The following is a 127,360-nucleotide window of genomic DNA, read 5'->3' on the forward strand; positions in this document are numbered from 1 at the left end:
CCTCGATCAGAGCTTGACCTGAGTCTAATATCGCCGCCAGACGTGCCGACGAGCCAGCAAAGCAAAACCATGACCCAATCAGGCTAAACACATGCGTTCGCACGTCTGATCGGTTAGCTACGTTAAAGCCCTGCCACTATTTCCTCCTCCAAACGCGTGAGGGCGTACGGCAGCCAAAAGGAAAAGCAGAAGCGGATATCCGCGGCGCGCGCACGCTCCACAAGCTAGGCGAAGAAGAACGGAGCTGCCGACTGGCCACGACGTCTGTGCTCCTCGGTTCTCTTCAGCAGTATCTTCCTTCTGAAAGGTAGGGACGAGAAGCACGCTCTCTCTCTTCTTCGTGACACCTGAAGTAAACCCGCTGGTCGTAGTCAGGCGCGTATTTGTTGGATGTCTAGATGAAAAAGCTGATCCGCTGTACGGCGCATGCAGTACGTTAGGCCTACCGATTCCGGGTAATGTGCTCGCTTACTTTGCATGCCGCTGGCTACGCCTAGGTGTGCCAACGATATATTGTCCTTTGAAATACTGTCCGTTCTCACGGACTGGCTTCTGAATAGTGTTTAGTGTGGCCCGGTCAGCATCGCAAGATCTCCAAATTAATCTGTGTTCACCCATTGGGAGCTGCAAGGATGTTTGCAGGAAGAGCCTGACCACTTGAGCATGGTCCAGTACGAAACGTGTTGGCCTGGACATTAGCAAGCAAGGCAGTACTCATACCCTCAGGATTGAAGCGCTTTATTTTGATACTCTTTCTTTCCTCTGTAGCCGTTGGTTTCGTTACTTGCGCATAATTTAGCTGCAATGTAAGAACTGTGCAATTTGCCATACCAGCCAGTTTCTCTAAAACGTGTCCTGGCAGGATTTGCTTGTGATGCCAAACGCTTATGCCCAGGTCACCATGCTCAAAGAAAGCGGCAGGGACGGTCATGGCGAAATGCAGCATCCACACCAGCACAATGGATTTAACGCGGAAGCCCTCTCACGCTGTTCCCACCGGGCCCCGGATCCTCAGAGCCCAGCGTGGCCACCGGTGTCCGGCACGAAATCTACGCGAAGGCGGCCACCAACGAAGCTCAGGATGAACCCGAGGTTGTGGAAAGCGCAACTGGTGGAGAGCTGCAGCCGCAGAGAATCGGCGAACTGGTCACACTTGGTGCGTCGGCACCTACAGCGGCCGATCAGGCAGATTCAACAACAGCTGTATCCGTACGTGCTGCCCTTAATCGCACTTTGTTGCAGTGATAGTGCACTATAGGGGATATTCTCCGCGTAAAGTGGCGTGGGCTTCGCTGTGTCCTGTTACCAACCTCGGGTCCGCCTGCTAACGAACGAAAAGGTAACCAACCCTTCTAGCTTGCACCTTACGGCCGTGCAATATGCGCTCTTGAGAAAGTCTTCTGTGATCATATGCGGTCCGGGTGCGCCTTGGTGAGGGAGAACTAGCTGGCGCGCACTCTTCGATTGTGCTGGGAGCCGAGAAGCCTAATTCTGTGGCCACATGAAGAACAATAAAACTAAACCCATGACTACGGCAGGTCAACCTACTGGGGAGTTAGTAATATCTATGAAGGGAGTGTTTAGAAGATTACAATGCAGATGATTCACTACGTACGATGGGCCCGGCGGCCGAGGTTGCATTCGACATACAACTTGGGGAAGAAGGGCGCAGTGGATGTGAAGTTTGTAGTGAGCCTGTATGGGAGGTGGGTGTGTGGGACCTATGGTGGGTACAGGGAGTGTGTATTGGCGGGACCTCATCCCTTGGGAGGTGCATGTAAGAACTGTGACTAGGCAGTAAACTTAATTTCCATTATTAGAGGAATGTGTGAGTTATACCGAAATGGAGGAGACTGGCAGCAGAGTATCCCTAGTGGAACTGGATGCATACGGGCTTTGCAGTAAGTGCCAGGTTTCACGCGGCTTGATGCTCGGCGTAGCTTGGCAGGAAAACTTGAAAAAAAGAACGGGCCTTTCACAAGACTTCCTTTCGAATTCATTAGCGAAGCTCTCTTTCCGCTATAAATATATCGAGTCATCTTCTCGGTTAGCTTTTAACCCTTGTCCTTCTCAAATATCCCCTTTTTCTTTTAAGTTTGCTCTTTACTAACTCCACAACAGGTGACCGCGTCCAAAAGAAGCGGCAACCGGCGCAAAGGACAGAAGCATCGTGAAAAGATGCGACGCGCCACCAAGGCGGATGGCACCGCGAGGATGGAGCTGCCTGCCACGCTATCCACCGCTGGCACCGAAGCCCACGGCGGCCTTCTGGCCGTCAGCACCTCCCCGTCTAGCGCCCCGAAAGTGAGCAGCGGAGAGGCCTCCACCGACAAGCAGCTGGACGAAGTGCCAGAAGCCGCCATTCCGGAGGCCACCGCCGCAGGTGCCACAGACGGAGGGCAAGAGCAGGTGCAGCAGGCGCCCAGAGAGCCAGTTCCTCCGGTGGAGGCACCTGCAGACCCCCCAGCTTCGCATGTGGAGTTTCCGGTGACCGCCACCGCTGCCGGAGAGCTTGATACGGAAGCGGTAAATCCTTCTGCTGGAACGCGCGTCATCGACTTTCTCTGTGGATTCGCGCCGAAAGTCGGTCAGGAACATTATCGGAACGAAAAGTAAATGGTCCATGAGAGCTAGTGCCCTGAAGTTTTGCAGCGGTGCAGTTTAACACTGCAGGCAGAGAACAAGGAGCGCCGCAAGCGCATTCTACCATGCCTAGCATCTATCGATGGAGAGAACCGTCGCGTATATCCAACAATTCTGGACAAAACCGTTCTTGAACGGGAACCGATTCATGAACGCAATTTTTCTCATATACAGTAACATTTCGCTATAACAACCAATACATACGCAGATCCCGCTTCTACAGGCTTGCATTTGTTTTCTATTAACGTTCTTGCTGTTGTTCGAAGTGTTTCTCATTGGTTTTCTATGGGAGTCTTAACTTCACGGTGCAAGTTACGGAAGCAACAAATTTTACTACACATCGGCAGAATGGACCATTACCTTCAAAATTTCCACACCATTACAATATTCCAATATTCAAAACTTTTGTACAAGAACCTTGGGCATTACTCGGTCCGGTTCAAAGCCTTTCGTGGTCCGTTTACTTGCCCTGCCAGTCGAATATTACCTGCGCTAAGTACAGTGAGGCCGTGGAAAACAACTCAGCCAGTGAGTAGTGAGCTTGAGGGCATTATCTCCAGTACCAACACGCTGTTTACCCATGTCACAAGCAGCGGCTTACCATATTCCTTGAAACGAAAGTACACAACCGATATTTGTGGCATGAAATCATAAACTAATAGGTGGTGAGATGTGAATACCAAGAATTATGGCTAGAAATAAGACAGAGGACAGTGCCCAGGAATCAGCGGAAAGTCAGAAAGCAGATACGAGTTGATATTTCAGCAAAAATTGTAGCTTTTCTGCTTTTCATGCTGGCAAACGCTTCATTACTATTTCTGCACAAAAAGAATGATGTTCTTACGGAGATATTGTGACGAAGACGACGAAGCTGGCAATGGCGCGGGACGGAGCGCTCGCGCTAGGCCAGCGGCCATTAAATCATCTCTTCTCCATTCTTCACCACGCCTCATTCTTCGGCTGGCCGCCACGTTACATTTCGTGTGAGGTGCTGGGGTCCCTTCATCGCCATCCTGGTCCCGGAGCTTCGGTGTCCTGCGCCTGCCATGGACGTCGGCTATGAGTGCCTGGTCCGCGCCGGCCGGCCATGCCCCAGCCCGCCCGACCTGAACCGACCTCGCCGCTCACCCCAGCCCCGTCCCCCGCCCGGACCACAAGACACGGCGACCCAAGACCCGACCGACCCGACCGACCCAAGACCCACACGTGAAGACACCGCCCCTCTGCCCCTGCCGGCCGGTGCGCCCACGGACCTCGGCCGTCAGCTCCTGGCACCCTCCGGCCCGGATTCTTCGTGGACCGGGACTCATCCTTCGATCATCTCATCCACTGCGGCGGCCAGCACCTCACCACTTTCTCCTTTCCGTCCCACCATCCTCTGAAGTTCATCACCATTTTGCGCGTCTCTGTCACCGATCGGGACGATCGCTCGGTGGCCCCGGGAAGTGTGACGAAGACGACGAAGCTGGGAGTGGCTCGGGACGGAGCGTTCGCGCTAGGCCAGCGGCCATTAAATCATCTCTTCTCCATCGTTCCCCACGTCTCATTCTTCGGCTGGCCACCACGTTACAATATATTAGTCAGTTACAGAAAATGAGCATTTTTCGTTCTCCGTTGCCCCGAAGTCGCGGCTTCTGTCCGTGCCCTAGTTACTGACGGTGCTGTTAACCAGGGTTTAATTATTAAAGTGACAGATGCACTGCTAAAAAAAATTTGGCGAGGTTCAGCTCTTCTAAACCTTGTTATACAGAGCGAAAGCTATTTTGCGTTGCTTCACAAGTCTAGCTTCTCGTTGCTCCTCGGTTTCAGCGGCTCTTTTAGCTCGTGTGCCCTGCAGTACACCTTCTCGGCGAGCTATATCGCCTGGATGATCGTACGCGGCTTGGCGGCGACGCCAAAGAGGACACACACGGTCCGGCGCGCGCCTCATCCGTGGCGAAACCGAAGCAGTAACCGCACGCGTAGCAACTGTTGCGCTCTCTCCTAGTCACGTGGCATCACAATGGCGAAGCCGGCTAGCACGCGCAGCTGCGCCTCTGCCAGCCTTCCTTCTCCTAGTCATGTGGCATCACAGCGAGGGAGCCGGCGAGTGCGCGCAGGTGCGCCACTGCTTCGCGGGTCACGTGGTGTGTCTATGCTCCGCGGCCTCAAGGTCAGACGCACATCAAGGTTGACCTTGGAGTGTGTTTGAAGAGTGCTAAAATATATATGAAATCACATCCTCAGGAGCGTTCTCGGTAAAAACAGGTCAGTGGCAGTGGCCATTAGCCTTTAGTGCACTCTGCTCCGGCGATGGCCAAGCTGTGGTGTTGGTGATGATTATGATAATGATGTAGGGCAATGTCCTGGGTGGTGGTGAAAACTTTTTAATAAACAACAGGAGAGTTTGCAGGCCAAAAATGGCCCTTTACATAGGTGGAGTCCTTAGTCCGGGACCCCGCTGGACGAGGCCGCTACTCGCGCCCGTTGGACTAGAGCCCTTTGAGACTCCAGCCCCGAGCAGTTGAGCAGGGCTGCCTCCCATGCCTCTCGGGAAGGGGAAGGATTGGGGGGAAGGGAAGGATTCTTTTGACAGGCCCAAACCATGTGGAAGGTATCGGAAACTTCCCCACAGTGAGGGCAGCGCCCATCAATTTTGGGGTCGAAATGTTTCACTATTGCAGGACACAACAGAGTGTTGGTCTGCAAGCGCCTCAGAGTTCGCTCATCAGCTTTACTCAGGCCCTTAGCAGGGACCGGGAAAAGACGATGGCGTTCGCAATAGTCGTCCAGAATTTCTCTGAACCGCAGAAGCGGTTGCACAATCTCCGAGCCGGAAGAGCCTGGGTGAGGTGCCCGGTAGGTAAGCGCTCGGGCAGCCGCGTCCGCAGCCTCATTACCTCTAACGCCCTGATGGCCTGGAGTCCAAACTATGCGTTTGGGCGAAGGGTCCGATTCCCTCACTGCGCGCTTTAATATACTCCAGGCTAAAGGTGAAATCTCGCCAGCCAGGTAGTGTTGACAGGCTCGACGCGAATCTGTCACGATTACCTTCGAATTCAAGTCCGAGGCGGCAAGCGCAATGGCTACTTCCTCAGCCTGTGCTGAATTTCGAGCTCGAAAGGAGAGCCCGTTAACGCATTGATCCTGGTGAACTACTGCGGCCGTGTAGAATCCATTGGGCGACGGCCCTGCCACGTCAACGTAGTATACACCCTGTTTGGATCCGTGTTGGTGTTCGAGGGCCCGAGCGCGCGCCTCTCGTCTGCCTTCGTGTGTATGTGTGTCCATGTTGCGCGGGAGTGGAGGGACCCAGAGCTTGTGACGCCATAGCTCCGGAATCCGACACGTCTCCTCTGGAGTGCACTCGTGTTGGATGTGCAAGCGGTCTAGCAGGCGGCGCCCGGATGCCGTCTGCGAGAGTCGCGTATATTGGTTCACGAGGTGGGCCTCTCGTAACTCCTGGTAGGAGTTGATCACCCCCAACGCCGACAACTTAGCATTGGAGGTGGCCACTGGGAGGCCCAGTGCTCGCTTTGTAGCCTTTCTAACGATGGTGTCGATTCTTATTTCTTGTTGTTTCGTAGTGCGAAGGTAGGGAGCGGAGTAGAGGATCCTGCTGGTCACGAAGGCATGGGCGAGCCGAAGCGCGTCCCTGCCTCGCAACCCGCCGCGCTTGTTAGAAACGCGATGGATCATGCGCCCGACCTGTTCGCCTACGCGCTTGAGTTTGGCAATAGTGGATTCCGGGCTGAGCCTGTTATGGATGAACAGACCTAGTATGCGGAGCTCCCCGACCTCTTTGATGGGGCCTCCCGTCAGAGAGATTTGCAAACTCGTGTTGTCCTTAGGATCGGATCTGATGTGCAGAAGTTCCGATTTTGCGGGAGCACATTGGAGACCACAGCCGATAGCGTAGCTATCGGTTATGGTGGCGGCCCGCTGAAGGCGGTCCTCCATTTCCCCAAGGCTCCCTTCGGTAGTCCAAATTGTTATGTCGTCCGCGTATAGTGCGTGATGAATGCCTTCCACCCGGGCCAATTGGTGGGGAAGCTGCATCATGGCAATGTTGAAAAGAAGTGGCGACAAGACCGCCCCTTGGGGTGTACCCCGTGTACCCATCGTGTATGGTCCGTATTCGTCATCCTCAATCTTGAGGAAGGCCTGACGCTTGGAGAGAAAGTCTCTTACATATGTGAATGCCTTGCGCCCACAATCAGTGGTACTCAAGTTAGCCAAGATGCTGCTATGACGAACGTTGTCAAAGGCCCCCTTAAGATCAAGGGCAAGGATGGCCTTGTCGTTGTGGCGCATGGCAGTGGGTCGTATTATGTAGCGGTGTAACTGGAGGAGGACGTCCTGCGCAGACATATGCGGTCGGAACCCGAACATAGTGTCTGCAAAGAGGCCCTTGGTCTCTATGTGTGGAGAGAGGCGATCCCTAACCATCGTCTCCATAAGCTTGCCCACACAAGAGGTTAGTGAGATGGGCCTCAGGTTGTCGGTATTCACTGGCTTGCCTGGCTTAGGGATGAAAGTGACCAAGGAGGTCTTCCATTCGGGAGGGAGTGGACGCCCGTCCCAAATCTGGTTAATGTACCCTAGCAGGTGGAGGTAGGCCGAATCTGGGAGGTTGGCCAACAGATTGACTGTTACGCGATCCCGACCCGGAGCCGTACCTCGCCGCATTTTAGCTAAAGCCGCCTTAAGGTCGTGTAACTCAAAAGGGGCATCAATGTCGGGATTCGGCTTTCCCGCGTACTCGTACTCGGGCCCAACTGGGTCCTCTATGCGGCAGAGATATCTGTCGCACAGGGTGTCCGCGAGTTGAGCCGTCGTACCTTGGTACCCGTGCAAAGCCCGCCGGAGCTGTCTTTGCGTCTCCCCTCTCGTTTGAGTGGGGTCGATGAGACTGCGAAAGAAGCGCCATGTTCCTCTCGAGCTCATCTGACGCGCTGCCGAATTACACTTCTCTATCCAGTTTGAATCGGTGAGCTGGGCAGCATACGCCGCAGCCTGCTCCGTGAGGTCGACAATGCGAGCTTTAAGTTTGCGATTCAGCTTTTGCTTCTTCCACCGTTTGGTAAGACTCCGGCGAGCCTCCCACAAGTGCAGGAGGTGATTGTCCACTGCAGGGATCTCTTCAGTGGTCTGAAGTGTCGTGACGTGTTGTCTTTGTATTGTGTCTAATTGCTTTGCCCACTCCGCATATCCGCCGGATAAGAGCACGGGAGGTATCTCTTTTGTTCGAAACTTATGCCAATCGGTCAATTTAGTGTGGCCCCACTTTTTGCGAGCCGCCTTCGCCAGAAGAGTGACCCGGAGAAGGCAGTGATCGCTACCAAGAGTCTCTCCCAGGTTCTCCCAGGTAGCGTCTCTGGTGTTCGTAACGAGAGTCAGGTCAGTAGTAGTAGTAGTAAAAACATTTATTTTTTTTTTTTTCAAAAGGAAGAGTTAGGGAGTAGGGGGATGGGGATAGATAGATGTGGAGATACAGTGGTCGGTCTTCCCTAGTCCAGGATACCGTTGGCCTCCGCCGCTGCCTTGGCCCTCGTCACCAGCATAAGCTGAGTGCTCGGGTCGGAGTCAGCCAGGAGGGCCTCCCACTGCTCTAGACTAGGGCTATTTACCTTTGGTAGTAAAGGGCTTTTTTCGCAGCCCCAGGTGGCGTGGTACGTTGTGGCGTAGCCCCCACACCACACGCACTCTTTCGCGTATCTGTTCGGCCACATTTTGTGATACATGGCTCTGCTTGGGTAGGTGTCTGTTTGTAGTCGTCTGAGCGTGGTGGCCTGCTCTCTGTCGAGGATATCCGCCGGAGCCGAGTACTTCTTGCGCGCTCCCAACAACGCCTTCATTGCCTCCCCGTAAGATTCTGGCGTGCTGAAGGGTTCCACCGGCAAACCCGCCCTCCGGTTCGTGAACCCTCGGACAACGGTGTCTGCCATGAGATTTCCCTCAACCCCAGTGTCAGGGACCCAAATGATGGTGTGTTGAATGTTTGTGTTGTTTGATCCATGTCTGTGTTGTTTTTGTTCGAAGAGGATACTCGCGGCTTTTCGGCCGATCCTTCCATCTCTGTACGCCCTTGCTGCAGCCTGAGAATCCGTGGCTATCCAGTAACTCAGTCCCTGCCGATTGGCTTCAGTCAGGGCTAGAGCTATGGCGATCTCTTCCGCTGCTTGTGTTGTCCTTGTGCGCACTGATGCACCAGTAACTATATTCCCATTGGCGTTCACTACTGCTACCGCCCTAGCGTTTTCCTTCGTTCTGTACTTGGACGCGTCAACATACAGAACCATCTGTTTCTTCTTTAGGAACCTGTCCAACTCCAATGATCTCGCCGCCCGTCTTCCTTCGTGGTTCTTCGGGTCCATGTTTCTGGGCACTGGTTTAACCAAGAAAGTGCTCCTAATTTGGCTGTCAATGTCTGTCTTGTCTTCGCCCTCGTCTTCTGCCGGGTATCCTAGCTTGATCAGTAGTGCGCGGCCAGCGGCTGTTCTTTTAAGTCTTTCCATTTGAAATCTGAGCATGGTTTCGCTGTGCTCCTCATAGGTGCCGTACACCCCCATGTTCATCAGCTTCTCTGTCGAGGCGCAGGTCATGACGCCTAAGGCTTGCTTATACGCCCTTCTGATGCATGTTTCCATTTTGTTCTTTTCCCCTTTGTTAGGTTGTAGGTACGGAAGCGCGTACGTCATCCTCGGTATGATGAGCGCAGAAGTGATCCGTAACGCATCTCGCTCCTTCACCCCTTTTCTCTTGTTCGTAATCCGGCTTAACATCCTGCATATCTGTTTCGTGGAGTGTTCCAAGAGCTGGATGGTATGGTCCCGTTTGCCTTTCTCCTGCAGCCACATCCCCAAGATGCGAAGCTTATTTGTCCTTCTTACGGGTTGTCCATCTATCTCTAATTCTATCGTTCCCCTGTCCTCTTTATTTTTGTGAAGTCTAATAAATTCTGATTTTTCTGGGGAGCACTGCATCCCGCTAAATAAAGCAAATTGACCGATCTCATCCGCCGCTCTTTGCAGTATTTCTTGCTTGTTTCCCGTCGATCCTTTTGTCGTCCACACTGTGATGTCGTCCGCATAAACTGAATGTTCTACATCTTTGATGTTTTTCAGTCTCCTAGTTAATCCAATCATTGCTATGTTAAAGAGCAAAGGTGAGATGATGGATCCTTGTGGCGTCCCTCTGTTTGGCGTCGTCTTCTTTTCTGACCTAATGTTGTTGATGCCGATCGTTGCTGTTCTGTTAGACAGGAAGGCCTTTACGTATGCGAAGATCCTTTCCCCACAGTTTGTTGCCGAGAGTTCTGTGAGAATGGCATTGTGGCCGATGTTGTCGAAGGCCCCCTTGAGGTCTACGGCCAAGATTACGCCTTCTCGAGTGCCCGATATTTGTTTTAGTACCGTGTCTCTTAACTGGAGCATCACGTCTTGCGTGGAGAGCCCCGTTCTGAACCCGAACATGGTATCCGGAAACAGACCGTTGTCCTCCATGTAAATGCTCAGTCTAGTCTTGACCACTTTCTCGTATAGTTTACCGAGGCATGAAGTTAGTGAAATGGGCCTAAGGTTCTCCAAACTGGGTGTTTTCCCTGGTTTAGGTATCACGATAATCTCAGCGTGTTTCCACTCCGCCGGGACCGTGCCCCTTTCCCAGTGCTCGTTGATTAGTCCAGTCAGGCTTTCGATTTGGTCATCACTGAGGTTTCTGATCATTGCATTTGTTACTTGATCTTTTCCCGGTGTTGTGTTCCTTGTGAATGACCTGGCAGCCGCGTATACCTCGTAGTCTTTTATCGGTTCATCCAGCTTCGAGTTCCTTGTCCCTGAATATACCATGGTGCAGGGTGGCACTTGCGTGCTTCCGACGTACCTGGACCAAAGAAAATCTGTAATCTGGGCGTCCGTTCCCTGAAAATTGTGCGTGATACGTTCTATCGTTTTGCTGTTTTCTCTTTTCGATTTTGTCGGGTCTATGAGGTGCCTGAGCAGCGCCCATGTTTTAGCGCTACCCAAGTTGCCGTTTAGTTCATTGCAAATTTGGTGCCAATTATCTCTAAGTAAGTTTGCAGTGTGGTCTTCTATCTCCTTATTGATCTGAGCTATTCTGAGTCTCAATTTCCTGTTATGTTTTTGTTTCTTCCATCTTTTCGTCAGTCCCCTACGAGCCCCCCAAAGATGTAGCAATCGTTTATCCGCACGTGGAAATTCATCGGTGACCTCTAGCTCTGTAGTATTGTCTCTGTGGACCTCCCGTAGTCGTTTGGTCCACTTTTCGATGTCCGTTATCGCAGTTCGTCCGGCTTCATTCTCCAACTGTTCACGGAATTTTTTCCAATCTGTGATTTTTGTCTTTCTCTGGATTGTGCTGAACCTTGTAAGTTTAATTTGCGTTTGAATTACGTAGTGGTCACTTCCGAACTGCTCCCCGGTGTTAGACCATTCGTAGTCTAGGATATTTCCTATGATGGTCAAATCAGGGCTAGTGTCTCTTGAAACGCTGTTTCCGACCCTAGTAGGGTATCTGCTATCGGTAACGATTTCCAGCCCGTGCGTGTCCACTCCATCTAGGATGGTTTTTCCTTTCTTTGTATTCATCTTGTAGCCCCACTCTTTGTGCGGAGCATTGAAATCTCCTACAATCACAAGGTGGTTTTGTTTTACCAGGCCGATCACCGCTCTAATGATTTCTCTGAAGTCATGTCTCTTCTTGCGAGGTGGTGAATATATGTTAAGTACGAATAGGCTCTTCTCCCCGCGCTTCTTAGGTATTACCTCTATTAAAAGGTGTTCTATATCTTCTTCTGGTGTCGTGTGCTTGTGCGTAGTGACCCCCTTCTGACATAAAATGGCCACTTTTTTAAATCTTTCATCTACTATGGTGTCGTAGCCGACTATCTTCGGCGAAGTGTTAGTTTCTTGCAGCGCTATTACAGTGGGAGGGTGTTTATGCTGCATTACATGTATGTTGAAATCGGTTTTTTTTCGAAATCCTCTACAGTTCCATTGCCATATTGTAAATTTTTCTTCTGCGTTAGCCATGATGGGACACTACTGCTGCGCCGCGAAGATCTTCGCGCTTTCGTTTAGGTCGACCTGTTCCGGTGCTCTTTTGTTTTGTCTCCTGAACAGTTCTGCCAATCTCTGATCGGTTGCGTTCAGTCTGCTCATGATTTGTTCCAGCGTCGCCAAGACTGTTTTCTGTTGCTCCTGTATTTGGTGCAGTGGTATAGTAGCATCTATTTCTTTCCTTACTTGCGGTTGTACGGCTGCTGGCCCTTGCGTGCTTGTTTTCGTCGTGGGCGATTGTACTCCGTGTACTTTTCCTCGGTTTGTATCATTTTCTTCTCTTTGTTGTCGCTGTTCTATAAATGAGAGCCTCCTTTTTAGTCGTTCATTTTCCTCTCTAAGTTCCCTGTTTGTTTTTTCTAGAGCTTCGAATCTAGCCTGTATCGAATAGTCTAGAGCAGTGGGATAGACTGGAGACTCGCTCCTAGACTGACTCACCTTCTTGGACTGCTTGGTCTTCTGTTTAGATGCAGAAGCGCCGTGAGCGTTCCCTCGAACCCAGGCGTTGTCGCCATCGTGGTCGGTGGTTCTCGCGTCTGCTAGCCCCGGAAAGTCTCCCTCTTTGAAGAACGGCGTTCGGCTTCTGCTGCCGCCGCGCCTGTTCCGAGACGCAGATCTCGAGGATCCGTTCTTTCCTTTCGTTTCGGCTTCCTCGCTGTCGAACCACCGCGGCCTGTGACCACCGTGGCAACTGCTTTCTTTTTTCTTGCCTTGCTGGTTCTGCTGGCCTTTCCGCTTGAGACGTTTCTTACATCGTATATCGCCCGTGGCGTGAGCTTCGCCGCACCACTCACACCTGGGCTCCCCACATTCGTGTCCGTCGACGTTGGCACGTTTGCATCTAGGACACTGCGGAATGGGTTCTGGTTCCGGGCAGACGTCTGATCGGTGCCCCTGCAGGTGGCATCTCAAGCACACCTGCTTCGTAGGTTGGTAAGGGTAAACTCTGTAAAGTCCTCCCATCACTGCGACTGTCTTGGGCAACCTCGGTCCGTCGAACGCGATGAGCGCTGACTCTGACTTCCCGAGCATTCTTGCGTAGACTGCACGAATTCCCGGCGTTGCTACTTGGATGTGGTTCATTAGGATCTCTTGCGTGGTGCCGGCCATCACTCCATGCACCACACCCCGGATAGTTCCCTCCGCCGTGGAGCAGTAGGCATTGAACTCGAATTGTTTGTCTCCGAGGCACAACTTCCTCGTCTTTTGCAGAGCTTCTGCCTTCGCACCATCTGGCGTCCGGACTATTATTATGTTTGAGATGGCTTTCACCGCGACAAGCATGTCGCCGATGTATACCAGGTTGCATTCCTTCACCAGGGCTTGTATGTAATCGCTGGGCTTGAAATCTCCCACTCTTAGGTTGTGGCTCTTCGGTCGGAATACGATTTTGTATCCTCCTTTCGGGAGCTGTACGAAATCTCGCCTGTTACCAGGGAGTGTCTTCAGTTGGTTGTTTGCAGCGGACGCCGGTGGCGCGTTCGGGACCATGGCGTTCGGTCCCGGCGTCCCAGGTTTCTGCTGCTGTGGCTCGCTCGTTCTCACTGGAGTCTTGTTTGCCTCCGAAGGTGTGCTTGCCTGACCGGTAGCTTTCCTATCCTTCTGGGCTCTGCGCTCCACTAATTCCTTCATCACTCGCCACGGGGTCTCGTTGACTGGGTAGACTCTTGGTTGTTCTTGCGGTCCCCTCGTAGCTCCAGCGTTGTTGGTGCTTGCAAGCTCCATGGCTTCGGGCTGGTCCGTACCCGGGTTATTTTCAATAACCGGGGCCGTAATGTGTGCCGCAGTCGATGCTGATGCCATACCGCCGTCGAGGCTGCTCAGCCCCGGTAGGGCCAGCGAAGCCCATGCGTCTCCTGCTTCGGCCACGGCCGACGCTACGTCGGCGTTAGGTGTAGCGTGGCTCTCGCCGCCTCAAGATTTCAATGTCCCGTAAGTGGAAAAATATTCTACTCACAGAGATAAAATTGGTGTCCAGATGGTCCTCGTAACTTCACGGAACACATCCAATAAACACTTTGCATTAAACTGGGGTTTTCCGGTCAAGAACACTGACGATTCACGGAGCCCATGCAGAGCACGTCCGCGTTCCCGCGCAGTTGGGTGTCCGTCAGGTCAGGGCATGTGTCTCGCGTAACCGAGTTGCCCACACGTGTGGGACAACACGGATCCGTGAGGAGTGTAAGACGAAGTGTGGAGATGAGCTCCGCCAGCTTGCGTCCTCTGGCCTTCTCAAAGTGGTAGCCCCAATGTAGGCTTGGAGCATTGAAGTCCCCAACGATCACTAGAGGTTCCTTGTCAGCCGATTTGAGCGCGCGGTAGAAGATTTCGTTGAAGGTCACGCGCGGCTTATGCGGGGGGCAGTAAATGTTAAGGACATGTATTGATGGGTCGCGGCGCTTGAGCGGCAGGACCTTGACCATACTGTATTCCTGTTCAGTCTCCAGTTCGAGGTCTACTGGGACTGCGGTGTACGCTTTGTTCACCAGGATGCACGTTGTAGGACCGCCTTGAAACGAGCTATACCCTGTGAATTTAGCATCTGCGCCGGGTTCCTGAAGAGCTAGGAGCGCCGGTGCGGTACCGAGAGACTGCAGGTAGAGCTGGAGGTGTGACCGTTTTTTCCAGCTCCGTAGACCCCTGCAGTTCCACTGTATGATCTCGAATTGCTCCGAATTGTTGTTGGCTTTCCGCTGGGGTCGGCTAGCCATCGTGAACGTGATTATTTAATTTTGGGGGCCAGGTCCCACCCCCGAAGGTGATGGGGCCTCAGGCAGAGGCACCAGCACGTCCGGAGAGAGAGCGGCCGGAATGTTTTCTAGTGAGCCTGTGGCCTGGCGAAGGACCACCTTCCGCCTGCGGAGGTCTGGTCGCGGAGACCGCGAGCGGGAGCGGCTTTGACTGAGTTGAGCTTCAATTTGGTCCTGAACGACAGAGAGAGCTGTCTCAGTAACCTGTGCCACTATAGCAGGCATGATTTTTGCCAATTCGGCCTGAAGAAGTTGCTGAATGGAGCCCCGGACCGCTTCCATGATTTTACCTGGCAGAGCATCAATTTCGCTCTCCAGGTTGTACAGGCGGCTCTCCACCATTGGCAGCCTACCAACCACTGTGGTGGCCGACTGCTGCGACACGCTTGTCAGCCCAGATGCGACCGAGGCATTCTCATCTCGGTCCTCCGGCTCGGCTAGTTCTATAGGCTCGGAAGGACCAGCTTGAGGTTCTTTACGTCCCTCTAACTTAGCCTCCAGCTCCTGAATTTTCCGCACTAGGAATTCTGTTTGGCGCCTAAGTTCAACATTTTGCCTCTGTAGGGCGGCTTCCGTAGGGGAGAGGGAGGGAGAAAGAGGCCCGGAGGCAGCCCTAGCCCAATCGCTCACCTTGTTTTGGGCGGTCGCTAGAGGCGGGAAATCCCCAGCGCTGAAGTTCGGCGACCTCGCCTGGGTCCCGGACTTCACAGCCGTCTTGACATGACCGGACTTGCCCGGCGCAGAAGTGGACTTGCTGTCCTTGGCATTGGTGGGCGGCGCTTGCTTCTGAGCCGACTTCCGCTTGCTTTGACTCCGTGATGGTCCCGGCTTGATCGGTTTCCGGTACTTGCCGACGCAGCCGGCAGCACCGGTGAAGTGGGCACCCGCGCACAGCAGACATCGGGGGGTGCACTCATGTTGTGGTATGCCCTCGGGTGTGGTGGCCACCTGAGAGCCGCAGAGGCCGCAGCGTCCCGACTGCGGCCGCGGGCAGATGTCAGCCCGGTGCCCCACCGTGCCGCATCGATGACAGGCGGGGATCGTCTTCTTGTACAGTCTCACAGGAATGCCCTGGTCGCTGCAGAAGATTTGGCGGGGTACCTTCTTCCCTTGAAAGGTGACCACTGCGATGGCGGTGCCGCCCAGCTTGCGCACAGAAAGTATTTCTCCGTGTCTCCACTCCAGCTTCTGCTTGAGGGAGGCCGACGTTTCGCCGGGGTGAACGTTGATCACTCCCTTGCAGACCTCGCCAGAAGCCTTGGCGTGCCCGCGAAACAGAAGCTGGCGGTCGCCGACCGTCAGCGTGACATCGCCGAGGAGCTTCTCAGCGGCTGGCACAGAGTTCACGCCACACACCAGCACATTTTGGTCCCACACGGGCCATACAGAGAGTTGCACCTCTCCACAGTCCCGTATGATGTTGCGCACGGCAACTCCGGCTTCACCTGGAGCGAAGGTGGCCTTCAGATCCAGCGTCTCGCGTGGCTTGAGCACCACGGTGAGGTCGTCGCGTCCAATGCGCGGCGTCTGCTGCGGCCGCCACTGGGGTTTGCAAGTTGCACCCTTCAAGGCCGCGCCACCGACACTTCCTTGCGAAGCGTGCGGGGACCGAACTGCCGCCTGGTGCTGGGCGGCGGCTCCAGTTGGCTTGGGAGCGTTCGTCTTCTGCCGGCGTCTCCAGATTTTGACCATATCTGCCAAATAGTCATCTTCCGATGTTGGAAGGTCCTCGGGTTGAACGGTTTCCATGCGTACGACTTGCATGGACAGCGGATCATAGCCGGTAACCGTATTTGGAGCCGCCATCGCCGGGGAATCCCCAGCCGGGGCTGGCGAACGCCGGCGAACGCCCCGCCGCCGTTAGGCTTAGCGCCGCGGCGGTGGGCGAAAGCTTCAAAATCTCAGAATTTCGTCAAAAATGGGCCCACCTTGATGGAAGTGGGGCCCACTTGTGCCGCTGATCTTCGCGGAGACGATGGTGCCAAGATTCGTGGGGTCCGAGTTGACAGACCGCAATAAGGAGCGATCAGAATAGGAGCCGATGTGCGCCCGTCTTCTCCCTTCGCGCGCCCTCAGCGTCCGCCACTCGGGAGACTCATGTCCTGTCATACCTACTGTGCCGGCTTTGCTCTTGCAGAGCATGATATTTTTTTTTTTTTCATTGCATCGGACTCATCCAGAGTCGGCTCTACTGTTTGTCTCACCTCACGCGCCTAATGCTCATGAAATACGGAGGAATGGAAGAAGGGTCCGTGTGCAGTGCACTCACTATGCTCTCGAGGTTGGTCATCGTCTTCACCAGATCCGCTGTCGATGGTTTCCGGGGCATGGTCGCTACCGATTTCCGCCTTGCGATGCGATCCAAGCGATTTCTCTTGCCCTGCAAGAGCGGATATATTTGCCAAAGTTAGGCAATCCTATTGTAACTATATGCTCGACAATGTGTTCAAGGGACATTAGAGATTGATGCATTTTTATTCTTCAGAATTAGCCTTGTTTCTGAGATTGGGAAGCCGTCTGGAGTTCGCCAGTAGCTACCAGCGGGCACCGAGTTAAGCCTACACTCTAGGGTTATTAAAAGCGACCCGAGATATCATAACGCAGACGGGACGCTGGATATGCCTGCTTTCGAACGTGCGGCACCTTCTGACAAAATACAAAACTGTGAGAGCCGGCACAGTAGGTATGTCCTGTCATACCTACTGTGCCGGCTCTCACAGTTTTGTATTTTGTCAGAAGGTGCCGCACGTTCGAAAGCAGGCATATCCAGCGTCCCGTCTGCGTTATGATATCTCGGGTCGCTTTTAATAACCCTAGAGTGTAGGCTTAACTCGGTGCCCGCTGGTAGCTACTGGCGAACTCCAGACGGCTTCCCAATCTCAGAAACAAGGCTAATTCTGAAGAATAAAAATGCATCAATCTCTAATGTCCCTTGAACACATTGTCGAGCATATAGTTACAATAGGATTGCCTAACTTTGGCAAATATATCCGCTCTTGCAGGGCAAGAGAAATCGCTTGGATCGCATCGCAAGGCGGAAATCGGTAGCGACCATGCCCCGGAAACCATCGACAGCGGATCTGGTGAAGACGATGACCAACCTCGAGAGCATAGTGAGTGCACTGCACACGGACCCTTCTTCCATTCCTCCGTATTTCATGAGCATTAGGCGCGTGAGGTGAGACAAACAGTAGAGCCGACTCTGGATGAGTCCGATGCAATGAAAAAAAAATATCATGCTCTGCAAGAGCAAAGCTGGAATGTGCAAACAAGCACTTGACCACACTAACGACTGCTTGGCTACTTTTCAAATAACTGCAAACATCTTTCATTACTTTTTTAAATTTTGATGTTTTTAGCTTTTGTTTTATTTTGCCTGGTGCATATTTGACGCGAGGCTGATGCGGCTGCGCGAGGCGCCGTGGTATAAAGGCGAAAGCCTATAATGCCTCATCGTTGTCGACAGAAGGTTGTCAGCAGATGTGTCCCGCTTTTTGTAGTCAGACCAGAAAAAAGTATTTGTGCACGATGGGATTCGAACCACCATCCTTCCGTTCCGCAGCCGAGCGTGCTAATCGCTACGCTACTTCCTGCCAACGCGTATTCCAGTCTCCTTGCCTCTAACTCTGGAAAGTGTTCGCAGAAAGGCGTCGAATCAAACGGATGCCTCCCAAACGCCCTCCAGTGTCTCCAGCATTTAATATTCACAAACAATTGTGTATTTAATTAACATCTTAACCACACCTCAGTCACACAAGCAGCAACAACCACACCTCAGTGACACAAGCAGCAACACCGCACTAAAGGCTTTCGCCTGACCGCACTTCAGGTCAACAAGGTGCCCCCACCTGAATGTTTTTATACGTGAGAGCGCGGTAGCTTTCCAAGACGTCAACGGAGGCGGAGTTTGTACACGTCATCCACCCTCTAGAAGTTCGCTCACGCCACCTTGGATGACGCTGTGGAAATTTCTACCACCAGTGCTGCTGCCTTGCCGTACAGACTATGTTAACCTCATGTGAAGGCACTCGTCGTGGCTATGAGGTACCGTCCTCACACATGTGAAACAGCGCGAAAGAATCCCGAAGGCGAAGCGAAAAAATGGCTGTGGCTCAACTTGGTTAAGCCTGGAAATTGCGAAAGCAATTGCGCCTTACTGCAATTGCGCACGCAATTAGATGTAATGTAGATGAGTATGCATCTAACCACCCCCAGAAATTGGTGTATGTAGCCTTGAACGTGAAGAGCTTGCACGTTCTCGCCGAGCTGCATACTGGGCACGTCGCTTAGAGAGTCTTCTTTCACGCTCTTCCTCCGTCTCTGTAGCTCGCTGTCGTTTCCTCCGTTCGTTACGACGAGCTGCCTTAGCGCTAGGCGGCATTGTCGCGAAGCAGATGTTAAGCCGCCGGTGGTTGGCACCGCCATTGCTCGCTGACGGCGCGAGTTGGGCCCTCAGCTCTTCGGCGTGACGTCACAACACCTGTTGCGCTCCTAGCGGAGAGCGCGGGAGTTAGGCGCCGGTGATGGCCACCGCCGCTTCTTTCGACGGCGCGAGATGGTCGCTCAGCTCTTCGGCGTGTCGTCACGCATGACGTCACACAGGGTTCAGCTAAACGTAAATGGTGGTCACCGCCGCGGCACGGCAGAGGCGTGAAAATGCAAGCAGTATTGCTTTCGCAATAAAAGGGACAGGAAAGAGACGTTGACTGCAACTGATTATCTTTGACTCTGGCTTCCCATATATTCCGCTAGTTTCGCTCAGTAAAATTCAGTTTTCACAGCGCTCTTTCCTGTCCCTTCTTCGTTTCGCCTTCGGGCTTCTTCTTTCTCGCTGTTTCATGTATGTCAAAATGGACCAACTAGCCCAGCGAAAAGTTCTCCATGAGGTACCGTATTCGCTTCGCCCATGAAATTCCTGGGTTTGAATCCGATCCATGCAATTGGATATTTTCTGTTTGTGTGACGCGCAAGGACCGCACACACATGGCTGAAATATCTCACCGCGGCCAGTAACGCTGGCGCATTGAAACAGTACCGCTGCAGGATGTGGGGAGAGGATGGCCACAACAGGAGCGCCGCTTCTTTCCGCAATCTGGCTGGCTTCTTGCGGCTTTGCGTAGGCGCAGAGACAGAGAATCTGTCTATTGTCAGGAATCAGTTTTCTTGGACTTCAGTTATAAATGTGAGGCAACTCAATATTGAAAGATGCCGTTATGACTATATGTTTGGGATTGGCCTAATCTTGAGATGAGTAGCAAAACCTCGTTTTTAAAGTTGGTCCTGAGCTTGCAAGAGTAGTTCGACTGCCATAGAAAACCGATGCGGTGCATTTTTGAAATTGAATAACAGAAAAACCTGGGAGTGTACCGAGGGAGATATTCTGCGGATATAGTGATTTATGATAAGCGATAAATTGCCTTCTCAAACAAGTTTCCACTGAAAAAAAAAGCAATGACGGACGATTTAGCGTAGTTAGGTTAAATGCGAACTAGGTGCTCTAATATTTTGGTTTTCACATCAGTTTCGGGTCGCGGCTCGCTTTTCACGGTCAAGCAGGCGTCAGACTAAGACCGGCTAAATCGTAGAGTGGGAGTCTTACTAAAGCTAAAGGGGACATTTCAGCTGCGAATTAAGGGTATGACGCGATAGCATGATTCTCGGCTTTACGTTCATGGGTCCCTGGCAGTCCTCTCACCAATCCTTGCGCAGTGGTGCAGCGGTTAAGCCATGCGCCACTGCCTTGCAATGGCAGGTGCTGCAACCGGTTTGGCTTCTGTGACCCAGGTTGCTCTTCTCGAGAGACCTCTCACGACAAATCATTAATTTAATCGCCGCCTGCCACGGTGTTTAGTCAGCTCACAATCCGCTCAGCAGATTGTGACGACGCCACCAGGCCGCGTGACCAAGGTGGTGTTGACGCTGCCACCAGTTGTTGGCGAAGATGGGTCGGTTCGGCGTCGTTGCTAGCTCGCTGCTGCTGCTGCTCGCTTGACGGAACCGTGGTCAAGCTACCGACACCGTTCCCACCACCACCACGACAGGAGTGCCGCCGAGTGAAAGAGTTAAGTGATGGGAGGAAGATTACAAGAGGGTTTATTTACATCTTTTTACAACATGGTTACAGACTGAAGTGAGGCTCCAAAAGAGGCTCTATGGGAGGTTAAGAGAGGCTCTAGTGAGTTCTGAAGTGAGCTGCTCTGCCGCATTCGTTCTCGACATTTATACTGCTCGCCTTCCCTAAATTCCCTAGGTTGAGGACGCCCACGCCGGGGTGGGAGGGGCCCAGATCACAAACAACACCAACTTGTGCGCACAAACACACCACTGCACTTAGGGCCACGCCCCCGTCACATGTGGAGTCTGAGGGAAAGAAGGTTGTCGTCGAGGTAGCGTTGACTGCGGTAGGTGATGGCCTCCGGCCAGTCGAAGGTTTCTGCGGGTCACCGACATCTGCTCATAATCAAAGACACCCGCCGCTCGAGGCCGGAACAAAGAGGTCACGAAAAGGCCAGAAAGTGGTTCCTCGTGCTTGGGTCGGAGATGATGCCCGCCAGCTTGTCGCGGTGCTTGGCACAACAAAGAGCAGCCGGAGACGAGGCCCCTTGTTCCCTGGCACGGTCACGGCAAATGGGGAAGATAACGTTCGTCTCCCCGAGGCGGCGGCGGCGTTCCACACGTGCAGGCACTTTGTGAAGGGGGTCTGGTTTTGGTCCTGTACTCCAACCGGGCAAACTCCGTAATTGAAGTCAGCTGTCACCTGGGTACTCTCAGTGCGTGCGGTCCAAGGTGGCAGGCCCGAAAGTAATCACGCTGAAGTTGCTCGCAGCTATGCACAGTAGAAACAGGTGTGCTGGCGGCCACCCGGCGAGACTTGTTGACGTCGATCTTAATAGCTCCTCCGCGGCCCGGAAAATCTCGAATGGCCAGCGTTCCCCACCGCTGGGCAGGAAGAGATGGGCTCGCGTCCACGTTGATATCTTGGCTTGCAACATCAACTCCCAAGGCAAACCCAAAGCCCCAAACCACCAAGAAAGGAAAGCATAGATGGGATGTTCCAAACAACAAAGCTACGCTCCACGCGCAAGCGTTCGGAATTCACTCAAGACCCACCAGGCTTCCTTTTAGTACCAAACAAAATCCTGTTTCAGAATAATGACCCCTCAATTTTGCCCGAATTTAGGGTCAAAGCGAGCGTCCGCGTCACATCTGAGGTCGCCAAAGACAGACTGCCGCGTTGTACGACAAGCGGGGGTGTGTCAAAGCCTACAAATTTTGAATAGAGACTCCATTCCTTATCAATCAAGCTCTGATCCCCTATACCACCCGGATATCGAAAGTCTGCTTAAAATTTGGCGCACGCTCAGTTTAATGCTCTGGCTCTTCTCAAAGAACCTTGATCGCTCGAGACTGAGAATCAACTGCTCCAGTTAAACTCACAAAAATGCGACTGCTCATCAAAATCGGTACTCATTCCAGTAAAGACGCAGAACTTCTCTTAAACTCATTGTGTCAGGCACCATAACCTATACCCAAGCTGCTACAGCTGTTCTCTACAAAATTCTGCAGCCACTTCAGTTGGTCAATCTCCGAATACCACAATCGGCTGACTAACCACACGCCAGTAAACAAGAGTACGCAGATATGCACAACTATGCGCATTTTCTTTGCCTTCGCAAGGCATTAGCTAGACTTCCGTTAATGTAGCAACAACTCCCTGGTATGTCAACCAAGCTTGACAGGTCTGAATCTACTATAGATACAACAGAAACCTGTGCCAACCTTCAAACACAGCAAAACTTCAATGCTCTGAACGGTTTCAACTATGCAGACAGCACATAGTCTTCTCAGGAATCTTCGCTACACTCCTTTAAGTGCCCTTATTTCTCTGTAGCATGGCAAATTGAACTCTTATTTCTAATTCAGACTTTAATCTTTCTCAGTTTTAAGAGAAAACGCAGTAACGTCCGATCACTCTAAATCTTTAGCTCAAAACAAAGTAGCCTTTCCATTTTTGATTTTGCACACAAAAAAAAAGGAACAAATAACCAGCTACTTTGAATGGCTACGCGGGGGTGAAAGCTGACTCACCTCCGCCGTGTCGAAGTGATTAGCCCTTCAGACGCGCCCTCTGGGGTCGCGCTTTGACTGATGACACTGCTGTCATTTCGCTACAAAAGGCCACTGAAAAAAGCCATCTACGACTCCCTCTGTCGTCTCCGCGCCCCCTCGACACGCTCAAAAAGCCTTGGTAGCGCATGCAAAGTCGAGAACCGGCTCTTGGCGACGCACAGCGACCAGCGCGAGAAGCTGTTCTTCGTTCTCGCCCCCAGCTGCCCCAGCACGAAGCTCGGCTACCCTTTCGCCCTGCGCGCTTCCCGGAATCCAGTGCCGAAAGTGAAGGACGCATCCTTCTTTTCAATTGCGCGCGGTGAACACGCCTGCGTGCGGGGTCTCTGTTTCTCAATCCCTGTGATCGCATGCGCTGACGGTCGCGCAACCTAGCGCATTCCGGTCTCTTGGGCCGCTTTGCCTTTTCCCTTGCCGCTTTCTTGCCAGGTACGGGTTGTCTGGGTTTTCCCGCAGGCCGATGCACTTTGAAAAACCCCCCTTTTTCTCTGCTTGGAAGATGCGGTCTTCCCTTTCTGTTACAGCGGTCCGGTTTACAACAATCCCCGCGTGTCGCCTGACCAGTAACTTTAGCCCCAAACTTGCGAGCTCTAATGCGGGAAGGCTTTTCTTTCCCTTCTGCCGCATTTCCACCTGTGATAACGTTATCACCTGTCCGCGCGCCTGAATTTAGGGCCTGACATTTCAACCTTTTCTTTTTTGTCCTTGCCCTTTTCCTTTTTCTCTTTGGACTTTCCGCGTGCACCACCTGAGCCAAGACTGTTTCCTCCAGCCCTTGACATGCATCGCGTGATCCTTCATTAGTCACAAAATTGACCTCTTTGCCTTCGCAACAGATGGTCATCTCTACAGAGCTGACAGACGGACCTTCAGCTGCCCCGGAAATGAGCAGTTCGCTCCCCTGAAGGTAGTCCTCTGCAGCTGGCTTATCGCTCTCAGTGCTTTCCTCTGAAACGCACTGCTCTTCTCGAATCGGGCTCTCTTCCTCTGTCTCAGCCTGGCTTTCAATACTGCGTTTTAACTCAACAGCAGCTTCACACTCTTTATACGCCAGCTTCGCCGAGGTAGCCATAACACTGGCTTGTTCACTGGCACCGCAGTGACGCCTCAAATCGGAGTTGCCACGATTCACAATTCCTAAAGGGCTCCCCTTTGTTTCCCCTTTGAAACCTCTGCCTTTGGGGAAATTATCCCTTTCACACCCGTGCCGGTTAGTCGCCTGTACAGGCCCCTTTCTAGCGTCCGCGCGCTTAACCAAATCGGCCACGGTTCCTACTCTCACTGCACAGCCTCTCTTCGGAGCTCTCTCTTTTCTAAACCGCGGGTGCCGGTTAGACTCCGTTTCTCGGCCCTTAATCGCAGGTTTGCGACTATCGAACTGGGCGATGGTTTGTTTAGCTAGCTTGGGAAGTCTCTCTTGGCTCGGCTTTGTCCGACGCCATCCGTGCCCTCTCCATTCGTTTTCTGAACGAGCTTTAGCGGAGTTACACCTAGCTAACTCTGAGACTGTCTCTGTAGCCTCTCTACTTTGGCTGCGCTCTGTCGTGTACCATCCATGCCTGTTGTGCGCCAATTCTCAATCCTTCCTTACGGCGTCACGTCTCTCTAACTCGGCGATGGACTGGAACATTGAAGGCCCTGTCTGCACGGAGATAGCGTCACTCAATGCTACTTCGTCCCCATTAAGACCACTGAGCCTTGCGAGCCGCCTTTTCTTAGCTTCGAGTTTAAGCTCCTTTAGCTCCGCTGCTAGTTTCTCCATAGCCTCGTCCCGAGCTCTTTTACTTTCCTGTAGCTGCGCCTCTAGTTTCACTCTTTCCGCTTCCTCAGCTCTTTTACGCTCCTGAATTTCCATTTCTTCAGCTCTTTCACGCTCCTGTTCGTTTGCCCACTTGTGCGTATTATCCCAAGCAATTTCAAAATCATCTTCTTCTTCCGTTTCAAAACTTTTGATTGCCTGGACAATATCCGAATCTTTCGCTCTTTCCTCCACATCCACACTTAACTCATCGCACAAGAACAACAGTTCTGTCCTCGACAACCTCGTCAGGTCCACGGTCGCTGCTTTTAAATATTGGCTTTGCTCGCTCATGGTGATTCTGAGCAACTACCCCTGTGCTACAGACATACAAACACCGATCAACCAGCAGTTCAAATTATTAACCCAGAATTTGAAGCCTGGAGGACCCAAAGCAAAAACCAAACACTCACCCGCAGAAGCAGCACCATGTCACCAGGTTCATCCCACCGCTGCCACCAGTTGTTGGCGCTGCCACCAGTTGTTGGCGAAGATGGGTCGGTTCGGCGTCGTTGCTAGCTCGCTGCTGCTGCTGCTCGCTTGACGGAACCGTGGTCAAGCTACCGACACCGTTCCCACCACCACCAGGACAGGAGTGCCGCCAAGTGAAAGAGTTAAGTGATGGGAGGAAGATTACAAGAGGGTTTATTTACATCTTTTTACAACATGATTAGAGACTGAAGTGAGGCTCCAAAAGAGGCTCTATGGGAGGTTAAGAGAGGCTCTAGTGAGTTCTGAAGTGAGCTGCTCTGCCGCATTCGTTCTCGACATTTATACTGTTCGCCTTCCCTAAATTCCCTAGGTTGAGGACGCCCGCGCCGGGGTGGGAAGGGCCCAGATCACAAACAACACCAACTTGTGCGCACAAACACACCACTGCACTTAGGGCCACGCCCCCGTCACATGTGGAGTCTGAGGGAAAGAAGGTTGTCGTCGAGGTAGCGTTGACTGCGGTAGGTGATGGCCTCCGGCCAGTCGAAGGTTTCTGCGGGTCACCGACATCTGCTCATAATCAAAGACACCCGCCGCTCGAGGCCGGAACAAAGAGGTCACGAAAAGGCCAGAAAGTGGTTCCTCGTGCTTGGGTCGGAGATGATGCCCGCCAGCTTGTCGCGGTGCTTGGCACAACAAAGAGCAGCCGGAGACGAGGCCCCTTGTTCCCTGGCACGGTCACGGCAAATGGGGAAGATAACGTTCGTCTCCCCGAGGCGGCGGCGGCGTTCCACACGTGCAGGCACTTTGTGAAGGGGGTCTGGTTTTGGTCCTGTACTCCAACCGGGCAAACTCCGTAATTGAAGTCAGCTGTCACCTGGGTACTCTCAGTGCGTGCGGTCCAAGGTGGCAGGCCCGAAAGTAATCACGCTGAAGTTGCTCGCAGCTATGCACAGTAGAAACAGGTGTGCTGGCGGCCACCCGGCGAGACTTGTTGACGTCGATCTTAATAGTGGCCCACCTAGGTCTCTTCTTCGGGGATTTATCGCTCACAACGCCTCCGACGACGACTACAATGCCGGATTTTCTGCACAAGAGCCTTAATAATATTCCTTAAATATTTTGTTCTATGAAATTATACGACCATAGCCTGAGCTTTCTGTCTCACGACGACACTGCTCGCGAAGCCGTTGAGGACGAACCTTGCGTAGCGACAGGAAAAAGTGAGGAAACATAGTGAATGGAAGATGTAGGTCATTTCTCTTCTTTTTTTTTCAGGGATGTGGGGAGGGGGTTGTATTTTAGGGTTGTAGTTGACATAAAAGAGAGACTGACAATGACTGCACCTCAGACGTCTTGTTGCGTCTTGGTACGGACGCACGTAATGGCTTCGTGACGAGCGTCGGCCGTCTCTTGCGCGGAGCGGCAGTATCAGTCGTGCAAGGCTTGGCGCTGTTACTGGACTCGCCACTACGAAGCTCCCCGACTGAGCCGGTTTCGTGACATAGTCCTCCCGCATCGCCATACTCACAGGCAGATGCACAACAGACTAAAAAGGTAGCTGTCCCGCCTCTAGTGCTGTCGTACCCGCATTGCGGTGCCGGAGTCCTCAAAATCAACTTCGGAAGGGCGCTCGTTCTCACGCCTCCCTGTCGCCTCGACTTGGTCCTCTTTCAGTAGCACCAAAGGCGAGAGAGGCAAACTCCGTGCGTCTATATGAGCGAATAAAACTAACAGTGCAAAACCGCTACGCAGACGTGGCGATCCTAATATTTTAAAAAGTATATGTAGCAAGGTGAATACAAGGGGGGGTACTGCGCAAAAAAAGACAAGGACAAGAAGATAACACAACAAGCGCAGACTCGCGACTAACTTTATTTGAAAACACGATACTCCTTTTATAGTTTCAAACTGTCACATCACACACATGTGGAAACCAAAAACCTTTCTTCATTCTGATACAGTTTGATAGACGGGTCACTTACGCAATTTTTATTCTTCTGTTTGATACAGATTGCGTAAGTGACCCGTCTATCAAACTGTATCAGAATGAAGAAAGGTTTTTGGTTTCCACATGTGTGTGATGTGACAGTTTGAAACTATAAAAGGAGTATCGTGTTTTCAAATAAAGTTAGTCGCGAGTCTGCGCTTGTTGTGTTATCTTCTTGTCCTTGTCTTTTTGTGCGCAGTACCCCCCCTTGTATTCACCATGATTGACCGACTAGCCCAACAACGTACGCTCTTAAATATATGTAGCAAGAAGAGGAGCCGATATGGACACTTGAGGAGGCTCGCCTTATTTCTGTTCCGGCATCCTGCACATATAAGGGGAGAGCACAGCAAAAGCTACGAGGAAGTGCACGTCCATCCACACACCCCTTGCGCTACCTTTTCTGTCATTGTGCGGGGCGCACGCTTCCCTGTTATCACTTGACTACCTCGTGCACGCAGCCCGCGTGCATCGCGCCTTGTTCAGCCTTCGTCGTCATCGGCCGGAACACAAGGCTCTATATAAACGCCGCTGAACGCTTCGAAACGCCTCTCGGACGCTGGCCGTACACCACAATCTAGCCGCTGCAAACAAGCATGCGGCTTGTTAACAAAAATCGTGCGCGCTCACAGTAAGTAGAGGAAACTGACGATTACGCCGTGGCGCGTAATGCAGGAAACTCGCCGATGGGAGCACTTGATAGCGTGGCTCAAGGTACGGCTGCCTTAGCTGTGTTAAAGCAAGAGCGTGCGCGTCGCCATAGGGGCATTCTTATGGGTGTTGACAACTGGATCATGTCATGAGAAACTGGATTAAGGAAGGGTTGAAAAGGGCGGAGATAATAGAAAAATACCATTTATCATAGCTATAACAGAATTTCGCGACATACACAACATGCTTATTAACGTCCACTTTTGTCACTAATTGCATAAAGAAAAGGTTATTATTAAACAAGCTCTGCTTCTACGCGTCTCTGTAACAAATATGTCATATGATACTGTGTTTCTAAGGAAACAGGCATGGACTGTTCAATTTTGGCCACATAATAAAGCCAGGTATTTTGACGTTGCAGATCCAGTCCCCACAGCAGCCAGCCTTCGATAAACAGAATCGAATCCTGACCAGGACGGACATAACCATGACGTCGGTGGGCGCTGGAACCGGCCTCCTCTTCTGCTGCCTCGTCGTCTTTATGCTCGTCATCTCAAAGCAGAAGACCATCAGCCCCCATTACTGCCGCACCGAGGACTGCGATCGGCACGCAGCGCTTCTCACCAACAACCTAAACTGGCAGCTAGATCCATGCGAAGACTATGCGGTCTTCGTCTGCTCAGCGTGGGAGCCCTCAAGCGACCACCGCCACCTAGCTACGACAGCCATGGATGACCTGCGCTTCAGCTGGTACGACCTCTTCAGGGACACCTTGCCGAAAGGGTCTCTCACGCTCCCCGCCGGCAAGAATCCGCTGGCCATGTACGAGATGTGCGTGAGCAGTTTCCCTAAGAACGCGTCGCAGATGTCGTGGGTTCGCAGCGTCGTCAGGAATTACAATATTCGCTGGCCGGAGATGCCCACAGGGACGCTAACACCGTTGGAGATTCTCGTAGGCCTCAGTTACAAGTTGCAGTGGTCTTTCTCGATCACGGTGAACGTGTTGCGCTCGTCATCATCCGGAAAGCGCCGCGTCTTTGTTAGTCCTGGCCTCTACCTGCCCCTTCTCAAGAAGCACCACCACGCAGTCAGACAGCTGTACACCAAGTACTGGGAGCAGTTCCTCTCATCCTTCTACCCCGACAGCGCTACTAGGCCGCCAGCGAACCAAGAAACCGTCGACGAGATCCGTAGAATGAAAGGAGACATAATCGACACCCCGCACGGTGTGTCCACGTCCAACAGGAAGACGCCAGCCCTCTTCTCCTTCGGCGAGATCGGCTCCCACGGGTCAAATGTATATGCGACCGAGTGGACCCAGAGCTTCCAAGCTGGGCTTTCGCTCCAGCCGGGCCTGGACGTTCGCGATGAGATGATTATCACCGACTTATCCTTCCTTCAAACAGTCGCCAAAATTATGGCCGAGTGCAGCACGGTTGAACTGAAGAAGCACATAGAATGGCTTATCGTGCAATACTTCAGTGCAATGGCCGACTATTCCCTTTTCGTTCGCTACTTCGGCAGCCAGAAGAAAGCTGAACTGCTGCTTCCGGTGTACTGCGCACACCACGTGGAAGCCTCGTTCAAGGTCCTCGTCCTTGATCTCGCCTTCTACTCGCGATTTGCGGAAAGAGATCACCAGACCATCACCACTGGCTTCAATAGCCTCATCTCGGCAGCAGTGAACAGTATCAACGATGCGCACTAGATGGACTACCAGAGTAAGCCGCTGTCAACAGAAAAGCTTTTGTTCGTGAAAAATGCCTTTTGGCCGCCAGCTGCGCTTCTCGAAGGCGATGTGCTCGAAAAGCTATACGTAGAATTTGTCGAGAAAGAGCCATCGTATGCCCATTATTGGGTCAATACACGCTTGGCGGGAAGGGCAATGCAGAGGACTCAAGAATACTGCGATGTCCTGCTTCTGCTAGGCAACCAATACGCTGACTACGCCACCTATGACTACATCTCCAACGCAGCGAAACTCGCAATGGCAGTGGCCAGCGCTCCCGCGTACTATAGCAGAGGGACTAATGCCATGCTCTACGGTGGCCTCCTTTTCATAATGGCCATGCAACTGGTGAAGGCGCTGGATAGGCAAGGGATCAAGTGGACGGTCAACGGGACCATGGTAGACGGCACCACCCTGTCCAATTCCACGCTGGCAGCATTCCTCGCTCGAGAAGAATGTAATCACGGCGCGGAAAACGCGCGCGTGTTCCCCGAAGTGCCCGCCCTGGAGGTCACTTACTCCGCACTGACGGAGTCGAAGCTTCATTTGGAAGGCGGCCATTCGGCGCTGGGCGAAAGGCTCCCCGAAGGGCACGTCTTCTTCATGGCCATGTGTTTCCTGACCTGTGCGAGCGGTGGCGACCGGAACCCCAGCGCAGCAGACTGCAACAAGGTCGTGAGGAATTCCGAGCTCTTCGCCAAAGCGTACAATTGTCTGCTGGGAAGCAAGATGAACCTAGAGAAAAAATGTTTGTTTTTCAAGTGAGCAAAGTGATTTTGCCGCAACCTGCGACATTACTGCGGATCCGTCAAATGCCTCAGGAGTAAATGCGTATTTTATTTCGACATCAAAATTTTCCCAGTAGAGCCGCTTAATTCTTATCTGTATTCTTGTCCTTCACTTTTGGAGATGCTTTACGCCATCGCTGTTAACATCTCTCCCGGACATCCCCTAGATCTTGTGGCGAACTTCTGTACAACTTCAGGGAATGTTTTTATGGACAGGTAACAGTGAGTGCAGTGTAGTTCTGGTTTTTCCTCTTCTTTATTTTCTCCCCACTGTGAAACCATGCATTATTCATTCACATATGCTGCCCTGAAACTCATTATAGCTTGTTGCTTCACTATGTGGAATGTATTAGTTGAAAACAGGCTTGATTTAAACTCGGAAGGCGAGAATGTTTGAATAACTGTGAGCTCCTGGTTGGCTTGCATTCCAGTCCTCAAGCTAAGGCTGCGAAGAGCCTAAGTAGTTGGCTCCATGTTTCTATTGTCTGCGCTGTATGAGTGATGAACTTCGATGATTGCGGTAATGATGACTGGGACGGTTGTAGGTTTTTTAGTTAGCTGGCATACGCAGCACGCTGTCGTTAATTCGTGCGCTGTTTCATCACCGTTTAAACAGTTCGTCCTGTAGCCAATTTAAGCTAGTGAATGCGGCTAGTTTCAAAAATTCTTGTGCTTGTCACCTGAGTGCCTTTGGTGTGCCTTCTAGCGTTATTGTGAAGACTCATCAGATGCCCGACACCCGTGTATATCCTCTCCTCTGCACCTATGAACTCTTGCTTTTACCAACAGAGTTCAACGGATTTCAGTTACGCTCTTGCAGTTCCTATCACCTGTCTTGACAGAGTCCTACGTGGGCACGAGATTCCCTATACCTGCGCAGGTGTTCGCAACTCCAAACGGACTGTAGAGCTGCGGTACATTAGAACTGCTGTGTTCTCTCGACACGCCCCGTTTTACCCAGAATGTGCAGGTATTTGTATGCGGATTGCTGCTTGCTAGCAACATTTGCGCTAGCCAGCAACAAATCATCTTGGGCGACGGAAACAAAAGGCCTTGATGAGGTGATGCATACATATTGTAAAAAACAGTGTCAGTGTATTCTATTCCAAACGATTCTTGTCATCCTGTCGTCTGTCTAGCGACGGCATGGGGCAATGAAAGTGTAGAGTCAATGGAATTCTAATGATACCCTCCTCCACTGTTCTGTGGGAAAGCATGACATCACCATAAACGCGCGCCGTAAGTTCCGCACTGAATGAAAGCGATCCACACAACTCTTGTCGCTTGAAATGTACCTGCTGTGTGTGCTCGGCAGTAATTCAAAAAAGCGCCACGTACTTACATCGGCCTTTCTAATGCAGGCAAAAAATTTATAAAGCATATAATCAATCAATCATTGCTCTGCAGGCGTTCTGCTATAGCGCGGAAACCTGTTCCAGTGGTGGCTCTACATTACTGGCATCACAAAAACACTGCGGCGCTTACCGGCTCTACTGTCTCTTAAGTTCAGTTCCGAGCAGACTTCAGAGTCGTGATACGTGAAAACTGCTGTGCTCTCTCTACATACCGCGTTTTAGCTACGACGTGCAGATATCTGTATGGATTGCTGCCTGCTAGCTACAACTAGCAACTAACAATGTGCTGGTCGACCACTCCGGCAAGAAAATGACTTTGTTCCGCGCACGTTGATTCTTTTTAGACTGGTTCTCGGTCCCGCTGCAGCGTGCCATCGATTTCGGGAAAATCGCTATTAGAGGGGCATTGCACTCCTGCCTCTTTTGGATGAAGGATTTGTGCTGGAGGGAAGCAAGATGTGGCTATACTAACTTCCATCCTTCCATTGTATACGCATGCTACTGATCTGTGTAGTCGTGGTGCAGTTTTCAAGCCCAGAGTGCAATTTGGTTGTTTCACAGGCATCAGAACAGAAATTAACAGGCAGTGAAACCAGCCTATAGCATATCAGTTTCCTTGAATCAATTTCGGCATGCAAAAATTCAGGGGGCACTTTGACTGTCTAAAGTGGGTAGAGGCGGAAGCGTTTTCCGCACCACCTTCGCTGTTTCTGTGGCACTGGTGGCGTCACATATAATTGAGTACTAATTACTAAGTGATGACAAATCTCTAATTAATGGTTAATTACTGATTAATGTATGAATACTAATTAACTGCTAATTAATGACGCTTAAGCTTCGCCTTTAGGAGTGGAACGCGACAGCGTGTTGTAGCGCTGCCAGGGCGTCCACGGAACGCTACCACCCCTTCGGCGCGATGCCTTGCCCTTTGAACGCAACGCTTCTTGAGGAAAGGAAATGGCGCAGTAATTCTCTGTCATCTCGGTGGACACCTGAACCGCACCGTAGAGGAAGGGAGGAAGTGGGAGTGAAAGTAGATAGATAAAGAGGAGCTGTAATGAAGAAAATGATAATTGTATTTGAGGAAAGGAAATTACGCAGTAACTGTCTCACAAAATTCTGGGGGGCACTTTTTTGACCTAAAGTGTGGTCACTGATGTGTGGTTAAGATGTTAAGCGTCGCCCCTAAGAGTGGAACGCGACAGCGTCTTGCAACGCTGCCAGGGAGTCCACAGAACGCCATCGCCCATTCGGTTCTACGCCTCGCTCGTCGGTAAATTGGTTTTTGAGGAAAGGAAATGTATGTCTCTCATTTGTCGGTGGACACCTAAACCTCGCTGGAAGGGAATGGAGGAGGATGAGAGTGAGTGAAGACACCGTATTCACTAGACGCGCCTTTGTTCATTCCAAACCATCGAGCTGGCGTGGCGGAGTGGATAGCATGCTCGTCTCTCACGCCGAAGACCGGGGTTCGATTCCTGAGGTCGACCAATTTCTTAATCGGTTGTATTTATTTATATGGCCTGACTAGTAAAGCTAATTAGGCTAATTGGGTAATTAAGCAATTAACTAAGCTCAGTCCCACATACTTGGAGCATCACTATACGATCCGTTCAATTGGTTGCATGGTTACTAGCCAAAGTACAATTGGCCCCGTTTGAAATTCGCGCACTGTGACGTCACGACCGTTTCCACCAATTGAAAAGCGTGACATTTTCTGTCCACAACTGCTGCTTACAACGATGAGACATTAAAGGCTTCCGCCTTAATAACTGGAGAGCTTGCGCTGCTGTCTCTGCATTGGAGTGCATATTGCAACCGTGCAAAACGACGCAGGACGAAGAGAGGAAAGCACAGGACAAGACGCGGAACTTCAACTAAAGTTTACTACGGGAAAACCACATTTATACAGGAACCGTAATCACACCTGATAAACAGCCGAAACCATCAAATAACACAGGCATAAGGGCGCGCGTGGCACAAGTTCGCATCTAGATTAACTCTTTCTTATATAAAGATACTGAAGTGGAGCTGATGCACCGGTCATTTTTCTTTTTTTATGCAGTAGGCTTCGAAGATTTCCCTGCTACCGGTGACCGGTGCATCAGCTCCACTTCAGTATCTTTATCTAAGAAAGAGTTCAACTATCTAGATGCGAACTTATGCCACGCGCGCCCTTATGCCTGTGTTAGGGTGACCTGTGTTATTTGATGGTTTCGGCTGTTTATCAGGTGTGATTACGGTTCCTGTATAAATGTGGTTCTCCCGTAGTAAACTTTAGTTGAAGTTCCGCGTCTTGTCCTGTGCTTTCCTCTCTTCGCCCTGCGTCGTTTTGCGCGGTTGCAATATGCACTCCATTGTAAACCACCAACTAGCCCGCCTTCACTTGTTTCACGTCTGTGCATTTATCTGTTTGTCTCAAACAAATATCAATCAATGTAATCGGTCAAGCACAACCAGGTCTGAAAATGCGCAGAACACGTGAACCGCAGGATAGTCGATTTCTTTTTCTTCATCATCATCATCTTCGTCTTCATCAACCTGACTTCGCCTAGTGCAGATAAAAGGCCTCACCCATGTCTCTCAAATTAACTCTGTACTTTGCCAGAGTCGGCCGTCGTATCCCCGTAAACTTCTTAATCTCCTCCGCCTAACTAAGTTTCTGCCCCCCCTGCTACGCTTGCATCCTCTTGGAATCCACTCCGTTACCCTTAAGGACCAGCAGTTATCTTGTCTTCGCATTACATGCTCTGTCCAACCCCACTTCTTCCTCTTGAATTTGACTAGGATGTCATTAACCCTCATTTTTTCTGTTTGTTCCCTCACCCACTCTGCCCGCGTCTTCACTTCATGCCTAAGCGTGTGGCCCACGAAGTTGTCGTCACCGACTTGGAGCCCCCTCCATTCCACGGTACTCCCGAAAAGCGATTAGAAAATTTTCTGCTGATTACTGTTGCCACATTCGGCAAGACTTTTTCAGCTAACCTGTCGGAACAGATTTAAACAGACGTGTTTTTTTTTACGCGTGAGGGCGCACGGTCGCCCAAGTGAAAACGCTGAAGGCAAAAGGCGTGGCTCGCGCACACGTTCCACGAGCTCGGCGAAGAAGTACGCAGCTGCCGAATCGACTCGACGTTTCTCCACGGTTCTCCGCCGCAGCATCTTCACTCAAGTCCACGGACGAGGTGGGCCACCTACCGCTTCTTCAAGAGACCTTGGGTGAGCGGGCCGGTAGTCAGGAACTGATATCACGTTAGATGTTCTGACATTAAAGGTTGTGAGCAATAGGGCGCTCGCGGGACGTTAGGCCTACCGCGTCAGGGTAGTGCGCCGGCTGCCGCCGCTGCGGATTAATGGTTAAGGTGCTCGCCTGCTGATCCGATAGACGCGGGTTCGATGCCGGCCGCGCGGTGGCATTTCAATGGAGGCGAGATGCTAGAGGCCAGTGTTCTGTGCGGTTTCAGTGCACGGTAAAGAACCACAATTTGTCGAAATTTTCTGGAGCCCTCCACTTCTTCGTGCCTCATAGCCTGAGTCGCTTAGGGACGTTAAACCCTATAATGCTTGCGAGTCCTATTTAATGTGGCTCGGACGCCATCCCCTGACCTTCATATTTGTCACCGCAAATCCTCAGACATATGGAGTTACATACATACTTGTTGGGACAGTCCTATCATAAGACCCAGAAGAATTGAAATACGACGAAGCCTAAACAACCCTTAAAGAGTAATATGCGATAGCAGAAAAGATCTCTGCCACGCAAGTACTCCTTCTCATTCGTAGATTCATAGACCGCATGGAGTCGTCATACCTCTACTGGCCACTGCCCCGGCAGGTGGCTGCTTCGAACACAGGCACCAGTGCGGCTTGTGAATCCCACGTTGCACATCCCGTGCACATCCCGAGCACAGCCCTTAAGGCTAATATTTGCGCACATAGTTCTTAGGGAGGCTGTCTATGCCGGGTTCGATCCCGGCCGCGGCGTTTGAGTTTCTTTGGAGCAGAAATTCTAGAGGCCGTGTACTGTGCGATGTCAGTGCACGTTAAAGAACTCCAAGTGGTCGAAATTTTCGAAGCCCTTCACTACGGCGTCTGTCATAGCCTTAGTCGCTTTGGGACATTAAACCCCATAAACCAAACCAAACCAAACCAAACCAAACCCTCGACCAATTAGCTAATGCGCAGTGCCACAGTGGCATAGTGACTATTGGATTGAATTTATTCGTTGGCAGGTTCCCACCAGCCCACCGTGACAGATAGGCCACCTTCTTGTTCGTAACGGCTTTTCTCCCGAACGACGCCTTTAATGCCGTGGCATCAAAACCTTTAGACTCGGACATTTCCAAAGTTGGCGGTACGAACGGTTTCAGTCTTGAAATTTGCAATGCCGCACATGTCTTGTCCCTCTGCGGCCGCTGTCTTTTTCACCGGCGCCTTTAAATACGGACCAGTGCAATCTTACGCGCATTCCCGTACCAAACATGTCCAACATTCTGAGAAAAACTTTTGAAAGTGTGAAAATTCTAAGACACTTATAAAAATATTAAAGGAAATTTCCGGAGCCCTCCACTACGGCGTCTCTCATAGCCTTAGTCGCTTTGGGACGTTAAACCCCATAAACCAACCAACCATCAGCCGCATCGAACAGTCAAGAATGCCATAGAAAACCAGTAGAGAACGCTATCGACTATAGCAAAAACGTTAGCAGAAAAAAAAATATACAAGGCTCCCGTCGCGCAATCCGAGGATATATTGATTGTTATAGTGAAATGTTCCATTATATGAAAAAATTGCGTTCATGATCGGTTTCCCACTCAAAAATGCTTTTGTCTAGAATTGTTCGGTCTGAACAGCCCATAGACGCTTCCTCTTCGAATCCTCCAGGCGAGATTTCCTTTTTATACAGAACGCGTGCGCTCAGGTTAGCATGCCAAAACCGAGCGGCAAGCACGCCCATGGAGGAAAGCGCCATCAGCACGGACCCAACCTGGACGCCCCTCCAGCTGGCTCCCCGCCGGTCCCCGGGTCTTCTGGCACCGCCATGTCCCCCGGCGTTAGCGACGCGAAGCCTTCGGACAGCAGTGCCACCGCCGCAGCCAGTGAACAGCGGAACGGAGTCCACACGGAGGCAGCCACCAGCAAAGTCCGGCAGGAATCCGCGGAGTCACTGGCCCTACGGAACACGGCTGTAGAATCTCCGCAGCCACTGGGGGAAGCGGCCACGGTGGGGTTGCCGTCACCTACGACGGCGGATCAGGTAGATTCAAATACGACTGGACCTCAGCACTGGCATTCGGGCCGATATAGGAAACTTATTGGCTAATGCCGCTCCTACAAAGGACCACAGTGAAACCATCCGTTTGCGATATTGGGCCGATTACCTGCGCTGCTTGGGTATCTGACCAGAGTATCACTCGCCTTTTATCCCTGTAATTTATTACAGTGGTATAGCGCTCTAGTGGGCTTGCTGCAGGGTAAGCCGTCCTCTGCACTACAGTACACCATAGCTTCCCGTGTTCGCGAGCTTGCCAATGAGAGCTGTGTCCAGGTAAGCTTGAGCCATACAGAGGGCGTGTACCATGATTTGAAAGGTCTCGACAGGCTGCCACATCTGGATCACGGGGGTCGGGGTAGAGTGGCCTTAACATTTGGACGGTAGGCGCGTTCGATATTCACCTATCAACGTCGATTCTTCTCAACGCTGAACGGCCTAGGTGTACTGTGCGATAGAATCGAACCTTTTTTCCAACACGGGCAAAGGAGCCATCGCCGTTCTCATTGAAGTAATTTAGAGAGTAATGGTAAGTCGGGCTAGTTTGAGAGCTTTGTGTTCTAAGATCGCAAATACTTGTATATGTAATTGTAGATTGCGTAATATTGAAGGATTGCTATACTATTAGTGTTCCCAGAAGCTTATCTTTTATAGAAGCTTATTATAAGTCTTGAGTAAATTATTTGTTTCGTCGAGCTTGTTTGCAACGTCTTTTCATACTAATTTGTTCTACTTCAAGGGCGCCCTACAGCGAATCCTCCTTGAAGTTGGAGGATGAGTTATAAAGTAATGTGGGGCGATGATATGATGATGTTTTTGGTCTACAGGCAGCTATCAACAGGACCACGGCAGATGGAGAGCATTGGGAGTCATATAATCGGACCATATTAGTGTGCCGTGGATGAAATGCAGCTGACAGTGATGATGATGATGATGATGTGATGAAAGGAAGTTAATAAAGAAACTGGAGGGGACACTAAGGCTCTGCCTTAAGGGTATGACACGACAGCGTTAATGGGTTAATGCCCACATATGAGGAATTGGCCATCCTCTACTTATTATTCATAGATCCCTGGGAGTCCTCACACAACTCTTGGAGAAGTGGTGCAGCGGTTAAGAGACGCACCACTGCCCTGTGATGGCAGATGCTGGCACTAGGGGGCTACTGCGGTCCTGGTTGCTCTTCCCGAGCAACCTCTCGCGTTTGATCATTAATTTAACTGCCATCTGCCACGGTGGTCAGTTTGCCCACAATCCGGTGGGAATGTTGTGATGACGCCACAAGTTCACGCGACCTAGGTAACCCGCGTAAGACTCTTCTCCGGGCGTTCATCGCTCGCAACGCCGCTTAACGCTATAGCTTTAAAATAAAACAAGGGTGACACGCCGGCATAGTCTCTTCAGTGTACACAGTGCTGCCAAAGCGGAAGGAGAAATTAGATCTAGGAGACTGCGTGGCTTATCTTTCATTATTGATGTGTGGCAGGACCCGACGAGTCTTACTTCGTGCTACGTACCGAAGGACAAAAGTAAAGCTTTCATTACAGTTCCGCCTTGTGTAAGGAGGCAGCAGCGAATAAAAGGATGGCATGTTTCGTGTTAAAACATGGGGGTTGGGAGCCAGTGTGTGGGCGGAGTCGGACATGTGGGAGAGAAAGAAGAGGTGGTATTGGGCGCCCAAGAGATCTGAGTCCTGTAAAAAGTGTTAGTTTGGATGTAGGGATAGCCTCAATAAGTTCGTAGTGTGTTTCAGTTTTTCCTAGCTGGAGGAGGCAGGAATCCCGAAGGCGTGGTCCATGGGCTAGGTGCTACCTTTCGCGCCTTGCGTGAAAGTGATCCCCTAGAGTGAAGGCAGTGCAGGTGAGGAGACTGCACACAAAGTCGAGAATTGAGAGGGGCACCGGTTATAGCGAATTATTCTATTTTAGGCCACGATATTTGTTACTATCATTGGCTCGTTGAAGGGCTGGTCTGGCCCAGATTACACGACTACTGCCAAGTGTCGGAAAGTCTTTGATTGGCTCGATTGTAAAGGTTGGCAGGAAAGGAATAAATATCATTGCGGGCGACGTCAAGATGGCATTTGTGTTGCCAGTGTTTTATTGCGATGTCGCACACTGAGGGAATATGGACATGAAATATACCCCAAGTGCCTTCGGCCGCGTGCTTATCCTGCTGTCTCTTTTCTTCATCGTTAACAATATCGCTATCTCCACAATTCCTGCAACAGATGGCGTTGTCGAAAAGAGGCGGCAAACGACACAAAGGAGAGAAGCATCGGGAAAAAATACGTGGCAGCAAGGACGAAGACATCGAGAAGGTGCAGCTGCCTGGCACACTTCGGCAGTCTCCCGCTGACACCGAAGCGCACGACGGCATTGCGGCCACCAACGCCGCCACGACCAACGCACTGAAAGAAACCAGCGGAGAGGGCGCCACCGACAAGTGTAAGGGCGAAGCCCCGGAAGCGGCAGTTCCAGAGCCCCCCGCCTTAGGCAGCACGGACGGACGACAAAAGCAGATGCAGCAGATGTCCAGTCAGCCACTCTCTCCTCAAGGGGAGCCCAGAGAACCGTCAGCATCGCATGCGGACTTCCCGGTGTCCGTCACCGCTGGTCATGGAACCGAGACGCGCACGGTAAATCTTTTATTTGAATGCATGTCGATTCTTTTGTTTTTTCTTAGAGGGCTGTCGATGTCCTGGCGGTAGGAGTACGTCTATCTGTGCCAAGTAGTCACGGCACGTCCAGTGCTCGGGAAATAAATTACCCGAATAAGAATAAGCGCAATAAGAAATTACCCGAATAAGAATAATTACCCGAATAAGAATAAGCGCAATTTCTCCCGCTACCAAATAGAAATTTTTCTAATGACCGACGTTTGCGCATATTCTTAGAGAAGAGAATATACTAGATGTAAAGGGTCGATCACACTTAGCGGGAACACGGCTCCGCGTGAAGTCTGTTTTGCCCTTAATGTATATGTAGAGGGTGAGGAGGGTATTTTTCTTTCGCTACGCTGAGGTCGACGGGAGCATCTATTTTAAAGAGTCCGTGGTAAGCCTGGTCGGGCAGGCTCTCGTCTGGAGCAATGGCAATGGGGCTAAGGGAATAGGAATGTTATTCTTTAGGCTTCGGCTCATAACGAGATGCCCCCAAGGAGTGGAGGTGTGGTCTTGACGACTCATGGGACAGCCGACACAACCGTGTCGTAGCACCGCTTGAAGCTGTGGACATGCACAGTCTCGCGGCCGCGTCCGCAAAGATCGGGAGATTGCGTGAGTCGCTGTAGTTCAGACGTGAGCTCCATTACGTGGTAAACCTACTGGTATATGGCAAGAAGTTTCTTCGAAAGGCCGAGAGTACTGGATAGTATCTATGGACACCGAGTAACCGGGCAGAAAAGGCGTTCTAAGCTGACCGTCATCATGGCGACGTTTTTGGCGCCCATGAGTGTCTCCCGTGAGCGACAGTGCGATCGGGTGACTTGCGGGCCGAACTGGCGCAGGAGGAGTGGTGGCGTTAAAGGTGCACTGAAGAGGATTCTGAACTTGTCTTTTTGCCGCGGGAACTCGATCTACACGTTCCTAGCATTCTTAGAAACTGCAACTTATTGCCCTGTACGACCGATTTCCCTAATTAAATCGAATTAACGTCCGGCTCACGCCCTTTTTTTTTGAATTCTGCCTCGTACGATGGGCGGAGTCGACCAACGCGTGAAGTTCCTTTCAGCCAGCTCCGTGGAGGCTTTGCTTTCGCTTTATTTTGTTTTTTAGGTTTCCATGAATAAATAGTTTCATTCGCAGATAATATAGCCGCAAAATAAGCCCGCAGAAAAAAAAATACGCGCGGACTATTTGCTGCTACGGACTACTACGTGTTACTCCGCCGTTGGCAGAGCGGCAAGCCGCCACGGGACTGGGTGAAAGGCACTCCACGCGTTGGTCGACTCCGCCCACCGTACGAGGCAGAATTCAAAAAAAAGGGCGGGAGCCGGCCGTGAATTCGATTTAATTTGGCAAATGGGCCATACAGGGCAATAATTCGCAGTTTCTAAGAATGCTAGAAACGTGTAGATCGAGTTCCCGCGGCAAAAAGACAAGTTCAGATTCCTCTTCAGTGCACCTTTAAGGGATTGTGCGAGGTAGTGTGAGCGTCGCCCCATCCTGGGGACCATATAAAAATCCGCATGGCTGCCGAAGAGCTGAGTCAGAGACGCAACAACGGAAGCGAAGTTTCGCATTAAATGCCAGATATAGGAGCAGAGGCCTAAGATGCCCCACAGTTCCTGCGGAGCATCTTAGGCAGCTTAGGATGCATGTAGGATTCGGATATGCAGTCGCAGCACGATGTTTCACTGGATTGGGGCGGACATTCTTATTTGACAAGTGTCCTGAAACTGTCAACTCCAAAGTAGCAAACCCGCCGCGTTGGCTCTGTGGTAAGGCGCCCGTCTACCGAGCCGGACTACCCGGGTTCGAACCCGACCACGGCGGCCGCGTTTCGATGGAGCGAAACGCAAGAAGCGCCCGTGTGCTGTGCGATGTCAGTGCACGTAAAAGATCCCCAGGTGGTCGAAATTATTCTGGAGACCTCCACTACGGCACCTCTTTCTCTCTTGCCTGAGTCGCTTTGGGACGTTAAACCCCATAAACTAAACCAACCAAACTTTCATTCCCACCTTCCTCCCTTCCCTTGCGGCGCGGTTCAGGTGTCCGCCGTGATATGTGATACGGTCACAGCGCTGTTTCCTTTCATCAAAAACCAAATTACCAACCAATTTACCAAAGTAGCAAAGCGACAGTTCTAAGTTGAGCTGCACGCCGGTGTACGTTGGACAAGTCAAGGCATGCTTCAGACGAGAGGGATGAATCTCAAAGTCTGGCGGTAAGATCACAATGTCATCTAGGTAACACAGGCATGAGGCAACACAAGCCACATGCTGTTTTAGGACGATCTTTGGCTACCATGGGCCCCTTCCGGTAGTCAGAGCGTAAGCCGGGCGAAGAAGAGAGTTCAGCCTATAGTAGGCAGTACAGTAAGGTGATGATGCACGGATTTTCGCCTGATCCTATTCAGGCGGCAGTAATTGACGAAGAAATCGGTTTGGGTAGGGCATGCAATGCGAAGGCAAGATAACCGCTTGTTCTTAAGGGTAACGGAGTGGATTCCAAGAGAAGGCAATAGGAGCAGAGGGCCGCAGAAAGTTAGGCGGCCGGACGAGATTAAGAAGCTTGCGTGCATACGGTGGCCGCAGCTGGCAAGGGACAGGCTTGATTGCAGATACATGGGAGAGGCCTTTGCCAGCGGGCGTAGTCACGCTGATTATGATGTTGAACCAGCGAAGAAACAAACATAACTATCTTTATTCTTCGAAAGCACCATCAGTGAGGCCCGCAGGCTGTTAGAGGGCTGAATAGCACTGCTCTGAAGCGTGTATCGTTTCGGTTTCTCAATAACGTAATGCTGAGTGGCGAACATATGACATAGGCACTGGAGTAGTAGAACATGGGAACCGGTGTCATTGTGATGGTGACACAAGACGTGCAACTCAAAGCGGGTTGGGGAGTGTCGGAGAAGGGGCGAAATCGATCAAGTAACGCGAGAAGTTTAGCTCGTTGATTTGTTAGAATCAAGGGCTGCCGATGAAGCGAAGGTAAACGTCTGTAGACGACGTGTCGAGCGCGGTAACAGGTGTAGAGGACATCGAAGTCAAGGGGCTGGGAATCGTCAGTGTCATCGCGGCTGAGAATTCAGTCAATGGTTGGCGAGGCATTCGTCACGACGCAGGAAGCTGGGAAATGAGAACGGGTTTGAGACAACTCAGTGTGGCCAACGGAAGAGGTGAGTACCGCGTAAGGCAAGGCAAGACGCGACTAAGGAATATGGGCGATGGTATAAAATCCTATTGTCGTCACGAACAAAGTCCAAAAAGATGGGCACAACAACAAAAGCACGCACGAAGGTAGTTTCTTCGACGCCGACAGCTCTTAGAGAACCATTGGTTGGCGAGGTGTCACCGAGCGCAAATAAATCCAGGTCAGCACAGCACTATGGGTAACCGCGTTGTGGTATGACGAAGTCCCGACCAAAGGCGATGTCATGAGAACAGGAAGGCAAAAGGATGAGCTTAACTGTACGCAGAACGTCCTGAATAACTGCTCGAGTAATGTACGCTGCTGACGGCGCAATAGGCTGGATGCTTGCCGGTCTGACATCTTTGAGAGACAGGCTCGATATGCTTCACTTCAACTTTATTTTCCTTAAAGACTCCCATTTTGGGCGTATTACTTAAGAGACGGAGTTAACATAGAGATTATAACCAGTAGAAAAAGGGGAGAATCGGACGGACGACTTGAGCAACTTGGGAGGGCGAAACAAAAATGATTGATGGTCGAGGAGAGAGCCTTTCTCCTGCAGTTGTCTAGATTTGGACAATGGATATCATTCTGATAGTCACTAGATTTGGACAATGGATATCATTCTGATAGTCATGATGAGATAGCAGAATGTTCGGTCGTACCGTCCGCGGCATCTTTCACCGGTTAGATTTCTGTTCGAGGTGACCACATTTAAAAGAAGGCGCAATGCAGAATATCGGCTCGGCCCTGCTCTCTTCGGTCGCGTTCCAAAAATCTACTTGATAGAACATGAATCGGTGTCCTCCGGTATATAGTGCCAGACTGCAGATGTCTTCCTGAGACATGCCCCGGAATGAATGAATGAATGAATGAATGAATGAATGAATGAATGTATGAATGAATGAATGAATGAATGAATGAATGAATGAATGAATGAATGAATGAATGAATGAATGAATGAATGAATGAATGAAAACCTTTTGCTGTTAAACACAAGTCTTAGCGAGATCGGTGGGTATAGCTCCTAGCAAAGGGGCGGTTTTCTTGCGTTAAAATGCATCAACCTTTAATACCACCTGAAGAGATTGTGAGCACTGCAGTCGTCGGGATTGTCGCTCAACGCTGGCTAATGAATTCACTCTCGCAGGGAAAGAATCTCAGGGATCACACTGAGCAGCGGAGATCCGTACCCTCCAGCAAGCCCCGGAAGTCATCGACGGGGGACCTGCTGAAGACGATGGCCAATCTCCAGACCATTGTGAGTGAACTGCACACGCACGATTTCGCCACTGCAGACTCCTTAGGCATTGGGCGCATGCACTAAAATAAGCAGTAGTTCCAACTTAGGCTGCATGCTAAGAACAGAGCAAGGCGTCAGATGCGGGGACAGACTGACGCAACACGAGCGCTCCATTCATTTCCACAAATTTACCGGCTACACAGCGCTTCGTTGAGCTTTGTGTTGTCAGATGCAACGAAGCTTGAGGGTTCGTTGCTGGTGGATTCCTGGCCTATCTGATTTGGGATCTAGTTGCTCTTGTCGACTGTGGCGAGGGCTCCTTGTCTCAGGGGATCTCTGTTGCTAAAGCCGTCGTCGTCGCTTCGGCGGGTACGGTTCTCGCGACGAGCATCTTCTCGTATCTCTTTAAACTCTCTTCTCTCTGCACGTAGCAGAGATTCCGGCTTCTGGTTACCGCTCGCGCGGGCGGCAGTGTCCACGCTGTTTGACTGGAAGGGATTCATGGCCTTCGTTCCGTACGAGCAGTGTTGTAGGCGTTACCGAAAAAAAGTAACTAAATACGTTACTCGTTACGCTAAGAAAAAAAGAACGCGTTACCACCCTACGTTACCTTAAAAGAAATGTAAAGCGTTACCGTTACCGTTACCGAAAAAAAGTATCGCACGTTACCTTGCCGTTACTCCATAGCCATAAATTTTAATCAGAGCGTCTTCGCTGTAACTGTAAGCTATAACTCGTCTTCTCTGCAAGGCTTGTGTGGTGGCGCCGAAACAAAGAAGGACGCCAAGGTTCGTGGCCGGCGGCGTGCCACCAAATAACCCCCGTTTATTCCAGTGACGATGTTTATATACACATGAAAGTGGGTGGTGCTCGCGACGCATGACAAGAACAGCGCACTGTTTTCCAACCAAAAGATCTCAAACTCTGACGGCACGCTCATATTCTTCAAGCGAATAGTAACTCCGGATGGTCGCACTCTGCTTGCAACAGGGCCTAGGCAGAAAAAGGAGGGAGGCCGTCGTTAGTCAGTGCTGTGGGGAGTGCGTTGTTCCTTGTTCTGGCTAAGGCAGAAGGGGGGGGGGGGGGGGGAGGGGGTATGACTGACGGGAGAAAGTTGGAGCGACAGTGTTGTTCAGCAGACAATTTTTAGAAAGTTTAGTGTGAGGTAGCTCACTACTGCCCGCACAGGAATTAACAAAGGCCCATTTCCTTTTTCCTCTACTTCGGTGCTACAGCCGGTTGACTGCAATCCCCTTTTCTGTGCTGTACCATTGTACTCTTTCGTCGGCTGTCTTGGGGCCATCTTGAAGTAAAGTGGCGACATTCCTCAGTTCACTTAGAAGAGGGAACTGCTTCCACAAAGAATGCGAGAGTGTCGCCTGGGAACGAGACATTTTGGCTGGAAAACAAGCTTACGGAGAAACTGACTTACAGATTTCTGCAAATGGTCCATTGGTGGCTCGGCAAGCCTCCACTCTTTAGAGAGTTGTGTGCGAGAGTGGTTTGGGGGTGAAGACAAGTGTGTGAATGCGTGTTCGTGCTTTTTTTTTTAGTTGAGTGCGTCGTCAAGGGCAGGTGTTTTCTGGCATGCATGCGAGCCGCAACGCGGGTCGTCCAGAACACCGGTAGATTTTGTTTTTTTTGGAACATCATTTTCCGCGTTTTTTTTTCTGAAAAGGAGGCGGAGGGGGACAATTGAAACAAAAAGTAACTAGTAACGTTACACCTCACGTTACCGGAAAATGTTAACGCAAGTACGTTACCCGTTACAGTTCCGAAATCGTAACGAGTACGTTACTAAGTTACCGAAAAAAGTAACTCGTTACCGGTAACGCCGTTACTTGTAACGCGTTACCGACAACACTGCGGACGAGTACCACCTTAGATAAGGGGGTGGCGTAGGACCTGAGGATTCTGGCAGTCTATGAGATTAAGAGGCCTGCTTGCGCGTCTATGCTGGCGTATGGGGTGCTAATCGCCACGATTGGTCCTCTTCCAAGATGTTTATGGCTGGGATGAATCCTTTACTGAGCTCTATAACGCCCTGACAAAGAAAAGTTCTGTTAAAATCCAAAACTTCTAGTAGTTCCTTGCTAATCGTCCGCATACAATGTAAAATTTTGTAGCTTGAGTAAGGAAGATATGATTAACGCATAACCCAAAATAGTTTATTACTATTATTTTTTTCAAGTCTAAACTTTTAAACATAGTAACCATGCTGACACTCCGACGCTTACAATAAATCACCAGCGAAATGCAAAACTATTCCATCTCTTGCAAATGCAGCAGTACGATCATACAAATATGAATGCTTTGTAGGAATATGCAAAAATACGGAACTTTTGAATAACAAATTGAATAACATTTTTTTTCGATTCCCCGAAGTAATTGAGTAACAAACTTCAATGTTATTCGAAACAAATCGTGCTGGGTCTCATGTTTTCGAATAGGTTTCCAATAATTGGCACTAAGTTCGAATAGCACAGCTCCGCACTCTTGTTCCAACTGTTTGAAAAACGGCCCGCTCAGATGCCGCACAGGGTTCAGCGCCACGTAGCGGTCCATCCGTGTGGCGGCGTTGCAGATTGGGCGACGCAACAGGCTTCAGCCAGGTTTGGCAAACTCTTCCGTAATGCCCTACACGCGATCCCATGACTCAATTCTCGTCCTCCTCATCAGCTGATATTGGGCACTAGTTTGTTCTCTGCCTTCCTCTTTAGTCATCGATGAACTGAAAAGGTACTCAGAATGTCCTGTTGGGGATGAGGACGTTCTCACCATTTCAGGACGTTCTCAGGATGTTTGGCGTTCTCTGGGCGCTAAGAAAAGATTAGTTTCCTGCGCGTACGATATGACAGCCGTAGAGTTAATATATTGCTTTCGTGTGGCGTGTTCCCTTTCGGAGATCAGTTGTTTCGGAAGCGCCAAAAATTCTCTCGGACACAGGGAGAGCCATCGACGAGCGCTACACACGTACCACTCTAGTGGACTTCGTTTTCAGCTCAATGGAGCCATTTATTCACTGTTTTTCGTAATCCATGCGCTACAGTGTACAGTGTCCATCATCGCTGCAGTGCGTCAAGAGACCAACTCCCTATTGCAGTGCGTCAAGAGACCAACTGCGTCCCCAATTGCAGTGCGTCAAGAGACCAACTCCCTACTGCACTGTGCTTGGAGGGGCCTTCGTTCTTAATGGAAAGCTTCTTCGGCGTCCGGGGTCTTGCAAAGGATTGCGGCGGGAAATGAACGGCGACCTTGCAAGGCAGCTGTGGGCCATCGGGCGCTTTTCCGACGTTAGCATATGCGTAAGGGGGGATGGGGAGGGGGGGGGTGAAGATAGCGGCGGTGCGGTGCGTCAAAAGAGCATGTCCAAATCCCCACCTGCACTGTGCTTGGGAGGGCGGTCGTTTATAATGGACAGTCCCCTGCAAAGTGGTTGCAGCTGGAAATAAGTGGCGGCCTGACACGCCCCTATCGATCTGCCTGGTGGAGATCAGTGTTGCGTTTTAACGCAACAGTGTTAAAAGCCTCGTTGTCCAGACAATCCGGTGCAGACATTGTTGGCGTTGTTGGCGTTGTGAGCGAAAAATCACGAGCATGACTGGCAGGCGGTGCCCAGAGAGTAACCTAGGAGGCAGGTGGGCCACTTAGGTCACGTGACTTTGCGACGTCATCACAGCCTGCCCACCAGATAGTGAGCAAACTGTCCACCGTGGTAGGTGGCAGTTAAATTATAGATTGGTAGCTCGGGAAGAGCAACCTGGGTGGCACAAGGTGGTGGTACCACTGGGTGGTGGTACCTCGCCTGCCATTGCAAGGCAGTGGCGCATCGCTTAACTGCTGCACCATTGCACCAAGAGGAGCATGGGGACTACCAGGCATCTATGATTGTAAATTAGGGAATGAAGTTGTGCATATATGAAAATTAACCCACTACGCTGTACCAACATAACTAAAAAGGAGCTTAAGGGTTCCCTCCAATTTTTTGGACAGCTACAGCATCATCCCGATGTCTCACAGATTCGCAACTAGAGCATCGCAATTTCGCATGAGTATTCGTTTCGTACGAACATTTTCACAAGTATCGCTAGTGACACAAACGACCTCTTTATGTTCGATTCGGTTTTTGGTTTGGTTTCATAGCGTTTAACGTCCCAAAGCAAATGAGGAACGCCGTTGTGGAACGATTCGGAAATTTTGTCTGCATCGAAATTCGACCGCCGCAGCCAGGACCGAACCCCCTTGTGTTACGGGTCAGCAGACGACTGCCATTAGCAGCCACCGCGGCGGCCCACTCAGTTCTTAGCGGCTTTGTTATTCAAGTCGTTAGTAAATATAGCCTATCCGTATTCCCTTCGGTTTGGAAAGATTATTGTTCGCGCACCCCTAGGGTTTCTCCGCTAGAGTTTCGCTTTTCAGTGTTTTGTCTTCCGATACCTTCTGTTACTACGAGGAATACTTATACTTCTGCAAGCATAAATGAGAACTGTTCATAGTTCTACCGCCGGCATCACGTGTTTTACGCTCAGCAAGGATAGTCACTGCGAGGCGTCTCCTGCGCCATCGACTTCATATGACAGTAACAATAAAATTATGATGACCACGAAAATGCTGACTCGTTTCAGCAGTCCGAATAGACGCTGCTTCTTTCAGACCATTAAAATAAAGGTGCACTAAGGCCAAAGCAGCCTGCTCTAGTGATCAAAGCTGCTGCTTTTTCTGTCTTGTATCCGGGTGCTTGAACCTTGTTCTAACGTACACATAAAGAACACACACCTAGCTGTTTGCTTGGACGACGTCACGCAGCATGCAAATCTAACCGCTCAAATTGTACTGCCCTCTTGTGTTGTTACCCGTCTCGCCCTTCTTCAACATTTCTTTAAATGTGCTGCAAACTGCAACACAGTCGTGCCAACAAATGCTGCGTCTTGATAACAGATCCTTCCACGCCGCAGGCATCACGGTCTCCGGAGCGCTCACCCATCCAGAAACCGTCCCGTGGCCCAACCGGGACCACCATCACCACCTTTTCGGTGTGCGTTGGAACCGGCCTCCTATTCGGCACCCTAGCCATCCTTTTCGCCATCTCAAGGCAGAGGGCCACCAGCCAGAAATTCTGCCGCACGGAGGACTGCCGTCGCCACGCGGCGCTTCTCACCCAGAACCTTAACTGGAAGCTCGATCCCTGCGAAGACTATGCTGCGTTCGTCTGTTCAGCGTGGGAACCGCCTAAGGCTCATCGTGACCTGGCCAGGTCGACAATGGATGACCTGCGGTTCACCTGGTACGACCACTTCGTTGACACCCTGGAGAGAGGGTCGCTGTCGCTGCCCGCTGGCAAGAAACCGCTGGCCATGTATAAGATGTGCGCAAAAAACTTCCCTAAGAACGCTTCGCAGATTGCGTTAATCCGCGACAAGTTAAAGGAGTACGGTATCAACTGGCCAGGAGCTCCCGAAGAGACGCTGACGCCGTTGGGAATGTTAGTCTCCGTCACTTACCAGTGGCAGTGGTCTTTCTGGATCACGGTGAACGTGCTGCGCCCGTCGTCATCTGGGAAGCGTCGCGTCTTTGTTAGTCCGGGACTATACCTACCCATAATCCGGAATCACCAGCACCGAGTCGCTAATGCGTACGTCAAGTACTGGGAGCAGTTCCTCATCTTCCTCTATCCCGACAGCGCTACTCGGCCGCCACTAACCCAAAAGACCGTCGATGAGATGCGCAGAATGGAAGGAGACATAATCGACACCCTGTACAATGTGTCCACATCCACCAGGAAGACGCCAGGTCTCTTCTCCTTCGGCGAGATCAGCTCCCACGTACCAAATGTATCTTCGACCGAGTGGACCCAGGGCTTCCAAGATGGTCTTTTGCTCCAGCCGGAACTAAGTGTTCACGACGAGGTTATTGTCACCGACGTGTCGCTTCTTCAGACAGTGGCGAAAATTTTCGACAAATACAACGCAATTCTGCTGAAGAAGCACATAGCGTGGCTTATCGTGCAGTATTTCAGTATAGTTGCCGACTATTCCGCCCTCGTTCGCTATTACGGCAGCCAAGAGATTGCTGAACTGCTGCTTCCGGTATACTGTGCACACCACGTGGAAGCCTCGTTCAAGGTTCTCGTTCTCGGACTCGCCTACTTCACGAGGTTCACTGACCGTGACCGCGAGACCATAAACACCGGCTTCAATCGCCTTATCTCGGCTGCCGTGGAGAGGACACAAAATGCTCAATGGATGGACGACCGCAGCAAAGCATTGGTGACGGACAAGCTCTTGGCAGAGAAAAATGCGCTTTGGCCTCCGGCCTCACTCCTCGAGGACGATGTGCTGGAAAAAATTTACGCCGTCTTTCCTGAGAAAGAGCCATCCTACGCCCACTATTGGGTCGAAACACGACAGGCGGCAAGAGCTATGAACAAGACGTCGGAATATGACGAGGCTATGCTGCTGCTGGGCAACCACTTCCCGGACTACGCCGACTACGACTACGTCTCTAACGCCGCCAAGCTGGCAGTCGGCATAGCGAACGCCCCCGCGTACTACAGTGGTGGGACCAATGCCATGTTGTACGGTGGCCTCCTCTTCCTGATGGCCATGCAGCTGGTCAAGGCTCTGGACAGCGAAGGAATCAGGTGGGCGGCCAACGGGACCATGGTAGACGGCACCATCCTGTCCAATTCGACGCTGGCAGCATTCCTCGCTCGCGAACAGTGTCAGCATGAGCCGGGAAAGGCGAGCGTGTTCCCCGAAGTGCCCGCCCTGGAAGTCGTATTCTCCGCTTTCAATAAGTCTCGTTTAGTGTCCGACGGCGGCGACTCGGCACTCAGTGAGAAGCTACCCGAAGAGCGCGTCTTCTTCATGACCTTGTGTTTCCTCACCTGTGCGAGCGCTGGTGACAGGAACCCCAGTGCGGCAGACTGCAACAAGGTCGTGAGGAATTCTCACTTCTTCGCCCAGGCGTACAAATGTCCGCGAGGAAGCAAGATGAACCCAGAGAACAAATGTTCCTTTTTTTAAGCAAACTAATTAACGTTACTCTTCTGCAATTATAGCTGCAGTAAAATGTCTCAAGAATACACGCGTTTTATTTTTGTCACATACCTTATTCCTCTATATTCAGCCTGTTGTCTTCATATGCTACTTTTGAAAGCACAGAAGTTGCATCGCTGTTGACTTTCTTGGCTGGACGTTATGGGGGACTTGTCGCAATCTGTTGTACGACTCTTGCGCGGACATGTAACAGGAAGCGCAGTGTCGCTTTTTTTCGTTGTTTTCGTTTGCTGCGCTGTTGGGCCTCATTGGCATGGTTGTGGTGGGGTTTGTGCACAATGATGATGTTTGTGATAAGCGAGTGTGACTGTGTATTGCCTCTTACGGTTTGGGTAGCGTGTGCCGAGTGACTGCAGTGAACCAATTTGCTTGTGGTGACAGTAACATTGATGGTGGACTTTATTTTGTGCTCGCATAAACTGTAGAATTACGTTAACTCCTGTGCTGCCGCAAAACCGTGGAAGCAGTCCAGTTGGAGAGGTTGCTAGTGAAGAGTGGTGCTACTGCTTTTCAAGGCTTGAAAGGTTGTTCGCGTGTCCCCTGCGTACCTTGGGCGCGCGGTGCAGCGCTAGCATGAAGCCACGACAGATGCCTAACACCCGTGTTACCCCTTCACAGCTATATGAACTTGTGCTGTTAGTGCTGTTAGTGCTCACTATCGGACATATCTGCACATCATGCTTAGTCGTGAAAAGTTTTCAGCGGATCCCCGCATCCAATAACAAGGTGGTAGTTCGCAGGGCGTATCAGGACAGCGGACAACATGCATTTGGGATACCTTACTATAGTTTAGCCGAAGGCAGTGTACGCAGGCGTTCGCAACCATGAGCAGCCTGTTCTAAGCGGAGCAAATCTGCATACATGCGGTGTAATTAATGTAATTAAAATGATGTCTATTTCACGCGATGCTGCGTGGTGTCGGCTCTTGCAAAGCCTTGCAGTTTTCCCTAGCAAAAGCTCCATCTGTTAAAAACAAGCAAACTAACATGCCTCTGTAGATTAAAACTGTCACCTAATCGCTCGCCTCGATGGCAGGGCACTACCGGAAAGTACAGCGACGTGCAGTCTAACGGAATTCTACACTGTGCTCTAACATCGTGGGAACGTCAAGGTAGCGCACAATAGAGATCTTCCCATTGAGTAATGCAAATAAAGGCGCGTTCTCTTTACTGTTTCGGGCACTTGCGAAAGAGTTCCGTTATCACTTCCTGCGTGCTTGCTCAAGGTGGGCGAGGAACAGAAGGCGACATCTACCGGGAGCCCTTTTTGCAGTACCCAAATTCGCCATTTTCTATAAATGCGCCGCTTCGTTACCAGGTTTCCCCGATTGAGCCGAGACCCATATCAATTGCTAAGTTTTTTGTTTGATCCGATATGTCCATGGCTGCCTGAGAAATTCTGCCCCTCCCATAACTGCGTATGGAGAATTTCGAGGCGCTTAGTATACTATCGGCGTTGTTAATGATGGCAAGAGCGGTAGCCGCCTCTGCTGCCGTTTCAGAGGATCTTGTTTTAGTACTGCCGGTGATTATCAGTCTGCCTTGCGTGTCCACAGCCGCTCGAGGTCGGTTGATTGATTGTAAAACATTTTATTGGCCGGAAAGAGCTTGGTAAGAGGTCGAGATAAGTGGTCGAGAGTACATAGCCCTCGACGACTTTGTTAGCCCACTCCACCGCCAAGAATTGCGTTCTGGGGTCAGAGCTAGCCAGCATGGCCTCTCACGAGCTCGAGAGAAGGAGCTGTAAGTAGACCACCCCGAGGTGGCTCTATTTTACAATCCCACAGGATGTCATCGTGGTTGGCTCGTTGGCCACGGTGTTTACAGTTTGGTTTGTACAGATCCGGATAAATGTGCGCGAGGAGTGATGGTGCGCGATCGATAAGCCCGAGGTCGGGAATCATGACCCGTGCGGGGTTTTTTTTCGCACCTTTTTCCATCGCCGCCGTTGCAACACAATGGGGGTATACTCAACGCCCAAGAAGTGGAATGTTCAAAGGTGACAACCGAAGCTTTTGTAGAGCGATAGGATGGATAGCTGAACGAGGAAAGCGTAATGGAAGACTCAGTGACATCACTAAACGCACACTGCATCCCCTCCCCCTCTCACCTGCTTCGCTGTGGGGGCCGCCCTGTGGTACACCTTATAGGAGGTGCCCCACTGAATATCAGACTCCTCAGGCGCCCTCCGTAGTCTGCGGCGCGTTCTGAACACCGACGTATTGGCACAGCTAATTCAGGTCATCATTGGAAAACTCTCCCTCACGGTATGTTTACGATGGTTTCGTCCAGATGCCCCCCACACAAGCTCTGGTGGATGGAGCAAGTCAAGAAACTGCTCCTCCACGTCCCCTTCAAGCGGCCCCAACCGCTCCAGAGACAATACCCCTTCAAGAAAAAGAAAACCTCCTGCGCGCCAGGCCAGCACTTTTCCCACCTTGTGGCTCCCAACCAACCTTCCTGGTGGCCTTGCGTACTGTCCAGAGGTATGCTTCGAAAGTTACGGCTTCGTGTCACCCTGATCCCCCCCCCCCTCCTCCAAACGGCACAGGTAGTCGGCCCAATATTGCAAATGGATGATCTCTCACCGGTCCTTAGTAGGAAAGGCCTCTTACAATACGTTTCCAATATTGGGCCAATAACCGGTGGTGCTTGGGCCAGCGGTAAGCTGGTCGCGACCAGCACTGTACCATGCCCCTTTCGATGACTCATGCCCCTTCTGTTTGCGAGGCGGACACTGAACACTTGCTTTGGATCTGCCCCTCTTTCCGTGCTCTCCGGCAGAAACGTCTGCTTCGGTACGAACCGCCCCCACCACGCGTCTATCGGATATCGAAGAATGCATTTTTGTGCCGCACCACCGGATGTTACCGGACTTCTTTCGAGAGTCCAGCAGGCACACCGTCACAATAAAAAAGAAGAAAACAATTCTGCGTGGTTTATTCGCAAAAGACAGCGGCGCACAGCGCGAGAGCTCTTAGTCTTCCTGATCGTGACATCACCTTCCGGCGGCAAACTCACCATCTCGACGCTTGTCTGGAAGCGCATCGGCTGCTTGGCACGGCGTGAGCCGAGCAGCACGAGCGTCAGTCGCGAGACAGGCGAATCATGTCGGTGAATTCAGCGCGTCAATTATTATATCCCGCTAGTCACTGGAAAATTATTATTAGAGCACTCCTTTTCCCCAAGTCGCTGGACTACATGGAGGAAGGAAAGAACTCCATGCCGGACTCGGAAGGAACATGGCCACCGTTGCCCAATGTTGCCATAACAGAGAACATGAAAATTTGCAGGTAAGTGCATAGAGCGTCGCCCGTCCAAAGCCTCTGCGCTCTCGTTTAGGAGCTGCATACATACGGAAGATAAAGCTTCAAAGAGTTTCAAAAATAATTGGTTCCAATTTGTTCTGAGTGCTCGTTCACGATATCACTAAAGCTGCCTCTGCTAACTACGAAGATTATTTTCTAATTTATAATACGACTTTACGATGACGAATACACGAGGCACAGCAGACGTGAGCGATCATGCCGGGAGCGTCAGTATTGTGGCCGGTCCCAAAATAAAGCATAAATTTCTGCTGTCCTGGCGTTACGACATATTTTTCTGTAGTATTGCGATGTTCTTTCTTGTTACGACAGAAATGGCTCTGTAGTTTCGACAGGTGACTGAAGCTCAGTACTACAGAAAATCCTGTTGTTACTACAAAAATTTGTGTTGTCAGGTTCCAAAATACTACGGGAAAATCCGTTGTGACAACATGTAGTTTCCTTGAAACTAGAAGAAAAATATCTCGACTATGTCTATTCCACAAGTTCTATCATTCACCTTTAGGATCATCTATCATATCAACAGCTCATCGTCCATCTAGCCTCAACAACCACATCAAGACCATATGCCCACCCGCTGCAAGAACTACATCTCATTTCCGTTCTTTTTTTTGTCATATCATCTCGGGACTGGAACGATCTGCTGCCGGAAGCCGTACTCATTGTCAACTGCATCGACTTCAAGAAAAAGATTGAGGCCATCCTTATGTAATCAGTAATCTTTATGTATCCTGTAAACTTCATGGGCTCTGTAATCTTTATATAGTCATCATGTAATCCGCCCATCCCTCATGTAATGCCCCACAACCGGGGCCTTTGAGGTAAGAAATAAATAAATAAAGTTTTCTGTTGTGTTTTTCGATGCGGGAGGATTGCGGTGGTCTGCTTTCCAGAGACTCTACTGGCGACAACGACGAAATGTACGCTCATGCTCCATGGTTCTGTGTGCTCGCACGGCTGTCGATCACATCAAACAGGTGACCTGACGGAGCCCTCGGGAACGGCCAATGTACAGAGAGAGTGACTATGACTGGAACCAGCTTTTCCAACCAACTTCTCTAAGTAGCGCAACTTCACCCAAATCTACCAACTATGGTACGTAGAAAACCAGCGAAAAAGGACGCATTCACAAGGAGGAGAAGTACACAGGACAACGCTGGAAACTTCTCCTCCTTGTGAATGCGTCCTTTTCGCTGGTTTTCTACGTACCATGCACCAACTGGCCCAACAAGATACGCTTCTTCAACACCAACTATAGTATACACCTTTAAAAAGAAAACACCAGTTGCACATTGAGCCGTCGTCCGCGGCGTCCTCTATTAGTCCGCTGGCCAATCCCAACAGTAACGGAAATCAGTTTTTTAATGTTAGACTGTATCAAACAATCCACGTATCAGAATCCTAGAGCTCATAATTTTTTTCTTTTGATAAGCTTCTTGCTTAGGTAACAAGAAAAGTTTAAGCAGCGGACTTCTTTCTCGTCGTGCAGAAATTCTGTGCGCAGAGGCTGAATGTGGACGGAACTTCACTACAGACTTAAGTGGCATCCTACTAAAGCCCAACTTACTGCTTTACTACGGGGAGAATATTTTTTTAGATGCTGCCGCGGTGGCTCAGTAGCTATGGTGCCTGGCTGCTGGCCCGAATTACGCGGGTGCGATCCCGGCCGCGGTGGTCGCATTCCGAAAAATGCGAAATTGCTAGAGGCCCATGTACTGTGCGATGTCAGGGCACGTTAAAGAAGCCGGGGTGGTCGCAATTTCCGGAGCCCTTCACTACGGCGTCCCTCATAGCCCGAGTCTCTTCGGGACGTTAAACCCCCCTAAACCAGTTATCTAGCGAGTACGACTGCGCGAGATGGACACCACAGGACAACGAGCGACACCAGTGAGGTGTGTATTCCCAGTCAAAAAGAACCATTGGAACCAATTGAATTTCCAATTGGACGAGTTCAGTTTCCAACTAGTTTCAATTGGAATGGTGTCCCAATTGGAATGGAATGGTGTTCCAATTGGATGGTCCAAATGGACTATCCAATTGGACCAGTTGGGTTCCCAATTGGTGATCCCAAATGGTTTTACCCATGGCATCCAATTGGTCCGCCCAACTCCATGGAATTTATACAACGAATGTTTGCATATTTGTCAAAACAAGGTATAACTAATATGGTTCTTATAATAAGAGCTATGAGCAGCTTAACCTACTAAATTGCCCTCATCATCTACACCACCACTGGAGCTGAAATTAAATTGAATAACTGCGCTCAGTGGGCAAGCGCCACTGGCCCCAGCATGAGAGCCTAATAAATTGGGTAGTATATAAGTTGAAGCAGAAGCGTGTTCTCTGGATGTATATATTGAGGTAATATATGCTACTAGTGCCTGAATGTGTAGTGTTGCTTGTGCGTGATGCATGGGTGTCAGTGGTTTTGATTTCCATAAAAGCATGTTAATTTCAATTCCGTAGAAAAATGTTTATTGGCACTAAGAGCAGTGTCTCCTTGCAGTCCTCATAAATCAGCTATCCTTTTGCACATTACAATATGTTAAATTGTAGAAATGTTTATCCAACATGCTAGAGCATATTAGTCACAGACATTTAGCTACCTTTCTCAGTGAACATAACGTATTTTGGGAATATTTTCTGGGTGAAATAACAGCCTGGCCTAATGGGTCGAAATGGCTCGTCCAGTTTGATCCGGTTGGGTTCAATTTGTCAGGTGGCTAAAACATAACTGGAACCAATTCCTTCCAATTGGAAAATCCAATTGGAACCAATGGGAATGTCCAATTAGTTCCAACTGGAATGTCCAATTGGTTCCCATGTTTTTTTTTTTACTGGGTTTTTCCTATGCTGGCAGTCTTAAACCGGCTTCACATAAGTTTCTGACGCAGAGAGGCGGGCATGGGCAAGCTGGCACGCGATTTCCGCTTTCTTGCAATGACATCTCGTCCGTACTGTGTTGTCGAGGCGCCAGAAGGCAGTATCAATGTCCCCTGGCCCTATGACAATGTAGAGTGCCCGGTGAAAGAAAGAGAAAATGGCGAAAATATCGCCGTATCGCGACGCGAGGAATTGTCGGCGAATGTAAGATAAGGTACGTAGAGAACTTTTTCCAACACTATGGTCGGCTGAGACATATATACAGCCTTTATCAAAGGTAAAGAGCCCAGAGGATTTTTCTCTGGGTCTATTCTATGTGACTCATTGTTCATCGCTAGCTTTCTCAGTGCCTTGTGGATAAGAACTGTCGTCCTCATCCCTCAAAAAATTGGCAGAGGCTTAGCTTGGTTAAGCCTAGTGGATGGCGAAAGCAACCCGCTCTTCATCCGTTTCTTCCGCATGCCACCGCTTCTTAGCTGCAGCACATCGTTGCAGCTTCCCATTATACACATCATCCGACATATCGTGGAGGATTCGCGGGGACGACTGCGACGAGCCGAGTTGGGGCCCCGTTTTTCCACAATTGGTAAGACGTCACACATAGGTCACGCTAAAGGTCAATGGTGGATTCTCCGGGACGACGGCCAAGAGCGGAAACCTCGAGCAGTATTGCTTTCGCAATAAAATTCAGGGCTTCCATGGATCCTATACAGGAGAACCTCAGCATACTGCTTAGAAATAAACCTCTTGAGCGCTTTACTTTTGACCAAGGCCGTGGACACAGTAGAGCATAGTGACCAATGTTCGGTTGAGGCGTTGAGTAAGCCCACTGGCGTTGGGCATGATAACCTGCGGTCATTTTCTATCGGTTGATAGTCATTAACGCTTCTGACAGCAACTACCGACCTCAGTGGATAAGAATAATTGTCATGGAGCACCGTGATGCCGTCTTGCAGAAGAAAGACCTAGTTGAGTTTCCTGTCACGGCTGCGCCAGTTGCGATCCTGTCTTGACTGCGCCAGTTGAGATCCCCTTCACGTGGCGACATGAGGAAACACTTGATGATGATGAAATTGGGTTTCTCGATGGATTGATGGCTCGGACTCGCAAACATGCACATTACTAGACGGCAGGAAAAGAAGGTTAACTATTTATTTACACATAAATAACCAAGAAGAAACGAGCAAGGAGAAAACTATTTACAACATGACTGAATTGTTAATTACACGAAATCAGCCCCCGCTTAACCGAGAGCGCAGAGTTTTAAGCCTTCTGTCTCCGCCCTTGGCGGGGACAGCAACCAATAATAAAACAGGCGACGCTTCTCACCAATCGATAGTTAGGGAAAGGAAAATAAAGTTTCCGTCAGCTGATCAAAGACTGGGAGAGAAGTTCGCGGTGCTGTATTTTGTTTACCGCATCCGGTCGCGTTAGTGGAATACTCATTACGTCCTTTTTCTTGGGCCCTCCGCACAATCGCACAGAAAGGTGTCAGTCAACCCAGCGAGAGAAAGAAGGGGGAGGGCGGCGCCGAATGGCGGGAGATTACAGGAGACGTCAAACTCCCGTCGTGGACGGAGTCGTTAGGTCGTATCCTGTGTGCACGTGTTTACGGCGAGGCGAACCCGCGTCACAGTGCGTGGCTTTTGTACCATGTCTGCAGCGGCGTGCTTTGACATATTGTCACGCTAGCTGCAGGCATGAGGAGCGACGATGAGAAACAGATGGGCTGAAGTGGCATTCCTGGAACTTGGGTCAACCGGACGTTGAAGTAATCTGTATCATGGGAAAGTGAGAGTGTTCGCGAAGCTCGCAGCAGGAAAGCAAAATCGTGATAGTGGAAAGTGTACATACCATATGTGTATGGTGTCGCGATGAGCTATCTTCTTTCCCCAATTATGGGTTGGTTGTGTTTTCCTTTCCCCAATAAGTTATTGGGTGGATGTTTGTACAGTACCTGATTGGTTATTCTCCCCACCGGGGGCGGGCACATAGGATTTAAAACCAGCTGTTTCGGCACGACCGAGGGCTGGTTTCGTCACATCGAGTCAGTCAAGTGTAAATATGTTCTCTCCTCGCTTGTATCTTCCTTTGTGCTTTTAATTCTGATAAAAAGTTAACCCCTCCAGAAGTGTCCTCTTGCAATGTGATTGAGCAATTTGAATCTGCAAGACGTCAAGAATCCTACAACAATTCATCTTCAACAGCAGTTCCCCTCTACGAGATCTTAAGAGAGGATTTCAACAGGCGCAGCCGGAGAGGGGACTCTATTAACTCTGGGGAAAGAATATCAGTTAACCAAATACTGGGGAAAGAAGAGGTACCCAGCGCACATACAACACCACAGAATTCACTGCATTCCGAACCTCTGCTTTCTTCTACGTTTCCTTTCCGCACACGTGCATACGGGGCACACATATTCCTCGCGAACAATCACTCCAGGTTCTTTATAAATAAAAAAAGAAAAAAGCTCTCGCTGAGCGGTCAAGCGCCCACTGGAGACTACAGCTCTTCTGAGTACTCAAAGCTCAAACGACCCATTGGCACCGCATCGCATACCGATCGGCCCCCGTACACCTGCATCCTCACAGTAAGCTATGTACATGAGCAGAACGAATGCCTGACACCGAGGGAAAGAAGAAGCTTAAAAAAAACATCCACTGGCCACAAACACGACCACTGCAGGCATTCAAAAATGAACACTGCACAAGGCTGCGCGTCTGGCGTCAGTGCCGCCGGAAACAATAGAGCAGTCACCGAGCCTCCGTCGTGCATTCGCGGTTCCATGAATTTTGTAAACCTTCGACTGAGAACAGGTGTACATGTCAAAGTAGCCACTTCGCCCCGTACACTCTGTGCTGGAGGTTGAATGGCGCATTAGAAGGTTCAGCGAACTTGACAGCCATGCAATAATTTTTCTCAAATTATGGCTAGTTAATAATTGACTCGTTATAGTGTACCTGCTTGTGTAATCAGTGACAACGGCAATCCAATTACCAGCTCAGCTGGACGTCGGGAAAGGTACCAGCAGGTCGAGACCAATGTGCAATATAAGGGTTCAGGGGAATCTAAGTTTTTCCGTGCGTCACGTCATTGTTAGGTCGATAAAACCGAAACAGCATAACAGAATAAAATTTATTATAACTTTTTTAGTGTTCGGAGGCGAATACCATGCGGTGATGTATGTATTCTAATGTCTAACTAATCGTATTAAAGAAAAAAAATGTGTATTAAAATGAGATGTCTATAGTATTCTACACCGAGAGACAGTGACCTCATTTTGAACAAGTTACGCATTAATGGGCCCCGCCGCGGTGGCTCAGTGGTTACGGTACTCGGCTGCTGACCCGAAATACGCGGATTCGATTCCGGCCGCGGCGGTCGTATTTCAGTGGAGGCGAAATTCTAGAGGCCCGTGTGCTGTGCGATGTCAGTGCACGTTAAAGAACCCCAAGTGGTCAAAATTTCCGGAGCCCTTCACTACGGCGTCCCTCACAGCCGGTGTTGCTTTCGGACGATAAACATTAATGATAAGAATAACAATAACACATTAATGGGAATGAAATTAGGTTATTGCGCAATAAGGCTAACGACGATGTACATACATGTACTGTTTCCAACTTCCAACTGTTTATTTTCATGAAAAAACGGGGGGACGCTACATGGCGGTTCAAGCAAGCGGACGCGCGTCGCATCGGTTCCGCAGATTTTGACCAAATTCGACCGGCCCAAATCATTCTCGCCACCGGATTTTCTTCGGAACGGAAAGGTATCAAGTGCTGGATCCCCAGGATAGAAATGTCAAGCGGTAGGACCACTTTCCGGCTTTCTACCAGACTTGAAAGTTATAAAGCGGAGGCCGGCCCGCTAACCCTAACGGGCCACCCAGCTCGACATCGTCAGAGCATGGGCCGCTAACCTTGTCGACGACGCCGACGCCTAGCATCGACGCCGTTTCAACGACGGACCATAAGGCGGGGCCCAGCCAAGACAACGATGTGCCATTACAATCACCAAACGTCCTTCTCAACGAATTCCAAGAGAAGGATGAAGACGACTTCGGAGACGCCAACTTGGGAAGTGAGGACGAGATCCCGTCCGACTCCTCGTCGAAGCCAGCCGGGTACAACAACGATGCCAGCTGGGAGCTTGCCCAATCCAAGCGCCAGAGAAAACTTCAAAGGCGAAAAGAACGCAAAGGCACGGGAACCGACCCAGCCGCCAAACCTCACGATGGAAAATTACCGGTTGATGTGACCGGCTGCAACAAGAATGGATCAAGGGAGCAGAGCAGGCCTAGGCGAAGAATGCCGCCACTCCCCAGAAGCGACTACAAGATCATTATTCGACCTAAGAAAGGACTCATGGTGAAGTCCCTCACCACCCACCAAGTAGCGCGCGCCATTGTCATGGCGTGCGGCCAGCAATGCAAGGACGAGGACCTACTTGTAAGGCTTCGCACCGGATCCAATATCATTATCGTTAGCACCCCCCACGAGCAAACGGCTCAGCTAGTGCGGCACATTACCCGTCTCAAATTCGACGGAAAGACTTATGAAGTAAACGCTTACGTGGCGGCACCGGAAGACGTCCTGCGCGGCGTGATCCACGGTGTAGACCCAGGTACCACTCCTGAAGAACTGAAAGCACACTTACGAGTCAGAACTCAAGGAGTCACCAAACTTCAGGCAAGGATGCTCGGAAAATCTAAGACGGCAGTGCTCACGTTCGACGGCCCAGTCTTGCCGAAGTTTGTCATTTATTACGGAGGAGAAGTACCATGCTACCAGTACCGCCCCACTAGGCAAGTGTGTTACGTCTGCTTCCAGCAAGGACACCGCTCCGACGTGTGCCCCACACCGAACATTATTGTGTGCGGACTGTGCGGAGTTTCGAACCCGCCCGACGACCACGAGTGCGCGCCCAAGTGCATAATCTGTGGCGAGGCACACCGGACCGGATCCAAGGAGTGCCGAGAGAGATTGAAAAAAGCGAGGCCAAAACCCACAGGAGGAAGAGGACGGAGCGACCAACGCGGGCGACCACCCAAGCGATGGCTCAGCTCAGAGGGAGAGACATCGAGGAGCCGATCGAGGTCCAACTCCTTCCCGCCTCTACCACCAGCCGGCCCACAGGAGGGGGAGAAGCAAGAGAAAAAGAAAAAGAAGAAGCCTTCCCAGACAAGCGACAACAAGGTGAGCTGGGCTTCTACCACTGCTTCGCACTCGGTAGGAAAGGGTAGTGACATAAACAACACAAACAACAAAGACAGTCGCGTCACAGAACCGAAGGACGCGAACAGCGATGCGCTCAGACGCGAGCTAGAACTCGCTCGAATCAAACAAAACGAGCTCGAACGCAAAGTTGAGGAACTCACAAAAACACTAAAGGAACAACAGCGGGAACTCGACACGACTAGAGCCCTTCCAAAACGACAACCACAGGCATCGAACGAAGGAGACCTTGAAACACGAATGCAACAGGTGATGCAGCAGATGATGCAGGATATGATGCAGCAAATCCAGTCGCAAATGCAACAGATGCAAGTACAATTCCAAGGGCAGATCTCAGAGATGAGAAGCGCTTTTAGAAAACAAAAACATACCGAAAACATTAGGGAAAGGGCGTACAACCGTCCAGCGCTAACAGCTTTCGCAAACGAACAAGGCAACAGCAGTAACGCGTAAACATGATCAGTACGTATCGGCAAGAACAAGAACACTTAGATATTTGGCAATGGAACTGCAGAGGCTACCGCAAAAAGCAGGCCCTCTTAAAACAATATATAAACACACAACTCACACCTCCTGATGTAATTGCGCTCCAAGAGACTGGAATCAAGCCGACCTTACAAGGGTACGAGGTTTACGAGAGTCAAAACGAAGGTAAAGCGGCCGTCCTAGTCAGCAAAACCATTACCGCCATCAGGCACGATACCATCGCCGACACCGACATTGAACACGCGCTTGTTGAACTCATTCCGAAGAAGCGAAAGGGACGCAGCACGTTCTTACTGAATGTGTACAGCCCGCCGAGACAAAGAAAAGCCAAACTCGTCGAACTATTTTATGGAGCGCACAAGCTGGCCAAAGAAAATGCGCTCATCATCGTAGGAGATTTCAACGCCATGGACAGGAGTTGGGGATACCAGAAACAAGACATCAAGGGAAGAACATTAGTGGAAGTAGCGGAATACTTTGGCTGCAGTCTAATCACAGATCCTGCTACCCCCACGAGAATCGGGAATAGCGTGAGCACGGACACATGCCCGGACCTCACCTTCGTAAGGAACAGCAGGGAGTCACAGTGGGAAAACATGATGGAAAATCTAGGCAGCGATCACTATATCCTCCGGACACGAATAGCATCCGACACCATAAGACGCCAGATTGGACAGGCGAAAATCACTGACTGGAACGCGTTTCGCGGGGCTTGCAACAAATCTGAAGGCGGTATCCAATCACTGGAGGAATGGAGCAGCATGCTGAGAGAAACGCGACAACGATGCACAAAAAGTCTAAGGAGAACGACAGCAACGCCCGAAGTAGACGCCCACCTCCTCAGGCTATGGGAAGCGAGACGCAGTCTCACCAAAAGATGGCGGAAGCAAAAACACAACAGGAAACTAAAACTAAAGATAGCAGAAATTACGGCAAAGGGGGAAGAATACGCGATGCAACTCGCGAAACAAAATTGGGAACAACTCAGCGACTCACTTAGGGGAACTCTAGGCACGGCCAGAACCTGGAATCTCTTAAGAGCACTAATCGATCCGACCAAAATAAAATCAGAAAACAATAAAGCCATCCACCGGTTCATCCACTCCTTCGAGGGATCAGACATCGCCCTACTGGAGAAGGCACGAGAAAAATGTTTCGGCGATCACAACCCCCCGCGATACCAAGGAACGTATCGAGGAGCCGAAAACGAGAAACTCGACCGCCCCATAACTGTGGAAGAGGTTTACGCGGCCATAAGAAACACCACCAGAAACACGGCAGCCGGAGCGGACAGAATCGACAACGCCCTAATCCGCAACCTGAGCGACGACCTCATACAAGAGCTCGTCAGCTTTCTTAACAAACATTGGGAGGCGGAGACGGTTCCCGAAGATTGGAAACACGCCGAAGTAATAATGAAGAGTATCATATTTTTATGTACTTTGATTAATTACCATTGCTATTTTTTTGTGTGTGTGTGCCTCTGTACTTTGAATGCCCTCCCTGTTACGATCCCTGATGGGATTGACAGTATCGAATAAATAAATAAATAAATAAATAAATAAATAAATAAATAAATAAATAAATAAATAAATAAAATACCTAAACCTGGTAAAAAGCTACAAATTGAAAACCTCAGGCCCATATCACTCACGTCGTGCCTTGGCAAGCTTTACGAACGGGTTGTAACTTTAAGACTTCAAAATTACATGGAAGATAACGACTGTGTACCACATACCATGTTCGGCTTCAGAGCGAAGCTCTCGGCGCAGGACGTTCTCCTCCAAATACAAGAAGATGTCCTGCGAAACGTACCTCGGACGGGAGAAAATGTCATAATGGCCCTGGACATCAAGGGGGCATTCGATAACGTCAGCCACGAAGCGATCCTTACGGGCCTAGACAACCTGGATTGCGGACGCAGAATCCACGGCTTCGTCAAAGCCTTCCTGTCCGATAGAACTGCCACCATCGGCATAGGAGACCTTCGATCGGACAAAATTCGCACTCCAAACAAGGGAACACCCCAAGGGTCAGTTATCTCGCCCCTACTCTTCAACATAGCTATGATAGGCCTAGCTCGAAAACTAGAGAACATCGAAGGCATCAGGCATGCAATGTATGCTGACGATATAACAATCTGGACAAACACGGGCTGTCTCGGAGAGAAGTAAGAAAGGCTACAGCAAGCGGCCTCTTGTGTAGAGCAATACCTCGCAGAAAGAGGACTCGCATGCTCGACCGAGAAATCGGAACTGCTGAGAGTCTGGAGAGGCAAGCAAAACCGGACCGTCCCAACCAACGAGGACCTAAAACTCAATGTCTACCTAGAAGGGACGCCCATATCCGAAAAGACAACAATAAGAATTTTGGGCATGTGGGTTCAATCCAACCAGCGCAGTACTCACACTTTTACTCTACTGAAAGCAACAACGCTACAAGTCGCACGCATGATCGCCCGCATCACCAACAGGCGACATGGCATGCGTGAAGAAGACACACTAAAACTAGTCAGAAGCCTAGTAGTTAGTCGAATTACGTACAGCCTGCCCTACCAGTGCCTCAACAAAAATGAAATACAACAAGCGGATGCCCTGCTACGCAAAGCGTATAAGACAGCGCTCCGACTACCACGCAACACGTCTACAGAAAAACTCATGGCCCTGGAATTACACAACACCTTTGAGGAGCTACGAGAGGCACAGCTTGAGTCGCAAAAACTCAGGCTGTTGCAAACAACGACAGGAACAGCGCTCCTGCAGAGGCTCGGATACCGCGAGCAGATGCGAGAAATGTCGAAGACAGCAACGATCCCGGACGAGCTTCGCAAGACCCTCAAGGTAGCTCCAATACCAAAAAACATGGATCCCAACCTCCATCGAGGCAGAAGAGAAGCGAGGGCCGAATTTATTGAGAAAACATACGCTCCTCAAGCCACGACCGTGTATACAGACGCGTCTTGGAGAGGAGGAGATACCAAAATCGCTGTAGCGGCGGTGGTCGATTCGTCTTTACGCGAAATGACCAGCGCGTCTCTCCGAGGCTGCACAGCCGCAGAGTCCGAGGAAGTAGCCGTTGCTCTAGCGGTGGCGGAGGGCTATAGAACCGGGCGGTCACTAACAATACTCACGGACTCTCAAACAGCCTGCCGAAATTACATGAATGGCAGGATAGGTCGTCACGCGCTCCGTATACTCCTCGCAGCGAGCGACAGAATTAAAAACCAGGAAGAACAAAACGACAAGATCCCACACAAAATTGTGTGGGTACCGGGGCACACGTGGGTGGCAGGGAACGAAGAGGCCGACAAGATAGCTCGAGGATACATTACTTTCCGAGCATCCGACGAGACCGCCGAACTCGCGGCAGCACCCAGGGAATATTCGGCCATACTACAAAACTATAGAGGCAGAAGAATGCGATATCCCCCACCGCACAAATCTCTCAGCAGAGAGGAAGCTGTCACTTGGAGACAATTACAAACAGGCTCTTTCCCAAATCTACGTATACTAAACAAAATGCACCCTACGATATACACGAACAAATGTCCCTGGTGCGACGAAACACCTACACTATACCAGATCACATGGGCCTGCCAAAACATACACTTGGTCCCCAAAATACAAAACCCGAGTGCGGAGCAGTGGGAGACTCTGCTGTCCAGCGACCGCTGTGAAGACCAACAAGGTCTGGTGCAGCGAGCTCAACGGGCGGCAGTGGCCAGCGGAGCCCTGGACTGAGGGCAACCGACCACTGATTAGAGGCGGACGACTTCGACAGAGAAGGCTCCTGGGGGTAGAACCAAGACGTCTCTGAAGATGCCCCCAAACCGCAGGAAAAACCATTAGTGTAAATAAAGTTTTCCCTTCCTTTTCCCTTCCTTGAAAAAACGGCTACTGTCCAGATCGATAACAGACGGTCAAGAAACAATCACGTGCGCGCATCGAACCAGCAATCATCCGCCTAGGGAAACCGCAGCCTGGCATCACCAGCCTACATGCGATATCCCCGGAAGCAAATTCAAAACATGTTTGAAAAGAGATAAATGGAGGTAAAGGAAGGCTGACTTGCAATCAACTGACAAAAATAGGTTCAAGATTTACCCAAAACAAAGATAACTGACGACACTGACAGTAATTGGCAGGCTAGGGTCAGCAAGTACTTGCAGATACAGCTTAAGCGCCTGCCCATCGAAGACCCTTTCCTGATAAAAAAAAAAAATTCAGGGGGGCACTTTGTTGGCCTAAAGTGCGGTGAGGCGGAAGCCTTCAGAGCGGTGTTGCTGCTTGTGTCACTGATGTGTGGTTACGATGTTAAGCTTCGCCTCTACGCGTGGAACGCGACAGGGTCTTGCAACGCTGCCAGGGAGTCCACAGAACGCTATCGACCGTTCGGCTTTACGCCTTGCTCTTCGGTAAATTAGCTTTTGAGGAAAGGAATTGTATCTGTCTCGCATATCTCGGTGGACACCTGAACCTCGCCGTAAGAGAAGGGAGCAAGATGGGAGTGAACGAAGACACCGTATTCACTAGACGCGCCTTTGTTCATTCCAAACCAGCGAGATAGCGTGGTGGAATGGTTAGCGTACTCGTCTCGCACTCCGGAGACCCTGGTTCGATTCTCCAGCTCCACAAATTTGCTACTCGGTTTTATTTATTTATCTGCTCTGACTACAAACGTTAATCAGTCTAATCTGTTAATTACACAATTAACTAAACTCAGTCGCACTTACTTGGAGCATCCCTATACGATGCCTTAATTCGTTGCATGGCTACTATCCAGAGTACAATTGGTCCCGTTTGAAATTCGCGCACTGTGACGTCACGGCCTTTCGACCAATTGAAAAGCGTGACATTTCTGTCGACAAATCCTCCTTACAACGATGGGGCACTAACGGCTTCCGCCTTAAAACTCCACGTTTCGGAACTTTGTTCGGTTTCTTCATCAAGTTGTGGCAGCGGGGGAGTCGCAGCTTGGCTTTTAAACACACATATAGTTCGCCACCGGCTCACTGAACCTAAACTGCTGGTGGTGCTGGTGGTGAAAACTTTTAATTGCTGCAATAGAGTTTGGGAGCCACAGAGTGGCCCCGCTACATGGTCGGCGTCCCTAGTCCGGGACACCGCATGACAATGCGCCGTCTCTCGCCCGTTTCACCAGAGCCCTTTGGGACTCAAGCGAGGAGCAGTTGAGGAGGGCAGTCTGCCATGCCTCTCTGGAAGGGGTAGGGGAAGGGCGGAGGTGGGGATTTTGAGTACATGCCCACACCATGTGGAAGATATCACAGGTCTCCCCACAGTGCGGGCATCGCCCATCCGTGTTAGGATCGTAATGCTTTAAGATTGCAGGACAGAGTAGAGTATCTGTCTGCAGGCGCCTTAAAGTTCGCTCCTCCGTCTTACTCAGCCCCGTTGCAGCGGCCGGGAAAAGGCGGTGGTTGTCGCTATAATGCGTTATTATTTCCCTGAATCGCAGCAGCGGCTGGTTAGTCTCCGAGCCAGAAGAGCTGGGATGAGGAGCCCGGTGAATAAGCGCTCGGGCAGCCGCGTCAGCGGCCTCATTACCTCGTAAGCCCTGGTGGCCAGGAGCCCAAATGATTCTTTTCGGTGTTGGATCAGTGGCAGTTCGTCTTATAATGCAAGCAGCTAAGGGGGAGATCTCCCCTGCCAAGTAATGATCACATGCTTTTCGGGAGTCCGTAATGATGATTCTCGAATTGGCGTGGGCGGCAGCAAGCGCTATCGCTACTTCCTCGGCTCGCATTGAATTCGGAGCTCGAAAAGAGTCCATCAACGTGCATTTCCTGGTGGACGACAGCGGCCGTGTAAAATCCCGTGGGTGATGGCCCTGCTACGTCTACATAATATACACCGGGTCGGGAGCCGTGTTGTCTCTCAGGAGCCCGAGCCCGCGCTTGTCGTCTGCTTTCGTACATGTCGGTGTCCATGTTACGGGGTAGCGGGGAGACCCAGAGCATATGGCGCCACAGTACTGGGATACTCTCCGCCTCCTCTGGAGTGCAGTCGTGTTGGATATGTAAGCGGTTTAGCAGGCGGCGCCGAGGGGCCGTCTGCATGAGCCGCGTGTATTGGTTCACGAGGTGGGCCTCCCGCAGCTCCTGGTAGGAGTTTAGCACCCCCAATGCCTTGAGTTTGGCATTAGAGGTAGCCACCGGGAGATCCAGGGCTCGCTTATTAGTGCGGAGATATGGCACAGCGTAGAGGATCCGGCTAGTCACGAAGGCATAGAGAGAGTATTCCCTTCCATCGTTACTTAACTATCTGCACAGTCATAACATCAATTTAGAAAATATTAGCATGTCAATGTTGAAGACTTTTTTTTCGTCATAATAGAGATTCACTAAGAATTGTATAATGATGATGTATTTTTTTTTCTGCTCTTTATATATGTATTGTGCTTATGCTATCTTCCGACATGAAAATGAAATATTCTTATTTTGTTATTTTGGTTCAGTCCTTGCAGTGGCTTTGCACATTTATTTTTTTTTTGTGTAAAGTGTGTCCGGAAAATTAATCACTACATATGTAAATACGTTGCGCAACCGTTGTATGCCTTGTAAAGAGGGGCTTGAACCTCGTCAAGTGAACTATCGTTCACTTTTGTTCGAGCCCCTACCGCATTGACGGAAATAAATCATATCAAAATCATAGACGAGCCGAAGCGCGTCCCTGCCCCGCAGACCACCCCGCTTGTTGGAAACGCGGCGGATCATGCGCCCTACCTGTTCGCCTACTCTCTTGAGTTCCACAATGGTGGAGTCCGGTCTGAGTCTGTGGTGAATGAAAAGGCCCAGAATACGGAGCTCCTCCACCTCTCTAATAGGACCTCCTGACAAAGAGATGTGAATTGCTGTCCTATCCTTTGGGTTCGCTCTGACATGCAGAAGCTCTGATTTCGCTGGAGCACATTGGAGCCCACAGTCAATAGCATACGCATCGACTATGGAAGCGGCCTGCTGAAGGCGGGCCTCCATGTCCCCAAGGCTCCCCTCAGTGGTCCAAATTGTAATGTCATATGCATATAACGCGTGGTGAATGCCTTCCACCCGGGCCAGTTGCCTTGGGAGGCGCATCATAGCTATGTTGAACAAGAGCGGTGATAACGCCGCTCCCTGAGGGGTACCCCGTGTTCCCATCATGTAAGGGCCGTATTCCTCGCCCTCAATCCGAAGAAAGGCCTGGCGATTAGTCAAGAAATCTCTTACATACGCGTAGGCCCTAGCCCCACAATCGGTAGAACTCAAGTTGGCCAGGATGCTTCCGTGTTTAACATTGGTGAAAGCCCCTTTCAGATCAAGGGCGAGGATGACTTTTTCATTGTGTTGCATAGTTGTGGGTCGTATTACATCCCTGTGCAGCTGGAGAAGGACATCCCGTGCAGACATGGGGGGGGGGGGGGGCGAAACCCGAACATGGTGACTGCAAAGAAGCCCTTACTCTCCACGTATGGAGAGAGGCGATCCCGAACCATCGTCTCCATAAGCTTGCCCGCACATGAGGTCAGTGATATGGGCCTCAGGTTGTCCGTATTCACAGCCTTACCTGTTTTAGGGATAAACGTCACAAGTGACGTTTTCCACTCGGGAGGGAGTGGACGCCCGTCCCAGATCTGGTTGGTGTATTCTAATAAATGGAGGTAGGCTGAGTCGGGTAGGTTCGCCGACAGGTTCACTGTTATGTGATCCCGTCCCGGAGCCGTACCCCTGCGCATTTTTACTAAGGCCGCCTTAAGGTTATGCAACTCAAAAGGGGCATCGAGTGTTTCATTAGGCCTGCCAGAGTGCATGTACTCAGGCCCAGGCGGGTCCTCCGTACGACAGATATCTGTCGCACAGAGTGTGCAGCAAGTTGCGCCGTCGTACCTTGATACCCTTGCAGAGCCCGCCGGAGCTGCTTTTGAGTCTCCCCTCTCGTTTGGGAGGGGTCGATTAGACTGCGAAAGAGACGCCACGTCCCTTTCGAGCTCATCTGATGAGCTGCGGCGTCGCAGCGTGCTATCCAATTTGAATCTGAGAGTTCGGCAGCCTACGCTGCAGCCTGCTCTGTGAGTTTGGCTATGCGGTCGCGTAATTTGCGATTAGTTTTCTGCTTTTTCCACCGTTTAGTTAAGCTCCGGCGCGCCTCCCACAAATGCAGGAGGTGGGTGTCCACTGCGGGGATCTCTTCGGTGGTTTGTAGTGTTGTGACGTGTCGTTTCTGAATGTTGTATATGTGGTTAGCCCACTCCGCGTAGCCGCCGGAAAATAGTACGAGCGGCGGTGCAGCTGCTAGTAGCTGCCACCGCCGACGCGCGCGCGCTCGTCCTACCGTTACTGTGTGACGTCACGGTTGCTATGCACAGCTGCGCCCCCCCACCGGCTGCTAAGGAGGGGAGGAGGGTGTCCACTGCTGATTACAATGGACAATGGCGACGGCGACGCTGCGAAAAGCAGTAACGGGCGCCTAAGAGCTGCGCTCTAAAAAACAAAGGCGCTGCAATAGCAGAGAGCCACGCAGCATCGCGTGGAATATACATCACTAAAATTACATCGCATGTAGGCAGAATTGCTACGCTCAGAGCAGGTTGGTCATGGCTGCGAACACCTGCGTATACTGCCTTCGGCTTAACTATAGTAAGGTATCCTAAATGCATATTGTCCTCTGTCCTGTTGGTCCTGCGAGCCACCAGCCCGTTATTGGATGCGGGGATCCGCTGAAAACTGTGCAGATATGTCCGATGGAGAACACTTACAGCACAAGTTCATAGCTGCGAAGGGTTTACACGGGTGTTAAGCATCAGTCCCGGCTTCATGCGAGCGCTGCAACGCGCGCTAAAGCTACGCGGGGGACACGCGCACCACCTTTAAAGCCTTGAGAACAGCAGCACCACCCTTCACTAGCAACCTCTGCAACAGGACTAACTGTTCCCACCGTTTTGCAGCAGCGCAAGTGTTAACGTAGTTCTACAGTTTATCCTAGCACAGAATACAATCCACCGTCAATGTTACTTTCACCACCAGCACATCGGCTCACTGTAGCAACAAGGCGCACGCTACCCAAACCGTATGAGGCAGTACACAGATCCACCGTCAATGTTACTTTCACCCCCAGCACATTGGCTCACTGTAGCAACAAGGCGCACGCTGCCCAAACCGTATGAGGCAGTACACAGTCTCACCCGCGTGTATGCCAGTCATGCATAACAGTGCAGCAAACAAAAACAACAAAAAAACGGCACTGCGGTTTCTGTTACGTGTCCGAGCAACAGCCAAACAAAAGATTTCGACAAGTCCCCATTACGTCCAGGAAAGGAAGTTAGCAGCGAAGCAACATCTGCACTCTAAAAAGTAGCATATGAACACAACAGGCTGATGATGCAGCGATAAGGTATGTAACAAAAATAAAGCGCGTGTATTCCTGAGATATTTTACTGCAGCTTTAATTGCAGAACAGTGACTTAATTAGCTCGCTTAAAAAAAGGAACATTTTTTCTCTGGGTTCATCTTGCTCCCTCGCGGACATTTAGTACGCCTGGGCGAAGAAGTGAGAATTCCTCACGACCTTGTTGCGGTCTGCCGCACTGGGGTTCCGGTCCCCGGCGCTCGCACAGGTCAGGAAACACAAGGTCATAAAGAAGACGCGCTCTTCGGGAAGCTTCTCACCGAGTGCCGAATCGCCGCCGTCGGGCTCTAAGCGAGACTTATTGAAGGCGGAGAAGACGACCTCAAGGGCGGGCACTTCGGGGAACACGCTCGCGTTTCCCGGCTCATGCTGACACTGTTCGCGAGCGAGGAATGCTGCCAGCGTGGAATTGGACAGGATGGTGCCGTCTACCATGGTCCCGTTGGCCGCCCACCTGATTCCTTCACTGTCCAGAGCCTTGACCAGCTGCATGGCCATGAGGAAGAGGAGGCCACCGTACAGCATGGCATTGGTCCCATGACGGTAGTACGCGGTGGTATTGGTCATGCCGACTGCCAGCTTCGCGGCGTTAGAAACGTAGTCGTAGTCGGCGTAGTCCGGGAAGTGGTTTCCCAGCAGCAGCATAGCCTTGTCATATTCCGGCGTGTTGTGCATACCTCTTGCCTTCTGTCGAGCTTCGACCCAGTAGAGGGCGTAGGATGGCTCTTTCTCAGGAAATAGGGCGTAAATGTTTTCCAGCACGTCCTCGAGGAGTGAGGCCGGAGGCCAAAGCGCATTTTTCACGATCAAGAGCTTGTCCGTCACCAATGTTTTGCTCCGGTCGTCCATCCAGTGTGCATTTTGTGTCCTCTCCACGGCAGCCGAGATAAGGCGATTGAAGCCGGTGTTTATGATATGGCGGTCACGGTCAGCAAACCTCGTGAAGTAGGTGAGCCCGAGAACGAGAACCTTGAACAAGGCTTCCACGTGGTGTGCACAGTATACCGGAAGCAACAGTTCAGCAATCTCGTGGCTGCCGTAATAGCGAACGGCGGTGGAATAGTCGGCAACAATACAAAAATACTGCACGATAAGCCACGCTATGTGCTTATTCACCAGAATCGCATTGTACTTGGCGATAATTTTCGCCACTGTTTGAAGGAGCGACACGTCGTTGACAATAACCTCGTCGTCAAGACTTAGTTCTGGCAGGAGCAAAGGACCATCTTGGAAGCTCTGGGCCCACTCGGTCGAAAATACATTTGATACGTGGGAGCTGATCTCGCCGAAGGAGAAGAGGCCTGGCGTCTTCCTGGTGGACGTGGACACATTGTACAGGGTGTCGATTATGTCTCCTTCCATTTTGCGCATCTCATCGACGGTCTTTTGGGTTAGTGGCGGCCGAGTAGCGCTGTCGGGATAGAGGAAGATGAGGAACTGCTCCCAGTACTTGACGTACGCATTAGCGACTCGGTGGTGGTGATTCCGGATTATGGGTAGGTATAGTCCCGGACTAACGAAGACGCGACGCTTCCCAGATCACGACGGGCGCAGCACGTTCACCGTGATCCAGAAAGACCACTGCCACTGGTAAGTGACGGAGACTAACATTCCCAACGGCGTCAGCGTCTCTTCGGGAGCTCCTGGCCAGTTGATACCGTACTCTTTGAACTTGTCGCGGATTAACGCAATCTGCGAAGCGTTCTTAGGGAAGTTTTTCGCGCACATCTCATACATGGAGAGCGGTTTTTTGCCAGCGGGCAGCGACAGCGACCCTCTCTCTAGAGTGTCCACGATGTGATCGTACCAGGTGAACCGCAGGTCATCCATTGTCGACCTGGCAAGGTCACGATGAGCCTTAGGCGGTGCCCACGCTGAACAGACGAACGCAGCATAGTCTTCGCAAGGATCGAGCTTCCAGTTAAGGTTCTGGGTGAGAAGCGCCGCGTGGCGACGGCAGTCCTCCGTGCGGCAGAATTTCTGGCTGGTGGCCCTCGGCCTTGAGATGGCGAAAAGGATGGCTAGGGTGCCGAAGAGGAGGCCGGTTCCAACGCACACTGAAAAAGTGGTGATGGTGGTCCCGGTTGGGCCACGGGACGGTTTCTGGATGGGTGAGCGCTCCGGAGACCGTGATGCCTGCGGCGTGGAAGGATCTGTTATCACGACACAGCTTTTGTTGGCATGACTGTGTTGCAGTTTGCAGCACATTTTAAGAAATGTTGACGAAGGACGAGACGGGTAGCAAGACAAGAGGGCGGTACAATTTGAGCGGTTAGATTTGCATGCGGCGTTACGTCATCCAAGCAAATAGCCAGGTGTGTGTTCTCTATGTGCACGTTAGAACAAGGTTCAAAAACCGGGATACAAGACAGAAAAAGCAGTAGCTACGATCACTAGAGCAGGCTGCTCTGGCCTTAGTGCAGCTTTATTGTATGGGTCTGATAGATGCAGCGTCTCTTCGGACTCCTGAAACGAGTCAGCATTTTCGTGGTCATCATAATTTTATTGCTGTTGTCATATGAAGTCAGTGGCGCTGGAGACGCCTCGCAGTGACTATCCCTGCTCAGCGTAAAACACGTGATACCGACGGTAGAACTATGAACAGTTCTCATTTCTCCTTACAGAAGTATATGTATTGCTCGTAGTAACATAAGGTATCAGAAGATAAAGCACTGAAGCGAAACTCTAGCGGAAAAAGGCTAGGTGTGCGCGAACAATAATCTTTCCAAACCGAAGGGAATACGGATAGGCTAGACTTACTAACGACTTTAATAATAATGCAGCTAAAAACCGAATGCGCCACCGCGATGGCTGCTAATGGCACTCGGCTGCTGACCCGAAAAACACGGGTTCGGTCCCGGCAGCGGCGCTCGAATTTCGATGCAGACGAAATTTCCGAATCGTTCCACAACGGCGTTCCTCATTTGCTTTGGGTCGTTAAACTCTAATAAACCAAGCCAAAAACCGAATCGAACATAAATAGATCATTTGTGTCACTAGCGATACTTGTGAAAATGTTCGTACGAAACACTCATGGCAAATTGCCATGCTCTAATTGCGAATCTGTAAGACATCGGGAGAATGCTGTAGCTGTCCAAAAGTCCTCATACTCCTATTGGTGCAATGGTGCAATGTTGAGCGATGCGCCACTGCCTTGCAATGGCAGGCGTGGTTCCACCACCTTGTGCCGCCCAGGTTCCTGTTCCCTAGAGACCAATCATTAATTTGACTGCCAGCTACAATGGTGGACAGTTTGCTCACTATCTGGTGGGCAGGTTGTGATGACGTCGCAAAGTCACGTGACTTAGGTGGCCCGTCTGCCTCCTAGGTTACTCTAAGCGCACAGCCTTCCAGTCATGCTGGTGATTTTTCGCTAACAACGCCAACAATGCCAACAACGCCAACAACGCCTGCACCGGATTGTCTGGACAACGAAGCCTTTAACACTGTTGCGTTAAAACGCAACAGTGATCTCCACCAGACTGATCGATCGCGGCTAGTTGGTCTACGTATATAATTTCGAAGGTGAAATTTAGACGGAGAGTGGGAGAGAGACATGTACGAGCGCATTACATTGGATATATAAAGATGGCAAGCGAGGAAGCTTTGCACGTCACTGCAGTGATGAGAGACACTGTAGCGATGATGGACACTGTACACTGTAGCGCATGCATTACGAGCAACAGTGAAGAAATGGCTCCATTGAGCTATAAACGGAGTCCAATAGGGTGGTACGTGTGTAGCGCTCGTCGATGACTGTCTCCCGGTGTCCGAGAGAATTTTCGGCGCTTCCGAAAAACTGATCTCCACAAGGGAACACGCCACACGAAAGCAATATATTAGCCCTATGGCTGTCATATCGCAAACGCAAGAAAATCTTTTGTTAGTGCCCAGACAGCGACAAACATCCTGAGGACGTCCTCAAATGGTCAGAACTTCCACATCCCCAATAGGACATTATGAGTACCTTATCAGTTCATCGATCACTAAAGAGGAAAGCAAAGAACAAACTAGTGCCCAATATCATTTGATGAGAAGGACGAGAATTGAGTCATGGGCTAGCGTGTAGGGCATTAGTGCACAGTTTGCTAAACCTGGCTGAAGCGTGTTGCGTCGCCCAATCTGGAACGCCGCCTCACGGATGGACCGCTACGCGGCGCTGAACCCTGTGCGGCATCTGAGCGGCCCGTTTTTCAAACAGTTGGAAAAAGATTGCGGTGCTGTGCTATTCGAGCAGTGCCAATTATTAGAAACCTATTCGGAAACTTGAGACCCAGTTCGATTTGTTCCGAATAACATTGAAATTTGTTACTCTATTTCGGGGAATCGAAAAAAAATGCTATTCGATTTGCGATTCAAAAGTTCCGAATATTCGCATATTCTTACAAAACATTCAAGTTTCCTTGATTGTAATGCTGCATTTGCAAGGGATGAACAAGTTTCATATCGCTGCTGATTTATTGTAAGTGCGGAAGTGTCTGCATGGTTACTATGTTTAAAATTTTAGACATGAAAAATTTATAGTAATGAACTATATTCAGTTATGCGTTAATCATGTTTTTCTTATTCAAGCTACCAAATTTTACATTGTATTCAGACGATTAGCGAGGAACTACTAGACGTTTTTGACTTTTCCGAACTTTTCTTTGTCAGGGCGTTATAGAGCTAACTAAATGATTCATTCGAGCCCTGTATAACCATCTTGGAAGAGGATCGCGGCGATTAGCACCACATACGCCAGCAAAGACGCGCAATCAGGCCTCTTAATCTCATAGACGGCCAGAATCCTCAGGTACTACGCCACCCCCTTATCTAAGGTCGTACTCGTACGGAACGAAGGCCATGATGTCCCTTCGTGTCCGCCATCGTGCACACTGCCGCCCGCGCAAGCGGCAACGAGAAGCCGAAATCGACCACAGTCCCTCACGGGAGCCAGTACCGAACCAATAAGCAAGTGTACTACAGCATCAACACCTGGGAAGCTGTTGTGAACTCACTTGCAACACGTGCCTCGGCGCATAGGCGCTAATTAATCACCAGCCTGACAAAGAGCGGGTACACTGGTACAGCAAGAAGCCGGTAGAGCAAGAAATGAAGAGAAAGAGCAGAGTTCTGTACAGCTACCTGTTTGAGCCAATAATCTACCGGGACGCTTCCAAAGATAGCACCCGAAAAGAAACTCCTTCCTCATTGAATGAAAAGGGCGGGAATCTGTGTTCACGACTGCATTTAAGAGCTCCCGCCTCACTTCTTCAAAGCATTCCCCATTTTGATGTCTCTTGGCATGTATAGTGCATTTCGCTTCTGCACGATGCAAATATGTGAATATATTTTTCTTGCTGTTTTCTCCTTTAAATTTCCCGTCCCCCCGTCATTGCTCCTGCCGGTCGGCCACTGCGGACCCGCTTCCTAACAGCAGGCACAGATATCCACCACCCAGCAAACGACTCAGCCGAGCCGAGGCCGTCGTCTAGAGAGAGATACAAACCCAAACATATACTCATTTCAGCTTCCAACATAAACTACAACCCACATTTAATCATTGTATATACCCACACTGTTACCAATATTCTATATACTATACCACCTGGGCGTGTCAAATGAACCCGTCGGCCCCTCCTGTCCCCGGCCCCAAAGACGCCCCAGTAGTGGATGACCAGTGCAGAACTAGTGGACCGCTGCAGCAGGAGCCCTGGACTGAGGATACCTCCCGCACTGTTCGGACACGACCATCGATCGACTCTTCCAGATTTCTCGCAAGAGCTTTGGAGAGCTCCCTTAAGCTCCTGTTGTCGTTGGGACTGAAGAAAGAAAAAGCAAAGTGCACGGGCCTGTCCACTGGCTCGAGCTGAACCACAATCTCGGCTACGTGCAGAGAGGAGAGAGTTTAAAGAGATGCGAGAAGATGCTCGTCGCAACAACCGTACCCGCCGAAGCGATGACGACGGCTTTAGCAACAGAGATCCCCTGAGACAAGAAGCCCTCGCCACAGTCGACAAGAGCAACTAGATCCCAAAGAAGAAACGCCAGGTATCCACCAGCAACGAACCCTCAAGCTCCGTTGTATCTCGCAACACAAAGCTCAACGAAGCGCGCTGTAGCCGGCCAATTCGTGGAAATGAATGGAGCGCTCGTGTTGCGTCTGTCTATCCCCGCATCTGACGCCTTGCTGTGTTCTTAGCATGCAGCCTAAGTTGGAACTCCTGTTTATTTTACTGCATGCGCCCAATGCCCAAGGAGTCTGCAGTGGTGAAATCGTGCGTGTGCAGTTTACTCACAATGGTCTGGAGATTGGCCATCGTCTTCAGCAGGTCCCCAGTCGATGACTTCCGGGGCTTAATGGAGGGTACGGATCTCCGCTGCCCAGTGTGATCCCAGCGATTCTTTCCCTGCGAGAGCGAATTCATTACCCAGCGTTGACCGACTATCCCGATGACTGTAGTGCTCACAATCTCTTCAGGTGGCATTAAAGTTTGATGCATTTTAACGCAAGAAAACTGCTCCTTGGCTAGAAGCTATACCCACCGAGCTCGCTAAGACTTCTGTTGAACAGCAAAAGGTTTTCATTCATTCATTCATTCATTCATTCATTGATTCATTCATTCATTCATTCATTCATTCTGGGGCATGTCGCAGGAAGACATCTGCAGTCCGCCACTATATACCGGAGGGCACCGATTCAGGTTCGACCAAATAGATTTTTGGAACGCGGCAAAAGACGCCAAGGCCGAGCTGATATTCTGCTTTACGCCTTCTTTTAAATGTGGCCGCCTGGAATAGAAATCTAACCGGTGAGAGCTGCCGCGGACGGTACGGCCAAACATTCTGCTAGGTCATCATGATTATCAGCATCATAACCATTGTCCGAGTCTAGACAACTCCAGGAGAAGAGCTCTCTCATCGACCATCAATCATTTTTGTTTCGCCCCTCTAAGTTCGTCAGGTCGTCCGTACGATTCTCCCCTTTTTCTATAGGTTATAATTTCTATATCCAGCCTGTCTTCTATATCCATATCCCGTCTGTCTCTCAAAGATGTCAGACCGGCAAGCACGCAGCCTATTGCGCCTCAGCAGCGTACATTACTCGAGCAGTTATTCAGGACGTTGAGCGTACAGTTAACCTCATCGTTTTGAATTCCTGTTCTCATGACATCTTCTTGGGTCGGGACTTGGTCACACCATAACGCGGTTACCGATAGTGCTGTGCTGACCTGGATTTGTTTGCGCTCGGTGATACCTCGGAAACCGTAGCTACTCTGAAAGCCGTCGTCGCCGAAGAAACTACCTTCTTGCATGCTTCTGTTATTGTGCCCATCTTTTGGGTCTTTGTTCGTGACGGCAATAGGCTTTTTATACCATCGCCCATATTCCTTCGCCGTTTCTTGCTTTGCCTTACGCGGTACTCACTTCATCCGTTGGCCACACCAAGTTATCTCAAACCCGTTCTCAATTCCCAGCGCTTTGCGTCGTGACGAATGCCTCGCCACCCATTGATTGAATTCTCAGCCGCCATGACACTGACGATTCCCAGCCCCTTGGCTTGGATGTCCTCTACAGCTGTTGCCGCGCTCGACACTTCGTCTACAAGCGTTGACCTTCGCTTCTTCGGCGGCCCTTTCTTGTAACAAATCAACGCGCTCAACTTCTCGCGTTACTTGATCGATTTCGCCACTCCTCCGATAGTCCCCAACCCGCTTTGAGCCGCACGTCTACTGTCACGATCACAATGACACCGGTTCCCATGTGCTACTGCTCCAGTGCCCACATCATGTGTTCGCCACTGAGCACCACGTTATTGACGAACAGGAATGACACACGCTTCAGAGCAGTGCTATTCAGCCCTCTAACAGCCTGCGGGCCTCACTGATGGTGCTTTTGAAGAATAAAGATGGGTATGTTTGTTTCTTCGTTGGTTCAACATCATAATCAGTCTGACTACGCCCGCTGGCAAAGGCCTCTCCCATGTATCTCAAAATCAACCATGTCCCTTGCCAGCTGCGGCCACCGTATCCACGCAAGCTTATTAATCTCATCTGCCCGCCTAACTTTCTGCAGCCCTCTGCTGCTATCGCCTTCTCTTGGAATCCACTCCGTTACCCTTAAGGACAAGCGGTTATCTTGCCTTCACGTTGCATGCCCTGCCCAAGCCCATTCCTTCGTCGATTACTGCCGCCTAAATAGGATCAGGCGAAAATCCGTGTACCATCTCCACCTTACTGTACTGCCTACTATAGGCTGAACTCTCTTCTTCACCAGGCTTACGCTCTGAGTACCGGAAGGTGCCCATGGTAGCCGCAGATCGTCCTAAAACAGCATGTGGCCCCTGATGTGCAGTGCAAATGTGCAGTTTGCACATTTTCACATATACATTAAGGGCAAAACAGACTTGACGCAGAGCCCTGTTCCCGCTAAGTGTGATCGACCCTTTACATTTAGTATATTCTCTTCTCTAAGGATATGCGCACACGTCGGTCATTGATAAACTTATAGTTGGTAGCGGGAGAAATTTCGCTCCCCCTATTCTTATTGGGCTTATTTATTTTCCGAGAACTGGACGTGCCGTGACTACTTGGTACAGATACTCCTGAACTACCGCCTGGACAACGAAAGCCCTCTAAGAAAAAACAAACAATCGATATCCAAAAGATTTACCGTTTGTGTCTCGGTCCCATGACCAGTGGGGACGGACACCGGCAAGTCCGCATGCGATGCTGACGGTTCTCCGGGCTCCCCTAGAGGAGAGACAGGTTGACTGGACATCTGCTGCATCTGCTCTTCTCCTCCATCCGTGCTGCCTAAGGCTGCGGGCTCTGGAACTGCCGCTTCCGGGGCTTCGCCCTTACACTTGTCGGTGGCGCCCTCTCCACTGGTTCCTTTCAGTGGGGGCGTTGTGGCGGCGCTGGTGGCCGCAATGCCGTCGTGGGCTTCGGTGTCAGCGGGAGACTGCGGGAGTGTGCCAGGCAGCTGCACCTTCTCTTTGTTTTCGTCATTGCTGCCACGTTGTGTTTTTTCCCGATGCTTCTCCCCTTTCTGTCGTTTGCCGCCTCTTTTCGACACCGTCATCTGTTGTAGGAATTGTGGAGATAGCGATATTTTTAACGATGAAGAACAGAAAGAGCAGGATGAGCACATGGCCGAAGGCACTTGGGGTATATTTCGTGTCCATTTTCCCTCAGTCTATGATATCGCAATAAACAAATGGCAACACGAATGCCATCTTGAGGTCGCCATAAATGATATTTATTCCTTTCCTGCCAATCTTTACTATCGAGCCTTTAAAAGACTTACCGACATTAGGCAATAGTCGTGTAATCTGGGCCAGACCAGCCCTTCAAGCTTAAGTGTCTCCTCCAGTTTTTTATTAACTTCCTTTCATTACATCATCATCATCACTATCAGCCGCATTTCATCCACTGAAGACTAATATGGTCCGAAGGGATGACTCCCAATGCTCTCCATCTGCCTTGGGCCTGTTGAGAGCTGCCTGTAGACCAAAAACTCCGTCATCTCATCGTCCCACCTTACTTTATAACTCCTCCTCCAACTTCAAGGTACTTTGATTCGCTGTAGGAGTGCAAATTAGTTTGAAGAGACGTTGCAGAGAAGCTGGGCGAAACAAATAATTTACTCAAAACTTATAGATAAGCCTCTGGAAACTCTAATAGTATAGCAATCCTTCGATATTACGCAGTTTACGATTACAAAGACAAGTATTTGCGATCTTAGAACACGAATTTCTGAAACCAGCTGGACTTACTTTCTGAATTACTTCAATGAGAACGGTGATGGCTCGTTTGCCCGTGTTGGAAAAAAGGTTCGATTATATCGCACAGTACACCTAGGCCGTCCAGCGTTGAGAAGAATCGACGGTGATAGGTGAATATCGAACGCGCCTATCGTTCAGATGTTAAGGCCTTTCTACCCAGACCACCGTGATCGAGATGTGGTAGCCTGTCCAGACCATTCAAATCATGGTACACGACCTCCGTATGGCTCAGGCCTACCTGGACACCGCTCTTATTGGCAAGCAGGTGAACACGGGAAGCTATGGTGTACTGTAGTGCAGAGGCCGGCTTACCCTGCAGAAAGCCCACTATTGCGCTATACCACTGTAATAAATCACAGGGACAAAAGGCGAGTGGTACTGTGGCCAGATACCCAAGCCGCCGAGGTAATCAGCCCAATAATGCAAATGGATGGATTGACACTAATCTTTTGTAGGAACGGCATCTGCCGATACGTTTCCAATATTGGCCGGAATACCTGTGCTGAGTTCCAGTCTTATTTGAATCTACCTGATCCGCCGTTGTAGGTGACGGCCACCCCACCGAGGCCGCTTCCCTCAGTGGCTGCGGTGATTCTACAGCCGTGTTCCGCACGGCCAGTGGCTCCGCGGATTCCTCCCGGACTTTGCTGATGGCTGCCTCCGTGTGGACTCCGTTCCGCAGTTCGCTGGCTGCGGCAGTGGCACTGCTGTCCGGAGGCTTCGCGTCGCTGACGCCGGGGGACATGGCGGTACCTGAAGACCCGGGGGCCGGTGGGGAGCCAGCTGGAGGGGCGTCCAGGTTGGATCCGTGCTGATGGCGCTTTCCTCCATGGGCGTGCTTGCCGCTCGGTTTTGGCATGCTGACCTGAGCACACGCGTTTTATATCAAAAGGAAATCTCGCCTGAAGGATTTGAAGAGGAAGCGTCTTGGGCTGTTCATGCCCAACAATTCTCGAAGAAAGCATTTTTGAGCGGGAAACGGCCTATGAACGCATTTTTTTCATATAATGTAATATTTCGCTATAAAAATCAATATATCCTGGGATTACCCGACGGCAGCCTTTTGTTTTTTTTTTTCTGCTAACGTTTTTGCTACCGTGGAAAGCGTTGCCTATTGGATTTCTTTGGCAGTCTTAACTTTTCGATGCGGCTGATGGAAGCACAATAAAAGAAAAATCTTGACACATATACCAGAAAAATGTATCATTGCCTTCAATATTTTTATAAAAAAGTCTTACAATTTTTCAATTTTCAAACTTTTTGTCTCAAAATGTTGGACATGTTTGGTACGGTAATGGGCGTAAGATCGGACTAGTCCGTATTTAAAGGCGCCGGTGAAAATGAGACAGCGGCCGCAGAGGGACAAAACATGTGCGGCATAGCAAATTTCAACCCTGGAACCGTTCGCACTGCCAACTTTGGAAATGCCCGAGTCTAAAGGTTTTAATGCCATGACATTAGAGGCGTCGTTCACGAGAAAAGCCGTTACGAACAAAAAGGTGGCCCATCTGTCACGATGGGCTGCACGAGAAAAGCCGTTACGAACAAAAAGGTGGCCCATCTGTCACGATGGGCTGATGGGAACCTGCCAACCAATAAATTCAATCCAATTGCCACTATCCCACTGTGGCACTGCGCGTAACCTAGCTGATTGAGAGATAGACAGCCTCCCTAAGAACTATGTGCGCAAATATTAGCCTTACGGGATGTGCTCGGGATGTGCACGGGATGTGCAACGTCCGAGTCACAAACCCCACTGGTGCCTGCGTACAAAGCAGCCACCTGCCGCGGCAGTGGCCAGTAGAGGTATGACGACTCCATGCGGTCTATGAATCTACGAAAGAGAAGGAGTACTTGCCTGGGAGATATCTCTTCTGCTATCACATATTACTCTTTAAGGGTTGGTTAGGCTTCGTCCTCTTCTTATTCTTCTGGGTCTTCAGATAGGGCTGTCCCAACAAGCACGTGTGTACCTCCATATGTCTAAGGACTTGCGGCGACAAATATGATGGTGTGGGGATGCTGTCCGTCCCTAAGCGACTCAGGCTATGAGGGACGAAGTAGTGGAGGGCTCCGGAAAATTCCGACCAGCTGGGGTTCTTTACCGTGCACTGAAATCGCAAAGAACACCGGCCTCTAATATCTCGCCTCCATTGCAATGCAACCGCGCGGCCGGCATCGAACCCGCGTCTATCGGGTCAGCAGTCGAGCACCATAACCATTAATCCACTGCGGCGGCAGCTGGCACACTACCCCGAGGCGATAGGCCTACCGTCCCGCGAGTGCCCTATTGCGCACAACCGTTAATATCAAAACATCTAACGCGATATCAGTGCCTGACTGCCGGCTCGCTCACCCAAGGTATCTTGAAGAAGCGGCAGTCGGCCCTTCTCGTCCGTGGACTTGAGTGAAGATGCTGCTGCGGAGAACAGTGGAGAAACGTCGAGTCGAGTCGGCAGCTGTGTACTTCTTCGCCAAGCTCGTGGAACGTGTGCGCGAGCCACGCGTGCCGCCTTCACCGTTTTCATTTCGGCTACTTTGCGCCCTCACGCGGGAAAAAAAACATGCCTGTTTAAATGTGTTCCGACAGCTTAGCTTTAAGAGTCTCGCCGAATGAGGCAAAAGTAATGAGGAGAAAATTTTCTAATCGCTTTTCGGGAGTACCATGCAATGGAGAGGGCTCCAAGTCGGTGATGAACACTTCGTGCGCGACCCGCTTAGGCATGAAGTGAAGACGCGGGCAGAGTGGGTGAGGGAACAAACGGAACAAATGAGGATTAATGACGTCCTAGTGGAAGTCAAGAGGAAGAAGTGGGCTTGGGCAGGGCATGCAATGCGAAGGCAAGATAACTGCTGGTCCTTAACGGTGATAGAGTGGATTCCAAGAGGAGGCAAGCGTAGCAGGGGGGCAGAACGTTAGTTGGGCGGATGAGATTCAGAAGTTTATGGGGATACGATTGCCGCAGCTGGCAAAGTACAGAGTTAATTTGAGAGACATGGGAGAGGCCTTTGACCTGCAGTAGACGTAGTCAGGCTGATGAAGATGATGATGAACAAGAAATGGACTATACTGCGGTTCTCATGTTGTGCGCATTTTCAGACCTGGTTGTGCTTGGCCGACCTGATTGATTGATATTTATTTCACACAAACAGACAGCCGCACAGACAGCAGCGCATCCTTTTCAGATATTGCATGCCGCAATTGATTCAAGGAAACTGATAGTATATAGGCTGGTTTCACTGGCGGTTGATTTCTCTTCGCTTGCTTGTGAAAAAACCAAAATGCACTCTGGGCTTGAAAACTTTACTACACATATCAGTGGTATGCGTATACAATGGAAAGACGGAAGATGGTGTAGCCACATCTTCCTTTCCTCCTGCACAAATCCTTCATCCAAAAGAGGCAGGAGTGCAATGCCCTTCTATTGGAGATTTTCTCGAAATCGATGGCACGCTGCGGCGGCGCTGTGAACCACTATGAAAAGAATCAACGTGCGCTGAACAGTCATTTTCTTTTCCGAGTGGTCGACCAGCACATTGTTGCTTGTTAGTTGTAGCTAGCAGGCAGCAATCCACACAGATTGTTGTTGTTGCCTTGGTGGCATGGCACTACCCACGACGGGGGATTGGCCAGGGTTCAGTGAGGAGAGCCCACCCCCTTTTCTCAACTTATGCCTCAAGGCAGACTTCACGAATAAAAAAAAAAGAAGGCAAATTAGTGTCAAGCTAATAGAATACCTTTTGGTGTCAAGCTCCACGACTCTGAAGTCCGTTCCAAACTGAACTAAAGAGCCTGTAGAGCCGGTAAGCGTAGCAGTGTTTTTGTGACGCCAGTAATCCAGAGCCACCACTGGAAAAGGTTTCCGCGCTATAGCAGAACGCCTGCAGAGCAAGTGCTTGCTGAGCACACACTGCGGGTACATTTCAAGCTCCACGAGTTCTGTGCATCGCGCTTTCTCATTCACTGCGGAACTTATTACGGCGCGCGTGTATGGTAATGTCATGCTTTTCCAAAGAACAGTGGAGGAGGGTTTCGTTAGAATTCCATTGACCCTCTACACTTTCATTGCCCCATGCCCTTGCTGGACAGACGGCAGGATGGCAAGAATCGTTTAGAATAGAATACACTGATATGGTTTTTTTACAACATCTATGCATACGTCACCTCATTAGGCCTTTTGTTTACGTCGCCCAAGACGATGTGTTGCTCGCTAGCGCATGTGTTGCTAGAAAGCAGCAATCCGTATACAAATACCTGCACGTTCTGGGTAAAACGGGGCGTGTTGAGAGAACGCAGCAGTTTTAATGTACCACAGCTCTGAAGTCCTTTCGGAGTTGCGAACACCGGCGCAGGTATAGGGAATCTCATGCGCATGTAGGGCTCCGTCAAGGCAGGTCGTAACAAATGCAAGGCCGTAACTCAAAATCGCCGAACTCGGTTCGCTGTACCGAGAGTTCATAGGTGCAGAGGATATACACGGCTGTCGCGCATCTGATGAGTCTTCGCACCAACGCTAGAAGGCACACCAAAGCCACTCAGGTTACAGGCACAAGTATTTTTGATAAACACGTACGGAAAACTAGCCGCATTCACGAGCTTAAGTGGGTACAGGACGAACTGTTTTAACTGTGATGCAACAGCGCACGAATTAAGGATACCGTGCTGCGTATTCCAGTTAATAAACCTACAACCATCACAGTCATCATAACCGCAATCATCGAAGTTCATCACTCATACAGCGCAGACAATAGAAACCATGCAGCCGACGACTTAGGCTCTTCGCAGCCTTAGCTTGAGGACTGGGATGCAAGCCAACCAGGAGCTGACAGTTATTCAAACATTCTCGCCTTCCGAGTTTAAATCAAGTCTAGTCTCAACTAATACATTCCACATGGTGAAGCAAGAAGCTATATTGAGTTTCAGGGCAGCATATGTTAAGGAATAAAGCATGGCTTCACAGCGGGGAGAAAATAAACAAGAGGAAAAAGGAGAACTACACTGCACTCACTGTTACCTGTCCAGAAAAAACAATCCCTGAAGTTGTCGAGAAGTTCGCCACAAGATGCCGGTGATGTCCCGGAGAGACGTTAACATCGATGGCGTAATGCATTTCCAAAAGTGAAGGACAGGAATACAGCTAACAAGCAAGCGGCTCTACTGGGAAAAATTTGATGTCCAAATAAAACACAACGCTTTCACCCCTGAGGCATTTGACGGACCCGCAGTTACGTCGCAGGTTGCAGTAAAATCACTTTGCTCACTTGAAAAACGAACATTTTTTCTCCGGGTTCATCTTGCTTCCGAGAGGACAATTGTACGCTTTGGCGAAGAGCTCGGAATTCCTCACGACCTTGTTGCAGTCTGCTGCGCTGGGGTTCTGGTCGCCACCGCTCGCACAGGTCAGGAAGCACAAGGTCATGAAGAAGACGTGCTCTTCGGGGAGCCTTTCGCCCAGCGCCGAATGGCCGCCTTCCAAATGAAGCTTCGACTCCTTCAGTGCGGAGTAAGTGACCTCCAGGGCGGGCACTTCGGGGAACACGCTCGCATTTTCCTCGCCGTGATGACATTCTTCTCGAGCGAGGAATGCTGCCAGCGTGGAGTTGGACAGGATGGTGCCGTCTACCATGGTCCCGTTGGCCGCCCACCTGATCCCTTCCCTATCCAGCGCCTTCACTAGCTGCATGGCCATTATGAAAAGGAGGCCACCGTAGAGCATGGCATTAGTCCCTCTGCTATAGTACGCAGGAGCGTTGGCCACTGCCATTGCAAGCTTCGCTGCGTTGGAGATGTAGTCATAGGTGGCGTAGTCAACGTATTGGTTGCCTAGGAGAAGCAGGGCATCGTCGTATTCTTCAGTCCTCTGTATTGCCCTTGCCGCCAAGCGCGTATTGACCCAATAATGTGCATACGACGGCTCTCTCTCGAAAAATTCAACGTATAGTTTTTCGAGCACATCGCCTTTGAGAAGCGCAGCTGGCGGCCAAAGGGCATTTTTCACGGACAAAAGCTTTTCTGTTGACAGCGCCTTACTGTGGTAGTCCATCCAGTGCGCATCGTTGATCCTGTTCACGGCAGCCGAGACGAGGCTATTGAAGCCAGTGGTGATGGTCTGGTGATCTCTTTCCGAAAATCGCGAGTAGAAGGCGAGACCAAGGACGAGGACCTTGAACGAGGCTTCCACGTGGTGTGCGCAGTACACCGGAAGCAGCAGTTCAGCTTTCTCCTGGCTGCCGAAGTAGCGAACCAAAAGGGAATAGTCGGCCATTGCACTGAAGTACTGCACGATAAGCCATTCTATGTGCTTCTTCAGTTGAACCGTGCTGTACTCGGCCATAATTTTGGCGACTGTTTGAAGGAACGATAAGTCGGTGATAATAATCTTATCGCGAACATCCAGGCCCGGCTGGAGCGAAAGACCAGCTTGGAAGCTCTGGGTCCACTCGGCCGCGGATACATTTGGCACGTGGGAGCTGATCTCTCCGAAGGAGAAGAGGGCTGGTGTCTTCCTGGTGGATGTGGACACATTGTACAGGGTGTCGATTATGTCTCCTTCCATTTTGCGGATCTCGTCGACGGTTTCTTGGTTCACTGGCGGCCGAGTAGCGCGGTCGGGGTAGAAGGACGAGAGGAACTGCTCCCAGTACTTGGTGTACAGCTGTCTGACTCTGTGGTGGTGCTTCTTGAGAAAGGGCAGGTAGAGGCCAGGACTGACAAAGACGCGGCGCTTTCCGGATGATGAGGAGCGCAACACGTTCACCGTGATCCAGAAAGACCACTGCCACTGGAAACTGAGGCCTACGAGAATCTCCAGCGGCGTTAGCGTCCCTGTGGGCGTCTCTGGCCAGCGAATATTGTAATTCCTGAGGACGCCGCGGACCCACGAAATCTGCGAAGCGTTCTTAGGGAAACTGCTCACGCACATCTCGTACATGGCCAGCGGTTTCTTGCCGGCGGGGAGCGTGAGAGACCCTTTCGACAAGGTGTCCTTGAAGAGGTCGTACCAGCTGAAGCGCAGGTCATCCATGGCTGTCATAGCTAGGTCGCGGTGGTTCTTTGAGGGCTCCCACGCTGAGCAGACGAAGGCCGCATAGTTTTCGCAAGGATCTAGCTGCGTGTTGAGGTTGCTGGTGAGAAGCGCAGCGTGCCGGTCGCAGTCCTCGGTGCGGCAGTAATGGCGGTTGGTGGCCTTCTGCTTTGAGATGACGAGCAGAAAGACGACGAGGCAGCAGAAGAGCAGGCCGGTCCCAGCGCCCACCGACGTCATCGTTATGTCCGTCCTGGTCAGGATTCGATTCTGTTTGTCGAAGGCTGGCTCCTGTGGGGACTGCATCTGCAACGTGAAAATACCTGGGTTCATTACGTGGCCGAAACTCAACTGTCCAAATCTATTTCCTTAGAAATACAGCATCATATGACATGTTTGTTACAGAGACGCGTAGAAGCAGAGCTTGTTTAATAATAACCTTTTCTTTATGTAATTAGTGGCAAAAGTTGACGTTAATAAGCACGTTGAGTACGTCGAGAAATTCTGTTATAGCTGTGGTAAATAGTATTTTTCTATTTCTCTGCCCCTTTCACCTCTTCCTTAATCCAGTGTCTCATGACATAGTCCACGTGCCAACACCCATAAGAATGCCCCCATGACGACGCGCGCACTCTTGCTTGGCTTGGTTTGGTTTGGTTTATGGGGTTAACGTCCCAAAGCGACTAAGGCTATGAGAGACGCCGTAGTGGAGGGCTCCGGAAATTTCGACCACCTGGGGTTCTTTAACGTGCACTGACATCGCGCACTCTTGCTTTAACACAGCGAAGGCAGCCGTACTTTGAGCCACGCTATCAAGTGCTCCCATTGACGAGTTCCCCGCGTTACGCGCCATGGCGTAATCGTCAGTTTTGTCTACTTACTCTGAACGCGCGCTAATTTAGTTCAACAAGACGCATATTTGTTTTCAGGCGCTAGTTTGTGGTGTACGGCCAGCGTCCGAGAGGCGTTTCGAAGCGTTCAGCGCCGTTTAGGGCCTTGTGTTCCGGCCGATGACGACAAACGCTGAACGAGGCGCGATGCACGCAGGCTGCGTGCACAGGGTGGTCACGTGATCACAGGGAAGCGTGCGCCCCAGACAACAGAGAGTAGACAGTTTTAGCCGAGCGTGTTTACGGCCAGACGCCATTGCGCATGCGCACGTCGCTGGGCCGGTGTGGAGCGAAGATTATGCCCGCTTAGAAGGCCTCCCCAGAGGAGCGATAGGCAGAGCGCGAGCGTGCGTAAGAGCGCGCATTCGTGTATGGGTATTCAAGATGGCAGCCTCTTTTGTACATTTAAAACGCAACACTTACTAAATAATTAACTAAATACACAGAATATACCTTTACTAAACAGTTTCCTTCCATTATTAGCCGGCTTAATTGATATTCTTTTCACTCGTACTAAAATTGTGACCTATAGGTGGAGCAGCAGAGCAGGAGATTCTACTCCGCTCTGCATGGGGGAAAAAAACTTTTTTCCTCCTTGCCGCTCTGCAAGACGGACGATCTGCCCGCCTAAAACTCTTTTCTCTCGCGCCTATCTGCTCGTGTATACGCTCGCCCGCTCCGCCCCGCCGGCTGTAAAAACGCACAGCCAAAACTATCTAATGGCAGAAAAGGTAGCGCAAGGCGTCTGTGCATGACCACGCACTTCATCGTAGCTTTCCCCTCATATGTGCAGGATGCAGGAATGGGTCGAGCCTCCTCAAGCGTCGTTATCGGCTCCGCTTCTTACTGCGTTTACTATTTAAAATATTAGGACCTCCATGCCTCCGTAACGTTTTTGCAGTGTTAGTTTTGTTCGCTCATATGAACTCATCCAGAGACGGCTCTGCTGTTAGTCTCACCTCACGCGCCTAATGCTCAAGAAACACGGAGGAACGGCAGAAGGGTCCGTCTGCAGTGCACTCACTATGCTCTCGAGGTTGGTCATCGTCTTCAACAGATCCGCTGTCGATGGCTTCCGGGGCATGGTCGCTACCGATTTCCGCCTTGCGATGCGATCCAAGCGATTTCTCTTGGCCTGGGATAGCGGATATATTTGCCAAAGTTAGGCAATCCTATAGTAACTATATGCTCGACAATGTTTTAAAGGGACATTAGAGATTCATGCATTTTTATTCGTCAGAAGTAAGCCTCGGCTCTGAGATGTGGAAGCCGTCTGGAGTTCGCCAGTGTCTACCGGCGGGCACGGCGTTATGTCTACGCTCTAGGGTTCTTAAACGCGACCCGAGATATCATAACCCGGACGGGACGCTGGAATATGCCTGCTTTCGAAAGTTCAGCAGCTCCTGAAAAAATTCCAAACCGTGAGAGCCGGCGCGGTAGCCATGGCAGGACATTCCTCTACCTCATTATCATCATCATCATAACCTGGCCATCGCCGGAGCTGAGTGCACTGAAGGCTGATGGCGACTGTCATTATTAACCTCGAATCACCATTGTTTTTTTTTGTTTTTTTAAGTTCTGGAGCCTGTGAATTGATATATCTTTTCGCACCCTTCAAACACGTTTCAGAGCGAAAGCTCTATTAGGACTTGTATCCGAAGGTCGATCTTAATGCGTGTTTGACCTTGAAGCCGCGGAGCGCAGGCAAACACGTGACTCGCCAAGCAGAGGCGCATCGGCGCGCACTCACCAGCTCCCCCGCTGTGATACCACGTGATTAGGATAGGGCAGGCTGTGAGGGGCGCAGCTGCGTGCGCTAACCGGCTCCGCCGTTGTAATACCACGTGACTAGGAGAGGGCAGGCTGTGAGGGGCGCAGCTGCGTGCGCTAACCGGCTCCGCCGTTGTAATACCACGTGACTAGGAGAGGGCAGGCTGTGAGGGGCGCAGCTGCGTGCGCTAGCGGGCTCCGCCGTTGTAATACCACGTGACTAGGAAAGAGGGTAACAGTTGCCACGTCGGCGGTTACTCCTTCAGTTCTGGCCACGAATGAGGCGTGCGCAGGACCGTGTGTGTCAACTCTGGCGTCGCCGTCTAGCCGCGTCCGATCATCCAGCCAATATAGCTCGCCGAGAAAGTGTACTGCAGGGGACGCGAGCTAAACGAGCTGCTGCAACCGAGGAGTAACGAGATGCTAGACTTGCGAAGCAACGGAACATAGCTTTCGCTCTGTATGACTAGGTTTAGAAGAGTTCAACCTCACCAAGTTTTCTTTAAGCTGTGCATTTGTCCCTTTAATTCAACTCGGGTTGTCAGCACCGTCAATAAGTACAGACAGGGCCAGAAGCCGCGACTTCGGGGCAACGGAGAACGAAAAGTGCTCATTTTCTGTAGCCGACTAATATATCTCCGTAGGAACATCATTCCATTTGGCACAGAAATGGTAGCCAAGCATTTGCAAGCATGAAAAGCGGAAAAGCTACAATGTTTGCTGAAACATCAACTCGTGTTTGCTTTCTGACTTTCCGTCGCTTCCTGTGCACTGCCCTCGGTCTTATTTCCAGCCATTATTCCTAGTATTAAGATTTCAGCGCCATTTTGTTGATGATTTCATGCCACAAATATCGGTTGTGTACTTTCTTTTCAAGGAATAAGGTAAGCTGCTGCTTGTGACATGGATAAACTGCGTGTTGGTACTGGCGGTAAAATTCCCTCAAGCTCATCACTCACTTGCTGAATTGTCTTCCACGACCTGGCTGTACTTAGCGCAGATAAATGTTAGACTGGCAGAGTAAGTAAACGGACCACGAAAGGCTTGGAACCGGGCAGAGTCATGCCCAAAATTCTTGGCGAAAAGTTTTGAATACTGGAATATTGTAATGGTGTGGGAATATTGAAGGTAATGCTCCATTATGCCGATGTGTAGCAAAATCATTTGTTTCCACAACTTGCATCGTGCAGTTAAGACTACCATAGAAAACCAATGAGAAACACTTCTGACAACAGCAAGAACGTTAATAGCAAACAAATGCAAGCCTGTAGAAGGGGGATCTGCGTATGTATTGATTGTTGTAGCGAAATCTTACTACATATGAGAAAAATTGCGTTCATGAATCGGTTCCCGTTAAAGAGCGCCTTTGTCTAGAATTGTTGCATATGCGTAACGGTTCTCTCCATCGAAAGATGCTAGGCAAGGTAGAATGCGCTTTTGGTTCTCCTCATTTTCTGCCTGCAGTGTTAAACTGCACACCTGTAAAACATCGGGGCACTAGCTCTCATGGTCTATTTACTTTTCGTGCCGACAGTGCTCCTGATGGACCTTCGGCGCCAGTCCACAGAGAAAGCTGATAACGCGCGTTCCAGCAAAAGGATTTACCGCGTCCGTATCGAGCCCTCCGGCAGCGGTCGCGGTCACCGGAAACTCCACATGCGAAGCTGGGGGGTCTCCGGGTGCCTCCACCGGAGGAACAGGTTCTCTGGGCGCCTGCTGCACCTGCTCTTGTCCTCCGTCGGTGGCACCTGCGGCGGTGGTCTCCGGAATGGCGACTTCAGGCGCTTCGTCCAGCTGCTTGTCGGTGGAGCCCCCTCCACTGCTCACTTTCAGGGCGCTAGACGGGGCGGTGCCGACGGCCAAAAGGCCGCCGTGGGCTTCGGTGCCAGCGGTGGACTGCGGAAGTGTGGCAGGCAGCTCCATCCTCGCGGTGTCATCCGCCTTGGTGGCGCGTCGCATCTTTTCACGACGCTTCTGGCCTTTGCGCCGTTTGCCGCGTCTTTTGGACGACGTCCCCTGTTGTGATGTTATTACAGAGCAGACTTAAAAGGAAACGAGGATATTTCAGAAGGACAAGGGTTAAGAGCTAACAGAGAAGATGACTCGATATATTAATAGCGGAAAGAGAGCTTCTCTAAAGAATTTAATGGAAGTCTTGTCAAAGGCCAGTTTTTTTTTTTTCAGGTCTTACAGCCAGGGTACGCCGAGCACCAAGCCGGGGGAAAGCTGATACTTACTCCAAAGCCTGTATGCACCCGGTGACACTAGGGATCCTCTGTTGCCAGTTTCCTCCATTTCGGCATAACTCACACATTCCTCTAATGATGGAAATTCAGCTTACTGCGCCTGATCATAGTTCTTACATGCACCCCCAAGGAATGAGGTGCCGCCAGTCTCTTGGCCAATACACACTCCCTGTACCCACCATAGATCCCACACTCCCACCTCCCATAGCGGCTCACTCAAAACTTCACGTCCACTGCGCTCCCCTTCTTCAAGTTTTATGTCGAACGCAACCAGGGTCACTGGGTCCATCATACGCAGTAAATCCTCTGAATTATAATCTTCTAAACACCCCTTTCATAGATGTTACTAACACCCCAAAAGGTTGAGCTGCAGTAGTCATAGGTTTAGTTTTACTGTTGACCACGGAATGAGGCTTCTCGGCTCCTAGCAAAATCGAAGAATGCGCGCCAGCTAGTTCTGCCTCACCAAGGTGCACTACGACCGCATATGATCACAGAAGACATTCTCAAGAGCGCTTACTGCATGGCCGTAAGACGCAAGCGAGAAGGGTTGGTTACTTTTTCGTTCGTTAGCACGCGGACGCGAGGTTGGTAACTGCACACTGCGAAGCCCATGCCATTTAACGCGAAGAATATCCCCTATAGTGCACTATCACTGCAACAAAGTTCGATTAAAGGCAGCACGTACGGATACAGCTGTTGTTGAATCTGCCTGATCGGCGGCTGTAGGTGCCGACGCCCCAAGCGTGACCAGTTCGCCGATTCTCTGCGGCTGCTGCTCTCCACCAGTTACGGTTTCCACAGCTGCGGGTTCATCCTGAGCTTGGTTGGTGGCCGCCTCTGCGTAGATTTCGTGCCGGACACCGGTGGCCACGCTGGGCTTTGAAGATCCGGGGCCCGGTGGGGACAGCGTGAGAGGGGCTTCCGCGTTAGATCCATGTTGCTGGAGTGGATGCTGCTTTTCGCCATGACCGTCCTTGCCGCTTTCTTTGAGCATGGCGACCTGGGCACAAGCGTTTGGCATCAGGAGCAAGTTCTGCCAGGACACGTTCTAGGTAAACTGACTGGTATGGCAAATTGCACAGTTCGTGCATTGCAGTTAAATTATGCGCAAATAACGAAACCAACAGCAACAAGGGGGCGAAACAGTAGCAAAATAAAACGCTTCAATCCTGAAGCTATACACACTGCCTTGCTTGCTAAAGTCCAGGCGGACAGGTTTAGCACTAGACCATGCTCAAGTGGTCAGGCTCTTCCTGCAAACGTCCTTGCACCTCCCAATGGGCGAAGACTAAGATTAATTCGAGGGTCTGGCGATGTTGACCGGGCCTCACTAAACACTGTGCAGGATTAAGGCAGTCCGCTAGAACGGACAGTGTCTCAAAGGACCATTATATCGTTGGCGCACCTAGGCGTAGCCAGCGGCATGCAAATTAAGCGAGCGCATTACCTGGAATCGTTAGGCCTAACGTACCGTATGCGCCGTAAAGCAGATCAGTTTTTTTCTAGACATCGAACAAATACGCGCCTGACTACAGCCAGCGGGTTCATTTCAGGTCTTGCGAAGAAGAGGGAGAGCGTGCTTCTCGTCCCCACCTTTCAGAAGGAAGATGCTGCTGAAGAGAACCGAGGACCGACGTCGTGGCCAGTCGGCAGCTGCGTTCTTCTTCGCCAAGCTCGTGGAGCGTGCGCGCGAAGCGGATCTCCGCTTCTGCCTTTTCGTTCTGGCTACCGTACGCCATCACGCGTTTGGAGGAGGAAATAGTGGCAGGGTTTTAACGTATCTAAATTGAGTAGCCTTACTCGGTAGCCTGAATGTGTTCAGCCTGACTGGCTATCGATTTTGCTTTGCTGGCTCATCAGCACGCCTGGCGGTGATGTTAAGCTCTGATCGAGGTTTAGCTGATCTGGTATATGTTCGCGCCACAGATGGGAGCTAGAGGCTTACTCCAAACTACAAATCTACTGCGCAGAAGGACAACAACAAAAGTTGGGTCTGTCTGTGTGCATTGCCGTTGTTCTTTCGATTGTCACTTATTTGCTTGGCCGAAGCAACTTGAGTGTGCGCTATGCTGCGCGAAATTTCTTTCCACAAACGCAGCGACTCCCCATTCTGAATATTTTTTTACCTCCCCGCTCATTCAATGCGAACTTGAAATATTACATGCATTGTATAAGAATTTGCAAATAAATCCATTGTCCCGTATTCGAACTCCTAGTTAACAGGTCCACTGTCGTTCCGCCGTCCAACCTGTGAGCTTTCACCATATTCCTACTTTTTTTTTCCCTCTAAACTCTTCTGTTTTCTACAAATCACCGCCTGTGTCTTAACCACTCCCCCGTATGTATATGCCATCTTTATTCGAGGCCAACTAACCAGTTTAACAAGAGGCGTGATCGGCACCGGCGATAGCATAGTGTCCTCATGCACTGGCTGCGCGGCTGCTATGTTCGCGCCACCGTGGGTTCAAAGCCCAATCGCGGCAATATTTATTTTATTTCTGCTTGGGCTGTTGCTACGCCCGTTTTACCAACGTCATCTTCAAGGTCAAGCTTCACACAAATCCGGAGGGCCGGTGAGACACCGCGAAGTAGTGCTTTCTCTCTAAAAACTTTGCTTAAGGCCAGCACTAAAGCCCAGTGAAGAAGAGCGCTTGGAGGAGCTTGCCGGTCGTTTAAAAGTGCCGTTCAAAGAAACCATGTCTGTTTAAATCTATCAAGAAGCTAGGTGTATGATTCTTACGTAACATTGCCACACTGATCAAGCACGAGTTTAGGAGGCGAAAGCCTTTTTCGGCTCATGAGTGGCGTGGAGTCAAGTTGTAGACAGAGGCTGTCTGGAAGTGTCCCCACGAACTGTCAGTCATAAGTCGTTGTCCCGCAAAGGTCGTGAGTTCGAGTCGCGTAAAGGTCGACTCCTGCGAAGGTCGTGTGTTCGAGTCCCGTAAAGGGCGTGGGTCCTGTGAAGGTCATGAATTCGAGTCCCGCAAAGGTCGTGGGTTCGTCCGTGAAGGTTCTCGGTTCGAGTTCGTGAAGGTCCTGGGTTCGAGCATGGAATATTGTAGGGGACACTTAATAAGCTCCGCCTTAAGGGTAACATGCGATAGCATTAATTGGTTAATGCCCATATGTGCGGAACTGGTAATTCTGGACTTCACATTTACAGGTCCCTAGCCGTCGTCGTATCTCTCCTGGCGTTGTGGTGCAAGCGGTTAAGCGATGCGCTACTGTCCTGCGATGGGGCTTTTGCGACGCAGGTTGCTGACCTGGGTCCTGTCCGAGCCCCTGCCGTGACGTCAGACCAGAGCCACAGCAGCTGTCCCGAAGGTCATGTTGCACACACGGCGATACCCGGCTTTGGCTAGCAGAGCGAAGCTGTCGCTTCAAAACGGGAGGGAGAACGAGAGGAAAGGGAAAGGCTTTCGGATTTCCCCTCTTAAGCCGACTTAAGTGCAATCGTGTAATTTTTCTGGTTGCCGTAGGACGTGCCTTGGAATGGAAGGGGGCACAGAATTCGACGCAAGACTTAGACGTGTTGCTTGACGCGTTATACCTATAATGGCATAGAGAGCCGCGCGAGCTTCTTATAACTTGCACTGCATGGATGTGGTCGATTATGCTGTAATAGATGAAGAAATATTTGTTCGTGGAAGTTTGTCAGGGAAATTGATAGGCTAGGCTGATGTAGTTCCTTTTCCCAGGAATTCAAAACAACCAAAATGGCCATGCGCGTTTAAAGCTGCGGTAAAATTACAGGTGTTTGAGGAAAGCAAATGGCGCCGTAACTGTCTCGCTTCTCAGTGGATACTTCAATCACGCTGTGAAGGAAAGTGGGAGCGAATTAAGGAAGAAATAGGTGCTGTAGTGGGGGACTCCGGAATAATTCCGAACGCCTGGAGCTCTCTAACGTGCACTGAGATCGTAGAGCACACGGGGGATCTCTGCGTTTCGCCTCCATCGAAACGAGGCCGCCGAGATAGAGTTCGAACCCAGGTACTCCGACCCAGTGGCCGAGCGGCCTAAACCCGAGTCACCGCGGCGGCTTTCTGTGTTACGACGCAGATAAGCCGTACGTATAAAATTTGAAGGAAAAGAGAGGACAGCCATTTCTAGCTTCCGGGCAGCACAAATACGCCATCTAATAAGAGTGCATTCGACCAGCTCTACAGGTAACACGAAGTACCCCTTTTCTGTCATACATTCAGTTAAAAATTGAGCTTGAACAACTTCTCGTCGTTTATCGCGTTATATTTGACCCCAGTCATGTAATATTAAGAAAGAATGTGTGGCACCGGTCGATAACAACTCGTTGTGAAGATGGGCACAACACACAAACTGGGAAGAAGTTGTTGTTTCCTATGAAGTGATGGAAGATACCCGCTATGGGGGATTGGTCAGGATTTGGTGCAGATGCAGACAGGAGAAAAATTCATTTTCTCGGTTGCCTAGCGCGCAGCTCATAATCAGGCATTTGTCAAGAAATCAATCTACCCTTCCCTTCCAACCAGGGCCCCTAAGCGATGGGAGAATTTAGCGTTTCATCATTGCTATCGTGTGCAAAACAAGGAAAACAAAATTTCTACTGTTTTTTTTTTTAAATAGCCCTGCACAAAATTCCGTGTCATGTATCTCACGTTATCACCCTGGCTGATTGTTTGTCAGTTTTAGTCTCCCTTGAAACTTCCCAAAAAGATTTTTTGTGCCGTTTCCTGCGGTTTTTTGTCCCGTCCACTTTAAAGGAGGTCTGTTTAGTCTGGGTTCCTGCTCATGCAGGCATTCATTCAAACGAGGTGGCTGATTATTTAGCAAGGTGAGCTCTTGACGGGTCAGTAACGCATCCCGTCCCGAATTTCAGTCTGCTGGCGATCTCCAGGTTTCAGCGGTTCCAACACATATCAGCCAGGTTAACCGATTCCTTACTAAATACTACTGATTATCAGCACTTAGCGTATACATGGAACGTCCGTTCGTGTAAAACCAGGCAGTGTGAGGTATCAATGACGCGACTGCGGTGCAGGCTTCCCACTTTAAATTCATACCTATGCAGACGTGGGTGGTCACCGACAAACCTATGAGACTCATGCGGGGACGTTGAATCTGTGGACCATTTCCTTGTCTACAGTCCAAAGTTCGCACTTCAGAGAAAGATTTACTTGGAGGTCCCTCTCCCCAGGTTAGGGCTCCCGTTATCTCTGCCAGTGTTGTTATCGTTCGGTGCGAGCGTCAAAGGATTTGCATTGGGTTCAATTTGTGGGAATCTCCATGATTACATAATAGCAACTGGTAGGTTGATTTGCTAACTCCTATAGAAGTCTTGGAGTTTTTTTATTATTATTATTCTCGCCAAAATGTTCTATTTTATTTAACTTCAAATATTCTTCTGTCGTTTTTCATGAATACATTTTTCAAAATTCACGTTTGGCTCCGATATTTTGTCGTAATCGTATGAAAATTTCCTTATTTATACCACTATACCTTGGCCAATCCCCCACGTGGGTATGTGCCATTATAAAGAGGTGAAGAAGAAGAAGAATCGCCGATGGAAATTTCCTTGTTTAGGCCACTACACCTTGGCCAATCCCCCCATGTGGGCATGTGCCATTCTTAAGAGGAAGAAGAAGATATCCGTGGCGCGTGCACACGGTCCACGAGCTCGCCGAAGAAGAACGCAGCGACTGACTCGAGTCGAAGTCTTTTCTCGGTTCTCCGCCGCAGCACCTGACTTCTAAGAGGTACGGACGAGGATAGCCTTCCCCACGTTCTTTAGCTGACCTTTCCTGAACTCTCCGGCATTCGGCGGGATGTTTCTGATACTTATCTAGTTGCGAAAGGCGACGCTCAACCATTAGCTTGGCACCAGTTACCCTTTTCTCTTGGCCCTCCTCATTGAACCCTGGCCAATCCCCTGTCGTGGGTATGCGGCATGTCACTAAGGCAACAACAACCAGGCGCATGCTCGACGTTAGGCCTGTCGCTGAGTCTCGCTTGTGTGAACCCCAAAATGCATGCCGCTGACTGAGGCCAGTGGCTCTAGCGTCGTATCGTTCTTTTCAAGTTCGCGCGCCAACGCATTTGCTCTCGGTCATATGTATCGTGGCTCTTTTAGCAACGCCAGTGTGTTAGCTGACGAGAGCCCTACTGCATAGCCCAGATATTTCAGAGGTTATGGTACTCATAGCTCCTGGGTTCAGTTACTTCCCCCTCCAGCGCTTCTCCTGTCCTGATTTAGCACCTGTGTTTTCGTCTTTGCTACTATTTAACTATGAGTTGATGATATAACCAACATGTAGTTGGTGATGGCCAAGCTAATTATTTTAGTTATCGGCTTACAGCCAGGATTTCATTGCGTCAGGGTGCCATGCCCAAAGCGGGTGGCAAGCACGGACATGGCGAGAAGCGACACCGCGAGTCCAAGGCTTCGACGCTCCCTTCTGGCTCCGGACCCTGGGAGACCAACATGACCACTGGCGCCACCGACTCGAAGCCCCCGGACAGGGGCCCCGCCGCTGCCACTAGCGGCGTCCAGCACGAACTCCATATGGATGCAGCTCCAGACGAAGTCCAGGAGGAACCCGCGCAGGCAGCGGCTGTGGAGATCGCGGCTGGTCAACCGCAGCAGCAGGAGGGGCTCGGTGAACCGGTCATGCTTGGTGCGACGTCATCTCGAGCGGCGGATCAGGACGATTCAACAACGACTGCATCTGTACGTACACGGGAGAGATGCCGCTGGCAGTCTTACCCTTAGCGAAAAGAGGATGTGCTAAAAATGCATTTCAAACGTATTGTATTAATTTCATATTTATTTCGCATTTTTTTGTCCCTATGCTAAAACTGCAATACGAATGCTTTCTAAGTATACTAGGAATAATATTTTAAACGTTCTTAAAAATACGTGAAAAGTACATTTTTGCCCGCTTAGCATATTTATAATGCATTAAAAATATATTAAAAATATACCTTAGAAATATACTAAAAATATACATTTAATACATTAAAAATGTGTTTACTCGGGCTTAAAAAAAAGTCTACTGGTCGGCTCCATGGAATGACACGGGTTAATTCATCAACTGGAGAACAAATCGTACACGGGTATTTATCATTAATCAACAGGAGTCTGATATTATAAGGTCACGTGATTGAATGGGAACGGCAGATACCTACATACAGCATACCAAGACGACAGCGACACAGCAAACAACAAATCCTACGACAAGCGATATACTTGGCTTGCCGTATATATACCCAGCGAAAGCGACGCACTATTTTGCACGGTGATACCTTTTTTTGCGCAAATACTGTGGGCTGCCAATTTATTGCAGAAGTACACTACTGGTCGCGTTCGAATCTGGGGTTAATTGAGAACGGAATTGCTAGTTGAAACTTGCGTCAGGCACAGGTCAGGAGTCGAACTGTCAACCAACAGATACATGGGCGTGTAAGGGAGCCGGTCTGCCCTGCCAGACGGGGTCCTTTCCGCTGGCTTATTCGGACCCAGAAGTACCCAAGGCGCTTTTGCTGGTATAATGCTATCACGTTCTCACACGGAAATGTTCGAATGACATTGAGTGGAATGACATTCGAGAATAGGAATGACATTCGGACTCGATGGACTGCCGCGGTGCTGCACGACACTTTCGAAACGCATTCGAAAGCCTGAGCTCGTTTTCAGTGTACAGCGACGACGACGACGGCGGTCACACTAGTCCGACAACGACAGTATATATCACGCTGAACAACAGCATGTAATTATAGTGAAATATCTAGTTTACTATAATATGATTCTAGAGGGACACGTTTTTCAGGCCAACGACACCGACGAATCCGGTCGGCGGACGGTCAGCCTTGTCGGCGGCTGAGCGAGAGCACGGTGATGAGGCGGCGGTGTGTGCATGCTCGCGCTTCTAAATGAGCGAAACGAACGGCTATATTTCACGTGTGCATACCTGAACACTCACCAGCGATAAGCGCTTGCCAAATCAGTTTCAATCGACGACGGCTCTGTTCCCTTCCGCGACGACTAGGCCCAGCGAGTTCGCAGGGTTGGATCTGTGATTTCGGCGGTTGTGAAGAGCGAATCACAAGCTTTAGCGAATGCAAACGGTCCCCAGGTGTAGTTTTGGCAACAGTGACCTGAAATCAACTATTGCTTACATCGCAGGGCACGCGTACGATGAACGGGAATCGCCGGTGTGACCCAGACTGCCGAGCCGTGCTTTACGGCCAGCAGCAGCCGTCGCCGTCGCTAGCTTGTGGATAACAAGTTAGGCCGTTTCAGTTAAAGCGAACAGTCGCCATACATACTTCTGGATAAAGTAGTTTAAAAAAAAGTACTGGTCACGTCGGAGAAAGCCGGGACAAGAAGCGAGAAGCGCCAGTCCTGCGCGATGCCTACAACCCGGCTTTCTCAGGCTTGCGATCGCATCATCGCTTCCCACACATTGTAGCACTGCGTAAACAATCACGAGTACAACCAGTAAAAAAGAAAACAGATTGTTTATTAGAACCAAAGCGCAGATTGCGTTTTATGTTATGTAAACAAGCGATGTAAACAACAGTATGAGTGCAGTCGTCCTCATCGGCGCACTCCCGGGGAAATTTCATGCTGACGCGGTTAATATTCATTGGCGTAATATTATCTTCAAGCACTCCCTTAGACAGAACACATGTAGCATCGTTAGATGACATTCGGCTGGAAGGCATTCGAAGCGCCCGTGTAGCAGGGGTATAAGTGGTGATCACCTTCCTGCTAGAAGTTACCATAAACGAAAGGATGACAAGAAAGGGAAAGTTTTCACTCTTCGCTGAAACGTCATTTCGAGCCCTAGATTGTTCCACGGTAGCTTGAAGTGTAATGCAAATATGTTTACGCGGACAACCCATTTGTTAGAATTTAAATATACTTCAGACGGATTAATTGCGTATTTACGAAAGTACACTTTAAATAGATGGCCAGCACCAAAATGCGATGTCCCGAAACTCGATTTTGAGCATTAGATTGTTCAACGACAGCTTGTAGTGCGCTGCAAATATGCTAATGCGGACTGCCAATTTGCTAAAATTTCAGTGTTCTTTGGACGAATTAATTACGTATTTACGGAAGTACACTTCAAATACATTGACGACACGCAAATGCCATTTCCCGAAACACGATTTCGAGCACTCGACTGTTCATGGCAGCTAGAAGTGTGCAAAGACGTTTAAAAGGACTGCCCGTTTGTTAGGATTGAAATATATTTCGGATGAATTAATTTCATATTTACGAAAGTTCACTTTTAATACATTGACAAGATGCTAAAACTGCATACATATACGTTTACAAGGGCTGCCCGTTTTCTAGAATTGAAGTATACTTTCGATGAATTAATTTCATATTTCCGAAAATACACTTTTAATACACTGACAAGATGCTAAAACTGCATGCATATTTTTTCATGTATTTGAAAAGTGCTCGAAGTATGCTATAAGTGAGGTATTTTTGCCACATTTTAAAAATATATTTCGAATACCAAGCATGAAATTTCAGAAACGTATTTCCTACATATTTTTAGTGCATTCATGAATACAAAATATGTTCAAAATACATTTTAAATAGACCTCCGTATATTCCAAACGTATTAGTTTTTGCTAAGGGTAAGTGGGCGTCACGGCAGCGACGGTTGTGCAGGCGATGTAATTGCTATTGATTCACTGACTGAAACGTGATTACTAGCGGTAAATAAACCACAAGGAACAGCGAAAGATACCGACGGGGCACACCCTTCCGCTGTTTGGCGCTGGTAACCGTATTTCACTCAATGAATCAAAAGCACCACAGCTACTCCTCCTTCTTTGATTAATTCCTATTGCGTTAACTGCATAGGACTGCAATGTCGAAACTCACAAGGTCGCCCACATTCAGCCGCTTGTTATAACTTACGTGGCCTTTCGCTGGGTCTTCAGCTGGGCAGTGAGCTAGGAATCGTTTTAATAATAGTCACAAACTCAAATACAGAAAAGCGTGCGATAGCCGCATAGAACACACACGACAAGCATCCTTCGAAGATATGCACGCTAACGTAGCCTACCACACTCAAGCACCACACTCTCTCTGTAGCCGCCACTGTGGCTCAGTGGTTACGGTGCTTGGCTGCTGACCCGAAAAACGCAGGTTCGGTCTCGGCCGCGGCGGCCGAATTTCGATGGAGGCGAAATTCTAGAGGCCCGTGTGCTGCCCGACGTCAGTGCACCCCAGGTCGTCGAAATTATCCGGAGCCCTTAACTAAAGCGTCTCTCAGAGCCTGAGTCGATTTGGGACGTTAAAACCCCATAAACCAAACCAAACTCTCTCAATAAAGCCTCGCTTCAACGACCCCATTCGTTATGTCGAACATACGAGGGGCAAGAGCAAAAGCGGCTGGTAGAAAGAATACATGCTGAGCTATAAGAATGTTATCTAGGCATTCCTGCCTCATAAGGAACTCGCGGACTAGACTGTCAACGATATCGAGAAGGTGCTGTCTCTGGTTATGAGAGCGGGTTGGTGTCGTAAAACTTGCCACTGGTGCCATAGGTGCACATTTCTAGGCAGTAATTTAGCTGAACACAAGACAGGGACAAGATACACTGCAGAGAACAGCGCCTTGTCCATGTATTTACCCTTATTGCAAAGAATGATCCGGGAAACGTGCCTGCCTGCCGCCACAGTTGAGTCACACGCCGGAATGCATTGCATGAAACACGCTTCCTGTTAAACTGCAACACACACACTCGTGCTGTTCGTTGCACGTCGTCGTCATCAACTTCCACCTGCGACGCGAACTGATCAGATCAGCTTAACCTCGATCAGAGCTAACCCTGAGTCTAATATCGTCGCCAGATGTGCCGACGACCTAGCGATGAGCAAAACCATGAGCCAACTGGGCTCAACACATGCTTCCGCACGTCTACTCGGTTTGACTACTTTAAAACCATTCCACTTTTTAAGCATGAAATGCTTTTAGCTCCCGTTGTCGGCAATGTGGTGACGTCACGCCGAGACCGAGAGCCATCATCCGGGCACTGAAATCCACTCATCCGGGCTCTGAAACGAGAACATCCGGGCACCGTACGAGACTTATCGAGATTGTTGTTGTTGTTGTTGTTGTTGTGACTGAGAGAAGAATGAAAAGGAAATTGCACGGGCCTGCTACTGGCTCTAGCCAAGCCACCACCGCTGCCACGTGCAGATAGAGGAAAGATAAGAGATCAGAGGAAAGAGATAAAGGCAAGAAAACACGCGCGTCGCAGCAACAACTGCGTGCGCCGGGGTGGACGCTGCAGAAATAATCAGATAAGCGGCCGAAGCCGTGCTCGCCGAAGCGAGGACTCAACGACACTCTCTAAGCCCTCCTACGGGACCGGCATACAAGCGTCGGTTGCTCTCCAAACGAGTCACAAAAAATAACTGCTGCCAGTGTTTCTCAATGTTTATCAAAATATCAGTCCTGCTGTGTACTTGATAATGCACGGAATTATAATTTCCCATTTCTAATAACGCGTGCAAAAATTTCAGCTCCCGTTGTCGGCAGTGTGGTGACGTCACGCCGAGACCGACAGCCAACATCCGGGCACTGAATTCCACTCATCCGGGCACTGAAACGAGAACATCCGGGCACCGTACGAGATTTAACGAGATTTAACGAGACTCTCTGAGCCCTCCTACAGGACCGGCATACAAGCGCCGGTAGCTTCACGCCGTACGGGTGGTGGCGTTCCTCCCTTCCTGTACCATGCGGTTCGGGTGTTCACCGAGATGACAGAGATTTACTGCGTCATTTCCTTTCCTCAAAAAGCGTTGCGTTCAAGGGGCAAGGCATCACGCCGAACGGTGGTGGCGTTCCTGCCTTTACGGGGCGGTTCGGCTGTCCACCAAGATGCCAAAGAATTACTGCGCCATTTCCTTTCCTCAAACAGCCTTGCGTTCAAAGGGCAAGGCATCGCACCGAACGGCTGGTGGCGCTCCTCCCTTCCTGTACTGTGCGGTTCGGGTGTCCACCGAGATGAGAATTACTACGTAATTTCCTTTCCTCAAAAAGCGTCGCGTTCGAAGGGCAAGGCGTCGCGCCGAACTGGTGGTGGCGTGGACTGCCTGGTAGCCCTACAAACACGCTGTCGCGTTCCACTCCTAAAGGCGAAGCTTAAACGTCATTAATTAGCAGTTAGTATTTAGTAATTAGTCACTAATTAGTAATTTGTCATTACTTTGTCATCAATTATGTGTGACGTAATTAAGTGGTGACGTCACCAGTGTCACACAGACAAAGTGGCGCAGAAAATGCTTTCGCCTCTTTGCACTTTAGACAGCTTCGAACGCGCTGCATATACATTCTTGTCAGGCCTGCGTCTCGTCGTGTCCGCGTGCGCTTGTGTTATGGCCGTAAACATTTCATGCTTACTCTACTGTCGGTTACGGGGCAGGCAGAGATTTTTTTTTACACAGAGCAGCACAAAAAGAGGTGCTACCAAAGTGCAGGCAAGCCTATACATGGTACCGTCGTGGGAAATATGAGAAGGAAAAAAGTTTGGGCATTCGTTTACTGATTACCCCATAAATATTTGTGACAAGCGCAGTTTACTGTGTTTTCTATTTTTATCCTTGCCTCATAGTATCAAAAAGTCGTTAAGAAATTTAGTGGAGCAATGACAACAAAACTAACAATTTTATGCAGACAGTTTGTTCCCTGTCATATTGCTCACGCCTGTACATGTGCGCTCTGTCAAGCGCATGCGGAGATGTGGATAGTAATCGTGCTCTATACGAAGCCTGTACAGGAACTTCCTCGCCGCGGTGGCTCAGAGTTTGCGGCGCTCGGCTGCTGACCCGAAAGACGCACGTTCGATTCCGGCCGCGGCGGCCGAATTTCGATGGGGGGCGAAATTCTAGAAGCCCGTGTACTGTGCGATGTCAGTGCACAAGAACCACAGGTGGTCGAAATTTCCGGAGCCCTCCACTACTGCGTCCGTCGCAGCCTGAGTTGCTTTGGGACGTTAAACCCCAAAAACCAAACCTGTACAGGGACTAAGAAGTCAATATCGCCATAAAACAGCCGAAATTGTTATCAGGGACCTAGCACAGCTGCTAGCTAGCGCCGCTGGATGCCGTATCAGCATGTACAGTCTTTGTCAAAAGTAACCAGGCTGCATGGTTTGCTCCTCACTAGTATAGTGGAGTTCTCCCGGCTTCCTTAAAGATCAAAAAGTTCTTTGAAGGTAAGAAGAGGGGTTCTTCTTACCATACAGAGATTTAGAGCTTGAGGGCTGGCATAATAGCTTTGATATACGACTGAGAAGCAAAACGTGCAGCCTGGTTACTTTTGACAAAGACTGTACCTTCTCAACTGCTCTTGTGACAGGTGACGTCGTCCAAACGAAGCGGCAAGCGCCGCAAGGGGCAGAAGCGGCGCGAACGAATGCAACGTGGCTCCAAGGCCGACGTGAGCGGGAAGGTGCAGCTGACCGGTGCACTTCTGGAGTGTACCGCTGGCACCGAAGCCCAGGACGGTCTTGCGACCACTAAGGACGCCGCCTCCAGCGCCCCGAAAGAGAGCAGCGAAGGGGGCGCCACCAACAGGCAGCAGGACGAGCGACCGGAAGGCCCAGTTCCGAAGCCCGCTTTCGCAGGTACCACGGCCGAAGGACACGAGCAGGTGCCGCAGGTGTCCAATGAACCTGCTCCTATGGGGGAGGCACCCGGAGACTTCTCAGCGATGCGTGCGGACTTGCCGCAGAGCGTCACCACTGTTCGCTGCACCGAGACGGACGCGGTAAATCCTTTTGCTTGGATACGCGCCGGTTCCTTTTTTTTTCTAGGCCAATGCTTATAAGATCCGGGAGTTACGGCGTACATCAATTTATACCAAGCACTCACGGCTGATCCCGGGCATGAAATAGAAATCAGCAAGGGGATAAGAATGACGTGTAGTGCAGTGAACTACTACTCTCAAATTATGAGCTGCGCCATAGGACTGCAAAAGAGAGTAATAACAATTGTACGTTGCTACTATTGCACTATGGAGCGGAAGATACAGTAGGCCAACAAAAAAATTTGAACCAGATAGCAAAATTTCCTTAGTTTAACTTTGTTTATCTTTGTGTAGCTTAACATAAACTCGAAAATTCAAGCTGCCCACTAATGTTATTGCAGTCGTTCTCGGCTTCTATCTTGCTATGAGCTGCCTGAGTCGTTTGTTGCGATTCGAATCATCGTTCTGTCTTCTCGGCGGTCCCTCATGCCATTTGTGCTCGCATCTCTACTGCACATTCTTCCGGTGCTTTCATCATTCGCCTCTTTTTTTCTCGCTCTTCATTTCTTTCCGCATTCCGTTTAACAAGGTTTACTGTCTTCGCCGCTCTGCTTCAGCCTGCCGCCTCGCTATATGTACTGATTCAGTTTATTCGCGTTGGCGCTGTCTGTTTTTGCGTTGCTCTTCAGCTCGCCGTGCGCGTCGTTCGGCTTCGGAACATTTAGTTATTTTTCATTTATTTTGAATTGGCGTTAAGCCTGGCAAAGCATTGCTTGTCCAGGCATCCTCTCTCTTTATTTTATGTTTTTTTACCTCTTTTTTTTAGAGGACCAATAAAAGGGCTTCGGAATCTGTCGAAGGACCGGCTTCACATATATTTACCATTTGCTGCACTGCAGATTCCTCCGTTGACTTCATCCTTCGTATGTTCTTTCTGGCATGTGCACGCAACCGCGTTTCTGACTCTTCATCTTCACACCCTCTCCTCCCATTCGCTGCACCTGGCGCGACACTCCTCCGAGCTTACCCGAGTTACAACGAGCTTCACCTGGACGCAACGGTTTTTTCGCTATAGTTACCCATCTAGCGCTAGAGCATGAAAAGGGTTACAAGTTCGGACCATGGAGCATGTGATGATAATTAAAAATATTACTGACGTTAATAAAGAAGCAGCAAGAAGCAGCGCAGATTAGAAAGCTGACGTATATGTTGAGGGGATTCTTTATACAAATTAAAGAACAAATAAATATGAACGGCACACGTATTCCGCCCAACAGTCTCGATACTGGGAGAAAATGAAAGCGTAGTGAATGCCAGCCAAGAGGTAAATTGACTCTCAAGAATCCTGTGTAATACTGCCACTGCGCAGTGAAAGCACGAATAATTGCAGGTCACGGGGGGGAGGGGGGATGTTTTCGCACTTCACTGAGCTTAACGCGGAGGTGGCGACGACAACGTAAAAGCTTTGCGTTCCAGCGTACCTGATGCTGTCGATTTGTGCTACGTGACAGATTTTTTTTTCTGAACGCCATTTTACATTTAGAATTTTTGAGCAAGTGCAAAACTTGAGGTGGTATACCACCCCACCTACCCTCTGGATGAGTTCCTTTCGGTTACTCTTAGAGGCAAGGCACGAAAGCAAGCGTGCCGCGGAATATTATTAGTCTTTCGTCCAAGACTTCGTAACCCTTTCAGGCGTCATTTATTATTTCGCTTCACAGTAAAATTTTTTTTTCTGGACAAATAGCATACACTGGCGTCAAGAAATGTAGTCGCTTCTTAAGTTTTCTACCGAAGAACAACAATGGATGATTTTTTATTCACATATACAAAATTTCTCGTAAGCTGTCAGTACATCCGAAACTGTACCATTGAATATTTACGAGATCGGCGCCTTAGTGACTGTAGAATCATTTGATGCTTTCAACATGCGCATCACGAAAGAAATTCATGCAAGCGATGAAGTCGAATTAACTGATGGCACTTGTGTTCAAACGTGGTGATGAAAGACCCGAACTTGCAGGGAGGGCGAAGTCGCTTCACTCGTTGTGCCCAGCGGAGACCCGAGTCGGAATGGAGCCGCAAGCTGTCGACAGCGGAACTGCTCACCTCGATGGCCAACCTCGACACCCTGGTGCGTACACAACTCTCTCCTACCTTAAGGACTAGGCGTACCTCCCAACTACCTTCTTTAACTCGGCTTCCATTCGAGTGCACAACGAGCTTATTGGAGGGAGAACACGTATGTTGAAAACAAGTACAGGGTTGGTCAAAAATTCCACGGCCAGAGAGTTTGGTTTTCAGCGGCACATTCTGTCACTTATGATCGCAAAATAGGTAAATTCCTCGGAGTTGAGAGCGATACTTCTATACTCTAAAGAGGCTTTGGGCTTTTCGCTCAAACCCCTGGCCCAGTGGCCACCCAGTGACCTGGGAACTTTTGCCCGATCCTGTACCTGCTTTGAAAAAAGTAACCGAAGAACATGTTTTTGCTTCTCAACCGTATAACGGAGCCTTTGCACCGCTAAATACCGAAATGTGTTGAAACGTGAGAATAAGGGTTCACTTTACTTTACCCCCATTCAGAGCTTAAGGACTGCCTTAAGTGCCGAAGCTGCGCGGCTAAGAAACAAACCACCGTTGCTCGGTTACATCTGGCAAACACTTACGTACGGTGTTTGCACAGACTTAGTCATGAAATGCTTACATGCACTTAAAATTCCCGAAGCTACAGCTGGAAGCACAGCAATCTACTGTCCCGCTTGATCGTGTACTTATCATTGTTTTGTATCTTGCTTTCGAAATAGCAAAATCGGTATGTCGGAATTTCCTAGCTTCTTAGGAAAGATAGTCGCAGTTTCCGCCGTCTCTCCGCCACTTACTAAGATAAGCTGTTCCAATGCCGCAGGCGCGGTCTCCAGATCCGTCAACCTGGCGGAAGCCGAAGCGCGTCCTGACCAAGAGCGACATCACGATGACCTCGGTGTGCGTTGGGACCGGTCTCCTCTTCGGCTCCCTGGTCATCTTCCTGGTCATGATCTCAAACCAGAAGGTGGTCATCCAGAATATCTGCCACACCGCAGACTGCTACCGGCATGCGGCGCTTCTCACCAAGCACATCAATTGGAAACTCGATCCTTGCGAGGACTATGCGGCATTCGTCTGCTCGGCGTGGGAGCCCTCGATGGCCCACCGCGACTTGGCCAGGTCGGCAATAGACGACCTGCGGTTCTCCTGGTACGACCTATTCGCCGACACACTAACCAAAGGCTCGCTCACGGTGCCCGCCGGAAAAAAGCCTCTGGCCATGTACGATATGTGCAGGAGGGACTACCCTAAGAACGCCTCCCAGATGACTTGGATCTGAGGCATGCTCGAAAAGTACGGTCTGTACTGGCCGGAGAGGCCCGCGAAGCAAATGTCACCGCTGGCAATGTTCGTGGCCCTCAGCTACAAGTGGCAGTGGTCATTTTGGATCACTGTTGATGTGCTGCGGTCATCGTCATCCGGCAAGCGCCGTGTATTTGTCAGACCGGGAGTCTACCTACCCATACTGCGCAGTCATCATCGCGCAGTCAAGCAGTCGTACATCGAGTACTGGGAACAGTTCAGATTGCTCTTCTACCCAGACGGCAGCCATGATCGACCTCAGGGGAACGAAACGCTCATCAATGAAATTCGCATTATGGAAGAAAATATAATCGAAACCCTCTATGAACTATCCATGTCTGCCAAGAAAAGACCGGCCTTGTTCTTATTCAGAGATATTGCCTCCCACGTACCAAATGCTTCTGCAGCCGAGTGGGTCAAAGATTTCCAGCTCGGTCTGTCACTCGAGCCGAGCCTGAGCGTCAACGATGAGATTATTGTCAGCGACGTCTCGCTCCTTGAAGCCCTAGCCAAATTTATGACCAAATATGGCACAGTGGAACTGAACAAGCACATATCGTGGCTAGTGGTGCAGTACTCGAGTATTCCGGCCGACTATTCCATCCTCGTCGGCCACTACGGAAGCCAGGAGAAAGCAGAGCTGCTGCTTCCAGTGTACTGCGCTCACCACGTGGAAGCCTCGTTCAAGGTCCTCGTTCTTGTACTCGCTTACTTCGCGAGATTTACTGACCGAGACCGCCAGACCATCAACACCGGCTTCAATGGCCTTATCTCGGCTGCCGTGGAAAAGGTCCAAAGTTCCCCCTGGATAGATCACCAGAGCAAAGCGTTGGCGACAGAGAAGCTCATGACCATGAAAAATGCGATTTGGCCGCCGGCCTCGCTCCTCAAGGACGGGGAACTGGAAAAAATATACGCCGGTTTTCCTGATAGTCAGCCATCCTTTGCTCATTATTGGGTCACAACACGCCAGGCAGCGATTGCGGTACAGAGGACGCAGGAATACGACGAGGCTATGCTGCTTCTGGGAAACCACTTACCGGAATACGCCGACTACGACTACGTATCCAACACCGCGAAGATGTCACTCGGCGTGGCGGCGCCTCCCGCGTTCTACAGCAGCGGGACCAAGTCCATGCTGTATGGCGGCCTGTTCTTCCTGATGGCCATGCAGCTGGTCAAGGCGCTGGACAGCGAAGGAATCAGGTGGACGGCCAACGGGACAGCGGTCGACGGCACCATCCTGTCCAACTCTACGCTGGCAGCATACCTCGCCCGCGAACAGTGCCATCAGGGCGGGGAGAACTCGAGTGTGTTCCCCGAGGTGCCTGCCCTGGAGGTGACCTACTCCGCACTCGCAGCTAATTCTCACCTGCACAGGGACAGCGACAACCTGGGGCTGGCTGAAAAGCTGCCCCCAGAGCACGTCTTCTTCATGACCTTGTGCTTCTTGACCTGTGCGAGCCCTGGCGCCCGGAATCCCAGCGGGGCAGACTGTAACAAGATTGTAAGAAGTTCCGAGCTCTTCGCTCAAGTCTACAAATGCGCGAAAGGGACAAAGATGAACCCGGAGCCGAAGTGTTCGTTTTTTTCGTGACATCGCTGCAGCAAGCCTATACTCCGAGTCTTCAGCATCCTTTCTGTGTACATGGTTTGAATTTCAGTCGAGGGAAGCCTTCTGGGATGCCCTTGTTGGAGCTTAAGCTGTTTGTGCTTTTTTATAGAGAAACTGCGTTATTCAGACCAGGGAACAGTACTATTTTTGTTTTCTGGCTATGTGAAACCATGTTTTTAAGCTCCTGCTCTAGTGACCTGCAGTAGAATTAAGGAACTCTGCATCACACACATTGTTTCGCACTGTGGAGCATAGCTTGGACCAATGAGACAATGTGCTCCAAAGACCAATCCAATGAATTAGCATGAATATTGGGCTCATGTTGGCCTGAAGTCTGTTGTCGTGACGGTGGTGCTGTGATTGTTTAACCTCAAGCTGTGGGGCAGTACCCATGTTTTGTAAAATTGCTCAGTGACTGGCGGGCTTGGTAGTAGCTACCTGGCACAGGTCGTGTACATAATTCCGGTAATTTCTTCTGCGACAGCAAATTTCCATTGTATTTTCACGCTAGCATCTTACAGAGATCGCGACCCTGCGCTCGTATACGGAAGCGCAACAGGTGCTGTTCATCTGTACGTTACTTCATAAGCTATGTATCGCTAGCGTACGTAAATCTGTATATAGAAGTAGGTTCCGATGTTTGCAGGCACGCGCGGTTTTTAGCTCGGCTGGCCTAACTATGAGAGCATTGCCTGGCTCTGACCACAATAGCAGAAATATCTGACCGAAGTGATCGTCCGACTATCGTGCGGTAGATTCGTGAGCTGCGGTTCCAGGGCACTTTTTAAGTCCTGCACGCCATCTGTACGAATCTTTGCCTTCTGGGGACAGTGGTGGTTTTAATAAATGGATTGGTGGTGTTGTGTACTAACCGCCCTGTCCATGATATTTTCTCTCTCGCAAATTATTCGCGCTGTGCAAAAATGTGTAGGGCCTATGTCAAATCCTTCACACATTTATCGCTCAGAAACTTCCCAAAATGTCACCTCAGGGGTAACGTGCACGCAGAGGAGGCGGCATGTTTAGTAATGTAGCATGGGTTTGCATGTAGTGGTGTTATAAGTTTGTCGGTGGGTAGCATGGCTTAATTTTGTTTTGTGCTATTGGTAGAATGAAACCCTGAGTCCACCAAAAGTAAGCTTTTGTACCTGTAGCATCTCCAAGGAAATGTGCCATGCGCAAGTAGCAATACGAACTTTGCGGGCATCTTTAGGGCTAAAGGACGAAGGAAACTGAAAGGCGATAGGAATATACGTTCGCCCGCGTTATTCGTCTCCCAAAATTAAAAAAAAAGCCATTTTCTCGGGTATTCACACGAACTCGATTGCTTGTGTTGAGTAGGTTTGTCGGGTTGACGTTTGCAAACAATCCAACTCGTGTAAACGTGGGTGAGTAGGGCTTAGTGAACATCGGGTCCGGATTACTGATCCCAACAGAAAGGGGTCAGTTGATTCGGCAGGCCCCTTCCGCAGATGCATAATCTGCAAAGGCAGGATCTGCTGCACCACATTCGTGATGAGGAAGCTTGGAAGTCTCTCCTTCGAAGCTCGAAGACAAACTCGAAGCAATCCCCGTGCAGCTGCAGCTGCAGTGCAGCTGCAGCCGCCATGGAGGCAGATGATGGTTTGCGGGTTGTGATAAACGGCGGAGACTCAAGCAACTTTCACTCGTCGACAAGGTAGAACGCTGCTCGACTTCTCCAAAGAAACGGATCGAGGCTGGTTCATGGCAGCATGTTATTGTGATGTGCTGTTTGCACATTTCTTCATGAGTTACGAGATGTTGGCTGCCGCTGGTGTAGGCTGTAAACAGCTGGCTGCAATTCATTGGCATCGCAAAGGCTAGCGACGACCAGGCCTGCACTCGACCATCCGTTTTGGAAGCAGACAGTGCCAAACTGCGCTCAAAGTGCCGGAACTAGCGGCACACACCCACGGCGCCGCCGCTGCCGCAGAACTTTGCCGAAGTGGTGCAGTGAGTGCAGGCGAATCAAGCGCTCTCCAACTTCCCCTCCACAGCGCTAGCTGGAACAACGAACAACCGGCAGCACGAAGCGAAAGCCTTTCTCTTTCCCTTTCCTGTCGCTTTAGCAATGCCAAAGCGGTCCTCGAAAAATAATACGACGCCCAGAATGCGTTTCGTAGCGTCAGGTGAAGAAAGATTGGCAGTGGCTTAGCTCTGCTATGCCTGGATATACGTAGCGTAAAGAGCTCCAGTGTTTCGGCCGCACGTTTCGCCTTGGCTGCTCGACGGCGAACTGCCAGGCGACAACCTCGGGATAAGAAGAATTTACATTTTCTAGTCTTCTGCGCCGTTTGGCAGCGGCTCGACTCTCCTTAGCTTACCAGAGATTACATGTTGAGCGCGACCGTCATTTCTCCGCGCACCCTCCTCGCGCATGCGCAGTAGCGCGCGGCGCAACTGTCGTAAACACGAGGTCACGCGTCGGAGGAGCGCATGCCGGCGGTGCCGGCAGCGAGGAGCTCGCACCGGCTGTGACGAGGAGGCGACGCACCTGCGGACCTGCGCCTCTCGTGACGTCACGCGGTTCTCGCGCATGCGCAAACAGGCGGCGCACACTCGCGCAAAACTCGGCTCTGACCCGCGTAGTGTGGCTTTACTAGCTTTACGCTACAAAACAATCCAGCAAATGCAGCAAAAGCAACATGGCGAAAATCTGCTTGGAAGTTCGACACACACTACATAGGGCAAAATCGAGGGAAACGTGCAAACATCGTAGAGATATCGTTCCCTCTCCTGAACACCTCCTGATTGTAAATGTTTAGCAGCGCCACAGTCGTTATTTTTTTGAACTCTGATTATTTAGTACACGTGCATGTGTATAGATGGCGCTACTTACTACATTTATCTACATTTATCGCATGTCACTGCGTTATTGCTATTATTGTTTGTATTCTGTGGACTTTGTTGTTGGCAATTGTTGCAAGTTGATTAAAAGAATGAGAGACCGACATTTTAAGAGTATATATGCCAGAAAAAAAGAAGCCGCGGAACGTTTCAAGAGCTTGTCCCCTTAATAAGGAGAACAAAAAAGGTAGCTAAAATCAACTAGACATTGCACATTCACAAAAAGCCGTAGAGTAAAGGCGATGCTTAGCCATGTAGAGCGAAGTATTAAGTTTCTTCACGCAAAATCTCATAACTGCCACATTCTGGTTACCTGAACAGTATTGCATTCCGTTTTTAACTATTTCGAAAAAACGCTAACTTTGATCAGGAATAACTTTTAAACTAAACAAGGCAGATGGATGCAATTTTCAGAATGGAGGAGCTTTTAAATGATCTCAAACTGTACAAAAAGTCGCCGCACTGCAATGCATATCCCAAAAGTTATTGCAGATTACATTGTTCTGTTTTCTATGCTTTTCAAACATGCGTGGCTAATAAACTAATCTATACACGTACTTCTAAATGCTTAAATATGCTCATTAGCATCAGATCTCAAAATAATTCGAAATATATTTCTCTAGGTTCTAGAGGTTTTTCACAATTTTGCATTTCCTGAGACAAGTTGAGCTCAGCTGCAAGTTTTCATTTTTGCGTTTTCTTTTACAGCTGAAACAAATTTGCAGCTACCGTTAAACCAAATGCATCTTTAGAAAGCAGAGAAAACTAGCTTTTCGGAGGTATCTGAACCATATTTATGAAGCGAACGAGCGAGGTACAGTCGACGTACAAATATCACCAAAAATGCTTCCCGCTCACCGTCAGAGTGGGACCGCCACCGTGTTTAGCGTCCAAGTAATATCACTCTTCAGTGTAGGTTATAGGTCAGATATCAGCGAAAAGTACTACGCAGTACTTTCCATTTCTATTGCCGCCCGTCAAAGAGTCGAAGTAACAAAATTACGCCTTTAGACAGTGGAGAGTTTTAGGACAACCATGCGGCCAGTACGTTTCGTTTGTTAATATAAACGCGCATTTACCTAGACGCATTTGCCGTTACTGCAGTTAGCGTACCTTACAACGGTGCCAATACTCTGTCGCTGTAAGATAGTAGAATTTTACGGAGATAACAGCTGGACCCGTTTTGTTCCTTTCTTCCATTTATTGTAAGGGTTGAAAGTTTTGACGCGGCACTTGTTGCGATTTCTGAGTTTTTAGATTTTGGAACCTGAAGATTAATCGGAACCGTGCAGGGGCAGCCATTAAATATATTCTACCCTAAGACGCACGCGAAATGTCCTTTTAATGCAGTAATGCAGCTTGAGGCAAATGCGGGATGCTGACGTCACGCATACGAGCACATGTAAAGTTTAAGAGCTGGCACAGGATAGGGTTAACTGGAGGAATATGGGAGAGGTCTTTGGTTGATGGTGGTGTTGGTAGTGTAAGAGCATCACTTAACTTGAATAGGGATCATATGCCCCTAGCGGCATTCAGCGCAATAACACTAATCGTACGCGGGGTTAATGCGGCAGTTCGTCCACTAACCAAATGACAGCAATAAAGGAAAGAAAATGTCAAATGTTTGACCCTAATAAACAAACCCGAAGAATAAAAATTATTGCTTATTATTCAGCGTTTTGTTCAGGTAGCAATAAAAACTGTAACAAAGAACTCTCCCTTTGCCGTGGAGGGATATTTGGTGACGGTGGTGAATGTGGGCGGAACTTTACTATAGGCAAGTTATATAGAACCCGAAACGCTGCCATTGTATTCATAGTGGGGTGTGCCATGGAGGAGAAGTATAGTTAATGGCGGGCGAGGTGCGTTTGTAGCATTTCTCTTCATAAAAATAGACAACAGATTTATACATTCTTTCATCATCAGCCACAAACAAATCTAGGAAATAAGTCTTTCAGGTACTTCTTGGCTAGTAAAATCACCACGTCAGTAACTGAAGGAAGCGTTCGGTAGATTTTGAGGGTGCCGTCCGCCACCCCTCGCCTTGAGCATGTAGTCGGACTTATCATTGTTCGGAACCAGTGCGTTGGAAAAACCCAGCGTTCCAACATTTAGTGCATTCCGACCATGCAGCAGTCACAATCGCCTACGTCGGACGCGCAGCCGCCCTATAGACGCTTTACAGCGGCGTATCATGGGGGTTGCCATCTTTGATCACGTGATCACGCCACCATTACTCGCCTCCTGACCGCTCGGCGCGCGCCTCGTCGCGACGGCTGCTGCGTCTGATGTTTCGGTTCCGACAGGCAGTGTTTCGGCTGATACGGTTGTAAAGGAGTGGGAAGACGGCACTGTTGTTGGTCTGAAGCTTCGAAGGACATGTGAAAACCCCAATTTATGATATGATATGATATGATTTATTTCCGTCAAAGCGGTAGGGGCTCGAACAAAACTGAAAAATAGTTCACTTGACGAGGTTCAAGCCCCTCTTTAAGGCATACAACGGTTGCGCAACGTATTTACATATGTAGTGATTAATTTTCCGGACACACTTTACACAAAAAAATATAATAAATGTGCAAAGCCACTGCACGAACTGAAGCAAAATAACAAAATAAGAATATTGCATTTTCATGTCGGAAGATAGCATAAGCACAATGCATATATAAAGAGCAGAAAAAAAATACATCATCATTATACAATTCTTTGTGAAGGTACCATCTCTACTATGACGAAAAAAAGGTCTTCAACATTGACATGCTAATATTTTCTAAATTGATGTTATGACTGTGCAGATAGTTAAGTAACTTAAGCAGATAGTTAAGATGTTATGACTGCGATTACTTTAGGCGTGAAAACGTGATCGGGCATCATGTCGCGAAGAGCCGCTGAGTTCTCCGCCTGTTCGAGGCAACGGGTGGATCGCCTGAATGCCGCTGAAGGCTTTGCTTGTTATTTTATATTGTTATTATCTACAAAAAAACGCATTCATGACCCTGCGGCTGCGCAGGTCGTTGTCGTATTGTGTACATGCACGCAGACACTGCTCTAAAACCCTCACATGCACATCGTACTCATTTGTTTACAACCTGTTAGAGGTGCTTAGGAAGCCTAAAATATTTTCTGTTGGTTTGCTAAAGAAAGGAAGGTGACAAAAATAAATAAACAAACAAATGTTACCCAATCATTTAAGCAGTACCATGAATCAAGCAGCCTTCACAAGATTACATGCAATCGTTTACAAGGATTCCGCGATATAATTGTTATAACGCGCGCATGGCAGAGCGTTCACTACAAGAAGTTCACAGTTATGTCAGCCTCACATAATATAAAATTTTGGTACGCTTCATGCTCGATATGCGGACATGAAAATGTTCGAGGTCTCGTTGGTTGTAAGTAATCAGCCGGGGTCACTTCTAGTGACTGCCTCGCATGGATCGCGAGGAAGTGACAACCGCAGAGCACGGCAGCCGTAACACAAATGCTTTATTCCGATTGTGGTCCACGAAAACCGCGCTACTTGGAGCGAAGTTCAACAGTAGCACCAAGACGGTGTGTAATACACGAACTGACGGTAAGCGTTGTCCGCTCGCATGGCTATGCACTGCACAGTATGCAGTAGCGGAATGTAGGAGCGTAACTCGTCTTTTTTTTTTTTTTTGACGTTTCGGTGGCAGGACAGCTTGTTCATGCGGCTATGTTGCGCACTTACCCTCGCAGATTTTCGGAGATCGAGACCTTTCTTTCTGTATTCGCTGCCTTGCGCTGGCGAACATGTGTGTTGCGTTCGCCCGTTCGGAAAGGGTGGATGCCTAACGGGCGCGAGCACGGGCAGTACGTCCTTGTGCAGTTCGGTTCCGTGAAGCTCGCAAACGATCGCATCCCGCCCCTTTTAACTGTTTGTGGCAATTCTTGCAATACACAACAAGCATGTATTTTCTCTTTCCACATTTCCACTGCTGCGTCGAGGCATACACGCCGGCGACTTACGAGACAAGTAATTACGCCGTGTTCTGAGCGCACCTCTGGCGCCATCTGGTCTAAAACGGAAGAACTTCGCGCTGTAAACTGTCTATAGACCGTTTACAGAGAGCAGTTTGCTCTGTCCACGACAGATGGCGCCACTAGGAGGTCTGCCATCTAGTCTGCCACTTCTGGCCTTCAAAGCCGGCGATAGCAGCAACTCCGTGCAGTGCGAAACGCTGTTGCGCAGCTTGTGTACGAACTTCAAATGACTCTTAAACATCCCAGCTGTGATGCAGATGTTATGCGTGTTGTTGAATTAATTGAAATGTGAATAAATTGACCTGTTTGTTGAGTTAATGTCTACATCTAATATCCCTGTGGTGTGTCGAGAAAATACATGCGCTTGTTACATAAAGGAAACCACGAAACAATTACCGCCGTTTTTGGCTGTCTTGCGAGTTCATGCTGCTTCCAAGCAGAACAAAACGTTAATGTGTTGTTCCACGAGAAAACATATCACAAAAGCCGCGCGCCAGTTTATTTCAACGCCAGCAGTCGCTGCGGGAATGGCAGAACGAGCGTCCGTGCCTGTAACCCTTCTCACCTTCGACAAACACTGATCCAATGCATCGAATAATCGGTGCTTTTTTAGACCTTTGCAATAAGTGCTTCCTTGGCGTTGGCACAGTGCTCACTAAACTGTCGTGTGTATTTGGCGCTAGCACGGTGGAAGCGGTAGCTGAGCGTTTGCAAATGTTTTCAAAGCAGGCGCTTCAGCATGCAATTCTGTGGCCCAGTGCAAAGCTCTACAGAAGTGCGCTAATGCACGGGACAGCGGTGAAATTTATCATTTCAGGACATCGAATATATTCCAGCTTATTCCGACTGCTTACATCTATGGGCGCTGAACTCCGAGCAGTTTTCAGTTTTACTTAGCAAGAGAGCATGGTCGAACGTCGCTGTTCTTCTGAAGGGGTCCTTGAAAAACATCCATACTCTTTCTTTGGGAGGTGGTATGTTAACGGAGGATAAAGTAAATATCTGGACAATCGGCCGGCGATCACACGCACGCGGACTTTCGGCTGTAGTGCTGAGCAGCGAACGTTCTTGATAGCTAGCTGTGAACACATATTCCTCCATTCGGCAAAAATATAGAGCTCCAAAAACCACGCTTTCAGGCATTGGCCCGCTTTTAATCTGCAGTTCGACAAGTTATGCGATCCACAAATATCGTTACGTGGTGAATTGACTGAATAAATATGAACGCTGACCGCGGTCTGTTGACAAATTCGAACCGATGCCGGCATTCTGAAGGAGACGAGTAAATCAGCTGGTTGAAGCAAACATTTTCCAGCACCAACACGTTCTATGCGCACTCACAAGAAATTTTTGTGGCGTCCGGCTGCTCGTTATCCACAACCAGAGCCGGAGAAGCGTCTTGCAGCCGGGCACCAGCGCGCCGGCATCCGTCGAAACGAGAACGTCCGAAGGCCAGCAATGGCGGAATGGTCATGTGACCAAATATGGCGGCGCCCATGCTCCCGCGCTGTAAAGCGTCTATATAGTGTTTAGTCGACTATAGTGGGATAAAACATAAAAAAACACCAGTTTGTAGCAATGGGTCATTGCCCGCTGCGTCGTGTATTACTCCGTTGACCATTCAAAACAGTAAACAAAATCAGTTTTTTTTTATGTTTCTTCTATATCAAACAAGCCTGAGGCATTAAAAGTCCTTTATCTCTAATTTTCGTCTTTTGGTTAGCGTGTTGCTTGGGAAACGAGAAAAGATTTAACAACGGTCTACTTTTTGATACGGAGGAATTCTGTGTGGCGGTCACTGCGGACTTAAGTTGAACCCGACTTTAATCGAAGCATTTTATACGTCAACAATGGACTACGCTCTGCTTGCGGAAATGAAATCAAATGAAATTTATTTCAGCAGAATCGGGGTACATATACTTGGGAATTTTTTTTGTTTTTTATCTGCTGAGGATCACGAGGCAAAAGGCGTCCATATGGCGCCTGACGGGGCCTCGTGGCCTTCACGCACGCTGTGCGGCGAACAGTGCCAGTATTTGCTGGAGGAGACCTTGTACATTAGAGAAATCACATTCTAGCGCAGTCTTTTTCAATTCAAAACAAAAAGAAATAAACATAAGTAATAAAAGCAAAAACAGAGCATCGACACGAAAAAGCCAACAAGACAATCAAAACAAAAGAAAGAAATATACATAATAAAAGTAAAAACAGAGTATCGACAAGAAAAGCTAGCAGTACAAAACAGTTTCACACATTCTTTGGTGACGTCTCAGGTAACATCAGGTTGAAAACGTTATCAGGGTATAACTCGCCAACAACCACGATTGAAGGCCAGTCCTGGTTCTTATACCCCTGTCACACGGGCATTTCGAAGGCCCTCGAATCGATAGTCTATCGACTCGAAGGCGATCGAGCGCTGCTACACGGCCAGTTTGAATGGCCATCGACTCAATAGTCTATCGAGTCGACGGAGCAGCCCGGAACTCTATCGAGATTTCGAGGGCCTTCGAGCGTTGCCCAAGGCTGCTAGCATTGCTTCGAACGACAACAAACATGGCGGCGCCCTTCAAAGCCGGACCCCTCGCTTCGGACTGAATTCTCGTTGTTGCTGCCTTTTTCTGTCCGTTCACTGGTCAAAAATGGGGCACCGGTCTTTTACTTCGTCTCATCTTGCCTACAAGAAAACGTAGAAGTGATAAATTTGCTTTATTTTTTTATTTAGAGTGACGATTCTGCCGCTGCTAGTCTAAGAGAGTCGGTTTGTTGACAGTAATGGTTCCCGTTTTGACAACCAGATGGCGCCACTAGAGGCCGAGTTTATTTTTGCGTCTCTGCAAGCATACGCTGAACTAAATGTGGGAATGCGCCTGCGCTTAGCGTACGTAAGCGTGCATACGCTCGTGGTACGTACGTAGACAGCATAATTTTATGCTCTTCTCACTGTATCTGTGTGCGCCGCGAGCGGCGACGTGGTGCGCACAGCGAGAAGCAGCAGCGGCGCGGCCGTTCCAATACGCCCGGGCGTCAACAGATCAGAACAGGTCCTAGTTTTTGCGGCGGGCGAATCCGCTTCGCTTGCCGGATTTTTGAACAAGTGTGAACGCGCCTTATGACTGCAAAAAAGTGTATTTCAACATTTAGTTAAGTTTCGTCAATATATTTTTGTTATTTGCGCGAAACCGAACGTAGCGTTTGTGGCGCCTCACGAGCTTGGCGTAAGACGCGAGAACCATTTCAATGGCCATTGAGATTTGGTTTGGTTTTGTGGGGTTTAACGTCCCAAAGCGACTAAGGCTATGAGAGACGCCGTAGTGAAGGGCTCCGGAAATTTCGACCACCTGGGGTTCTTTAACGTGCACTGCCATCGCACAGTACACGGGCCTCTAGAATTTCTCCTCCAAAGAAATTCTAGCCGCCGCGGCCGGGATCGAACCCGCGTCTTTTGGGTCAGCAGCCGAGCACCATAGCCACTGAGCCACCGCGGCGGCCCATTGAGATTTGCCGTGTAGCAGCTCCACAACTCCCTCGAGTTCGATGGCGATCGAAAATCTTGATGGCCCTCGACTCGATCGCCATTGAAACTGGCCGTGTGACAGGGGTATTAGTTAACATTCGATATGAGCCAGCTCGTATTGGCTACCTTTTTTTTTGTTTTTTTATTTCAGGTTTTTCTTTTGAGGTCACGATAAACTGAAAATATTATCGCGACATTTGATAATAATCTGCAACCTTTAGCAGTAGTGCTTCTTTCACTTGTTTTTTAAAAGAATAGCGTGTTTTAGAATCATTTGCGATGGAATGCAGTTCTGGAAACGTGTTTAGTAATAACGGTAGCTGATAATCTATTGACTCCTCACCGTAGGTTGTTCTAGCGCGTTGTTTCACGTATTTTTCCTCTCTTGACATATGAACACAGTCTGGTCTTCTATATCTCGTAAAGAAATTTTGTCCGTGTGATTTTATTTTTAAATACAGGTAGTTTGCCAGACTCTGTTGGAACACATAAGTAATGGGTAATACTTTATATTTTAAAAACAAAGGGAATGCATGTTCATATCGCGATTTATTTGCTATAAATATAATACACTTCTAATTAATCAATAAATCAATCTAATAAATAAATGGCGCGCGCGGCGTGCAGCACTCCTCCTCGTTCCATACTAGCCCGACAGATGGCGGCGCCAGTCCTACCGGCTTGTCAGCTCACTGGTCCAGGTTTCCTCACCGGGCAGCGTTCGCAGATAATACGAGTTCTTTTTTTGTTTGTTTCAGATAAACTATCAAGCAGCTTCGCCATCTTTCATTTCATTTATTGGTTTCGTTTGGCCAGTACGGAGACTGCAAACAAGGGAGAGCAAGCTAAAGGCGCCTAGTAGCGCCTGACAGAGGCCTGCCCTCCCCAAAAGAAAACAAAGTGGCACTTGGCAATGGTACAAAATTTCCATAGGTAACTAGAAAAGCAGCGGATATATTGACAACGAAACAAAGATCAGTCATGCATAGTGCTAAGCACAACAAAACTAAGAGCAAAACATAACAAAGACAAAACTGATTAGGTAAAAACACACCACAACTAGCTATAACAAACTTATTCATGAACAGTTTTCCTAAATCTGACCTCGGACATATTTTGTAGTGACAATTCTGTTAATTATGGATCGGTGTTTAATGTATGAGGAATTATGTGAGTTAGTTTTTGGAACCCATATTTTGTACGGGATTTGGATGCATGGTATTGAGGGTGCCTAAGACTGTATGCTGTTTGGGAAATTAAAAATGTGCTCTCAAAAGTCTGCCAGTTTCCTTTCATAAGGTTTCTGACATAAAGAGCAAGCTTCTTGTAGTAAGCGGCGGGGATGGTAAGCAGTCTATGGTTGAGAAAGGAAGGAACATTTGTACTAATAAACACACTGCGCGACTTGTGGGCAAATTACGGAAGGGAACAAGTCAACTGGATACATGCATGAATACGGAGAACAGGGGCACGCGAACCAGTTGACGGGCTCGTCGGATGACTTATTTTTTAGCGCCATGCTGATGTTCTCCGTGAAGTGATTCGATGTGCCAAACCGAAATATTTGTCGTTCGGTGAAAGCCGAGGCAAAGTGCGCTGAAAAGTGCATGCTGTGCATACGTTCAGGCCCAACTTCGGCAGTGCCTGGTGTACAGGGGTCATTTCCTTGTTGCTCACAGGCGATACATCTGCGGCATGAAGCGACCAACAAAGCTTAGAGAAGTTGCGTTTGCGACAGGAGACAATACGGTGGTGGGCGAACGTAGCTTGACGCTGGCAGTGTACGCAAATGTTTTGTACATTTGAATAACCCGCTCAATATCTAAACTTTGAGTGGTTGTGGGAGGCGCTGGCAAACAGCACTGAATAAATATAATTACTGGGTAACATATTTCGACCCTAAAAGAGCAGCTTTTGTTCTATGAACGTTTAGATATAATTTTTTCACAAAAGTAGCATGCACATTTTTATTACGAAAGGCTAAACTAACGAACAATTTATTCCTTGGACCAGGAGCTATTTATTATTGGGCTTACCCAATATCTCACCGTTTATAAAACTTAGGTAAGAACTCTGCAACAAAGTTGTGTGGAAAGGGCCTCTCCTGATTTTTTCCTTCCTATGTGGTTTTTTCCTTCCTGCCTGCCAACTGTATTCAAATCTCGCGCGGCGTTGTCACGTCACTTAATCTGCCTCATAAATGTTCTACGTGAGAACAATGTTACACAATTCATAACAGTAAATAAGTGTTTATTGTTCTAATAAAGTTGAACTAAGCCATAAACATCATGCATTCGTCTTTCTAAATTTTTATAAAAGAGGTAAAAGAGGTACGGCGTGCGTGGTATTTTGCGCCCAGCTTAAAAATTACCGAAGACAGTTTGGAAATTCTAAAGTGTGCTTGGCGAAATCCTTGTGACTAAGCCACTGCCGCTTCCCCGAACCGCTCGGCGCGGAATCACTGGGCCGCGTCGGAGCCATGCGTCTCATTCACTCGACTGCCACGAGACGTCTGGGGAAGGCGCGGCGGTGCAGCTGCCACCACCGACGCGCGCTCGTTCTACCGCTACTGTGTGACGTCACGGTTCCGATGCACAGCTGCTCTTCCCATCGGCCTCGGCGGGTGCTAAGGAGGGGAGGAGGTTGCGCCGGTCAGCGGAGGAGAGGCCACAGTTGGCACGATTCCAGCGCACGGACGGACACCGCGAGCATGGACGGACACCGCGAGCATGAGCCATTAAAGGCCTTCGCCTTAAAACAGGAAAAAAATCCACAGGACGCTCACCACTTTCTAAAATGAGCTAGATTGAGCGACAGCTGTTCGACATGGTGAATATGATTGATATTCTTTATTTATTATTATTTGTCTTCAATCTGGATGAGTACGCTTGATGTCGCTGCACTGTCACTATAGTGACGTCCCTGTGCTCGGACTATGCAGCGGGGTTCGTCGCCATGGCACACTGATGTGGTATTATACGCGACGCTACTGCATGCGGACCAATCCGCCAGGTGCATTGCGATGGCGTCATGCGTAACGTCAGGACATGCTGACCAACCAGAGTGATGTAGGCTCTTAAGCTGACAATGTGAACAACGACGCCTTAAAACCGCGAAATTATGTCTTAAGTGCAAATGACGAATAAACGGTTTGAAGTCAGAATACAGCCAGTCAGGAAACACCAAACCAAGAGCAATTTCTCATTGTGGATATCATACTCGCGACCGCCGGTTCGGGATCAGTGAGCCCACAGCGGGGGGTTGATAGTTGGTTTGGTGTTAGGATGTTGGTGAGAGAGAGAAACTTTATTCCCCACTGATATAGAAGGCGCGCCTACCTTCCCAACACAGGTACGCAGACCCGGTAGGAACTCGGGGGCGTAGTGCCTAGAGGCATGTGTGACAAACCGCTTGGTTCTTCGAGACCTCGGTCACCAGGCGCATTGCTTCAAGTTGGTCTTCGAGTTTCCAGCTTCGAAGGAGAGACTCCCAAGCTTCTTCATTACGAATGTGGTGCAGCAGATCCTGCCTTGCTGATTATGCCGTTCCCAGGCGTAAAAATGATTAAATGTCGTCTGCGAAAGAGGCCTGACGAATCAACTGAGCCCCTTCTGTTGGGATCACTGATCCCGACCCAATGTTCACTCAGCCCTACTCACCCACGTTTACACAAGTTCGATTGTTTGCAAATGTCAACCCGACAAACCTACTCAACACAACGCAGTCGAGTTCGTGTGAACACCCGAGAAAATGGCCTTTTTTTTCTTTTGGAAGACGAATAACGTACATTCCTAACGCCTTTCAGTTACCTTTGTCCTTTAGCGCTAAAGATGCCGGCAAAGCTCGTATTGCTACTTGCGCATGGCACATTTCTTTGGAAATGCTACCGGGGGTGAAGTTTGCCTTTCGTGGACTCAGGGTTTCATTCTACCAGTGTTAAAAAGCAAATTCGATTAAGCAATACCACCCTGTGACAGAAAGGAGGCATTTCTAACCTATAACATCATCACTACACGCAAACCCATGCTGCAGAACTACGCAGCATGCGGCCTCCTTTGCGTGCATGTTACCTCTGAGGTAACATTTTGGAATGCTCCTGAGCGATAAGCACCATTTGGAAAGGTGTGAAGGTTTTGGACTGGCCTTACACATTGTTGCATAACGCGAATAATTTGAGAGAAAATATTATAGACCGGGCGCGCCACTATTACCGGTTAGTACACAACACCATCAATCCATTTATTAAAAGCACCACTGCACCAAGAAGGCATAGATTCGCACAGATGGCGCGCAGTACTTTAAAGGTGCCCTGGAACCACAGCTCACGAATCTACCGCACGATAATCAGACGATCACTTCGGCCAGATATTTCTGCTATTGTGGTCAGAGCCAGCAAATGCTCGCAAAGTAAGGCCAGCCGAGCTAAAAAC

General features: G+C 49.9%; 2 protein-coding genes and 3 pseudogenes across 3 annotated transcripts; 2 read left to right on the forward strand and 3 right to left on the reverse strand.

Moving 5' to 3' along the window:
* Positions 1-901: 901 nt before the first annotated feature.
* On the forward strand, positions 902-29,954 carry LOC149332848 (endothelin-converting enzyme 1-like; annotated as a pseudogene).
* A 6,294-nt stretch (positions 29,955-36,248) lies between these two features.
* On the forward strand, positions 36,249-113,434 carry LOC149332849 (endothelin-converting enzyme 2-like; annotated as a pseudogene). Its single transcript, XR_016285264.1, has 7 exons — positions 36,249-36,579; positions 38,825-39,232; positions 43,602-43,712; positions 100,131-100,481; positions 107,149-107,559; positions 109,562-109,672; positions 110,447-113,434. The product of XR_016285264.1 is annotated as an endothelin-converting enzyme 2-like (transcript).
* On the reverse strand, positions 72,150-74,289 carry LOC149332850 (endothelin-converting enzyme 2-like; annotated as a pseudogene).
* On the reverse strand, positions 78,259-82,706 carry LOC149332851 (uncharacterized). The gene is made up of 3 exons (XM_089555770.1): positions 82,410-82,706; positions 80,734-81,258; positions 78,259-78,470 (listed from the first exon to the last, which is right to left on the reverse strand). The coding sequence occupies exons 1-3, from the start codon at positions 82,704-82,706 to the stop codon at positions 78,294-78,296; spliced, it is 999 nt and encodes a 332-aa protein (XP_089411896.1). The 3' UTR covers positions 78,259-78,293.
* LOC149332852 (membrane metallo-endopeptidase-like 1) lies at positions 86,529-95,588 on the reverse strand. The gene is made up of 5 exons (XM_089558429.1): positions 95,375-95,588; positions 94,467-94,781; positions 93,138-93,548; positions 90,787-90,897; positions 86,529-89,178 (listed from the first exon to the last, which is right to left on the reverse strand). The coding sequence occupies exons 2-5, from the start codon at positions 94,773-94,775 to the stop codon at positions 87,106-87,108; spliced, it is 2,904 nt and encodes a 967-aa protein (XP_089414555.1). The 5' UTR covers positions 94,776-94,781; positions 95,375-95,588; the 3' UTR covers positions 86,529-87,105.
* Positions 113,435-127,360: the final 13,926 nt, after the last annotated feature.

The sequence above is a fragment of the Amblyomma mixtum genome, chromosome 8, assembly GCF_055824585.1.
Source record: "Amblyomma mixtum isolate Tamu chromosome 8, ASM5582458v1, whole genome shotgun sequence".
NCBI classification, from domain to species: domain Eukaryota; kingdom Metazoa; phylum Arthropoda; class Arachnida; order Ixodida; family Ixodidae; genus Amblyomma; species Amblyomma mixtum.

Coding starts and splice junctions, on each gene's coding strand:
- LOC149332851 (XM_089555770.1), bottom strand. CDS start 82,706: ATGCCAAAACCGAGCGGCAAGCACGCCCATGGAGGAAAGCGCCATCAG. Junction 81,259..82,409: donor CACTGAGGGAAGCGGCCTCG/GTGGGGTGGCCG, acceptor GCGATATCATAG/ACTGAGGGAAAATGGACACG. Junction 78,471..80,733: donor ATGGGACCGAGACACAAACG/GTAAATCTTTTG, acceptor TCGCTCTCGCAG/GGAAAGAATCGCTGGGATCA.
- LOC149332852 (XM_089558429.1), bottom strand. CDS start 94,775: ATGCTCAAAGAAAGCGGCAAGGACGGTCATGGCGAAAAGCAGCATCCA. Junction 93,549..94,466: donor ATTCAACAACAGCTGTATCC/GTACGTGCTGCC, acceptor ACATCACAACAG/GGGACGTCGTCCAAAAGACG. Junction 90,898..93,137: donor GAGGGCTCGATACGGACGCG/GTAAATCCTTTT, acceptor CCGCTATCCCAG/GCCAAGAGAAATCGCTTGGA.